Raw genomic sequence first — 133,344 nt, 5'->3', positions numbered from 1 at the left:
CATTTACTGGCCCGAAAATTCTTCTCAGCACTTTCCTTTCTCATGTATTTAATATAATAATAGAAGTGGATCGGAAACATAACATTAAACACTAGTAATGCAATCACCTCGTGTAAAGCAAGGTCAAGAATTAACTTAACCTGAACCCAGACCCTGCTCATCTCTAAAAATATGAACTATGATTTCATTAAAACATATATATATACACTGAATTTAAAAGCACGCCCTGTTCACTCTCAACTCCTTTGTCTTCATTACGTGGGCTGTTGGTCTGACCAGAGCTTTCATAATGGCCAACTCGTGCAAAGATATGGCGCATGTACCGAAAAGTTTTCTAGCACTGTCCTCAGGTGTTTCCGCATTTTAGCCAGTGCTTTGCAGGATCCTTGAAAGGAATTTTAGTTATAAGTGACTCACACGTATGCAGGGTCATTAAACCAGCTAAATTGAACTGCCATTGAAGCATTCTCCAGTAGAGGGTGCTCTTGTGGAGTCTGGCATGGTGTGACTCGGTAGAAGAAATAGGTATCTCGTGGAGGAATCCTTAGTTTTCTATTAAATGAAGATACTGTACATAACTTGAGATATTTTCAGTTTGCAGTGCTGGCAGATGTAGTGTAATTAAAACTGTGTAGCTTACATGCCGTGCATGAGGTAACCTCCAGAACTGGATCTGAGGTACTTTCTAGTGATAACGGTGGCCGTATTAGGGGCCGCATCACTCCACTATAGTCTCTGTCTTGTGCAGAGATGAAAAGTAGTTAAGAAAAAAGTGATCAATGCATAATGATGTTAACTTGTAGATCTCTCAGACACTGTTAAGAGTCCTAGAATTTTTCATACTTATTGTCTACACGGCAGTAGTTTTCCGTACTGCTTTTAATTATACTTGTAGAATTTTAGCAAATGTTTCATGAATTATTCTTCCGTCATTTGTTTATGGTAGTTTCCCCTTGTTGAAGCTTCACCCAACTGCACAAACGAAGACAAAAACCTGCACATAGAAGAGAAACCATTACTGTTTCCAGACTTGTGATGTATACATAAGTTTTCTGCTAAAACTGATGGGCTATTCCATATGAAATTGATCAGTAAAAAACCTCGCATTTTTTTAATACTCTAATTTTTTCCCTATTTATACAATTGCATTTTCAAAAATATACTATCGAAAGTCAAATGGTTTTCGTACTATTGAGCGATAAATTTAGCATATTTTATAAAAACAAGCCTCTTTCAACGCTCAGAACTCTGGAACCATTTACTGCAGAACATTGAACGGGAGCTCATTTTGAAGCTGACATTTGGTAGGTTATGTTAAGAAGTAATCCTTATTTTTATTGTGTACAGAGAGACAGATAATCTGATTTTACTTACTTTTAGGATTTTTGCCAATTTGTAAAAATGTAAAAAAATATTGAGAAAAAACCTTGCATTATTAAGAGGGATTCAGCATTGTTTGCTTAGTGGCTCGGCAATAAGTTTCGAGGGTATTAAATAGGTTATTTTCACACGCCTGGACTTGAACGGTGCAGTACCGCACGCACTGGCCGAGAGCTGAAGATAAGCGAGCGTTGGGCGTCATTTAACTCCTGTGTTTATGAAAACTTGTGATAAAGCTAGCCCAGCTATGCGCTACTAGACGAAACATCACGTGTTTGTCTCCTGGCCTTGCTTGTCTCGGCTAGCTCCTGTCTCACAGTCAGCTGGTTACTTCACGCACGTACTATTTATTTTCAATACTTTCTTATCAATGGTACACCAGTAAAAAATATGTGTTTATTTGTACTTTCGATGCGGAATCTAACCATATATTTTAAAAATATTTTTTCTTGGTCAAAGGCGTCTTAATGAAGAAAAATCTAAATTTCTCCATTTCCATAAAAAGTAAGAAAATCTGTTTATATGTCAATATAAACTTTAATTTCTCAGCATCAAAATAAACCATGATTTTGATCATTGGGTGAAAGGGTTTCGGAGCCACAACAGTTTAAAGTTGCTAATTTTATGAAAATACGAAAAATTTTAAATATTTTTAATTTAAACACTATGAAGTTCTGATGCCTCAAACTTTGCACAAAGCATTGTTTCACAGTTCTCTACGTACAAAAAAAGTTTCATTGTATTTAAAAATTTGTATTTAAAAATTGCAAGGTCAATTTTCTCTATATTTCAGTCGATTTGAGATGGAATAGCCCTGATATTAACATCAGCTACCTTTTGCATCATTGATGCTTGGTGAATGAAATATCACACTCCACTTGTCTGAATAAAAGACTCTTTTGATCTGTTACTCTGTGTTTAGTTTGGAGTCTGATTTGACAAGTCTTGGCCACCTAATTGCGGTCTCCAACAGTTCTCGTCAACTTGGTGTTAGCACTGTTCTACATTTCTAGCAGAAAGTACTGGTATAAGTTGTGTGCCATTTCTACAAAGATTTTTTGTTTTACATTAAATGGAGTAAAACAATACCTACAGCACGTGACACTAAAATACTGAAAGTTAAGTTTTAACATCCACATAGATGAAACAACAGCTTTGGTTGAATCAGGCTAATGGACTATAAATCACATGATCACAAACTTCGGTACCACACATCCCAAAGCTTTTGGCTTTATTCGTGCACTTGGGTCTAGTATGAACAGAGTTTTTTTACTGGAAATCTCGACTAAAGCTTGGTTTTGTGCCATATTGAATTACTTCCAAGAAAATGCTTAAGTTGTTACATCAGACATTTTGACAGTAAGTTAATTTTTATTATTACCTAATTTTTTATTTAACATTTTAGTGTATGGTGAATGAATGTTGTGTGTGAATGGAGTCGTAAATACTAAAAGGGTTTATTTTTTGGTAGTATTTAATGTATTATAAATATTTTATATGTTTTTATAACGGTGTATAGCCGGCCTACTTCTGTCGATTCTCCGGTGCCTAACAGATTTGCGAAAACTGTGACTACCAGTGTTTGGAAAGTTAATGACTGTTTTCAGTATTTATTGATATTTACAGTACCTTTTTAATATATTAAAACGGTTGAAACTCGAATGTGCCAGGAAGTATGTAAATTCTGCAAAATTGCAGTTTTTGTGTGTGATATTCACATGATTAGTCATCTGCAAAAAAGTGGAATGCAAGTTGTAAATAGTGACGTTATGAATGGACTTCCTGTTGAAAGAAATCATCGGGAAAGTGTTGTGAGAAATTGTGGTTATCTGAATAAAAAGTTACTAACCAAAATTTCCATGGAGTTTGTTTTTCATCCATTTCTTCAGTTTGGTTGGAACAGTGTGTGCTGTCTCAAATGCCACTCAGTGAATATATATCACTTCTTTCCGGTTTTATTTTTCTTGTTGCGAAATTTTTAGGAAATAAAAATTTGATTCCTAATTTTCCAAGAAGAACAACAGTGGCTATCTTCAGACTAGTAACTGGACAAGACCAGCGCATATCTTCAGAATTGGAATTTATACATCACCAAAATGTATTCTGTATACAGAAGAGGATTCAACTTTGAACTTGCAGCCCATTATGAACTGCAGAGATATCAACATTTCAGATATAAGTGTTAATAACTTCACAGATTTTTGCTGGTATATTAGAAAGCAAATTAAGAAATTTCAATGTTCTGAGCATTTAATTAATTGTCACACAGGCCTGCAAAATTAAGCTTCATAAAATCTTCAGATATGCTGTGAGGACGGAACAGGCATCTTGCCTATACCGTGAAGTGCAGAAGAAGAAGAAGAAGAAGAAAATCTTCATGGTAAATTCACTGTTCTTTGGCGTGGGTTCAATCCCCGCTTGGGTTGATTACCTGATTGGGTTTTTTCCGAAGTTTTCCCCAACCGTAATGTGAATGCCAGGTAATCTCTGGCGAATCCTCGGCCTCATCTCGCCAAATATCATCTCACTATTACCAATCTCATCGACGCTAAATAACCTAGTAGTTGATACAGCATCGTTAAATAACCAACTAAAAAAAAACTATACAGACACACAAAAACACACCCCAACGAAATTCTCAACACACAACTTTAAAACACACACACTCTTTGACTCTACACTATACCACAGGAACACACCCTCACAGGAAACAGAACAAGTGGCGCCAAGACCAACAACGACCAGTTCTGAAGATGACCCATAAATAGGTCGAAACATGTAAACGAGGTACGTTAAAATTTAACACAGGAAAGTCTTACCATACATATTCCGAAAAAAAAAAAAAAAAAAAAAAAAAAAAAAAAAAAAAAAAAAAAAAACTGTTCTTTGGAGTGCTGAATCCAAAACTGAGCTCAGGTTTTCTCTATCACGTATCATATTTCCAAATTTTTGGTTGGAAGTTCAGCAGATATAACAAAATTTGTCTGAGAAGTTCATGCAACCAAAGCTAGCCATATTTCACAACTCACTGTAATCTGAAATTAGAGGCTCTAGATTGTAGACCTTGTTTGCAGTGACTGCTATCAAGTTATTAATACAAACAGTCGCCACTAGGAGCACTGTTGTATAAATGCTGTAAACTGTTAGATCCCAATTTTGTATATTAATACCATACAGCCATTAATTTCAATTTTGTAAAGAAGAAGAAAAATTATACGTGATGTGGAATTTTAAGAATCATTCTGTTCAACACACAAACATTACTTAAAGGACAGCTAAAATTTTCAAAAAGGTTTCTTTGTTGCAGGTTTGTGAATTATTATTAATTAACCTTTTTCTCCTGTAGTATAAGTTTAAACTTATTCTACATTTATTCTCCTCAGCAAGTAGGACCTTCCCATTTATTCCATCTTCTGTACTCATTCTGATATATTTGTTTGCCGTATTTTTATCCTAATCTTGATAATCTTGTTTGTTGATTCCTTAGTTTGCAGTAATCCTCAGCTTAAATACGAGTAAATTTTCAGTGTAAGATTTCTTTATAGGTCATTTATTATCTCGTGAAATCTAGCTGTGCATAAGGGAAAGAAAGCTTCTCTCCCTTGCTACATTTCCACTCGCAGGTAGCTAGCTTCCTTACCCCCACCACAACGTTCTTACATAAGCTATGGTGCAACCCATGCATTTTTCACAAGATAGTGGATGACCTTACTGTTAGGTCTCGTAACAAGCTGTTTTTTTACGGTGATGGGTTGTTAGTCCTTTTTTATCCTTCGAAGAGGTGGAAAAATTCAAATATCTTGGAGCAACAGTAACAAATCTAAATGACACTCGGGAGGAAATTAAACGTAGAATAAATATGGGAAATGCCTGTTATTATTCGGTTGAGAAGCTTTTGTCATCTAGTCTTCTGTCAAAAAGTCTGAAAGTTAGAATTTATAAAACAGTTATATTACCGGTTGTTCTGTATGGTTGTGAAACTTGGACTCTTACTTTGAGAGAGGAACAGAGATTAAGGGTGTTTGAGAATAAGGTTCTTAGGAAAATATTTGGGGCTAAGAGGGATGAAGTTACAGGAGAATGGAGAAAGTTACACAACACAGAACTGCACGCATTGTATTCTTCACCTGACATAATTAGGGACATAAAATCCAGACATTTGAGATGGGCAGGACATGTAGCACGTATGGGCGAATCCAGAAATGCATGTAGAGTGTTAGTTGGGAGGCCGGAGGGAAAAAGACCTTTGGGGAGGCCGAGACGTAGATGGGAAGATAATATTAAAATGGATTTGAGGGAGGTAGGATATGATGGTAGAGACTGGATTAATCTTGCTCAGGATAGGGACCAATGGCGGGCTTATGTGAGGGCGGCAATGAACCTACAGGTTCCTTAAAAGCCAGTAAGTAATTAAGTGGATGACCTATATTTATTGTTTTGAACTTTATTTTTATTTGCAGAATCTTCTTGTATACAAACAAATTTACACTTGCTATCAATTTGCTGTGAACTGGGCTATACATATTGAGAGATAGGGCAGACCTCTTAAATTTTATTACAAGTTATTATGTTTGCTTCCCCCTCCCCCCACATTACATTCGTAATGAATGATGATGGAGAACTGTTTAGATGCACAGAGGAACTGGAGTACCCAGAGTAAACCCTTGGGCCACATGCTTGCACAACACAAGTTACAAATTCATGATTTTGAATGCAAACTAGTGTCGTACATTACAAGCACTATGTTCGGTTGAAGTTTGTCGAGTATGGCGAAGTTCGATATTCGCCCATGTTCGCTCCGCAGAAAGAGGCCTGTCGTGTTCCACCTTATTATAAAAATATTCGCTGTCCTCCACTCCCATCCCTTTGTGTTTTAACTGCTTAAGAATTTTAGTGTAGATCTTGCGATTAGTTTTTCACGTGAAATAAGATGTAGTTTGTAATGTCTTGGTTGCCTCTCTTATGTTCGAACATTGCAGGACGCTGATCCAGACCTCCTAACTTGTAAGTCCAGCGCTCAGTACAGAGTCACTGTGGTGGGTATTTGCATATACAGAGTGGATGGTAACCTCTGCACCAAACTTTAAGATGTGATTCTACATATTAAATATAACAAAACTTTTATTACACTTTTCTTTTGCTGAAGCACCGATAAGCAGGAAAAAAAAGTCTTTTTCTCAATGTTTGCAGCGCTCTATTGCAGTAATGGCCCGAGAGAAATGGCTGATTGCTATACAAGCAGATAGGTAATAGTAATATACGTTACAAGAGCGGTATGTTGACGTTTTCATGTTCGAGGAAAAGATTGAAAAAGCGAAACGTAGTTGAGCTTTTTTAATTTCCGAGAACATGAAAACAAACATACCGCTCGTGTATCGTACATTATTTTGTGCGAAGATCGTTTATTACATACCTGAAAGACGAATTTCTAATTAGTTGCAATGAAATCTCCATCTTGGTTTCTGTTCGATGACTGCAAATTTGCAAAACAAAAATATCTATCTTCAACATTGTTGCTTTACAATGTTTTCTGTGTTTACTATATTCCAGCAGGCCGTGATATACGTCTGTCTTTTTTTTCCCCCCAGTCTATAAATGCGAACTTAAAACAAACGGTAAGGTTATGTAATGATTTTATTTTTCATTTTAATATTTTAACAATATTATTTATATAACATATTGCAGTAATAACATCGGCATCTGGAATCTTATTGATTTTTTCACGTCTTCCTTAATGTTACTTGTATCAGGAATACAATAGCTTTCGTGGAGTAGTAGACTTTACTTAATTTTTGCAAATATTTAAAAACAATAATTAACAGTGCAATTTAGGTGAAATTGCAGTGGTAAGTTTCCAATTTATAATTATTACTATGTTAAATGTCTCTAAAAATAATATGTTAAAAGCCTAAAGCAGTAAAATGAATGTCGCGCTTAAGCGGTAAGGAGAGGGAAATTGTTATGTGTGTTACGTTGGGAATACTGAATGTGGTATTTCACACTTACCGCGTATTGGTTCTGTGCGGAAAACAAGCAAATACGCATGATCTCGCACAAAAATAATATCTGAACAGTCAATGTCTTGAATCTTTTTTTTTAATATAAAATTAAACCATTTAGGAATATGTATTATATTACAGTACCTGGTTAACTAGTTTCAGCTTGTTATTGGCCATCTTCAGTGAGTTTTTGAATAGTACTCTTTAAGGTATGTATTAACGTTTGAAATGGCGTTTTTTTCGACTAAAATTTTCTTTGTAATAATGTTAGCTGCAAAATTCTAGTACAGAGCATTGTACGCATAAACAGCAATAACTCAGTGAAAGAAATTTCAAAATTGAGTAATTTTTAGAAAATATATGGCATTTTGAAGAAATAGAATAATTTTTAATTAATCATTTTTTTTTTTTTTTTAAGGAATCAAAAAGTGAAATTGAAGTTTCTGATATATGGTTATGTTAGTCTACTTTCATATGTTGTCTGATAAATATCTTAAAAAGGTTTGTTAAAAAATGTAGATTTTCCTCCAAAACGTTAATACATACCTTAAGAGCTTTTCTAAAAATTACCCACACTTGATACTTTTATACAAATTCAGTATTACTAAGTCAAGGAAAGAGAAAAGTGTATCAAATATTAAAATAATAAACGCACCCCCTAAATAACTTTTGAAGCATACGGTTCAATGTCATGAAACTTGGTATGTGAGGATAACCATATGCTAAGAACTCAATACTGGTATTACCTAGTTTTTTCTACTTCCGGTTTAACCGGAAGTAACTCCAACTCTCTTATTTTAAATGGAACACCCAATATATTATTTTATTTTTGAATAGTACTCATTAAGAGCTTTTCAAAAATTACCCACACTTGATACTTCTGTACAAATTCAGTGTTGCTAAGTCAAGAAAACAGAAGAGTGTATCAAATATTAAAATGATAAAATACTCCTTCCTTAACAAAAACAAAACAAAGCTAGCTCACCTTCTAAATGATGTGTTCAAATTGGTACCCCTGAGCTGCTTTACAATGTGTCACTCGATCATAGAAACCATTTAAGGAATGATTTAACCAGACTTTAGGAATATCTTGCACCACTTCCATTTTTATTTAGCAACACTGAATTTGTACAGAAGTGTCAAGTGTGGGTACTTTTTGAAAAGCTCTTAATGAGCTTTATTCAAAAATAAAAAAAATATATTGGGTGTTGCATTTAAAATAAGAGAGTTTCAGTTACTTCCGGTTAAATCGGAAGTAGAAAAAACTCGGTAATACCATTATTGAGTTCTTAGCATATGGTTATCCTCACATACCAAGTTTCATATCACTGAACCGTATGCTTCAAAAGTTATTTAGGTGGTGCATTTATTATTTTAATATTCAATACACTTTTCTGTTTTCTTGACTTAGCAACACTGAATTTGTACAGAAGTATCAAGTGTGGGTAATTTTTGAAAAGATCTTAATGAGCTTTATTCAAAAATAAAAAAAATATATTGGGTGTTCCATTTAAAATAAGAGAGTTGGAGTTACTTCCGGTTAAACTGGAAGTAGAAAAAACTCGGTAATACCATTATTGAGTTCCTAGCATATGGTTATCCCCACATACTAAGTTTCATGTCACTGAACCACATGCTTCAAAAGTTATTTAGGTGGTGCGGGACTTTTAACTAACCTGTATAATACATATTCCGAAGTGATACAGTGTTAAAAATTTTGTAATCAAGATTAAACCATTTAAATAGAGTAATTGCGAAAATAGTTGAAATAAATCTTTTATTGCAGTGCACGTCGTGTGTTACCGACTGAGTACAACAGAGGGGGAGGGGAAGGTAAGGAGTGCAGGCCGCGCTTGGTTAGAGTTAAACGAATGTTAGAGAAAAAACTTACTTGGATTTTTCAAATCTCTCCTCATGATCTATTACCAGTTTCATTTTGGTGCAGAAGTTACCACCCACTCTGTATAGGGATTTTGAAAAGAGAACAGTGTGTGTACAGTGAGTAGCATTTCAACAGCAAGAGAAAGAAGAATTGCAAATTAAAAGAAAAGGATTATTACTGGCTGCTTCCGAGCACTGGAGGATAGCAACATTTTAAACCTTAAAACTGCCTCCAAAAATATGGTGAGTTTTTTTTTTTTTTTGCAGTTAACTATCTTAGTGCAATTACTGCTGCAGTAAGTATGTAAAGACTACAGTGGCCACTAGGAAAGATGCGACTTCTGACATCTGTAGTAAAGCATGTGGAAGGTACGGGATGAGAGCAATACATTGTAACAACAGTTCGAATCTCTTTAATTTCTATCCCAAAGGTGAAATCTAACCATTTACCCCCCTATTACTACATAGGCTACCGTATGTTAGTGGATTATAGTGATTTTATAGTTGTCAGGTTGAATTATCTTGGGAGGCAGGAGAGAAAAAGACCTTTGGGGAGGCCGAAACGTAGATGGGAGGATAATATTGGTCTTGCTCAGGATAGGGACCGATGGCGGGCTTATGTGAGGGCGGCAATGAATCTGCAAGTTCTCTAAAAGCTATTTGTAAGTAAGTATACATTTTAAACTGGTATTTGGTTTTCAGAGTTTGTATAAACCATGTCATGTATAGTCAAAATAAATTTTTAGGTTAGGTCTCATGAATCATAAACTGTATAGTGAAACCAATGAATTTAAGGTATATGTACACCTTTACATACAAAAAATTTTGATTTGTATAATTTTGCTCTGTAAAATTTTTATGCAATTGAGAATGGTACCAGAAAGAGAATGAAGTGAACACATCCCTTGAAATTATGTCTAAATTGTTTTCAAAAATTATTTTGTTTATAATTTTGACGCATGATAGCTCATACAGTTTTTAAGATAGAGCCATAGTTTTTTCACTATTTTATAGCTAAAACTATTCTTTAGTGCCTGACATAGAGCTATTTTTTTATTTTTATTTACATTAATTAAATATTATCATGTATGTAATTTGCAATAATATTTTATGTTGCATAAATCATGTAAAAAATCCATAGATAATTATTAATTATATTAATGTTATTTTACTCATTGTCAGGCACTGGGGGACATTTCAAGCTTCAAAATGACACCAATATCTTCTTGGTATCACCATATTTGGCTGAGATATCATGTTTGAAAGAATTAAATATCCTAAAATTACTATTTACAGGAAATGAGCCACAAACTTTCAGAACCTAGAAGACTCCATCATCAATCATATGTCACCCCTTAAGCAGCTTCATGTTGGTCCAGTTTCAGCTTCTTTCTGCCTCTCAAATACTCCGCCTTGTTTTAACTTTAGGTGTTGAATGTTTTTTTTTTTTGTCCCTATTTCCATTGAAGCAACAAATCCTGCGATGGTGTTTGTCCCAGGGTTTATGCCCATCCTCCTCAGAATTGTAATTTCTACTTTTGGACTCTTATTAAAATGACGTACAACATCACTGACACACAAATTTACAGTTTTATGACTAACAGTAAAAGATTATAAATTACTTCATTATGTAAAAAAGTTTTTTCAATCTAATGATCATGCCCAGATATCTATGCATCTATTTCGGGACTAGAAAGAAGTTTATTTTACAAGCAATGCTGACTGCTACGAAGATCACTCCAAAAGTAGCGTAAGTGACCGTGGCTGATGACGCAGCATTTTGGAAAATGGGACTTATCTGAAAAACCATAAGGCATAAATCGAAAATTCTTACATCAAATTAAAGAGGAGAAAATTCTCTATTAAAATAGTTATATTTTGAAAATTCTAATTTTTCATCATTTATTGCGTTTTGTGGGCGTACATATACCTTAAAGTTACCAGTCAAAATACATTTTAATATTAGCTCAATGAATAACAAATAATAATTATTTTATTACATGGCCTTGTGATTTTATCTGCTCTGGTGATATCTGGTAACAGTTGGTAACATTGAAAAGATGCCCATATTTTAGGAACTAATTTTACATGAACCCCAAAACAGCATTCCCCTTTTCCTTACCCCAATGGCAAAGAGACAGCTGGGATAAATGATTTAATTTCTACCACAAAATATGTGGCAGTAATGTCCTTTTCTGCTGGAAAATTTCAAAAGTAATATACTAAAAGTCCACACCTGTGGAGTAATGGTTAGTGCGTCTAGCTGCGAAACCAGGTGGCCCGGGTTCGATTTTCGGTCAGGGCAGTTTATCTGGTTAAGGTTTTTTCCGGGGTTTTCCCTCAACCCAATACGAGCAAATGCTGGGTAACTTTCGGTGCTGGACCCTGGACTGATTTCATTGGCATTATCACCTTCATCTCATTCAGACGGTATATAATCTAACAAGCAAACGTCCTGATGGGGGCAGATAAAAAAGTTAAATTTTTTCTTCCACCATGTTAATAATGCCAAAAGAAGTGCTTATACAAATTTTGGCCACTTGGCCGCAATTACGAGGGCTGTAAAAAATAAGTTCGCCAGAGGCCGCTAACAGGAAAAAAAAAAACAATTTCATTGGACAAATTTATTGGAATGGACACAGCAATTGTTGAGCTATTTTTCAACATATTTTCCATCGGCATTGAGACATTTGTCATATCATGGGATCGACAGAGAGAGGTACAGAAGCAGTCAAACGCTGGTTCCGATCTGAGGCGGCTGACTTCTAAGACACAAAAATTGATCCCATGGTATGACAAATGTCTCAATTTCAGTGGGGATATGTTGACAAATAGCGCAACAACTGCTGTATCTGTTTCAATAAATATTTCCATGCAATTGTGCTTTTACTATAAACGGCCCCAGGGAAAATCACTTTCTGGACGGTCTCGTAATTGTGGTCGAGTGGCCAAAATTTGTATAAACACTTCTTATGACATTATTAACATAGTGGAAGAAAAAAATTTAACTTTTTTATCTGCCCCCATCAGAACGTTTGCTTGTTAAGATGTTGATGAAACATCGTAAAATAACCTACTAAAAATATGAAGAGTCCACTGCAAGAATGACGGATGTCATTTTGAATACATTTTTCAGGAGAAGCAATTGAAAGTTTGAAATGCTTAGCGATCAAAGCTTAACTGTGATTTTCCGATCATTACTGGACAATGACTACCAGTGTTAATGCCATATAACTCTGTATGTACATTCTATATGTCTTAAGCTATGCATTGACAGTCTTGGTTCATTTTAGACAAGAAAGTGACATCCATCATTCTTGCAGTGGACTCTTCATATACTAAAATCCCATATTTTAAGCATTTGAGAGTGAAATAAAATTATCCAGACTTGAAAATACGCGTCTATTCAGAGGACTAGTATGCAGTAATTAGAAATCTCGTACTGGTTTGTGTTTCAGGTGGTATCGTCGTCCTGTGTACAGTATGACAGTCTTAACTGTGCTGCATTGAATTAGTCAATGGTACCTTTGTGTGTTCCAAGGTAGAGGGGTAGATAAGGGAACAGTAATGTCAAACGGAAGAGATAAGCTTTATCTTCCTCTACAGAATCATGAAATTTTCAGATTGTTTTACTTTAGCGACAATATTTTACTAAAAAATATTTTTTTGTCTTTTTTTTTTTTTCACCAGTGGCGTCACGACATTCCACGAGGCCCTAGACAAGATAACAATATGAGGCCTCCTACCCTCTTTTTAACCTTTAAGGGTTTGCACTGCTGAATTTTAAAACTTTCACAATTTTTTGTCATTAATTCCTTTCATTAAGATTAAATGAAATTTTCAGATTTTCTGGTTTTTAAATTTGGTAAAATAAAAATAAAGAGAAAAATTCTTATTTTTTCAACAAATCAGATTAGGTATGCATGCATGAATAAAGATTTTTCTGGTTTTATGGCTTAAAATGTTAGCACAATAATTCAGTCAGCCACCAGCGTGGTTCAGTCGGTTAAGGCGCTTGCCTGCCAGTCTGAAGTTGCGCTCGGGCGTGGGTTCGATCCCCGCTTGAACTGATTACCTAGTTGGGATTTTTCCGAGGTTTTCCCCAACCGTAATGTGAATGCCAGGTAATCTATGGCGAATCCTCAGCCTCATCTCGCCAAATACCATCTCGCTATCACCAATCTCATTGACGCTAAATAACCTAGCATCGTTAAATAACAAACTAAAAAGAATTTAGTCATGGAATTGTGTAGTATTTGTTTATTATCATCATTTGTGGTGTGGAATAAAAAAAAGAATATTCCACTGATGAACTATTAAATTATGTAAATTAAATAACTTCACTGTATTAATATTTAAATTGTGGTGTTACTTTGTTGACTAATTTCGATGTAATTTCCATCATCCTCTGAATTCCAGGATAATATTCGTAGAATTTTATTTTAAGATAATTCGTTTCCCTAATTCTTTTGTAGTAATATCTCAAAAATTAATAGGCTTACTATATTTCCTTCAAATTACGTTTAAAATGCCCTTTTATTGTTTTTATGGCAGAAATAAAGATTTTTCGCAGAAACTGCCAATCTTCCTGAAAACTCGCAACAAATTTACTGTCACAAATCAAACACATCGTGATAAATTCTGCACATACTTCTTGGTACAGTACATATCTTAGTCACATTTCGTGTTTATCACTAATAACAGAAAAACCCAGCCCTGCCTACGAGGAACGGAAGTTACCCAGAATGAAATTGATCAAAGCAGAATTGCAGATTGTTCATAATTTCTCTATGTCTTGTAAACATTGATCATAAACTCGTCCCGCCAAGAAATTGTGTAACTTTTGACTTTTTCCACATTGTAAGCTTCGTTGTTGGTGTAAAGATCTATAGAATACAATAAATGAAATGAAAAAAATTACAATTAACTGTTTAATGCTATTAAAAAGGATAAAAAAATCACTAACTACAATATAGACTTATTTTTAAATGCAAATTATCCAAAATGGGTTTACATATATATTCTTATGAGGTCTTGCCATACTTACTTACTTACTTACAAATGGCTTTTAAAGAACCCGAAGGTTCATTGCCGCCCTCACATAAGCCCACCAGCAGTCCCTATCCTGTGCAAGATTAATCCAGTCTCTATCATCATACCCCACCTCCCTCAAATCCATTTTAATATTATCCTCCCATCTACGTCTCGGCCTCCCTAAAGGTCTTTTTCCCTCCGGTCTCCCAACTAACACTCTATATGCATTTCTGGATTCGCCCATACGTGCTACATGCCCTGCCCATCTCAAACATCTGGATTTAATGTTCCTAATTATGTCAGGTGAAGAATACAATGCGTGCAGTTCTGCGTTGTGTAACTTTCTCCATTCTCCTGTAACTTCATCCCGCTTAGCCCCAAATATTTTCCTAAGCACCTTATTCTCAAACACCCTGAACCTATGTTCCTCTCTGAGTGAGAGTCCAAGTTTCACAACCATACAGAAGAACCGGTAATATAACTGTTTTATAAATTCTAACTTTCAGATTTTTGGACAGCAGACTGGATGATAAGAGCTTCTCAACCGAATAATAACACGCATTTCCCATATTTATTCTGCGTTTAATTTCCTCCCGAGTATCATTTATATTTGTTACTGTTGCTCCAAGATATTTGAATTTTTCCACCTCTTCGAAGGATAAATCTCCAATTTTTATATTTCCATTTCGTACAATATTCTGGTCACGAGGTCTTGCCATACCGTAAATATCTATTAATTTGAGAAAAATTCGTTCTGGCACCGGGAATCGAACCCGGGACCTCTCAGCTGAGCGTGCTGAGCGCTCTTTCCATCTGAACCATACCGCGCACAGCTGAGATGTCTCGGGTTGGATTCCCGATGCCAGAACGAATTTTTCTGAAATTAATAGATATTTACAGTATGGCTACTTATATTCAATGAGGATGGCGAGACCTCATGTAAGAATATAAATGTACTAGTGGCTTGTGCAGCAAATGTTGCAAACTAAGTTCTTTAGACGTTCAAATAAAAATTGTTTCAGATTTATTTTCAATGAAGAATACCAGACATTCTGAAAGTTATTTGCTTCCATAATAATGAAACATACTCCCTCTGAATGATTTTTTTATGTCAAATACTTTTTTTTGAACCTATCCACCTTCAGGTTTTGAGTTTCAACTCGAAAACGCAAGTAAAAATGTCAGGAAGATCAGTGGGTTTTTTCATGTGGGAGTAAACCAATAGCTACTTCAGGTCATTGTGGATTGTAGGTGAAAGTTAAAGGAAGTCAGGTTTGCTATGCTTTTGAACAATAGACATAGCATCTTGGAATAGCTGCTGCATGTAGAGCTTGAAATGTAGAGGGTAAAATCATTTTATCCTGCTAAGAGATATTGCTGAAATGATCGGGAGACTACAAAATTTTCTAGGCCTCTTATTTTATCAGTACCGGTAAGTAATATCGTCTTTCCTTAGGAATTGTAATTTTTGCGCTCCCTTGAGCCAATACTGAATCTACACCACACCACCATTAAATACTGTATATGAAAAAGACCCAACCCCATTTGATTAATAACAACAATATTATTATTTACGCAAGTTTTGTAGTTTATATATTAACATCATGGCATTAACTATAATAATAATAATTATTAATTTCTAATGGTAATAATGTCATCAAACCACCTCAAGTTTTGTAGATTTTAATATCCAATATACAGCTGTACTCAGAAAATTACACACTGCAGAATCAGACCTGTAAATTATTTTTAATAAGTCTTGAAGCTTTTAATAACCAATTGAATTTGAGCTCTAAATATGTCAGCAATCCTGCCTTCGTGTAATAGTCTATTGTTTATTGTAGTGTGTGTTTTGTTTTATTTTGAAATGCAATTAGTTCTCAAAACTGACGAAAGATGGAGTTTGGAAAATAGGGAAATTAAGTAGGAAACTGACATTTCACTCAAAACTACTATTTTTCTGAAAAACTTTGGTTTTCGAGCTTCAAAATGAGGTGTCATTTATTAAAATCCATTCAGCCGTTGTCCCGTAATTTCCATTACCAGTTCAAATTATATATATATATATATATATATATATATATATATATATATATATATATATATATATAGAGAGAGAGAGAGAGAGAGAGAGAGAGAGAGATATCAATGTTAACAGTATTCATAATCTGTTGTCGAAAATGGCCATAAAGTAATTTAAATACGCACTCCTGCATATATAGCTTGAATGTCCTAAATGCAGGTAGTAGGCTATTGATAATACAATGAGAGCAGTTCGGCCGGTGATGTGGATCGTGTCCCGGTATGGCTCAAATGGAAAGAGCGCTCAGCACGCACAGCTGAGAGGTCCCGGTTCGATTCCCAGTGCCAGAACGAATTTTTCTCGAATTACTAGACAAAATGGGTGTCTTTTGTCAATTCACACAAATAAATCAATACTATTGTTCTGATACCAAAATCTTGCGGTTTATTTTCTGAGAAAGGAAAAAGAAGTCTTGCAACCCCAACTCAATTTATTCTGTGTATTTTTATCTATGTTCTCTCAGCCGTAAAATTTACTGTTGCTTTCTCTCTCATTTAGGTGAGTCTACAGAACTGATGCCACACCTCTGATTTATCTTGAGTTTTTTTTTTTAGAATCGATACCTCTCCTTTATATACAGAAAGGAAAAAGTCAAACATTGTAAATACAGTGTGACCAAAGAAATTGCACCACAGTTCAAAATCTTATATTTTTATGAATCGAAGCTTGCCAGATATATAATGTTTAAATAAATGACAATATTTTAATTTTTTATAGTAGAAGCATTATATCATACACTTCATAAAGTTACCTAACATTTCGTTGTATAATAATAATAATAATAATAATAATAATAATAATAATAATACGTAGTATATATATTCGATTGCTGGTAAAATTCATGTTCTGGGAATAATAAGTTAATTAAGTACCTAGTAAAATATCCATGTTGAATCTTTCGTACACTTCAATATAAATAATTGATTAAATGGCCATCTTACTCGTGTCAATTATGTAAGCATGTGCGGCTTACAGCTGTTTCGGTGTTACTTGATACCATCCTCAGAAGAGCCTACTAGATCTCAGCGCTATCTCAACTTCGCTGCCTAATCAAATTTTCAACACACAGATGAATTTCAGAACACACTATTTGACACAACTCTTCATCACACGAACGCACCCACACAACAGGAGATAGCGCCGAGATCTAGTAGGCTCTGAGGATGGTGTGAAGTAACACCGAAACAGCTGTAAGCTGCACATGCTTACATAATTAACACGAGTAAGATCGCCATTTAATCAATTATTAGTAAAATATCCCTGCAATCGAAAAGTATTGGGAATAAATTTGAATAAGGAACAAAAAGAAGTTTCCTTCCCAGGCAGGATTCGAACCACGAAAGTTTTATTTACCGGTCTATCATGATCAAGGCTCTGAAATGAACTACAAGGGTCGGTCCATTTTTTTTTTTTTTGCCACTACTGTACATGAAAGACAACTTGAGTTAGCTTCCCCTGTTAAAATTCCATGCTACGCCACTGGTGACAATCTCCGATTGAAATGTGTAAGTGATAAAGATCCAAGGCACAAGAGGACGTAGCAGCTGGGTATTGGCAGACACTACAGATCTGTTGGCCACTTAGTCCTGAACCATGTCTGCTATAAAAATGTAAGTATGTATGAACATACAGAATACTATATTAATGAGATAAGTGATTATCAGGAAAGATAACTGTGGCCACGTGTAATTGTTTGTGTTCCAGTCATTGTGTTGTGATTGTGCTGCTGCTGTCGTCATCGTCCTTTGCGGAGTACGACCCTTGCGTCCTCAAGCAGACCTGTGGGGCATGCATTCAAGAGCCCAAATGTGCCTGGTGTAGTGATCCTTCCTGGGTGTGTGTTGAATCATTTTTCTGTTGTATGCAATTTAGTGAACAGTGCTACACACAAATTCCACAATTTGGGACATCTGGTCAAAATATACGGCTGATCACTAGGATCCAGAATACAAAGCAGAGGTTAAATTAAAAATACAATATGATTGCGAAGAGAATACGGAACAATGATAAATTTAAAAATAAAGTACAATTTGATTTCGGAGAAACATGAGATGAAAATACATTGAAGAGTAATGAAATGAAGTAAAAAAAAAATACGCAGTGTTATACAAGTGTACTACTAAATGTACATAGGCCAGATAGAAATGATCGGGACGAAATTGAAATACAAACTGCTGAGCCATTTATACCCGAACCCATGCTTTCAGAAGTCGAAATTGCGATAGAAAATCTGAAAAAGTACAAGTTTCCAGGTATCGATCAAATTCCAGCAGAATTAATACAAGAGGGTGGAAGTGCATTATATAGCGAAATTTATAAACTTGTACTTGCTATTTGGGAAAGGGAAATTGTACCAGAACAATGGAAGGAGTCCATAATTGTACCTATTTTTAAAAAGGGGGACAAAACCAACTGTGGTAACTTTCGAGGAATATCACTTTTTTTTGACGTCGTACAAAATTTTGTCCAATATTCTTTTGAGAAGATTAGCTCCGTACGTAGATGAAATTATTGGGGATCATCAGTGCGGTTTTCGGCGTAATAGATCGACTATTGATCAGATTTTTTGTATTCGACAGATAATGGAGAAAAAATGGGAGTATAAGGATACAGTGCATCAGTTATTCATAGATTTAAAAAAGGCATATGACTCGGTTAAGAGGGAAGTATTATATGATATTCTTATTGAATTTGGTATTCCCAAGAAACTAGTTCGATTAATTAAAATGTGTCTCAGTGAAACATACAGCAGAGTCCATATAGGTCAGTTTCTATCTGATGCTTTTCCAATTCACTGCGGGCTAAAGCAGGGAGATGCACTATCACCTTTACTTTTTAACTTCGCTTTAGAATATGCCATTAGGAAAGTTCAGGATAACAGAGAGGGTTTGGAATTGAACGGGTTACATCAGCTTCTTGTCTATGCGGATGACGTGAATATGTTAGGAGAAAATCCAGAAACGATTAGGGAAAACACGGGAATTTTACTGGAAGCAAGTAAAGCGATTGGCTTGGAAGTAAATCCCGAAAAGACAAAGTATATGATTATGTCTCGTGACCAGAATATTGTACGAAATGGAAATATAAAAATTGGAGATTTATCCTTCGAAGAGGTGGAAAAATTCAAATATCTTGGAGCAACAGTAACAAATATAAATGATACTCAGGAGGAAATTAAACGCAGAATAAATATGGGAAATGCCTGTTATTATTCGGTTGAGAAGCTTTTATCATCTAGTCTGCTGTCAAAAAATCTGAAAGTTAGAATTTATAAAACAGTTATATTACCGGTTGTTCTGTATGGTTGTGAAACTTGGACTCTCACTCTGAGAGAGGAACATAGGTTAAGGGTGTTTGAGAATAAGGTGCTTAGGAAAATATTTGGGGCTAAGCGGGATGAAGTTACAGGAGAATGGAGAAAGTTACACAACGCAGAACTGCACGCATTGTATTGTTCACTGACATAATTAGGAACATTAAATCCAGATGTTTGAGATGGGCAGGGCATGTAGCACGTATGGGCGAATCCAGAAATGCATATAGAGTGTTAGTTGGGAGACCGGAGGGAAAACGACCTTTAGGGAGGCCGAGACGTAGATGGAAGGATAACATTAAAATGGATTTGAGGGAGATGGGATATGATGATAGAGACTGGATTAATCTTGCACAGGATAGGGACCGATGGCAGGCTTATGTGAGGGCGGCAATGAACCTTCAGGTTCCTTAAAAGCCATTTGTAAGTAAATAAGTAAGTAAGTATACAAGTGAGTGTGTAAAATGGATAATGAATCTCTCAATACCATTAGACAAATTTTGTTAATGTCCTCATTAGGAAATTTAAGAGAAAGGAGAATGGTTTTGATTAACTTAAATGAAGTTCCTGTAGCGCCAAAAAGAAGTCCTTTCACTTCCCATGTATTAATATTCGTTTTGTATCTCTCACTGAAGTGAGGAATACATGGATTGTAAATAGACTTCTTTTCATCGTTAACGTTATTGGCTTGTTGATCATCCTTCTCAAAACGGACAGTGGGGTCAAGAATGAGGCTTCTTTGATTCCGGCGATCGATAGCTATAATGTCTGCTCTTCTCGTTGACCCATTCTCAGCCAAGCAGTGCACTTGTTCGTAAACCTCCCACTTTGTCTTCCGAAGAGTGGTTGCAATGGAGCTTCTCACTTTATGGTGGCGATTGTTCCTCAGTAGTTCAAAGGGGAAAGGATGTAATATAAGAGGAAGATTAGATGCCAAACAGAATTTGAAATTTTCAAATTTGATTAACTTGGTGATGTATCGTCATTCAGAAAGAATACCCTTAGGCATGTTTCCACTAGTGACGTCACAACTTTCTGCATATAAGATAAAAATGTGTGACTTCCCCATCTTTTTAATCTTCGATTTTTTATCAGTTGATCTTCAGACTTATTTTGGAAACAATTGAAAGCTAATAATCACGGTTTAGTAGTGGTGGTTGTAATGGTCATAATGTTGATAGTCATGGTTGTGGTTATATGTTGATTCTTGCAATCTTTGTGTTAAAAATACTGTCTACTACAGTAAATCCTTTTCAAACTATGTTGAGGACATAACGTCCTGTCCAGGACATGGTGAAAGTTACCCCCCTTCCAAACATAAATTCTAAAGACATCCTCGTACCGACAAAAGAACAGTAGTGGTCAAAGTCTTCACTTAAACTAAGCTGTTTTCAAGTATTTTATATTACCTCCATTGTGTGAAGTGAACCTTTAGTGGAATGAGGGATGGACTTTAGAGTCTGTTTCAAACTATAGAACCCAAACTTCACTGTTATTCACTTATGCAGTACGTAATTACTACTGATCTATTTGGTTATCATCATATCCGTCACATATTAGACCCTACAGGATCTGTTACGGTCTCATGCCAGCGCTTTCGTGGTCTTCCCAATTTCCTCTTTCCTCTTGGCACATAAGTAAGAATCTGTTTAGGCCATCTAGTGCGATCCATTCTTTCGACATGTTTTTTCCACTGAAGGCGATATTGTTGAACAAAATTAACTATAGGATCCATTTTTAGTTCCTGCAATATGTCCACATTTTTACGGTGTTCCAGCAAAGAGCATCCCGCTGTTCGTCTCATGAACCTCATTTCAGCTGTCGTCAGCATTTGCTCATCAGCTTTTCTGATTGTCCATGCCTCGCTACCGTAGGTGAGGACCGGTCGAGCTAGTGTTTTATATACCTTTAGCCTTGTATGTTTCTGAACATGGGATGATTTGAAGACTGTGTTAATTACGCCAGTGAGTTTTATAAATTTAGATATTTTGTTCGACATATCTTCATCAGTGATGTAAGAGAGGTTATAACCTAAATAGTTAAAGGAACTAACACGTTCAAATTAAAGTATTATTTATCATGATCTATTTGGTTATAAAATGATTTAACAGACCTATTGGTAAAGAAGAAAGTAAAATGTATTCCAAATGATCTAAAAGTTCTTCAAGGTATTAAAAATTACCAAAAAATACCGAAAAAATATAAAAATTACCTATTAGTTCAAAAACGTCAAAAAATGCAATATAAGAAATTACTTTTTTACGTTGATATTAACATACAAAGGAGTTCTATATTGATAGGCATCGACTTAATGTGAAAAATAAGAAGATGACTTTTCATCAACATCCGCCCCCTGATAATAACTGGTGTTTGGTTTCAGAATGCAACTAACTCGAGGTGTAGCACAGCTGGAAAGCAGTCCTGTGCTGCTGACTATGCTGTGAATCCAGTCACTGAGTACACAGACCATGTGAGCGAGCCACTCGTCTCTTACAAGAACGATACCTCCAAAGTCGTCCAAGTTTCCCCGCAGGACATCCACCTCAAGATGAGATCCAGTAAGTCTCACTTCATCACACTTATCGGTGATCAGAGCTATTGCATTCTGAAATTGGTTACAAGGCCTTAAGAATTCTCGTACTAATATTCTGGGGTCAAGAGTTTGAAAAATATCATGTCAATCAATAGGGGAGTAGTGGGTACAGTGAGACACAAAATACTGGGTGTTCATTTCAAAGTGTGTCATGACGTCACTGTTGTTGGGTCACTGATTTGGAGCAAGTTTCAGCTTATACAGGTTGTTTCAAAAATACGGGGCATAATTTCAGGTATGTATTTCCCACATGTAGACAATCAAAATAGTTCATTACAACATGTGTCCGGAAATGCTTCATTTCAGAGTTATGGCCTTCACAATATTGAAATTCACCGGAACGTTTTTCTTTCCGGAGGTCGTTGCCGTCAAAGGAGACATTAAGAGGGCACTCTGACAGTTCATTCCGAGGCGAAGGTTACATTCAGTGTTGTGTAGGCGTTAGACTGTGCGACATGTATTCAAATCAAGAGCTGGCAGAGATACACTTCATGTACGGTAAGGCGGACGGCAATGCTGCGCTGGCTCGTCGTTTGTACCAGGAGAGGTACCCACAGCGACAATGTCCAGATCGGAAGACATTTATACGTCTCCATTACCGTCTGTGCGAGTATGGAAAATTTAACTCTCCTGGTTTGGGAAGGGGACGACCAAGATCTACAACTCCAGAAGAACAGGAGGAGATTCTGGAGGCTGTGAACATGACTCCTATCAGCACACGAAGGATAGCGTTGCAAGTCAATGTTCCTCATACGACTATCTGGAGACTGTTGGAATCCCTTCGGAATCAAATTGTGACATGTTATGAGGACATACGCAATACTCCTGGAGTTTGGGATCATGTTCGCAGGTCAATGAGACATCGATGTGAGGTCTGTATTCAGGCAGGAGGTGGACATTTTGAACATCTTCTGTAATGACAAAGACCTGCGGAAAGAAAAACGTTCCGGTGAATTTCAATGTTGTGAAGGCCATAACTCGGAAATGAAGCATTTCCGGACACATGTTCTAATGAACTATTTTGATTGTCTACATGTGGGAAATACCTACCTGAAATTATGCCCCGTATTTTTGAAACACCCTGTATGTCAGAGAAGTTGCCTATTATTTAAGACATTCTTCAATCTGAACTTGAGAACATGTACGGTATAACTTGAACGTCGTAGCAACAGATGGCGGTCTGTACGGTCTGTGTGCTACCATAACCTCTTTCGAACTGTGTTTTGTGCTGGCAAGTCATACGCAGGGTATTTGTTATCATCGGTTGCATACAGTAACATTCCACAACACAAATCAAATGCTCCGTGTCCACGTTGACCATCGAAGTTAATGTCAACAAATACGTAAGTAATCATCTTAACCCTCTCCCCATTATCCCGACAGTACGTATTTCCAAACAGTTCACATTCCTGCCACTACCGGCGTTACCGTACGTATCGGTACGTACTCTTCAGAATGAACGCTGTACTTGCTAGGCAACTTCTCTGCCTCATAGGTTATACACCTCTGCGGAAGTGTAGGAAGACTGAATTCTCTAGGCTTATCGGCTAGCCATATGACGGCATACAGCGAGCCATGATACACTTTGAACTGAACACCCAGTATTAAGACATATGTATGCACGTGATAATTGAAGTATTTTTAAAATCAAGTGCAACAGAAATAGACGTTAAAACATGGAGTACAATAATACATAAACCAAAATGTTAATAGATAAAGGACATAATGTACAATACGTGCTTGTCAAAAAAATGCAATTGTCTTACTGTTCCCATTTAGGAGGGTACAGTGAGACACCACAGCGTCTATTAACGGACATTGAAATGATTTACATTTATTTCAAAAGAAAACAAAAACTTGTTCTCTCTTTATCTTGCCATGTTCTGTAGGCTTATTTAAAATCATTTTGTTGTCTGACTTCGAAACCATTGAAACATCTGGAACATTTGGAAAAGTGAATTTTCCATGACATTTCAAACTTTTGTGAAAAAATTAAATGAATTTTTGGTGACAACAAAGCTTATGATTATAAGAATTTAATGTAATTCTTTATTAATTTTTAACATTTTCTTAAATTTTGTGAATAATTTTTTATTTATGAAACCATTAAAATGTAATGTATCCATTATTTTAAGCTACAGTTCCTAAATTGGTTACTAGTATGTTCATTTTTAATGTTAGTTACTGGTAAATGTAATATAATTACAGTTTGTTTTTGCAAATCACTGGTAAATGGGAACAGTGAGACGTCTCAGTGTACCCTTCAATGGCATGTCTCACTGTTCCCTTTACGCATAGTTCATTTAAAAATGACGCCATCACTTCAAAATTAAAACAAGAAAGACGAAACTTTGCCAAACACAATCTCAAATACCATAGTATTTAGTAACAAAACATTCATATTTATATCTCATTTGTATATCCAATATAACCTTCATTAAACACAAGCCAAAATTTTACTTCTAGAGTGAAAAATTACGAATTATTTTTTCATCACTCACCTTTATAACTAGAATAAAATCGAGTATGAAAATACTGTTACTTTACTCATGCAACATACAACTCCACTGTTACCAACATCTCAACATCAAAATTTACCATCTAATAAAAAATGTCTCACTGTTCTCCCTGTCTTACTGTACCCACTTCTCCCCTACTGCCCTGAAAATAAAATCTCCTTTCTGTGCCCCTTTCTTCATACGAGGGGGATCCAGGAAATAACGACCGTTCGTGCATACCCGCCGCGCAGCTGACTCCCCTTCCTTGTTTGAAGGTCAACTGGCTTCCTTAACATGTGTTCTCATAATGTTGTGAGTACTGGTTGCAACAAGTCGCCATTGTGCATTTTGTGTTACTTCAAAATGAACGACGTGATTGATAATCCCGCCGACTGTGAGGTGAGGAGTGTGATTCGATTTTTGAATGCCCGACATTTGAAACCTGCAGAAATTTACCGGCAATTGAAAGAAGTGTATGGTGATACTGTAATGAATGAAAGAAATGTGAGAAAATGGTGTGAAATGTTCAACAATGGGCGAACAAATGTCCACGATGAAACTCGACCCGGACGCCCATCACTCATCACAGAAGACCTGAAGACTAAAGTGAACGACAGAATCTTGCAAGACAGGCGCACATCACTCGACGAATTGCATATTGCCTTTCCTGACATTTCTCGCTCTTTGCTTGGTGAAATTGTGTCGCAACATCTTGGCTACCACAAAATCTGTGCACGATGGGTTCCACGGCAACTGAGTGACCAACACAAAACTCAGAGAGTGGCCTCAGCATTGACATTCTTGATGCAATATCACACAGATGGAGACGCCTTTCTTGATCAAATTGTGACTGGTGATGAGGCCTGGGTGTCTCACAACACCCCAGAGACCAAGCATCAATCACGTGAGTGGCATCATCCCTCATCACCCAAGAAACCGAGAAAATTCAAACAGACTCTCTCAACACAAAAAGTCATGGCTACTGTCTTTTGAGATCGCAAAGGTGTTCTTTTGTTGGATTTCATGCCAAAAGGCACTACGATCAATGCAAATCGTTACTGTGAGACTTTACGAAAACTACGGCAAGCCATCCAAAACAAGAGGCGAGGAATGCTTTCGAGAGGAGTTGTGCTTCTTCACGACAACGCCCGCCCGCACACTGCTGCTTCAACTCGAGAATTGCTGGATCAATTCGGTTGGGAAATCTTTGATCATCTGCCTTATAGTCCAGACCTTGCTCCTAGCGATTTTCACCTTTTCACTAAGCTGAAAGACTTTCTGGGTGGTACGCGTTTTGGAAGTGATGAAGAGTTGAAGAAGACAGTGAACACCTGGCTTAATGAACTGGCGGCAGAGGAGTATAACACGGGAATTCTAAAGCTAGTGAACAGATACGACAAATGTTTAAATGTAGGTGGTGATTATGTAGAGAACTAAAGAAAGCTTCAGTTATGTAACAGACTTTGTTTTTTTTTCAAATAAATATATTTTTTTAATTATTACAACAAAACGGTCGTTATTTCCTGGATCCCCCTTGTATATATAATAACATTTTTCCTTTTCCTACTCTGCTTTCATCGTCATCTTCTTCTCTTGTTATTGTTTGTTGTCATCACATCTCCCCTTTCTCTTGTCCGTTGTTGCCATATCCTCCTTTTGCTCTTGTTCTTTGTCCTCTTTAATCGTTGTCTTCCTTTTTCCAGTCTTTAGCCGAAACAGACTTATCAAGTCGTGTTCCTAATGTTATATCATAGCCTTGCCATGCTGACTGCAGTTTTCAGTATTTTTCCTTATTTTCTCTATAAAAATGCTGGAATAAGAACTCAACAACAAATTACGAGGCATATTCTTAAAGTAAGTTCCGTTTTCAATTATAGCCGCCGCATCGCTGCAATCGTTATTTTGCGCATGCGTGTTTTCTTCTTCAGTCCTCAGGCAAGCTGTGCATGCAGTTTCAGAGCTTCAGTCCGTGTGTGTGGTTAGTTGTGATCAGTTGAAATATTTAAAGTGATCGAGCACCCCGCCGACTGTGAGATGCGGTCTGTTATCCATTTCTTGAATGCGAGAAACATCAAACCAGCTGACATTCATCGTCAACTTTGTGAGGTGTATGGTGATGATGCCATTAGTGATGGAATGGACTGGAGATGGGTTAGGAAGTTACGAGGGGCGCATCTCTGTGCATGACGAGCAGCGTACCAGTCGGCCATCTTTGATCAATGACGATTTTGTGCGTGCTGTCGATGAAAAAACTCATGAGGACAGGAACAAATTGACCATCCCCCCTACAGTCCGGATTTGGCTCCGAGTGACTTTCATCTCTTTCTGCATCTCAAGAAGTTCATCGGTGGTCAGCGTTTCGATGGCGACGATAAAGTGAAAACAGCAGTGCGGGAGTGGTTTGCATTGCAGGCGGGCGAATTCTACATTTAGGGGATAGGAAGACTTGTGCTACGACTCGATAAATGCCTCAATAATGGTGGAGATTATGTTGAGAAGTAATTGAAGTGTGGGGAATACAATGCAACAAAAATGGTTTGTAAATATCTTCCCGTTTACTTACTACACCCTTTTGGAACACGCCTCGTACGATGACCACTTCTTTTCAGATTTCTGGTTTACACTAAACCATGACTACACTTACTAAATAAATACAGTCAACTCCGGATATAATGAACCTCTGCGGACTTCCATATTTCGTTCACTATATCCGAAGTGTCTCTCCCCTAATCTTAAATAACAGAAATGAATGAAATTGTGAACAAGAAAATAAAATATTTCATTTTTGTGGAATGGATTACACTGTATACTGTTACCCACAGTTGATTTACTTAAACTATGCTATCGACCCACGTCCGCTTGTGAAAAACCACGGTCAATGTCACTTACAATATTCGCCTTATCTTCCAAAGAAAACACTTTACGCTTCGACATTTTTATACAGTACGTTCACTGTTGGAACACTAGAAACAGACTGATCAGGTAGAAATGACAAAAGCTGTTAAGGTGTGACTGTGTACTCAGCCTTGGAATTTCCCGGGTCACTTAATGGAAACTGGAAGAGGATTGATGGAGTTTAAAAGCCATCGAAATCTTACCTTCGTTTATGCTCTGGACATAATGTCCGTCCCTTTTAATAAAAGAAGGCAATTTCATTTTCCGTTGTTTCAACACTATTTGTCGTAATGGAAATGTTTCTGGTTATTTTAGTGGTGTAGACACAGTTTCGTGTATTACATAATCTACATGCAAGTACCTTTATCAGCCTATGTTTTAGATTTTCTTACTCTGTCTCTCCCCTCTTGTCATGGTGAAGATGGATGATGTGTTGTTCTCGGCTTTGCAGACGATCCGTATAACGTAAGTTTGAGATTCGCACGTGCCGAATATCCAGTTGACTTGTACTACCTCATGGACCTTTCCTACTCCATGAGGGACGACAAGGAGACACTGGAGAACCTGGGTAAGAGTCTGGCAGAGTCCATGAAAAACTTCACTTCAGATGTCAGGCTTGGCTTTGGCAGCTTCATCGACAAGGTTGTCCTCCCCTTCACCAACACCCTGCCAATAAGGTAAGCACACTCATTTCTGTTCTCCGACCGGGAATCAAACCCGGAGCACCTGGTTTCGCAGCCAGACGTGCTAGCCGCTATTCCACAGGTGTGAACATTCTTCTTTACTATCCAATCATCTATAGTGTAATGGTAAACTCAACTACAGATTACAGGCAACCACTGAGCTATGTTCCGCGCTGACACAGATCCTGCACCGTGCGCACAGAAGTAGCACGGCTTGCTTGTGAGTTGGTTGACGGTGCTATAGACATTGGCTGTCTAGCCGCTCCTCTGTGCAGAATGAAATTGTAGAAGCAGAAGAATGTACATTATATGGATAGAAGAAAATTAGAAAATTCTGTTAAAATGTTCAGAATTAACAGAAAAACGTAACAGTTCCGGAACTTAAGGTATATGTACACCTTTACATACAAAAAATTTTGTTTTGCATAACATTGCTCTGTAAAATTTTTATACAATTGAGAATGGTACCAGAAAGAGAATGAAGTGAACAGATCCCTTGAAATTATGTCTAAATTGTTTTTAAAAATTATTTTGTTTGTAATTTTGACATGCAACTTGAAACATGATAGCTCATGCAGTTTTTAAGATAGAGCCACAGTTTCTTCACTGTTTTATAGCTAAAACTATTCTTTAGTGCCTGACATAGAACTATTTTTTATTTTCATTTACATTAATTAAATATTACCATATATGTAACTTATACTAATGTTTTATGTTGCATATATCATGTAAAAAATCCATAGATAATTGAAGCGTCGGCTGGAACAACGTTGTAAGGTACAAAATTTTCATTTGGCATGTTTCCGTGTAATAATGTTGTATGTCATGTTACCTTGCTATACTCCTTGGCTTGCAACTGTCCATCTATGCAGTACATGAAATTTGTCCACTCAAAAGTTTGCTACCTTCATAAGAACAACGTTGTACGCTTACACATTTTTGCAGCTCCTGTAAATTTTACCAAGTGTAACTTATAACGTTGTTCCAGCCAACGCTTCAATTATTAACTACATTAATGTTATTTTACTCATTGTCAGGCACTAGAGGACATTTCAAGCTTCAAAATGACACCAATATCTTCTTGGTATCATCATATTTGACTGAGATATCATGTTTAAAATATTTAAATATTCTAAAATTACTATTTACAGGAAATGAACCACAAACTTTCAGAGCCTAGAAGACTCCATCATCATATGTCACCCCTTAAGCAGCTTCATGTCGGTCCAGTTTCAGCTTCTTTCTGCCTCTCAAATACCTCCGCCTTGTTTTAACTAAAGGTGTTGAATGTTTTTTGGCATTTTTGTCCCTATTTCCATTGATGCAACAAATCCTGCGATGGTGTTTGTCCCAGGGTTTATGCTCATCCTCCTCAGAATTTTAATTTCTGCTTTTGGACTCTTATTAAAATGACGTACAATATCACTGACACACGAATTTACAGTTTTATGACTAACAGTAAAAGATTATAAATTACTTCATTATGTAAAAACGTGTTTTCAATCTAATGATCATGCCAGATATCTATGCATCTATTTTGGGACTAGAAAGAAGTTTATTTTACAAGCAATGCTGGACGAGGGGATTGACTGCTACGAGGATCACTCCAAAAGTAATCCACAATATTTATTTAAAAATTACATTTTTATCCTACAGCTTTGCTATTTTCATAGAATATAGATACATCCTTCAGGAACAATACGTCACTTTTCCACATAATCCCCACACCTTTCAACTGCCTTACGCCATCTTGGAATGAGGGCCTGTATACCTGCACGATAAAAGTCTGAACCAACACGTCTGAGGTACTCTTTGGCGCCACTCACGGGAACGACTTAAATTAAATTTGAATGCAAGGGGGAAGGATGTATCTATGACCTCTATAAATTGCAAAGGTTTAGAATAAAAGCTAAGTTAAAAAAAAATGTTTTGCATTACTTTTGGAGTGATCTTCATAGAAGTGACCATGGCTGATGACGCAGAATTTTGGAAAATGGGACTTATCTGAAAAACCATAAGGCATAAATCGAAAATTCTTATATCAAATTAAAGGGGAGAAAATTCTCTATAAAAATAGCTATTTTTTTTAATTCTAATTTTTCATCATTTTTTGTGTTTTGTGGGTGTACATATACCTTAATATGACTTTACTGCAAAGTATGGCAAAAAGTGTGATAAATATTTCTAAATGTCAGCTATTGAAAAATAATTAAACATTACGAATTACAAGTTAAAGCAGCTTAATTCAGTGTTCCATAATTTTTATCTTATTTTTCATAATAAAGCAATATCTCGAATTTTCACTTATGCATTATATCCCTTCTACCATATTAACAATTAAATATTCTAAATCTTTGCAGATTGAAGGAGCCATGCAGGGGGTGCAAACAGACGCCTTATGGATTCCACAACCACATGAAGCTCACGTACAATGTAACCAACTTCTCTGTAAGTCTGGATTGCACACTTCACAGCTACAGTTAAGTCTGCTAATTGTGAGAACACGATTTCTTTCCATTGAAGATAAAAACACTAGCTGGCAGCTTGACTCATATTAAAATTAATGATAAAGACATTATAGAATCCATGTTGAATCTTTCATACACTACTTTTAACATATGAATATAAATAATTGATTAAATGGCGATGTTACTCGTGTTGATTGTGTAACCATGTGCGGCTTACAGCTGTTTAGGTGCTTCTTCACACCATGCGGCTTACAGCTGTTTAGGTGCTTCTTCACACCATGCGGCTTACAGCTGTTTAGGTGCTTCTTCACACCATGCGGCTTACAGCTGTTTAGGTGCTTCTTCACACCATGTGGCTTACAGCTGTTTAGGTGCTTCTTCACACCATGCGGCTTACAGCTGTTTCGGTGCTTCTTCACACCATGCGGCTTACAGCTGTTTAGGTGCTTCTTCACACCATGCGGCTTACAGCTGTTTAGGTGCTTCTTCACACCATGCGGCTTACAGCTGTTTAGGTGCTTCTTCACACCATGCGGCTTACAGCTGTTTAGGTGCTTCTTCACACCATGTGGCTTACAGCTGTTTCGGTGCTTCTTCACACCATGCGGCTTACAGCTGTTTCGGTGCTTCTTCACACCATGCGGCTTACAGCTGTTTAGGTGCTTCTTCACACCATGCGGCTTACAGCTGTTTAGGTGCTTCTTGACACCATGTGGCTTACAGCTGTTTAGGTGCTTCTTCACACCATGCGGCTTACAGCTGTTTAGGTGCTTCTTGACACCATGTGGCTTACAGCTGTTTAGGTGCTTCTTCACACCATGCGGCTTACAGCTGTTTAGGTGCTTCTTCACACCATGCGGCTTACAGCTGTTTCGGTGCTTCTTCACACCATGCGGCTTACAGCTGTTTAGGTGCTTCTTCACACCATGCGGCTTACAGCTGTTTAGGTGCTTCTTGACACCATGTGGCTTACAGCTGTTTAGGTGCTTCTTCACACCATGCGGCTTACAGCTGTTTAGGTGCTTCTTCACACCATGCGGCTTACAGCTGTTTCGGTGCTTCTTCACACCATGCGGCTTACAGCTGTTTAGGTGCTTCTTCACACCATGCGGCTTACAGCTGTTTAGGTGCTTCTTGACACCATGTGGCTTACAGCTGTTTAGGTGCTTCTTCACACCATGCGGCTTACAGCTGTTTCGGTGCTTCTTCACACCATGCGGCTTACAGCTGTTTAGGTGCTTCACACCATGCGGCTTACAGCTGTTTCGGTGCTTCTTCACACCATGCGGCTTACAGCTGTTTAGGTGCTTCTTCACACCATGCGGCTTACAGCTGTTTAGGTGCTTCTTCACACCATGCAGCTTACGACTGTTTCGGTGCTTCTTCACACCATGCGGCTTACAGCTGTTTAGGTGCTTCTTCACACCATGCGGCTTACAGCTGTTTCGGTGCTTCTTCACACCATGCGGCTTACAGCTGTTTCGGTGCTTCTTCACACCATGCGGCTTACAGCTGTTTAGGTGCTTCTTCACACCATGCGGCTTACAGCTGTTTAGGTGCTTCTTCACACCATGCGGCTTACAGCTGTTTAGGTGCTTCTTCACACCATGCGGCTTACAGCTGTTTTGGTGCTTCTTCACACCATGCGGCTTACAGCTGTTTTGGTGCTTCTTCACACCATGCGGCTTACAGCTGTTTCGGTGCTTCTTCACACCATGCGGCTTACAGCTGTTTAGGTGCTTCTTCACACCATGCGGCTTACAGCTGTTTCGGTGCTTCTTCACACCATGCGGCTTACAGCTGTTTAGGTGCTTCTTCACACCATGCGGCTTACAGCTGTTTAGGTGCTTCTTCACACCATGCGGCTTACAGCTGTTTCGGTGCTTCTTCACACCATGCGGCTTACAGCTGTTTAGGTGCTTCTTCACACCATGCGGCTTACAGCTGTTTAGGTGCTTCTTCACACCATGCGGCTTACAGCTGTTTTGGTGCTTCTTCACACCATGCGGCTTACAGCTGTTTTGGTGCTTCTTCGCACCATGCGGCTTACAGCTGTTTAGGTGCTTCTTCACACCATGCGGCTTACAGCTGTTTTGGTGCTTCTTCACACCATGCGGCTTACAGCTGTTTAGGTGCTTCTTCGCACCATGCGGCTTACAGCTGTTTAGGTGCTTCTTCACACCATGCGGCTTACAGCTGTTTAGGTGCTTCTTCACAGACACACTAAAACACACCCTGATCAAATTCTCAACACACAGATCAATTTCAGAACACACACACTATTTGACACCACATTTCAACACTTTTCAACAATCGAACGCACCCACACAACAGGCAGCGAAATTCGAGATGACACCGAGATCTAGTAGGCTCTGAGGATGGTGTGAAGAAGCACCGAAACAGCTGTAAGCCGCACATGCTTACACAATTAACATGAGTAAAATCGTCATTTTATCAATTATTTACATAATAGAAGTCAAAAATACAAAATTCTTAGATATTTGGATTGACTCTGCTGTATCCTGGAATTCTCATGTTGGGAAAATTATATACAAATTGAACTGCTATGTATATGCTTCCAGAATTTTAAGCAAAACAACTTCTGAAGAAGTTCTCAGAACTATGGTATATTATTTTCTCTATATACTGTGTTTTTCTGGGTGTTGAACATGAGGATTTATCATTAGGTTTGTTCCAGCACTGTTCAGAAACGATTCTGAACTTCCTGCTCATGCATAGTAGCTCAATGTGTGTTCCAACAAGACTAGAACTGATTCTGAACTGATACTGAACTCCTAGGTCCCTGTTCCAACGTGCTTCAGAACTCGTTCGGAACAAGTGAAATTGGTTCTCGATTAAGAGCAGAACTGGGAATTCTGAACTGTTGACGCATGCGCAGAAGGTTTAATCTGAAGTTAGGGTTAAAATGCTCCGAGATTGAGCAGGTTAAAATAAAAAAATTGTCGATCATGAGTGATTTAGAAGGTGATAGCGATATATTTTATGACGAATTAAGTTCGGAAGGTGAATATAATTTTAATACGAGAAGAAACTCCGAAGACCATGAAAGAACAGTTCAAGAAACGTTCCAACAACGTAAAATCCCGAAATAGTTCTGACACCGTACGCAACTTGCGCACGCATCAAAACAAGTTCAGTATTAATTCAGAACGTGTTCTGAACTGCTTGCTGAAACAAATCTATTGTCATAGGAAACCTGTGTATAAAAACAATTATGTATACTTTAATGAGTGGACTATGTTTAGAAATGGGCAGACTTTGATCATTTTTAAAACAAGAGAACATCAGGCTTTGACTTAGTAACCATAAATGATGTTCTCTTGTTTTACAAATTATCAAAGCCTGCTAATTTCTAAACAAGGCCAGCTGATTAGTTATTCCTTCATTGTTTTTGTACATGGGTTCCTTATGACAATATTAAAACCCTACGTCCTATATCAAGAAAAACACATGGTTTATTCTCAAATTCAGTATGGCATAAGCTTTATGTATGTATGTATTCACACTGCAAATGGGTATATACCCAGTGGCAGTGGTAACTAGTTACACTCGATAATGACAATTAATAATAAACACAATAAAAAAATACAATTAATAATAATAATAATAATAATAATAATAATAATAACAGGGAGCATCCTAAATTAAATTAAACATGATCACTTAAAATAACATTTAAAGTACATCTAATTTGTACCTTAACCCTAAGTTCGAACTAAAACCCACGAGTATGATATGTTCATATCTGCACAAGTACCTTTCAAATTACACTCATTTCGCTGTCAACTCACTCACTGCACTGGAACTACGACACATTTCACTGATTCTATCCTGATTTCACTAACACTTCAAAAACATTTCACTGTTCAAATACTTTGCACTGTCACTATAAACTATAAAGCTTTACTGACAGAAACACACTTCACTGACACAACACACTTCTTCACTGATACAACACTTCAAATAACATAATATCAATTACACCTTTTAAATAGTCCGAGCTGTACCGGGTAGAAGTCGGGATGGTACCCGCTGTAGGCGCTGTCTCAGCGAGATTGAAACTCTTCCCCATATCCTTGGCTTCTGCCCCTATAGTGAGGCCCTTCGCAACATCCGTCACCATGCTGTCCGTTCTATGCTGGCCGAGGCACTGAAGGAAGTAGGGTTTACAGTCCATCAAGAGGTGCAGAGACTAGCCACACAAGGAAGTGTTCGGCGAATTGATATCATTGCCATTAAGAACAACTCGGCATACATTCTCGATCCCACCATCAGATTTGAGACACATGCAGATCAACCGCATGAGGTGGACAGTGAAAAGAAACGGATCTATGAACCAACAATCCCGTTCTATAAGGATAAATATAGCCTGTCCCACATTGATGTGATAGGTCTGGGAGCACGGGGTACCATACCCTCCTTCTTTGCCAACCAATGTAAAAACCTGGGGCTAACACACAGCATTGTGAAGGAAATAGCCATTAGTGCCCTCAAAGGATCGGTTCAGATAATGAGAAATCATTTGTATAGGCGTGATAATGGAAATTTCAAGTTATCTTAACCGATGGCTGTTGATTGGTTTAGATATCAATGCCAATACGTAAATCCGTACTATTACTTTTCTCGCGGTATATGGCATTCATATCATTCTAACCTATCTGATGATATTTCCCCCCCCCCTTTCTTAACTGTAAATGAGCACAAATGCTACTTAGGTGTAAATTTTTCTGACATTTTGTATATTCGATTATCTCATCGTTTCAAATGGATATCATTTTACCTTTTAGGTCTGTTTCCAAATTATATGTAATACGCTTTGTCAAATCTGGCAACCTTTTCATAAGGGAAGCTAACTTTCTTCTTCTTCATACTACCGTCTATTAGTGAAGTCCTTAAGCCTATTTTTAAATACATTTTTGATTATGAGATGCAACAGACAAAATTAACAGATGAACACTACCGAGCAAATGCTGTTTGCTGCGAAAGACAGAGAAACTCGCCGAGTTTTTATGGTGATAATAATGGTAGGTGGTCACTTACCAGAACAGATCCGTACGGCACATTCGAATTTTTATTCATTGCATTATTTTAATTGAAGCATTGCCCACTTGACCATATCACCTCTGTCGGCTTGAGTGGATTCCGTCCAGAATTCTGAACAGATTTCCATACGGTTCAAGATTGAAATGAATGTTATGACAAATATATCGATTTCAAGGCCTCCAATTACGATAATATTGAAGGTATAATGAAATGGATGCCATGAAGCTTATTTTATGAAGTCCAACAGTATGAAGAACTTTATAATTTATGAAATTAGAATTATAGCAATGTAGTATGGATAAAGTTCTTACAGGATGGAATTGGGGAAAATACTAAATTAATCAGGTATGTCCTTCATGGTTTAAGTTACAGAGCTATTCATTTTATTTCCAGGTTTCAGTTCAGAACACTACAATGAAATAATGCGCTCTAACGGTAAATTACAACACTATTTGATGATTAATTTGGAAATGTGGACAAGTGAGCAATACTATAATAAAAATCCTAACCCAACGAACAAAGTTCTTCTGGTAAGTAAGCGCCTACCTTTAATCTCAACACTCGCGCACCTCTTGTTGGACAGCAGATTAAACAAATGAACGTATCAACGCGGAAATGTCAACAATAATGAGTGGAATAACATAAAACTTATGGACAATTGAGGATCTAATGGAAATCACGAAAAAAATGGAATTACGGTGTTGCCACCATGAAAACTCGATGATTTTTCTGTCCCCTGCAGCAAAGACCATTTAGATAAATGTATTATTAGTTACACTGAGTTATAAAAACTTACCTATCTGTAGTGTTTCCCTGGACTATTTCAGTCTGTAAAAGCTGACAAATGTAATGAACAAAAGGCAATATCCTTTGGTTTGTCAATTATCCATTAATGATTTATATCTCCACTCTTACATAAACATTTTGTTTGCAGTATGAGGTTAGCCACGCAAATATATCGGGGAACATAGATGGACCAGAAGGGGGGTTCGATGCCCTGATGCAAGTTGTGGTGTGTTCAGAGGAGATTGGCTGGAGATCAGATGCTCGCAGACTCGTAGTGTTCTCTACTGACAATGACTTCCACATGGCAGGAGATGGTAAGGTGAGCACATTCTGCAAAATTCATTAAATACCGAATCGCAGCTCTGTTGAGACATAATTTTTATGCACTGACTTTCATATTGAATTTAACAGATGACATGCTCTTAGGAGCTACGTCACATGAACAGTGGTACTACCATTCAATTTAAATCTTGTCCAAATTCAATGTCGCAAATTTCTAGCGCAATAATTAACAACAGATCCCTATTAGAAACAACAACCAAATTTCTTGGCTTAAAAATCGATAATGTGTTAAATTGGAAAAATCATATTAAAGAAATTATCCCCAAACTAAATTCAGCTTGTTTTGCTATTAAATCTATACAAAAGATAGTAAGTATCAATACCTAAAAAACAATATACTTTGCATACTTCCACTCGGTAATAAGTTTTGGAATAATATTCTGGGGAAATTCCACAGATAGTAACAGTATATTCCTATTACAAAAAAAGAGTAATTAGAATAATAGTAGGTGCCAAATCTAGGGAATCTTGTAGGACTATTTTAAAAAAACTACAAATAATGCCCATGGCTTGTCAGTATATCTTTTCATTAATAATCTTCCTCGTATGTAATCATGAAAATTTTGTAACTAATTCAACAGTTCATAGCATAAATACACGTCTAAAAAATGACTTTCATACTCCATCAGCAAGTCTATCGTGCTATCAAAAAGGAGTGTGTTATATGGCAGTAAAAATTTTTAATAGTCTCCCTATCGATATAAAAAATGAAACTCAAAACATAAAATTATTTAGGGCCAAATTAAAGAAGTACCTAATTTCTCACGCCTTCTATTCTGTAGGTGAATTCATGACATTCAATAACACTTCATGAAATTGATACTAAAACTTTGTGTTGTACTAGTAGACTATATTGTAAATCTCTTCTGTATATATTTCATGTGGACTGTGACTATAAATTAAGACTTTATAATAGTATTAAGTTTTTTGACTTGTTCCATATTCTAACTGTAAGCATGTATGAATACCATGGAATGTTAATAAATACAATACAATACAAAACGAATCACTGAATTTAATTTACGCATTATTAAGTTTCAATTTGGTATGACTTGTCTGTAACTGAAATAAATTCTGTTATGTAGATTTTCAGGTAACAGTTGTTTCCTTGATTTTTTTTTTTTTTATAGAAGACTTTAGGAAAGGCTAGTACTGTACCTGAGTCTGCCAGCCGATCTTCTTCTTAGGTACTTCTTTAATTTGGCCATAAATAATCTTATGTTTTGAGTTTGATTTTTTTATATCCATAAGGAGGGTATTACAAATTTTTACTGCTATATAACGCACTCTTTTCTGATAACACAATAGACTTGCCGATGGAGTATGAAAGTAATTTTTTTACGAGTATTTGTACTATGAACTTTTGAATTAGTTACAAAGTTTTCACGATTACATATCAGGAAGTTCATTAATGAAAAAATATACTGACAAGCCATGGGGATTATGTGTAGTTTTTTTTTTAATGATTCTACACTATTCCCTAGATTTAGCACGTACTATTATTCTAATTGAGGACCGTTTTTGCAAAACTTGCTAACTGAAAAAAACTAAATTTTACAGGGGAGACAAAACACTATAGTAAGCAAGTCTTGCTGTATGTCTCACTTATAGCAGAAAGCAAGTTTTGAAAAAACGATCACACCTTGACACACTACAATGAAGAGAAATAACCCAATTTTACTAAGACGCTTTGAACATCATGTAGAGGCCTGCCTTATGTTAACGAATCCATCAAAATCTCAATTTTGCAAATTTTGCAGTTAGCAAGTTTTGCAAAAACGGTCCTCAATTACTCTTTTTTTATAGTAGGATTATACTGTTACTATCTGTAAAATTTCCCCAGAAAATTATTCCAAATATGCAAAGTATATTGTTTTTAAGGTATTGATATTCACTGCCTCTTGCATAGATCTAATAGCAAGACATGCTGAATTTAGTTTGAGGGTAATTCATTTAATATGATTTTTTCAATTTAACACATTACCGATTTGTAAGCCAAGAAATTTGTTTGTTGTTTTTATTAGGGACCTGTTATTAATTATTGCTCTTGAAATTTGCGAGGTTGGATTTGGACAGAATTTAAATTGGCTTATATTAGTTTTGATACAATTTAATACTAATTTATTGGCTGAGAAGCAGTCACATATTTTGAGGTGAAATGCCTCTGTTGAAGATTGAAATGTGTTGGAGTTATTGGGTGTAATTATTATACTTGTGTCATCTGTCAGTCCCATTTCCTGGGTTGGGGACAACTCGCCACAGAAAATTGGTCACAGAGGCAACTAGTCACATAATTGAAATTCGTATCAAAGACAATTCGCCACATAATTGAAATTCGTATCAAAGACAATTAGCCACATAATTGAAATTCGTAAAATTCGTATCAAAGACAATTAGCCACATAATTGAAATTCGTATCAAAGACAATTAGCCACATAATTGAAATTCGTATCAAAGACAATTAGCCACATAATTGAAATTCGTATCAAAGACAATTAGCCACATAATTGAAATTCGTATCAAAGACAATTAGCCACATAATTGAAATTCGTATCAAAGACAATTAGCCACACATTAAAATTCGTATGAAAGGCAATTGGCCATATACTAAAATTCGCTACAACTTGTAATATATGAAGGCAATACTCAAATTCGCAACAATTTAGAATACGAGGGGGATCCAGGAAATAACGACCGTTTTGTTGTAATAATTAAAAAAAAATATTTATTTGAAAAAACAAAGTCTGTTACATAACTGAAGCTTCCTTTACTTCTCTACATAATCACCACCTACATTTAAACATTTGTCGTATCTGTTCACTAGCTTTAGAATTCCCGTGTTATACTCCTCTGCCGCCAGTTCATTAAGCCAGGTGTTCACTGTCTTCAACTCTTCATCACTTCCAAAACGCGTACCACCCAGAAAGTCTTTCAGCTTAGTGAAAAGGTGAAAATCGCTAGGAGCAAGGTCTGGACTATAGGGCGGATGATCAAAGATTTCCCAACCGAATTGATCCAGCAATTCTCGAGTTGAAGCAGCAGTGTGCGGGCGGGCGTTGTCCTGAAGAAGCACAACTTCTCTCGAAAGCATTCCTCGCCTCTTGTTTTGGATGGCTCGCCATAGTTTTTGTAAAGTCTCACAATAACGATTTGCATTGATCGTAGTGCCTTTTGGCATGAAATCCAGCAAAAGAACACCTTTGCGATCCCAAAAGACAGTAGCCATGACTTTTTGTGTTGAGAGAGTCTGTTTGAATTTTCTCGGTTTCTTGGGTGATGAGGGATGATGCCACTGACGTGATTGGCGCTTGGTCTCTGGGGTGTTGTGACACCCAGGTCTCATCACCAGTCACAATTTGATCAAGAAAGGCGTCTCCATCTGTGTGATATCGCATCAAGAATGTCAATGCTGAGGCCATTCTCTGAGTTTTGTGTTGGTCACTCAGTTGCCGTGGAACCCATCATGCACAGATTTTGTGGTAGCCAAGATGTTGCGACACAATTTCACCAAGCAAAGAACGAGAAATGTCAGGAAAGGCAATATGCAATTCGTCGAGTGATGTGCGCCTGTCTTGCAAGATTCTGTCGTTCACTTTAGTCTTCAGGTCTTCTGTGATGAGTGATGGGCGTCCGGGTCGAGTTTCATCGTGCACATTTGTTCGCCCATTGTTGAACATTTCGCACCATTTTCTCACATTTCTTTCATTCATTACAGTATCACCATACACTTCTTTCAATTGCCGGTAAATTTCTGCAGGTTTCAAATGTCGGGCATTCAAAAATCGAATCACACTCCTCACCTCACAGTCGGCAGGATTATCAATCACGTCGTTCATTTTGAAGTGACACAAAATGCACAATGGCGACTTGTTACAACCAGTACTCACAACATGATGAGAACACATGTTAAGGAAGCCAGTTGACCTTCAAACAAGGAAGGGGAGTCAGCTGCATGGTGGGTATGCGCGAACGGTCGTTATTTCCTGGATCCCCCTCGTATATTTCTGTGGTAACACAAGACAAAACCAGAAGCTATAAACTAATTTGGAATTATGGCGAAAGAAATTCTCTTCATAAAATCAGAAAGAGGCTGTGACAAATTAATGTATCTTGGCTACATGTACACGAGACTTAGAGAAAATAAGAATGGAGTTGTTTGGCACCGTGACATGCGTGGCGGGTGTAATGCAACAGTCACGTTATCAGAAGATGGAAGCAGTGTCGTCAAAGAACCGTCTGAACACAAGAATCATTCTGCAGACTGGGGAAGGATTAAGGCAAAGGAATGTGTAGAGGACATGAAGGCAAGGGCGGGGACTTCCCGAGAACCAATGTCTGTCATTATTCAAAACGAGTTACAGCTTATTGCAAGCGAAGCCAATGTGAATCTACCGAAGAAATCATCTATTAAAAAACTGTGCGCCGTGCCAGGAAGCTGCACCTACCACCTGAACCAAGGAATATTGACGAACTGAACGCTATAGCCGACAGATACACTAAGACCGTACAAAGAGAAAGGTGGTTGTTGTATTTTGAACTGGAGGACAATCTGAAAGTTATTATATTTGCCACTAATTCACATTTAAATAAATTGTTACGGTCCCATTTTTGGATAATGGACGGGACCTTTATGTCTGCTCCTTCAATCATGCTGCAACTTTACAGTATACATGTCAATGTAAGAGGGGAATGGATGCCTGTAGTAATGACGCTGATGGAACGGAAAACCAGGGAGGCGTATGACACACTCTTTCGAGTATTGAAACGAGAAGTAGGGCGACGTTTTGAAAATCAATTAAACCCAAGATTCATATCATTTGAATACGAATTAATTGTTATAAACGTAATCAAAAGTGAATTTGACTGAGTTAAGTTAGCTGGTTGTCTTTTTCACTTAGCCCAGTTTTTCTGGAGACGGCTTCAGACTGAAGGATTGGTGCAGCAATATAATGTTGAGAAAAATTCAGAATTGAGGCACACTTCCACTCACTCGTAGCAAATTGTCTATTTGTGGCGAATTGTCTATATGTTGCGAATTGTCCCTATTACCAATTTTCTGTGGCCAATTGTCCCAGTTACCAATTTTCTGTGGCCAATTGTCCGGAACCGCCATTTCCCTTCCCGATAAAGTATGAATTCCCCCACCCCCACTTCCAACAAGGAGGAAAAATCTGAATTCAATATTGCTCATGTACGTGATTGGATGCTTGAGATTATGCAAATGATTGTAAGTCATCCAGAAGAAATGTACTAATACATTATCCAGCAAAAGAAATTATTAGTAGATAATCGAATTTAATGATACTTAATAGCACACAACATATGGTAGAATCAATCAATCAAGCAATCTTCTTAATGCATCCAGCTGTTTGCTGACAACATAAAGTCCACTGTAGTCTATTCAGTTTTTGTTTACCATAATAGTCGTAGATGTAGTTTGTATTGAGAAGTGAGAAGACTGTTCGTTCATGGCAGCGGGATGAACCAGATAGGCTAATCCAATCACAGACAATCAATACCTGGATTCTGATAGCAAGCATCCTGCAGTTCAACATACAAATCTGTTAATTGTAATCGTTATCTCTCAAATAAGCAGTCCACACCTGTGGAGTAACGGTCAGCACGTCTGGCCATGAAACCAGGTGGCCCGGGTTCGAATCCCGGTCGGGGCAAGTTACCTGGTTGAGGTTTTTTCCGGGGTTTTCCTTCAACCCAGTACGAGCAAATGCTGGGTAACTTTCGGTGCTGGACCCCGGACTCATTTCACTGGCATTATCACCTTCATTTCATTCAGACGCTAAATAACCTGAGATGTTGATACAGCGTCGTAAAATAACCCAATAAAATAAAAAAAAATAACGGAAGCGTTTATTGATGAAAAATATTAGCCATAGCATGGAATTGATGTGACTTCTGAATTCTGCTATTACACTTTCATTGATTTGCTAGCTCGGAGGTATCGTTGAACCAAATGATGGACAGTGCCATCTGGACGAGAGTGGGATGTACACGCACTCGAAGCTGCAGGATTATCCTTCAGTCTCACATCTCAACCACAAAGTGAAGGAGAAAGCCATCAACGTGATCTTCGCTGTCACAGAACAGTATCTGCCAGCCTACAGATACCTCACCAAGAGCATTGAGGGAGCACAGCTTGGACACTTGACTACCGACTCCTCCAACATTCTGCAGCTTGTGGCAGAGCAGTACAAGGTAACGAACTGATGTCAATTTATCAGGGAATGATGTACATGAAATATAATAATTTTAGTACTAGTCTGTCTGTGTACAGCGATTTCTACTAAACTACTGGACGGATTTTGTTCATATTCAGTATCTACGAGTCAATTTATCAAGAATGATGTACATGAAATATAATAATTTTAGTACTAGTCTGTCTGTGTACAGTGATTTCTACTAAACTATTGGACGGATTTTGTTCATATTCAGTATCTACGAGTCAATTTATCAGGGAATGATGTACATGAAATATAATAATTTTAGTACTAGTCTGTGTACAGCGATTTCTACTAAACTATTGGACGGATTTTGTTCATATTCAGTATCTACGAGTCAATTTAACAGGGAATGATATACATGAAATATAATAATTTTAGTACTAGTCTGCCTGTGTACAGAGATTTCTATTAAACTATTGGACGGATTTTGTTCATATTCAGTATTTACGAGTCAATTTATCAGGGAATGATGTACATGAAATGTAATAATTTTAGTACTAGTCTGCCTGTGTACAGAGATTTCTATTAAACTATTGGACGGATTTTGTTCATATTCAGTATCTACGAGTCAATTTATCAGGGAATGATGTACATGAAATATAATAATTTTAGTACTAGTCTGTCTGTGTACAGCGATTTCTACTAAACTATTGGACGAATTTTGTTCATATTCAGTATCTACAAGTCAATTTATCAGGGAATGATGTACATGAAATATAATAATTTTAGTACTAGTCTGTCTGTGTACAGCGATTTCTACTAAACTATTGGATGGATTTTGTTCATATTCAGTATCTACGAGTCAATTTATCAGGGAATAATGTACATGAAATATAATAATTTTAGTACTAGTCTGTCTGTGTACAGCGATTTCTACTAAACTACTGGACGGATTTTGTTCATATTCAGTATCTACGAGTCAATTTATCAAGAATGATGTGCATGAAATATAATAATTTTAGTACTAGTCTGTCTGTGTACAGCGATTTCTACTAAACAATTGGACGGATTTTGTTCATATTCAGTATTTACGAGTCAATTTATCAGGGAATGATGTACATGAAATGTAATAATTTTAGTACTAGTCTGCCTGTGTACAGAGATTTCTATTAAACTATTGGACGGATTTTGTTCATATTCAGTATCTACGAGTCAATTTATCAGGGAATGATGTACATGAAATATAATAATTTTAGTACTAGTCTGTCTGTGTACAGCGATTTCTACTAAACTATTGGACGAATTTTGTTCATATTCAGTATCTACAAGTCAATTTATCAGGGAATGATGTACATGAAATATAATAATTTTAGTACTAGTCTGTCTGTGTACAGCGATTTCTACTAAACTATTGGATGGATTTTGTTCATATTCAGTATCTACGAGTCAATTTATCAGGGAATAATGTACATGAAATATAATAATTTTAGTACTAGTCTGTCTGTGTACAGCGATTTCTACTAAACTACTGGACGGATTTTGTTCATATTCAGTATCTACGAGTCAATTTATCAAGAATGATGTGCATGAAATATAATAATTTTAGTACTAGTCTGTCTGTGTACAGCGATTTCTACTAAACAATTGGACGGATTTTGTTCATATTCAGTATTTACGAGTCAATTTATCAGGGAATGATGTACATGAAATGTAATAATTTTAGTACTAGTCTGCCTGTGTACAGAGATTTCTATTAAACTATTGGACGGATTTTGTTCATATTCAGTATCTACGAGTCAATTTATCAGGGAATGATGTACATGAAATATAATAATTTTAGTACTAGTCTGTCTGTGTACAGCGATTTCTACTAAACTATTGGACGAATTTTGTTCATATTCAGTATCTACAAGTCAATTTATCAGGGAATGATGTACATGAAATATAATAATTTTAGTACTAGTCTGTCTGTGTACAGCGATTTCTACTGAACTATTGGACGGATTTTGTTCATATTCAGTATCTACGAGTCAATTTATCAGGGAATGTTGTACATGAAATATAATAATTTTAGTACTAGTCTGTCTGTGTACAGCGATTTCTACTAAACTATTGGATGGATTTTGTTCATATTCAGTATCTACGAGTCAATTTATCAGGGAATAATGTACATGAAATATAATAATTTTAGTACTAGTCTGTCTGTGTACAGCGATTTCTACTAAACTATTGGACGGATTTTGTTCATATTCAGTATCTACGAGTCAATTTATCAAGAATGATGTGCATGAAATATAATAATTTTAGTACTAGTCTGTCTGTGTACAGCGATTTCTACTAAACTATTGGACGGATTTTGTTCATATTCAGTATCTACGAGTCAATTTATCAAGAATGATGTGCATGAAATATAATAATTTTAGTACTAGTCTGTCTGTGTACAGCGATTTCTACTAAACAATTGGACGGATTTTGTTCATATTCAGTATTTACGAGTCAATTTATCAGGGAATGATGTACATGAAATGTAATAATTTTAGTACTAGTCTGCCTGTGTACAGAGATTTCTATTAAACTATTGGACGGATTTTGTTCATATTCAGTATCTACGAGTCAATTTATCAGGGAATGATGTACATGAAATATAATAATTTTAGTACTAGTCTGTCTGTGTACAGCGATTTCTACTAAACTATTGGACGAATTTTGTTCATATTCAGTATCTACAAGTCAATTTATCAGGGAATGATGTACATGAAATATAATAATTTTAGTACTAGTCTGTCTGTGTACAGCGATTTCTACTGAACTATTGGACGGATTTTGTTCATATTCAGTATCTACGAGTCAATTTATCAGGGAATAATGTACATGAAATATAATAATTTTAGTACTAGTCTGTCTGTGTACAGCGATTTCTACTAAACTATTGGACGGATTTTGTTCATATTCAGTATCTACGAGTCAATTTATCAAGAATGATGTGCATGAAATATAATAATTTTAGTACTAGTCTGTCTGTGTACAGCGATTTCTACTAAACTATTGGACGGATTTTGTTCATATTCAGTATTTACGAGTCAATTTATCAGGGAATGATGTACATGAAATATAATAATTTTAGTACTAGTCTGTCTGTGTACAGCGATTTCTACTAAACAATTGGACGGATTTTGTTCATATTCAGTATCTACGAGTCAATTTATCAGAAATAATGTATATGAAATATAAATATTTTAGTAAGAAAAGTACGTACTTATTTTAAACAAATCACAAACTGGGTTGAATTCGAAATCGACCTTAATAATTTTTTTAGTTTTATTTCATGCTTAAGATGAAGGGATAAATTAAATGAACTGCTCCATATGTCTCCAGATCCTAATGTTTCGAAATAATTAATTAGAATATTTTCAACGAAATGTAAAACTAATTTTTCATACGTATAATAATTCTGAGCTTAACAGTCCATAGAATGTCAAGGGCGACCTGACAACTGCTGTTCTCACATATATATGCCTGAGCAGATGTCAACTATTATGCAATCAGTACGGGTGTAACATGTGGGTACTGCAATGATCCCCTGCCATAATGCAATGTGTCCTGTATTTCACATTCTAAATGGAAGTACAAATTTCGTTTAATCTTGCATGTATATGTTGCTATTGACCACGATAATTGGGAGTTTGCTGTATTGCAGAAAATTTCATCAGCTGTGAAGATGAAGGATGATGGCACAGATTTCGTCAAAGTAAGGTACTACACTTCCTGCAAGGATAAATCCGCAGAACCAAAAGAAACCGCCAATTGTGACAACCTGAAAATTGGGGAAGAAGTCGAGTTTCTGGTCGAAGTCAGTGTAGTCAGCTGCCCCGCGGACCCGAACGAGTGGAACCAGACCATCAAGATCTTCCCGGTGGGGAGCCACGAGTCACTCACCATTCATTTGGAGTTGATCTGCGACTGTGCGTGTGAACACAAGGAACATCCAGTAAGTAACACAGAGCTTGCCTCATGTAATGTTATGCTGCAGAAATTGCTCCCATACGTACCTTTTTTTCGGTAGTGTGTTTCATCATCCCAAAAGAGATCTTCAGCACATGTTTTTGCCTCATTTTTTAAAATCAGTGACTGGAAAACAAAACTGGGAATATCAACTGTTATTTTATTCATAAATATAGATCCAAGAATGTACATATTGATGTGGGTGTTCCTCAGGGCTCTGTTTTGGGCCCTGTATTGTTTCTTTTATTTGTAAATGATTTACCCATGTATGTAAGAAATTATTTTGTGTATGTATGCCGATAATACTTCTGTTATTATCAAAGTGGAAACGAACTGGATTTAGAGACAACCTGTTGTGACCTGTTAGAAGATCTCAAAACATGGTTTGATAGCAATCTGCTTCACTTAAATGTTAATAAGACCGGATATATTCATTTTCACAATTCCCAAAAGAAAAATCTGGAAGGCATTAATATTTCTGTTCAAGATCAATATTTACGTAAATGGGAAACTACTAAATTTTTGGGTGTTACATTTGACGATACTTTGTCTTGAAGACCCCATTGCTTACGTTTAATTTCTAAACTTAACAGTATTTGTTATCAAATCAGAATTTTAAGGACGACAATAAATCACGATGTATTAATGTCTTTTTATTTTGCACACGTTGAGTCAAGGCTTTCATATGGTATTTGTTTTTGGGGATCTGGAATCATGCTGAATGATATATTTATGGCTCAAAAGCATATTGTGAGGTGCATAGCGGGTGTTGACAGTAGGACCTCTTGTAGGGAATATTTTTTACAGTATAATATTCTCACTGTTTATGGTATATGTATATATATATATATATATATATATATATATATATATATATATGTAATGTTTTACAACTAATTTATAAAAATCTGTCTGTCCACACCTGTGGAGTAACGTTCAGCGCGTCTGGCTGCGAAACCAGGTGGCCCGGGTTCGAATCCCGGTTGGGGCAAGTTACCTGGTTGAGGTTTTTTCCGGGGTTTTCCCTCAACCCAATACGAGCAAATGCTGGGTAACTTTCGGTGCTGGATCCCAGACTCATTTCACCGGCATTATCACTTTCATTTCATTCAGACGCTAAATAACCTAGATGTTGATACAGCGTCGTAAAATAACCCAATAAAATAAAATAAAAATCTGTCTGATTTTCACCAAAATGGTGACTTTCATACTTATGATACTCGTAACAAAAATAGTTTAACTATTCCAGTACATCATCTTACAAATATTAGCAGAACCTATATGGTTTTTGGTATCAAAATTTACAATAGTTTGCCTGAGGACATTAAATTTACAAAAGATACTCACAAATTCAGGAATTATATAAAAATGAAATTAATAAATTTGTGTCCCTACAATCTAGAGGATATACACATGGGCCCTTGAAATGAAATGAATAAATGTATTTTATATTTTTGTCATATTTTAATGCCGCATTAAGAAATAAGGGCTGGATAGTAGAAGAAGAAATCTCCTGTCTAGCTGAAAATGGGTCAACGAGACGAGTAGATATTTTAGCGTACAATGCTGACACTAAACAGGGCATCATTGTGGACCCCACGATACGTTTTGAAGTAGAATGTCATCAGTCAGCCGAGGTCCACCTTGAGAAGAAGTCGATCTATGAGCCTACAGTCAACTATTTCAAGCTGAAATATGCCTTAATTCACGTTGAGGTATTCGGCTTGCTCATAGGTGCTCGAGGGACTATACCAGCTTTTTTCGAAGAATTTCAACAGCAGTTTGCTCTGCCAACATCTCTGAGGGATGACATTGTGATAATTGTGTTAAAAAAATCCTGCCAAATCCTAATTAATCATATGGTGCCACATTAATAGCAATTGTAATTTTTCACCCCCTTTTCTTTGTTTCCCTTCTTTAAAATTTAATATCTATGTTTACATATGTATAATAATTTTTTTTGAGGATATACTGAGTCCGTAAGGGCTACCCTCAATTGGGGGGGGGGGGCAGTTTACTATTATTATTATTATTATTATTATTATTATTATTATTATTATTATTATTATTATTATTTGACCATGTCTATGCATATATTATGCCTTTGACAATAAAAGTTCTATCTATCTATCTATCTATTACTTAAATATCAGTCTCCATCACTAGAGGTGACACTGAATGTACACATGCTACTTAATCAAACATTGTTGAATCTCATTTGTTTAATGAGATGATGATTGTGAAAAAAATTTCTGAATTTCCAAGAAGATAGTGAATTGAAGGAAGTCCTTAAATCAAAATATCTTGGATGAAACCTGGTTGGATCTGGTGAAAAATGTTGATAAAAAGCTTCCATTTTTAAAGATGTGATAGAGTTCATTACGTGTATCCCTGGTACAAATGCAAATGTTGAAAGATTGTTCTCCCACATAAACTGTGGACTGATGAGAAAAACGAGTTGAATATAAAGACAGTCACTTTTCAATGAGAATTTTGTTGCATTTCATGACTCAATGCATCAGAACAATCAAAAAATTAATTCTTCAAAAAAGTATTGTACAATGCTCTGATTTTTACAGTGTATTCTCACATTGTAAAATTCCTTTGCAGAACGGAAAGTCAAATTTCTACAGATTTAAAGGACAAAACTAAAATTCTTTCAATCATTTATTATCATAATACACTAATCCGTGGCGCTACAGCCCATGAAGGGCCTAGACCGACCAGCCGGCTGCTGGCCTCTCGCCCACATGCCGAAGCAGAGGTGGACGATCATCCAACCAGAATGGAGGTATCGTGTGGTTAGCACGATGATCCCCCCAGCCGTTATAGCTGGTATTCGCAACCGGATTTCGCTACCTATCGTAGCTCCCCAAGTGCATCACGATGCTGGGTAGGCACTGGTCCCATACACTGGCCGAAACTTCCTGAGAAATTTCTTCGCCTATGAGGAATCGAACCAGCGCGCATTCCGTAATGCGAGTCCTAGGCGGGATGCCTTAGACCGCGACGCCACAGCGCGGGACCTTATCATAATACACTGCTCTCTTAAATTGACTGAGCATATTGGGAATTAAATCAATGGCTTTCACAAAACACGCTATGAAATGTTTCACATAAACAATTTTTATCTCGAAAAGAAAGCAAAAAGGAGCAAAATTGTATTAAACTTTTTTGTTTTAAATATCTCAAAGAATAACATCCTGAAATTAATTACATTACTTACGGATATATACATTACATATCAATATCCTTCGATACTATTCTCCTCTGAGATAGTATGTATGTATTTATTCACACTGCAAATGGGTAAGTATCCGGTGGCAGTGGTAACTAATTACACTCAATAATTACAATAGTAATAAAATACAGTCATAATATTAATAATAAAGTAATAATAGCAATATATAATAATATTAACAAGCAGCATCCTAGATTAATCACTTAATATAACATAATTAATCTTGTAGTGTAGGCTTTCACGGTCTGAGTCTATAGATCTAGATTCATTTTCCGGGCTGAGAGGCCATGGTCTCTTGGTTGGTTTCCTACCAGACGTTTCGACTGCAACTGCGGCAGACATCTTCAGTGGAGTGGTATCTGAGGTTGCAAAGCTCTTCTCGGCGTACCTGAGGCAACTGATCCGTGGCTGAATGAATGAATGAATGAATGAATGAATGAATGAATGAATGAATGAATGAATGAATGAATGAATGAGTGGGGGAAGTGGGAGGAGAAACTTTAAAGGTACGTGAAAACACGTCCTTGCAAGGGGGGAGTTGGGGCTGTGAAAAACTGAATATGTGAGCTCCAAGCCTCTTGGCCACTTGTCTCACTTCGGGTTTCGCCGCCCCAGTGAAGGAGCGCTAGAAATTTCCAGTGGGTAAGCCGAAAATGGACGTAACTGATTAGCTACAACATACGGGGGGGGGGGAGGAGGGGCAGAAGTACAGTGACCTGATCCGGAGGAGAAGTCTAGGCACGAAACGGTGATAACCAGTTTGGCTGTTTGAAGATTCGAACGCGTAGGGATTAATCTTAACGGCATTAGCCAATTGGCTCTTTGATGACTCCATTGATCTGTACAAGGGGACGATTGAATTCTGTTAGGGCCCGAGTTCGATGTGAATAATCATTAATTTTGAGCCGTCACCAATGTCTGGGGAAGTGAATGCAGGTCCGTGGCCCATTTCTTTTAGGGCTCATCCCGACATTTGTCTTAACGCCTTAGGAAAACCACGGAAAAACCTTAGGCAGGATTGAGATGTCTCAATTTCAGAGACTAGCCAGTTGGCTCTTAGGTAAAATGACTTGATTCGATGGATGTAGACTAGCCAATTGGCTCTATTACAACTCCATCGATCAGCAAAACGGAATTATTGGGGACGATATGTTAGCTCAAGTTATTTAATCATAACAGTATTAGCCAATTGGCTTTTTGATGGTTTCTGTCAGATCCGGAGACTAGTCATTGACTCTTCACTCCGTAGACCTGTAAGAGGGATAGAATGGATTTATAGCCCGAGTTAGAGCAGGCCATTTCACAGCGGTTGCTTATTAGATTAAGTCATGCATTAATAATCTACTACCTAAATCTGGGAGTGACATCTGCCTCCCTGTTTTCCTGTCTTAAGAGAATAGCTAGTGGACCTGTCTGTTGTCTTCGCCGTAACCTAGGATCATACCGGCCGAGGCCTGATATGAGCGGGTTGGGGCTGGCACGAGCACTGGTTGTGCGGGCGTATTTATAATGCAACTAGCGGGCCGAGGCCTGTTGTCGCTGTGGTCCGCGCCTCTATGTTCGCTGCTCCCATTCTGGGTTCCGTCCTTTTGTTGTAGTGGCTTCTTATCTGTTCTGTTTAGGACCGGGTACCAACACTTGTTTAGCTTTACGCCTTCTGCCTTGCGATTAAAATTGTTGTCATGTTTATAGATTTCGATCGCTTCTCTATGTAGACGGGGGAAGAAGTGCGTCGTCATGCTCAAAATGTCCGTGTCTTTGAATCGTATGTTGTGATCGCCGTCACATGCCTACCAAGATGGTGATACGCCTCAGGTACGCCGAGAAGAGCTTTGCGACCTCGGATACCACTCCAATGAAGATGTCTGCTGCAGTTGCAGTTGAAACGTCTGGTAGGAAACCAACCAAGAGACCACGGCCTCTCAGCCCGGAAAATGAATCTAGATCTATAACATAATTAATTGAAGTAAATCTAATTTATATCTTAACCCTAAGTTAGAACTTAAAACCACGAGTACATATCGTCGCCTGAATGCAAGAACTAGGTAACTTGATTTTTCATATTTTGTGACATTGCCTATTTACTTATTTATTGCACTAAGGAATATGTCTCGTTTTCTTTTACCTATTTTTTATATTGGAAAATAGATGTCGCTGGTATCGTTCGCTCAGTTACCTAGATCCTGGATTACATTTTGTATGATTTTTGCTATGCTGTAAAAGAGGTAACTAAAAAACGCAAATTTCGAGTTACCTAGTTCTTGCATTCAGGCGACGATATGATATATGTTCAAACTTGCATAAGTACCTTTCATCACTACACTCATTTCGCTATCAACTCACTCACTGCACTGGAACTAAGGCACATTTCACTGATTCTATCCTGATTTCACTAACACTTCAAAAACATTTCTCTGTTCAAATACTTTGCACTACCATTGTAAACTATAGAACTCCACTGCCACAAACACACTTCACTGTCACAACACATTTCACAGACACAACACACTTCTTCACTGATACAACATTTCAAATAACAGAACATCAATTACATCCTTATTATTCCGTAGAATTGTACTTACTATATTAACCTCAAATCGCTAGCCTAGACCCCACTACAAGCAATTTAGGACGTTCACTATAACTCACACCCGTTCACTATAAATCTATTTTTCTGCCACTATAACTCTCAGAATTTACTTATAAGCTCACTGCACTTCCACTACAACACACTGCACACCTAATATAAATCACTGGAGATTCAAAATTTCTGACCCTGCCGGGAATCGAACCTGGGCTGGCTAGTCTGGAGGCAGACACGCTACCACAGAGCTAACTCAGTGGAAGTATGGAAGAAGTAAAATTAATTCAGACTTATGACAAAGGCAGAATATCACAAACCACGTGCAGTCACTGACAGCAACTTATTTTTCTCCTGCAGAGTTACAAGACGAATGCTTCGGAATGCTCACACAATGGCACATATGCGTGTGGCATTTGCCAGTGTGACGAGAGGCACTTTGGACAGAAGTGTGAGTGCAGTGCTACGCAGTTGGATTCTCTGGAAAGCTACGCCAGCAACTGCAAGCCCAACAACGACTCGGACATCCCCGACTGCTTCGGCCAAGGAATCTGTTTCTGCGGAGAATGCAAGTGCAACCTGAGAGAAGACGAGGACGAGGTAATCAAATCTTTGTCTGATTTTTATGGATTGTGGGTCATGACAAGTAATGATTAGGCTATTAGAAGAGAAAAATTCGCTCTGGTGCCGGGGATAGAACCCGGGTCCTTGGTTCTACGTTAAAAATAATAGTAATATGCGTTACAAAAGCGGTATGTTGAAGTTTACATGTTCGAGGAAAAGTTTGAAAAAGCGAAACGTAGTTGAGCTTTTTTAATTTCCGAGAATTGAAAGAAAACATACCGCTCGTGTGTCGTACATTATTTTGTGCGAAGATCGTTTATTACATACCTGAAAGAGGAATTTCTAATTAGTTGCAATTGAATCTCCATTTTGGTTTCTGTTCAATGACGGCAAATTTGCAAAACAAAAATATCTATCTTCAACATTGTTGCTTTAAAATGTTTTCTGTGTTTACTATACTCCAGCAGGCCGTGATATACGTCTGTCTTTTTTTTTCCCCCCAGTCTATGATGAGTCTGAAATCTTGTTGATTTTTTCACGGCTTCTGTAATGTTACTTGCATCACGAATGCAGTAACTTTAGTGGAGTTGTAGAGTTTACTTAATTTTTGCAAATATTTAAAAACAATAATTAACAGTGCAATTTAGGTGAAACTGCAGTGGTAAGTTTCCAATTTATAATTATTACTATATTGATCGTCTCTAAAAATAATATGTTAAAAGCCTAAAGCAGTAAAATCAATATGTCAAGAAGAGGTAAGAAGAGGGAAATTGTTATGTGTGTTAGGTTGGGAATACTGAATGTGGAATTTAGACTTTCTGTGGATTGTTTTTGTGCGGAAACCAAGCAAATACGCACGATCTCGCACAAAAATAATAATCTTTACATGATAAGTAAGCTTATTCCACATTGTAGGAAATAAGACACATTAGTTTGAATATGTAGGAAAAAAGTTTTGTTTAAGCATTTCCAATATCGAAAAAGTGACTGTTGGCATTGCATATTATTGTCTTTCTTTCTGTCAATATGTCTGGTCAATTAGCCTGTGACTGCGTGTTGTCAGTCATTCCAGTTAGTTTTCTGCTCCCTTCTCCATCAGTCTTGTCACTCTTATCCCTAGCCTGCCACTCTTGCCTCTAACTTATTTGTCTAGTATATTTCTCTTACCTGTAAACTGTCACTTTTTCCGTAGTATGTCACTCTTGTCCATAGTCTGTCACTCTTGTCCGTAGTCTGTCACTCTTGTGCATAATCTGTCACTTTTGTCCGTAGTCTGTCACTCTTGTCCATAGTCTGTCACTCTTGTCCGTAGTCTGTCACTCTTGTCCGCAGTCTGTCACTCTTGTGCGCAGTCTGTCACTCTTGTCCGCAGTCTGTCACTCTTGTCCGCAGTCTGTCACTCTTGTCCGCAGTCTGTCACTCTTGTCCGCAGTCTGTCACTCTTGTCCGTAGTCTGTCACTCTTGTCCGTAGCCTGTCACTCTTGTCCGTAGTCTGTCACTCTTGTGCATAATCTGTCACTCTTGTCCGCAGTCTGTCACTCTTGTCCGCAGTCTGTCACTCTTGTCCGCAGTCTGTCACTCTTGTCCGCAGTCTGTCACTCTTGTCCGTAGTCTGTCACTCTTGTCCGTAGTCTGTCACTCTTGTCCGCAGTCTGTCACTCTTGTCCGCAGTCTGTCACTCTTGTCCGCAGTCTGTCACTCTTGTCCGCAGTCTGTCACTCTTGTCCGCAGTCTGTCACTCTTGTCCGTAGTCTGTCTCTTGTCCGTAGTCTGTCTCTTGTCCGTAGTCTGTCACTCTTGTCCGCAGCCTGTCACTCTTGTCGCAGTCTGTCACTCTTGTCCGCAGTCTGTCACTCTTTCCTGTAGTCTATCACTCTTGTCCGTAGTCTGTCACTCTTGTCCGTAGTCTGTCACTTGTCCATAGTCTGTCACTCTTTCCTGTAGTCTGTCACTCTTGTCCATAGTCTGTCATTCTTTCCTGTAGTATATCACTCTTGTCCATAGTCTGTCATTCTTTCCTGTAGTCTATCACTCTTGTCCGTAGTCTGTCACTCTTGTCAGTATGTCATTCTTGCTGATAGCCTGTCACTTTGGCTGTCTGTCTATCTCAGAATGTCACTCCATTTGTCTGTCTGTCCCCCGTTCTCGTAATGGTACTGATTGGTGTATTAGATATTGCACCACTTATATCAATATATTTATTATACGAATCATGTGCAACAGTTGGCACTTCACATAGTTTGTGTATTACATTCCTTTCTTTGAAAGAGACTTTGGCAAAGTCAAGTTAGATTTATTTCTTTGGCTCAGTAAGAGGACCTGAAGCATGCTATCGCGTTACATTACTCTTTCCTTTTCGTAAATCTTACATCTTTGTCATTGTCATCTATATCGCAACATTACTCGCCTTTCTGCACACCTGTTTCCAATTGCTGCATATATGCTCTTACTTTGCCCCACTCTTGCTGTAGTTTTTAATTTTGTAGATACAGTATTAATGCTCTATAGTGTTGCTCCTTATTTGTGACTCACAGAGGATATACGGCAAGTACTGCCAGTGTGACAACTTCTCGTGTGCCCGCGTGGGGGGCCAGCTGTGTGCGGGGCGCGGCGTCTGCGACTGTGGCCAGTGTGTCTGCAGGCCTGGCTGGTCGGGTGCTGACTGCAACTGCAAGACGTCCACTGACAGCTGCGTGGCTCCTGGGGACAGCGCCATCTGCTCTGACAATGGCTACTGCGACTGTGGTGTGTGCCGGTGTGAGGAGGAGTTCGAAGGCACGTTCTGCGAGAGACCTGTCACGGTGAGTTCATTACAGTCGTGCAATGGTCATAAGCTTGCCACTGCGTCCACAAGGACAATACATTTTTAAATGTAGTGAGTGGACCGTGGAACGTCATGCAATTGCACGATTTTATTGATTTGGCGTATTGAAAATCTTGTTGTTGTTTTCTAATGCCAGGCGTTTGACAAAGTCATTTGACCTCTTGCACTCCAATATTTTTCAAAGATATTATCATGACCAGCGACTGAAGTACAGATTTTGGGGTGTTCCGAATATTCAGTCTTCTTGACTGATGTTATACCGCCAGCATTCCATTGTAAGATGTTTAGTTGATTCTGTACCATTAAAGTGTCCCCGCCCAGAGATCTGATTGGGGAACTATTTTACTGCCGGATAATTTTACCTTAATGGTACTCATTTCATATTGGAGTGAAAATGGCAAGTTGTAGCCGATTTAAGTGAACACCATATTTTAACGTTTTGGTGGCTACTTCATTCACACACAACCCCCAGAATGTCTGGAGGACCACACCTGCTGTTGGTCGACGGGTCCATTGGACCTAGCTGGGAGATCTTGTTGATCACCAGCTTTCCCTCCTTAAGCCACTGGAGGACGATTTTAGTGAAATAGCAGGTCAGCACTAGGAACAGAAAAGTAGAAAGAGGAGGAAGGAAAGTGAAATGAACCCCTAGGCCTCGAATGCTCTAATGCCGTCGGAGTCGAAGAAAGTAAGAGTTCAGTCGGAGGACTGGATAGGAAAGGGTAAAGAGGGAGTTAGGTATTGAATAGAGGAAAATTATACCAAATTCAGTCATTAACTCATCAAGCTGACCAGTGCTAATTGATGAGTAGCCCCTCCCTTTAGTTCAGCTCGTAAAATTATGCTTACTAACAGCTGCACCACGGGAAGGTAGGGATGGGACATTGGGTATTTGTCCAGGTTGGTTCCTTGAAGCCTTCAATGGGAAGGATTAATGGCTCTCCCCCCTGTATCCGACAGATACCCTTTTGCAGCCATATTGAAAATGTTTTTTTTTTTTTTTGCCACCAGGTTGTCTTTTCGACAATATTGAAAATGTAAAAGTGTATCTCTGCTGATCATGATTTTTACATTCAAATGAAGGGAACTTAATTTTGCATAAACGCATATTTCAAGGATTTTCCCATTAAAATGCATATCCCATGTGTATTTCAAACTATAGTATAGACCCAGAAACAAAATTTGGGCCACCTAATCACTGATCATGCGCAGTATGTTATAACCGGAACGTGGAAAATTCAGGTGGCCCAATTTTCTTTCTGGGTCTGTACATAGGAATTAATAATGCCGTAAGAAATCCGTGTACAAAAAATTAAAAGTGGGATTCCATGTAGCTGGCCATGTGTAATAAATCAGTAGGCCTTGTAGAAAAAAAGACTATCTACTGATTATTTATTATCTATACTAATAATAAATCTGTAGCCGAAATTTTTCTGGTAATTTTCGATTTTCCAAAAATAATTGGTTCTAACATATATAATTACCCACCCTGAAACCGAAAATCGCTTTTTTGAAATTTTTGTTTGTATGTATGTATGTCTGTCTGTCTGTCTGTCTGTCTGTCTGTCTGTCTGTCTGTCTGTCTGTCTGTATGTTTGTTACCTTTTCACGCGATAATGGCTGAACGGATTTCGATGAAAATTGGAATATAAATTAAGTTCGTCGTAACTTAGATTTTAGGCTATATGGCATTCAAAATACATTATTTAAAAGAGGGGTTATAAGGGGGCCTGAATTAAATAATTCGAAATATCTCGCTTATTACTGATTTTTGTGAAAAATGTTACATAACAAAAGTTTCTTTAAAAATAATTTGCGATAAGTTTTATTCCTTGAAAATTTTTGATAGGACTGATATTTAATGGGATAAATGAGTTTTAAAATTAAAATAACTGCCATCTAAGGCCGTGTAATGAATTAAAAAACAAATGACTTCGTCTATAAGGGGCCTTGGACAGCAACAATCGAAAGCTATGAAAGATAGCCTACAGAGAATATTTCTGTGTTTGTATGAAGTAATATCGGAAGCTAAATTAACCGATTTGTATAATTAATTATTTCACCACTGGAAAGTGTAGTTTCTCTAGATGGACATAATGCTATAATGTTATTACAGTAACTTCTGATATAATATAATATAATATGTAATATAATATGTAATATTATATAATATAATTTAAGTTATTTGAAGGGTTCAGTACCATAGTGGGCCAAGCGCCATTTACTGAATATGTAGAAAACAAGGGTTAAAATTAAGTTATTACCATAATTCAATGGAAACCTATAACAAGTAAAATAAAATATACACATTAAATCTAAATGATGTCAATGTTCATTAAACTATGGTTGCATGTAATAAAAATTAAGGAACATGTTAAAGGAATTGTCATTGCACCAAATGAGTGTCTCTGGACCAAAATGATCGCATTATAATTATTTGGATGCAATTTAAATTAAGTAACATATTAAACGATTTATCCTTCTATCAAAAATGTTCCCTGGATCAAATGTCCTATTTTAATTGTGTAATTACTTTATATTTATTTCTAACGGGTGCAGCGGAGCGCACGGGTACGGCTGGTTGCCAAATAAAATTCTGTTTGATGGATTAATCTTGAAACAGTGGATTATTATATTACAGAAGGAAAAGATTTTATTTATAGAACTGTATGCAAACAATTCTTTGAGAAAGACAATACGGTAGACCTATTTGCTGGATTCTTTCCTGGTAGAAGAGTTTTATTCCACGATACGATCAGAATTGTGATTAATCCTTTCAGAAATACTGGAAGTGTGAACAAACCATGCAGTTGTGAGAAAAGGGCAAGGCATGATATTGAACAGAATCGAAGAGATGAGGAGACTGTGGCTAAAATTATTGTTTATTTGTGTCTTTGTGAAAAAAGTAACCTAATGACAAAAAAATCTTTAAAATGAAATGCACACGGAAATTATAATAGTAACAGAATGATATAATTATTTTGAACCACCTAACCTAAAACTGATGATACGTTGTCAAAGGATCATGTATAATAAGTTGGCAATAAACAGTAGATAGTGTTTTTTTTCTACAGGGCCTAATAATTTATTACACATGGCCAGCTACAAGAAATTCCACTTTCAATATTTATACATGGATTTCTTATGACAATGTTAATTCCCTATGTACTATAGTTTAAAATACACACAGTATATTTTGATTTTGCATATTTAAATGTATATATTAACATCTTGCCAATTTAGTGACTGTGTCATTTTTTGTTGCACTTTTTATTAATAATTAAGTAAGGCACTTCGAAGCTTTAACATTATTTTAAATGATAAGTCTCAAAGGACATTGTAAAATGATCTAGTAAATAACTGAAGGAACTTGAAATTATTTTATTAAGAAATTTAATGTGCTGCGTAAGCTTCAAAGATTCGCGTTACTGAATGCATGAAACAATTTATTGTATACATCATTATGTGTATGTTGTAAGGAAGGGGGTATGCCAGAAGAAAATCTTGGGGTAGCATACCGCCTCTGGTTTTTTCCCCACTTTCCTCACTGAATATTGGTATATTCGAATTAAAATAATTATATTTTGTGAGCGGGGGGGATAGAAGTTATCCCTGAATTTATGATGCTACCAAAGTACCTACTCTTTTAATGATTCAGTCACATATCAATTGTCACCATGTGCATGATGTCGTTCTCAATATGGCGGAATTTGCGAAGAATTTGACACTTTTTCCAGCACTGAAAATGTCTTTCTTTTCATTGGTGACGCTATAATGAAACAAAAGCAGATGAACAAGACAACAAACAACATCACGAACAAGACGATTGAACTGATGGATTTGCACCTAGCAGGATGGGCTGCTGACACTTTTTGGAGTGACATCACTACTCTTGACGCTATGTACTTAAATCTCATTGGTCAAGGCTATAAACAGAAGTAAGTTTCGTTGGCAAAGAGTGTGAAATACAACAAAAATCTTTGCCTGGGACTGGAGGACTAGAATGGTGTAAGCAAGAAAGCATTAAAAATTAGGAGCCTTAAACGGAGGAAATTAAACACAGAATAAATATGAGAATAATAATAATCAGTGGCCCTACAGCCCGTGAAGGGCCTAGACCGACCAGCTGGCTGCTAGCTTCACGCCCACATGCCGAAGCAAAGGTGGACGATCATCCAACCAGAATGGAGGTATCATGTGGTTAGCACGATGATCCCCCCCAGCCATTATAGCTGATATTCGCAACCGGATTTCGCTACCTATCGTAGCTCCCAAGTGCATCACGATGCTGGGTGGGCACCGGTCCCATACACTGGCCGAAATTTCATGAGAAAATTTCTTCCCCCATGAGGACTCGAACCAGCGCGCATTCCGTAGCGTGAGTCCTAGGTGGGACGCCTTAGACCGCTACAGCACGGCGCGGGACTATAAATATGGGAAATGCGTCTTATTATTCGGTTGAGAAGCTTTTATCATCCAGTCTGCTGTCAAAAAATCTGAAAGTTAGAATTTATAAAACAATTATATTACCGCTTGTTCTGTATGGTTGTGAAACTTGGACTCTCACTTTGAGAGAGGAACAGAGATTAAGGGTGTTTGATAATAAGGTGCATAGGAAAATATTTGGGGCTAAGAGTTCGATCCCAGGTGGTAACAGGATTTTTTCTCGTTGCCAAACTTTCAGAATGGCCCCGAGGTTCACTCAGCCTCCTATAAAATTGAGTACCGGGTTTTTCCCGGGGGTAAAAGGCGGTCAGAGCGTGGTGCCGACCACACCACCTCATTCTAGTGCCGAGGTCATGGAAAGCATGGGGCTCTACCTCCATGCCCCCCAAGTGCCTTAATGGCACGTTACGGGGATACCTTTACCTTTTACCTTTTAAGAGAGATGAAGTTACAGGAGAATGGAGAAAGTTACACAACACAGAACTGCACCCATTGTATTCTTCACCTGACATAATTAGGAACATTAAATCCAGACGTTTGAGATGGGCAGGGCATGTAGCACGTATGGGCGAATCCAGAAATGCATATAGAGTGTTAGTTGGGAGGCCGGAGGGAAAAAGACCTTTAGGGAGGCTGAGACGTAGATGGAAAGATAATATTAAAATGAATTTGAGGGAGGTGGGATGTGATAATAGAGACTGCATTAATCTTGCTCAGGATAGGGACTGATGGCGGGCTTATGTGAGGGTGGCAATGAACCCCCAGGTTCCTTAAAAGCCAGTAAGTAAGTAAACGTGGGATATTTTTACAGTATCTCTTATGGGATGGATCAAAGTACCGTAACATTAAAGGCGGGAAATTTTTACAAGCAGGAGCGCTATATTGAAGTTTTACTGTACTTAAAGAAAAATATTGGCAACACTCTTCACTATATGACGCAAGAATTATCCTCGTGCACAGGGCTCTCTGACGAGGATGGAGTGTGAACGTCTGCTTCCCTGTGTTCTTTGTCGCGTGCACAAGAGAGAGCCACTGAGCCCACTGGAGTGCGCTGTGAACTGCACATCGCTGATAATCCAGAAAGTGGACTCCCTAGAAGGTAAGATGGGCTGTACTATTGTAGCACTAGAAATTATTATTCTGTCACAATTGAGTGAGATTGTTGTTTATTGTTTAGTCAACTGGTTGCAACCTTATAAGTGAAATCACTCATGGAGCAACTAAGTTAGAAGATAGTGGGGTAGGGTGGCCAATTTCTTTCCCCCTCCATTGCATACATCGCTGACTATAGTCCCGTCGCTCTAATTTCCGGCAGCCAATCGCGTTGCAGGTCAGCTACATTTAAACGTGTGCGTCTTGTGATTCGCTGATGAAGACGTTATTCATTTCTTAAGGCTCGATAAATACTTAATATAATCGCCCGCCATTTTGGCTCTTTCGTTGCCGTTCGCAGAAAGCACACGAAGACGTTATTTGCCGCTCAATTATTTGCTGAATTACATTGCGTTTGATTTATTATCATAGGAGCTACGACATGATAATGTTTAATGGTGTGGCAAATAGATTCCTCGTATGGTAGCTCAGCAATGAAAGAACAAAAATGGCGAACGATACTACCTACCTAGACTTTATAGAGCCTTCACTTCCTAAGACGTAAGCAAAGAGGAGGAGTCACGCTGGGAATAACAGTGTTTCGACTTTAGTTACAAGAACGTGTGGAAAGCCTTGAAGAGTGATAGATGATGTAATATCAAAAAAATTAACAATGGTGGCAGTAAAAGGATTCATGTTCAAACATTTTTCAAAGCATTTGGAACTGTTCTTGAACATGCTTTGTAAGCTATATGTTTAAAATAATGTTAGTGAAGTTCATGTAACTTAAACAGAAATTCATTTTTTTTACTTGTAACTGTAATTTGTTGTTTTGTACCGGTATTTCAGTTTTGTAACATGATGTTTTCTAATCTGACATACCGGTATTAGGATTTGATTTATATTCAAAATATAGATTTTTGTAAGGATTTTACCTTTCATAAAAGTATGATTGCAGAAGAAGATCCCAATTTTAATTTCTCAAAATGTGATTCTCCAATTTAAAAGACTGTTAGAAATGTGAAAATGACATTACAGACGTGGACAAATTATTAGACTAAAACGTTTTTCTTGGAAACATAATATAATTCGTCATATCAACTATCAGTATAATTCACAGAGTCTCTGTTGTAAATGCGATTGTTTATATTTTTCCATTGGTTAAGTATATTTTATCTGGCTATGTTGGTACTACTGGTGTTTTAATTATATACTGCAGAAATATTCAACAGTCTGTTCTCCCATGGCCTGCAAGAAGACCGGACATGAACAAAATTGAAAATCTGTGATCCATACTGTAGACGAAGGTGAACAAAAAGAGGCTTACTACCTGGATTCATTTAAGCACTGTCTGATATCTGGCTAAATGATGTTGATATTCAAAGAAAGTGTCAAACTTTGGTTTCCAGCATCCCTGACAAAATCAACGTGTTAATAAAGAATAAGGGAATGTTCACAAAATATTAATAACATCCAGACTCAATTTTCTGTTCATTATTTCCGCCCAAAGTACATTTTTGTTCATTATTTCTGCCGATAAATACAGCTTTGTTGCACATATAATTAATTTTGTCTAATAATTTGTCCACGTTAGCGCTGCTTATGATTAGGTTTTCTCCGGAGCAGTTGTTTGCGCGCTTTCAATCGGAGACTTCCGGTTACCTCCGATTGATGCCGCGCAGGTTGTATATGTGCTGTGGTGCAGACATACACTTTCCGCTGAGCATGCCTTTAATCGGATCAGGTAGAGATTCGAGTCTGCTGACGTCCGTGTATCTTTTAAAATAAGTTCTAATTTGTTGTTGTTTAATCTCTCTTTTATGCTAATCTCTCTCTCTTTCTTTGGCTCTTTTTTTTTTTTTCTTGTTTTGTTTGAAGTGCTACGTTAGCTGACAGATTTTTTTCTAGTTTTGAAATTCATAGTATACCGTATATGGAAAGGCGTATTAGTTTTATGTCATTGATCAAAATTAATAACATTCAATCTAACTGCAAAACTAACGCAGAAGTAAAGCTTTTCAGTAGCTAATGTAAACATGTATACTGTAGTTCTCCTAGAAACTCTCGTTTAATCGCAGGCAGTGTTTGTCAATTATTATTCTAATCGGTTTAGTTTAACGTAAAATATATTGAGGGAGCTTCAGAATGGAACAAAATAAACGTGGGCTATCAATGGGTTAAAATGTACTGTCCAACATAATTTATTCAGATTCTTCACCAGACAGGATTGTGATTATTGTGTTAAAGGATGTCAGTATTTGAACTGCCTCTTCTAAAACGCGCCACTCTTTCTCTGTAATAAAAATATAAGCGGATATAAACTTAAGAATAATTATAATTATATTATTACCACATGTTTCTTTAGTTTCATTCAGAAACTCAGTATTTTAATCCAAACAGTAAAATATAACTCAAGTTGTCTAAACAGCAAAATATAACTCAAGTCGTCTTTTAAATATTTCATATGTTTTTTATTGCCTCGAAAGTTACGTTTTAGAGAAATTTCAAGACTTTTTCCTATACTGTCGGCCTTTGGGAATAATAGCACTTAAACAATTTAAAAAGAAATCGTATCAAATGTTTTGTGTAATTGTTTTCATCAAGATCGCGTTTGTGCGATCGCTTCAAATGGTCTAACAAATTCGAAGTTCCACCATCCTTAGAGTAAATTCGCCCACAAAGTTTACAGTGTGCGACTTTATTATTACATTCAACTAAATTAAAGAATTTCCATGCGATGGATATCCGATTTTGTGCCATTTTATTCCACTCACAACTACCGTCAGTCCGTACGTGCCGGTCGTCCTTGAGCTAACTGTTGCTTTGCTCCGAACCACCGCATCCCTCCATATGTCCCCTGTTCCACCTACGGTAGTACCGGAGATCACCGGTGGAGAGCTTTATTTGTAATCTCCAATTCCTCCACAGTAGTAGTCACTCCGATGACCAGCATTGGTCCACGTCTGTAGATCTTCATGGAACTGTTACATACTGTATTTAATATTAGGCAATCTACTTTTACATACTAGGTTCAAAAAGTTCCCGGAATTTGCTAGTATCGTAGAAACAACGTACCTTAAACACTATTCTACAGCATTTCCTTCAAAATAGTTGCCTTCCGCAACAACACACTTTTGCCAACGCGTGTAGAGTTCCTGGAAGCAGGCCTGGAAGCCATTTTGTGAAACCCGTCTTAGTGCTGTCGTCGCGTTTGCGATAACCTCTTCAGCATTGAATCTCCGTCCTTTCAGATGACTTTTCAGACGGAGAAACAGAAAGTAATCAGGTGGTGAAAGATCAGGAGAGTATGGTGGGTGATCCAAAGCAGTTATGTTGTGCTTGGCAAGATGCGCGATGAGCAGGTGCATTGTCATGCATAAGGAACCAGTTGTTTTCTACCCACTTTTCTGGACGTTTCCTTCTCACTACGTCCCGGAAGCGACGGAGGATTTCTACGCATAATTCTTTCGTTACAGTACGACCTTCTGGAATGAACTCATGGTGGATAAGACCCTGAGAGTCGAAGAAAACTTCTAACATAACTTTGCCTTTGGAAGTGTCCCTAGGAAATTGTTGCTTCCGAGGAGATGTTTTCGATTTCCACTCAGATGACTGTCGTTTAGGGACTGGGTCGTACAAGTAGCACCAAGTTTCATCACCAGCAATAATTTTGTTTAAGAAATCACCATCTTCATCAGCCATACTGTTCATGTCTCCAGCAAGTCATTCTCGTTTCTTTCTGTTCTGCCGACAACATTTTCGGAACTAACTTCTGAGACACGTAATGCATGTTGAGATGCTTGTGAAGAACATTGTGTACACTTCCGACTGATATTCCGACCTCTGCTGCTATCTCTTTTATGGTTTTACGTCGGTCGTCCCTCACAACATTATGCACACGCTGAGCGATTGCTTCATTTGTTGCAGTTGTTGGTCGGCCGCTGCGTACGTCATATTTGATGCTATCGCGGCCACCAGAAAATCGTTTATGCCAGGCATACACTTGAGTTTTTTTCATTGCTGCTTCGCCATATGCTTCTTCCAACAATCTTAATGTCTCTGCAGGAGTTTTGTGTAACAAAACACAGAACTTGATGTTTGTACGTTGCTCTGTGGACATAATTACAAAATGCGATGAACAAACAAAACACTATGATAAACAATTGCCTAAAACTCAAAACCAACAATCGCCATTATCAACAAACTTTAAGGAAATGACATCATGAATATTACCAACAAAACAAATGTATAATATCCCTTGTTATATATTAATACGAAAAATGATAGTAAAATTCCGGGAACTTTTTGAACCCAGTAGTATATCTGTATTTGACAGTGATATATTTAGTTTTTTTTGTCCGTCTTGTAAAATTTAAATATATCGATTTGGGCCCTGCTTCAATTTTTAAAGATATTTTACTTGTAGAGGTAAAACATGTAATTGTATGTTGTTGCAGAGGGTGAGAACTGTGTGATGTACACTGAAGATAACTGTCGCTGTGAGTTCTTCTACAGCTACAATGACACATCGGTCATAGTGCAGGCATTGAAAACTCTGGACTGCCCTGTCAAACTTGGATACTACCGTGAGTTGCTTCTGATGCTTCTAATCATTTGTCTGGTGTTGCTTTTATTACAAGTTCAAGTAAGGCATTCACTAACGTCCAAAATATACTAGTTCCCATTTTTTTAAATGACCGAACTCGAAGATATTTGTTGCTACTGCCAGTCAAGGCTTGTTGGTACACTTTAGCGTGATATTCAAATTTTGTTGCGACTTTAAGCTGGGAACCAGTATATTTAATATATATTTTGATGTACCGAAGTACATATGATATTTCCATGCAGATATTCTGCGTCATCATATGATGAAAGAGTGATGGAACGGAGAAAAATTCTCTCCGGCGCCGGGATTTGAACCCGGGTTTTCAGCTCTACGTGCTGATGCTTTATCCACTAAGCCACGCCGGATACAACCCGGAAATGGAAATATCATATGTACTTCGGTACATCAAAATATATATGATATGCGTAATAAATCACTTTGTGATTTAAGACGGCGCCTATACCGTCGGATCCCAGCCAACCAGTCACTCATTCGAGTGCACCTCAACACATGTATGGACTTCGGTCCTGCGTTCATAGACATCTATGACGTAGTGCAGAGGGCGGCCACTAGAGGGAACCCAAGAGATGGAGCTTAATCTGAGACGATTCTAACCGGCGTCGGGGTTGTATCCGGCGTGGCTTAGTGGATAAAGCATCAGCACGTAGAGCTGAAAACCCGGGTTCAAATCCCGGCGCCGGAGAGAATTTTTCTCCGTTCCATCACTCTTTCATCAGTATATTTAAGATACAAGTAATTTTACCACGTCCGTTCTTTGTTTTCTGCATTTAAACTTCCTAATATGGATCAGCCCTCCCTACAATGATGTTATTCTAGTTTTTCTACGTCTGTTTTCCAATGTTTCCCATTTAAGTTCTTTTATCGTATCGTTTCCATCTTCTCTTTTACCTTTAACAAATTTAGCTGCCCTATACTGCATTCTTTCTAAGGAATTTAGGATTACTGTACTATTAGGGCCTAGGCTTCTTTTATTTAGTATTACCTATGTATTGTATGTTCGTAATGTCTCCCCTTGAGAAAAGATTTAAGTGGCAAAACTGAACAGCAAGTGAGACAAATATTTTCTTTCTTTATTTCAGCTCTCATCGCCATTGTAGGTCTCGTGTTCCTAGTCGGGCTTTTTGCATTGGCCTTGTGGAAGCTTTACGTCGTCAGGAAAGACAGAATCGAGTTCGCAAAGTTTGAAGATGAGCAAAAGAAAGCCAGGTGGGAGGCGGTAAGTGACTTTAGAATATAACATACTGTTGTTGTTGGTCCAGTGCCTACGCTCTTGACAATGGTGCCATTCGCCATCTTGCACTCCAGTATTTTTGTACAATGTCATCTTCTTGTAGCAATGCTGTGCATCTTTTGCCGTGTTTCATGCTCATCTCCCCATTTGCATCACACAATACATGGTCGCATAAGTGGCGGTTCCTCGGGGGAGGGAAGGGAGGAACGTCCTGCTCACATTTTTCTTCTTTTGAAAGTAAATACCAAATAAAATATGTGCCTTGAAATTCGAGGAAGATCCGATAATTTTTAAGTTCACAGCTATAAGAAAACCTCGGTTGATCGAGTTTTAAACAACGTGCACTCATGTGCTGCTAGAAAACTGAGAAGGATGCGAGATTGTTTGTGCGGAGGAAAGTCAATCCATTCCTCCTCTACTGCAGTTAACACACATAGACAACAGTGCGCTAGCGGCCAGAGAAAGAAGCAGAGTTTTAAAGCAAGTAAATGAAAAGATTGGGAGGAGATCCTCCTCTGAATCAGCGCATGGGCGGGAAATGGAAACCGACTGGTCTTGCAGCAAGCTTGCTATCGCTTGCTGCATTCAACCAGACTATAACACGTCATCTAGGAGGAGACACAATAAAAACAGTTTTAACGCAAAGCTATGAAAGACACCATGTAAACTTTCTTAAAATTATAAATCAAAATATATTATTCATTGCACTTTATATAAGCTACTATTCATGGTTTGAAACTTTCGAGGATATCTGAAAGTTGAAGTTGGATTTATATAAAACAAAGAGGAAGTAGTTCTAAGTTAGTATCGCAGATCTTTTTGGCCCCTGAAATTCACTTCCATTCATTGTCTACTAGACAGGGCAACAGCCAAGTTGTCAGTTTTTTTTACAAATAATTTGAAATTGAAAGTACTGCAAACTACATTATTTTTAACATAAAAAAATTAATCGGCCTCCGGCAGCTTTGAACAATAACGGTAGTATGACTTTACAACAACTGACATTCTTCAAAAGCATGTGATACTGAACATGTACAATGTACATGTGGCAACACAGACCACGTGGGTGGGTGCAGTGTTCTCGCTTTCCTAACAGATTATTTCTCATTCCCATTTCTGTAAAACGGTTCTGGTTACGTGTTAGTAGCTAGTCTCTTCCAACACGTGTGATGCTGTAGTGTGCGTGAAAAATGCTGCGAAGTTGTGAATTTCCTTGTAATTGTTAATTTGTGCAATTATTCAACAATGAATGGAAGTGAAAACACATTATATTTTGGACAATTTAGGAAACTCAGTTTACAAAAACAGATTATTGCTATACAAAAGGGAAGGCCAACCCTAACACTACCTGGTCTTACTTGTATGCATGTAGGCTAATTTGTAGCATGTTTCTCTCAAGAAGGTGTCATTTTGAGCTGTTAACTTCTTTCCTCCTCTTAAGAAATATGCAGGAGCCGCCAAACAATCATGACCTGTCATCAACTTGAACATTGCAGCATCAGATTTAAGTGACTCGTGGGTTTAGTCAATAAAATTTCTCAGGTTTTATCTTTTACTGCATCTGAATTTTGTAGTTTTTGTGCAGATCTTAATTTACTTTTGATTAGTTGTTTTACAGAATAAAATGGAAGTTCATTATTATTGTTTAGCCAACTGTCCGATTATATATTTTTTTAGTATAAGCCATTTAATCTTAGATCAGAGGTTGAATTGATTCTTGTCCTAGCTGAACTTGGAATTTTGTGTTGTATAAAGTCTAATCTGAGATTAATTTGTCTCAAACTAAAGTCAACTTTGACTGAAGAAATTTCTCCGATTAAGTTAGATGATCCAAGTTCAGTTATTTCTTTTCTGTTTGAAATATACGAGTGGCAGAGTGTGCAAATAGAATAACCATTGTTATTAATATTAATATATATGGTAGTTACATTTATATATATATATATATATATATATATATATATATATATTTCAATTTCTTGCCTTAATACACAAACAATCTTATATTTTATAAGGCTCTATCGTGTACAGCAGTATCAAATAACATAACCTATAATTATATTATGTTTATAACAACCATTAATTATTAATGATTGTGATAGGTACATTCATAAATTTTCAATTTGTCGTTTTATAAAGCTTTTATTATGTTTAGCAGTATCAAACACCATAACATGATAACAATTTGGAGAACAGGCAACCTTCTTATTGTCCGCCATTATTTACATTGCACAAATAAACCAGTGTCTCCAACAGTGTGTACGGAAAGTCGCCAAGAAGTAGTTCTAAAGTCGCTAGATTTCTCATTATCAACAAAGAAAGATTAAATTTTGTCACTATGGGGTGCAGAGGCGGCTCCTCAGGGCAGGCAGGGTAGGCTAAGCCTACCTCAACACATTTAGAAAAACCTAAAAGTGGATATTTATTAACTACCCCAACACGTTTGGAAAACCTTATATAATTATATACTCTTGTGTAGGTTCTTAGAAATTCTTCAATTAACTATGAATGGGATTTTCTGAAGGTTAGTTGGACGTTGCTTACTACTGGCAGTTCGATTTATGCGACAAGAATACACTGGGCAGATCACGATGCGTCAGAAGGTAGGCAGAAGCGAAGTTAGCCGACCTTCCACGGAACTTCAAAGCTGGCCCTGGAGTAAGCATTAAAAGAGATCGCTATTCTAAATGCTTTCTTAGCGCATGCGTTCTATGCTTAAGCCAGCGCGCTTGAATTCTGCCTGCCCTAACGAGAACCCACGAGCATTATCGAACACCTACGATTTGCGAAATTTCTGTTTGAAAGTTTCACGAGTTGGAACGTAGACTGTTACGAGTAGTATAACAGTTTTTAAACTGTGTTTTAAAAGATGTTTTTTTTTAAACAGTGTATTTTAGAAAATGTGATTTTTGCAAGTACTGTATATTAATGTTACGTATATTTGGTGATTTATAGTTAATGTAAGTGGTAACAATAATATTATATTATGACTGATATAATAAGTAAACTGTTACGTTGTCCGTTTTCGCGTCGTAATGACATTGAAAAGAGAAGTATTTTGGACAATGGACGACCCACTCCTGCATTAAGCTCTATTGTTCATAAAGTCAGTGCTAAAGGTGCAAGAAAATTTAATCCTTCATGGTATGAAACACTATGAAATGGAAATATAAAAATTGGAGATTTATCTTTCGAAAAGGTGGAAAAATTCAAATATCTGGGAGCAACAGTAACAAATATAAATGATACTCGGGAGGAAATTAAACACAGAATAAATATGGGAAATGCCTGTTATTATTCGAATGAGAAGCTTTTGCCATCTAGTCTGCTGTCAAAAAATCTGAAAGTTAGAATTTATAAAACAGTTATATTACCGGTTGTTCTGTGTGGTAGTGAAACTTGGACTCTCACTTTGAGAGAGGAACATAGGTTAAGGGTGTTTGAGAATAAGGTTCTTAGGAAAATATTTAGGGCTAAGAGGGATGAAGTTACAGGAGAATGGAGAAAGTTACACAACGCAGAACTGCACGCATTGTATTCTTCACCTAACATAATTAGGAACATTAAAATCAGATGTTTGAAATGGGCAGGGCATGTAACACGTATGGGCGAATCCAGAAATGCATATAGTGTGTTAGTTGGGAGGCCAGAGGAAAAAAGACATTTGGGGAGGTCGAGACGTAGATGGGAGGATAATATTAAAATTGATTTTAGGGAGGTGGGATATGATGATAGAGACTGGATTAATCTTGCACAGTGTAGGGACCGATGGCGGGCTTATGTGAGGGCGGCAATGAACCTGCGGATTCTTTAAAAGCCATTTGTAAGTAAGTAAGTATGGTATGAAACACATAAATGGCTAACAGGAAATGAAGTTAAAGCTAAGCTGTAGGTGGTCACGTTTGTTATTGTAATCTAAAGAAGGTACTTGGAATCAGATCATATTTGTAACTCGGTAAGTCTAAAGAGACTTGAAAAGAATTTGAATCCAATTTCGGAAATGTTGTCTGAACAACAAGGGTTGCAAGACAACAGTATAACAATAAACTAGAAAAAACCGACAAATTATGAGACGGCTCACTGATGTAACAGTATTGTTATGTAAGCAAGAGTTAAGTTTTCGGGGGGCATGATGAAAGCGAGCTGTCATTGAATCGCGGGAATTACATAAAAATATTCTGTAAATTTTGCCTACCCTGGACATTTGACTACGAGCCGCCACTGATGGGGTGCTAAAAAGTTCGCTAAACCCCTATTTAAGCAATACAAAAGTTAAAAGAAATTGTTATTGAAAAAGAGTTAAAGTCACTAGATTGGCAACACTGAACAAACTTGTACAACATGGTCGGCGCATCACATATTTCACCTGTTTATACGATGTTGCCAAATCCTTTTCACGTGAACTTAGATTGCATTTGAACCAAGGTAATTTGATCGCAGAAAAGTTTTATACAATAGAAGAAGAATCTGAACTCGGTTCACTTTTCGATCTTCGATCAAAGTTGATCTTTAGTCAGGGAGTTTTATACAATTGGGCCTTAAAAGTTAATTTACCCAACTCTGCCATTTTCTATGAAATGCAAAGTGAGAAATAATGCAAGTGTTACACACTTTTCTTGTTTGTTGTAGGACACGAATCCTCTGTACAGGCAGCCGGTATCCCAGTTCCAGAACCCGATGTACAGTGATAGCTTATGATGCAGTGCAGTCCTTAGACAAGTATGAAATCTAACTGAATCTTAATGGCTCGAAGCTTGCAGTCTCTCAAGGTATAGAATACAGAACAAAGTAGTGTGAAATTTAGTTTATTTTAAAATTAAATATTACAGTAGTGTAAATGGTTTAGGATTAGGGGAGTAGAATGTTGCTAATGAATCTAGGCCTGTAGTAATTTCTACTGAATGTATTTCAACTTGTTAGTTATACAAATAATTAAATATTATACGTTAAAAATTAAAATATATTATGTTGTTGTTGTTTTCTAATGCCAGGCGTTTGACAATAAAGTCATTTGACCTCTTGCACTCCAATATTTTTCAAAGATATTATCATGGCCAGCCACTGAACCACAGATTTTGAGATGTTCCGAATCCATTTCTTGAAAAATGGCAAGTTGTAGCCGATTTAAGTGAACACCATATTTTAACGTTTTGGTGGCTACTTCATTCACACACAACCCCCAGAATGTCTGGAGGACCACACCTGCTGTTGGTTGACGGGTTCATTGGACCTAGCTGGGAGATCTTGTTGATCACCAGCTTTCCCTCCTTAAGCCACTGAAGGACGATTTTAGTGCCATAGCAGGTCAGCACTAGGAACAGAAAAGTAGAAAGAGGAGGAAGGAAAGGGAAATGAACCCCTAGGCCTCGAATAGTCTAATGCCGTCGGGGTCGAAGAAAGTAAGAGTTCAGTCGGAGGACTGGATAGGAAAGGGTAAAGAGGGAATTAGGTATTGAATAGAGGAAAATTATACCAAATTCAGTCATTAACTCATCAAGCTGACCAGTGCTAATTGATGAGTAGCCCCTCCCTTTAGTTCAGCTTGTAAAATTATGCTTACTAACAGCTGCACCACGGGAAGGTAGGGATGGGACATTGGGTATTTGTCCAGGTTGGTTCCTTAAAGCCTTCAATGGGAAGGATTAATGGCTCTCTCCCCTGTATCCGACGATACCCTTTTGCAGCCATTAAAATATATTATCAATCATCATCATCATGAACTTCGTCGTTTAGACCATGTGATGTGGTGTCATTCTAAGAAAGATAGCCTTGATCCCTTCCCTGATCTGTGTCCTGTTGGTCTGTGTGTGAAAGTTAATTTTGGAAATCTCTCGCTTCCTATTCTTTGTATACGATTCTTCCACGGTGATTACTAGACTTCGGATTTTAGGTAAAAACCTATTTTAATCCTTAAAAGATAAGTTCATAAAAACTTGCAAGTACACGTTTCATATAAAACTATGCCTAAAATTGGTATTTTAATGGCACCTAAAAATGCCTATTTTGACGACAAAGCTTATTTTGACCTCTTACGTATGTTTGATCTCTAATAGGTCAAAACATCCATTATTATTTCGAAAATTTGTATTTTAAATTCCAAATTTGTTCCTGGTTGTGCTGGAAATAAAGTACAGGATAAACTGGAGCAAGTTCTGCAGAGAAATGTCGGACTGAAGGACCTGCGTACTGCTTCAGATATCCTAGCAGGGAAGAACACGGATTTACAATGTAACATTCCTGTCCAACTAGTGTCAAAATTGAAATACGCTCCTGTTACTTCAGTGGATGTGGAGCGTTCATTTTCAGCATACAAATTTGTGTTGAGTGAAAGATGACATTGCTTTTTAGTTGAAAATTTAGAAAAAATATTAATAATTTATTGTGAAGCTAATTATGGACATTAACGGACAAGGTCTGGTAAAAATTGATTCTATTTGACTTGTTTGTGTACTGAATTTATGTCTAATTTATTTTTCATATTTAATTGATTAGTTTATGTATAACTAGTCAGATATTTGTTGTTCTTGTACTTTTAGTAGCAGCGGTGGTAATGGTGTATATAAGCATTTAAAAATATTAAATTCTAGAAGTGAATTCTGGTGATTTGGAATATGTTTTTAAACAAAACATTATTTTCTGTTAGAGCCTATTTTCAATTCTTTGGAGACTATTTTCGACACTTTTAAGCCTATTTTAGGCACCTAAAATTACATTTTAACGACCTAAAAATCCGTACCCTAGTGATTACACAAGAAACTTGTAATTTTCCTTGGATATCTATATTTCTTTGATGGTCCAATCTCGTTATACCCAACATGGATCTTAAAAAGAGCAACTGAGCTGCTTCAAATTTCTGTGAATTTCGTTTGTTTAAAATCAAAATTTCGCTGCCATAACTGAGTGCTGCTTTTGACAATGTTACGTAATCTTAATTTTGTAGCCACTGTCATCTGTTTACCAAAATTTCTTCTAATGACTGTATTCATTTTATAGTATTTTTGTAATTTGACATCTAGATCAATTTTGTCTGAGAAGCTTTTATCATCCAGTCTGCTGTCAAAAAGTCTGAAAGTTAGAATTTATAAAACAGTTACATTACCAGTTGTTCTTTATGGTTATGAAACTTGGACTCTCACTTTGAGAGAGGAACATAGGTTAAGGGTGTTTGAGAATAAGGTGCTTAGGAAAATATTTGGGGCTAAGAGGGATGAAGTTACAGGAGAATGGAGAAAGTTACACAACACAGAACTGCACGCATTGTATTCTTCAGCTGACATAATTAGGAACATTAAATCCAGACGTTTGAGATGGGCAGGGCATGTAGCACGTATGGGCGAATCCAGAAATGCATATAGAGTGTTAGTTGGGAGGCCGGAGGGAAAAAGACCTTTAGGGAGGCCGAGACGTAGATGGGAAGATAATATTAAAATGGATTTGAGGGAGATGGGATATGATGATAGAGAATGCATTAATCTTGCTCAGAATAGGGACCAATGGCGGGCTTATGTGAGGGCAGCAATGAACCCCGGGTTCCTTAAAAGCCAGTAAGTAAGTAAGTAAATGTTTGAAGGTGGCTTTCGTATTTTAGTTAATAAAGATGAATAATTACTTTACACTGTCTATTCTGGAACAGCCATTTTCACAGCACACTTTGGAAGAAAAATCTGAGATTGCCTCGTCAGACCAACTCCATTCCTTGAAATTGCATAATGCGTTAAAACGAAGACTAGGTCATTTAATAGAAATTTCAGTCCAGTTGTATATGAAAAGTTTCAGTGATAGTGTTTGTTTCCCATGTTGTTCGTAAGAAGCAAGAAGACACGTGCAGATTTTCTCTACAAATAGGTGAGTTATTATTGTCTTTTTTCTAAGTACCATATCTAGATTGCAATATATCCGGTTGTCTCATAAATTCGTTCCCTTCTTCGTTAATTTTTGCCTAAGGGCTTTGCACACCCTCAGCACAGGCACGACAGAGAAGTTGCTGAAAATCTAAGGTGGGATATGGAAGTTTCAAAACATATTTTTACTTCTGAATGTTCTGTTTTGTGTTGTGCTCCTCACATGAGGTGGCGAAAAAAACGAGTTTAGTCACGTAAATAAAAATTTTCAGGAGAGACAAAAAAGCTGTTATCTTTAATATACCTTTGAAAACACTAGATGTTTACATGATCCCAGTTTCTTATGACACTTTGGATACTGTATCACACACATTTTAAATCAAAACTATGTTATTTGTACTTTAAACACATTTAAATATAGGACTAAATCTTTTTTGTTCAATCTAGGGCGGACATAATCTTTTTTGAATGACTACTGGAGCCTTCGTTGGCTTCATTGACACTCAGAACATTGTTTGCAATATCACTCATTATTTCAAAAGGAATGAAATAATATACAACTCTTAAAAGAAGACGTAAAATGGCCAGCACTGAAAATTAGCAGTACAGGTTAAGAAGAACAGAAACAATGTGCAAAGCATGATGGGATAATGGTTGCTATGATTACGGCTCCATGATTGATTGATTGTAACTTGTTCTTTTCTGATGATAATAATAATAATAATAATAATAATAATAATAATAATAATAATAATAATAATTGTCAGAAACCAGTGTACAAGGCCTAGATATGACATCGTCAGATTGACCATATGTAGTGGACTAAATTCTTTTTGGTAATCTTGTAATCTTTACAATAGAAATTTAATGACATAAAATTTTCTTATGGTCAATTTTAATGTGAACACATTGTAGGAAATACCAACCTAACGAAAAAAGTATCCTTAACTCATTTTTTTGTGACAACTCGTTTTGTTGAACACCTCACATATTCATGTAATGATTACATAATTCTGGCAGGACGGGATATATACCGTGTTTTCTTGAATACCCCACGTACTTTTTTTTCCGAAATATAGGCCTACAAGTAAAAAAAATACGGGTGTGCGGCTTATTCGAACTGAAGTTAGAAACATTACCGATTTTCCTCCCGCGCAATTCCTAAGGTGGTAGCACATGCCAATATCTTCCCGCGCGGTTATTTCAATTGTTAACATTGTTAAAAATGGCGTTTGGATTAGTAGTACGTGTGTCAGAATCAAGTTAAAGTGTGATAAATTTATAGTGTGTGCGTATTACAATATTTTCAATGGATTCGTGATGCATGGCCACGCAAATTGCTTCCTAGTGAAAAGAGTTTCAAGAAGTGTAGCATCTGCAATCAGCTGGGCAACAGAGGACGATTGTAGATGAATGCTCGGGTGACAACAATGATGGTGAAGACGAAAACAACGCAGAATGAAGAAGTTAATAGTGATAGCAGGTATTTATTACAACAAACCACGTAATAAACGTAGTTAATTTTACTGACGTGTGCTATTAATATCGCAGGATATCGTCGTGTTCCAGGATGAATTTAGCTAAACCCCTGATCACATAATCTTATATGTGACGAGATTTAAAATTGTCTGCCCTAAGAGCAGGGTTTAAGCTACAGTCGCATTTTGCTACTCGACTTCTAAAAATGCAACAAACTTTCAATGTAAATGTGCAAAAATGCGACAACCACATTGGACTTAAGAAACGAAGATGGTAATGGAGGAAATGAAATCAGAGATGTGTTTGAACTAATCTGAATTTAAATGAAATGTTAATGGCATGGGCAGTGTTCAAAAAGATATTGAGCAATAGATGTTCAGGAATAGATTTCAAAGAGTTGGTGGAATTCATGTAAGTTAAGTGAACAATTTCTTCTAATTGGTTTATATAATTCCATCGCATACTGTGAATTGTGAGCGAAGATTTAGTTGCATGAATCTTGTAAAAATGGTAATTAGAAACCGTCTTTCAATAAAACGAGTTAGCACTCTGCTAAAAATAAATCTTGAAGGGTCTACTAGTAAAGAATTCCTATGTTTGGAGTGCTAATAAAATACAGTAAGGAGTACTTTAATGTGACGTAAATTCAGCAGTAATTGATTCTAAACATACCTACGTGTAATGACTTACATAAGTATATCTAGATTGTGGTAAGATGGATTGGAAGTAATAAAACTACAAGAAAAAATTACATACCGGTAACTTTTTGTTTCTGCATACTTTATTAACTTTATCTTTCTGTAGAATTATTTATAATATTGCACAAGCTTTTCGCAATTTGCACAAATATAATTTTATGTTTGTGCATTTTTGCGACAATTATTTATTTTCTATCTTAAACCCTGCCTAAGAGTACTTAGCTACACATGTTTGTACACCCTCTGCAGCTTCACACATCTGCTCTTCCTTGCGATTCATAATCTTGCGACGTCCTTGCTGCTGCGTTTTAAATAGACGAACTGATAATTGTTGTTATTGTAGCGACAGGGCTTATTTTTACTTACTATGGTTGGCATTATCGCTGGCAGATGGCAGCTGTATGAGACCCGGAATGTTGATAAACAATTTGACCCACATCCCGCCGTAGCAGGCCAGCTGATAGACACACCCCCCCTTACGTCATCCATATCGCACAGATTCCTCTGATAGCGCAACTTGCTCGTATTGAGTCTCAGCCAAGACCACTTCCAATTACGCCAGTCACTCACGTGACGTCACATCACGCCATACGAGTGTCAGCGCCATGGTCACAGTAAGAAATTAATTAATCATAAATAATTCATTATCAACAACTCTGTATTATATGCTAAATTCTTGTTACATGTAACGTTCTGGAAGTGATGTTCTTCTGCGATCTCACTTGTTGAAAAACTTCGTTTTATTTTGCGTATTCGGTATAAATGCATATGAGCTATTCCATCTAAATCGACCGAAATATAGAGAAAATTGACCTTACAATTTCTAAATACAATTAAAACTTTTTTTGTACGTAGAGAACTGTGATACAATGCTTTGTGCAAAGTTTGAGCCATCAGAACTTCATAGTGTTTAAATTAAAAATATTTAAATTTATCGTATTTTCATAAAATTAGCAACTTTAAACTGTTGTAGCTCCGAAACCCTTTCACCCAATGATCAAAATCATGGTTTATTTTGATGCTGAGAAATTAAAGTTTATATTGACATATAAACAGATTTTCTTACTTTTTATGGAAATGGAGAAATTTAGATTTTACCTCATTAAGACGCCTTTGCCAAGGAAAAAAATATTTAAAACATATATAGTTAGATTCCGCATTGAAAGTACAAATAAACACATATTTTTTACTGATGGTATGTTGATAAGAAAGTATTGAAAATATCAAATAAAGAAAATAAATAGTACGCGCGTGAACTAACCAGCTGACTGAGAGACGGGAGCTAGCCGAGACAAGCAAGGCCAGGAGACAAACACGTGATGTTTCGTCTAGTAGCGCATAGCTGGGCTAGCTTTATCACAGATTTTCATAAACACGCTTGCTTATCTTCAGCTCTCGGCCAGTGCGTGCGGTACTGCGCCGTTCAAGTCCAGGAGTGTGAAAATAATCTATTTAATACCCTCGAAACGTAGTGCCATACCACTAAGCAAACAATGCCGAATTCGTCTTAATAATGCAAGGTTCTTTCTCAATATTTTTTTACATTTTTACAAATTGGTAAAAAGCCTAAAAGTAAGTAAAATTAGATTATCTGTCTCTCTTTGTACAATAAAAATAAGGATTACTTCTTAACATAACCTACCAAATGTCAGCTTCAAAATGAGCTCCCGTTCAATGTTCTGCAGTAAATGTTCCAGAGTTCTGAGCGCTGAAAGAGGCTGTTTTTATAAAATACGCTAAATTTGTCGCTCAACAATACGAAAACCGTTTGACTTTCGATAGCATATTTTTTTTAATAAATAGGGAAAAAATTGGAGTATAAAAAATGCGATGTTTTTTACTGATCGATTTGATATGGAATAGCCCATATCCACATACGAAAATATTTTTCTCATCATATTTCTACAGGAGAATGCATTCTTCAACTGATACTTGCTCATCCTGAAGTTAGGATTATTACAAAAGAGAAACTGTAATTTATTACACCGTAATGTACTTTGAGAAGAAATCGAAAAGATTTCAATTGGGTGTTTCATTCATTCACCGTTTTCTACCCAAAAGCAGGTTTTTCACTGCAAACTCAGCACTCTCCAATCGTTCCTATTTTTCGCCTTCCACTTAGTCTCCGCATACGATCCATATATGTTCTGTATCATGTGATATTTTCTGCCCCGAACTCTTCTTCCGTTCACCATTACTTCCAGTGCATCATTCAGTAGACAGTTTCTTCTCAGCTTCATTCTTTCTTCACCCCTCTTTCCAACACGGCTTCATTTCTTATTCTGTTTGTCCATTTCACACGCTTCATTCTTCTTCGTATTCACATTTCAAATACTTGTGTCGTTTTTCTTCACTTCGTCGTAATGTCCATGTTTCTCCTTCATACAATGTCAATACTCCACACAAAGCACTTCATTACTCTCTTCTTTAGTTCCTTTTCCAGAGATACGCAGAAGATGCTCCTTTTTCCGTTAAAAGCTTCCTTGTCATTGATATCCTCATTGACTTTCTGACAGCAGCTCATGTTACTACTTATGAGGAAGAATAAAGTGTATAAGATTTGCTGATGATATGGCATTGTTAGTAGAAGAGGGGATAATACTAAGGGACATGCTACTGGAGCTAAATGACAGCTGTGAGCAGTATGGGATTAAGATAAATGCAAACAAGACGAAGACTATGGTTATCGGAAGAAAAATAAAAAAGGTAAATTTGAAATGAGACACTAGATCCTAGGACAAGTGGACAGCTTCAAATACTTGGGGTGTACTGTAAGCAGTAACATGAGTTGCTGCCAGGAAGTCAAAAGGAGGATAGCAATGGCAAAGGAAGCTTTTAATCGAAAAAGGAACATCTTCTGCGGACCTCTGGAAAAATAACTAAGGAAAAGACTACTGAAGTGCTATGTGTGGAGTGTGGAATTGTATGGACAGAAACATGGACATTACGACGAAGTGAAAAGGAGAGACTAGAAGTATTTGAAATGTGATATGGAGAAGAATGGAGAATATGAAATTGACAGACAAAATAAGAAATGAAGAAATGCTAGAAAGAATGGGTGAAGAAAGAAATATACTGAAACTGATCAGGAAGAGACGTAATTCATGCGGTAGCGTGTTTGCCTTCTGATCCAAAGTTGCTCTCGGGCATTGGTTCGATTCTCGCTTGGGTTGATTACGTTGTGTTTGTCCTAGGTTTTCTTCAACTGTAAGGCGAATGTCAGGTAATCTATTGCGAGTCCTCGGCCTCATCTGGCTATCATCAATTCCATTTACGCTAAATAACCCAGTAGTTGAGACAGCATCGTTAAAACCAACTAAAAAATAGTGAACGGGAGAAAAGTTCGTGGCAGAAGAACGTATCACATGACAGACTGCATTAAAATATATTTTATGCTCGACCATGCAGAAATGTAGTAATTATACACCCTGTAGCAGCCCTTTAATGGACCTCATTAAAGTACACCTATTCATTAAAGTTCAGGTGTTCCACCAATCAGAAAACACCATTGTAGCAATATGAAAGCGCAAGTATCGATTATTCTCGGATATAAGCAATCGAAAGACAACTAGCGAAACGTCACGGAGGCTGGAAATCTAATACTGTCGCAGAAGGTTATGTTCTGTTACTACAATAATTAGCGTTAATTGTAAATAATATTCAAATAAATTCAATTTGTCATCTCGTTTTTCAATGTCCAAATCAATTTCAAGGTTATATCAAGATTAATGTTCATTTTACTCTCTAGATTATATCAAGGTCTATGACATCGATTATTCTCGGATATGCAATCGAAATACAACTAGCGAAACGTCACGGAGGCTGGAAATCCAATACTGTCGCAGAAGGTTATGTTGTGTTACTGTAATAATTAGCGTTAATTGTAAATAATATTCAAATAAATTCAATTTGTCATCTCGTTTTTCAATGTCCAAATCAATTTCAAGTTTATATCAAGATTAATGTTCATTTTACTCTCTAGATTATATCAAGGTCAATGACATTTGTTCCTCGGAAAAAATCAATACTTTCGCGTCTGCGCACATCTCACAATTCACGAGATATTGCACATGGTCAGTTCCGCTCCCCATTCAGATAAGAATAACATGAATACTTATGAATAATTTCAAGTTATAAATATGGTCGAGCATAAAAAAGTCGTATGAAACTTGCCTATAATGGCAATTAAGACGCTCGTATGAAAATTATGAAACTCGCATGCGCTCGTTTCATAAACATCAGGGGCGTATTTTGCGGGCTACCGGGGGTAGCCCAAGGAAATTGCAAAAGAAAAAGTTTATAATAACATAATGTAATAATTTTGTATTATTAGTTTTACCATAGTAATTAAAATTAAAGTAATTGTTAGATATATTTTGTGTAATAATAGGGTCAGCGGTAGCCCAAACCCTTTAACCAGTATACGCCACTGATAAACATACTCGCGTCTTAATTACTACCATTATAGGCTCGTTGCATAATGTACTAATGTATCATTTGTCTATGATATGTATCGCTTGTGGAAACTAAGAGGAAGACGGAAAATAGGAAAGATTGGAGGATGCTGGATTTGCAGAAAACTATGAATGAATAATCGCGCATTCAAATATTTCGTTTGAAAAATATTTTGCCATTTTGAAGTTGGGATATTTAAGACGATGGCGCTTTGTTTCACTACAGTGGCTTGTCGGATACAACGCCTCTAGATATGACAACTGAGGTCTTCCTTGAATACCATTTGTGAAGTGAAGCCTGAAGATATCTGTAGCCTTAAGGCAGAATCCATCACTGTTGGTGGAAGAACATAGACTGTGATGATAACCAGAGAAAATGAAAAATGCAAAGTTCTAAATGTTGTAGATGAGTTACTGATAGAATGCTAATGGAAGTGGAAATAGCTTTCGAAAACTCCCGTTATTAACTTATTGCTACCTACCAAGAGATGGACGAGATACATAACGACCAAGGAAACGAAAATATCAAGAGCATATTGGAATTCCGTTTCCATAGCAACAGCAGTAGCAGCAGCGTTTTGTTTAATGGTGCTTACAGAGGTAGAGCGTTGAGATTCGGTGTGGACGAGGAATAGTCAACAGACTGGAAGAGTCCTCAACTACAGGCAGGATTTCTTTACGTTGGAAGTCTACGACAACTTTGCTTTTCTCGCAGGTAAATTGTAAACTTTTTTTATTAAGTTTATACAGTACTAGCCGTACCCGTGCGCTCCGCTGCACCCGTTAGAAATAAATATAAAGTAATTACATAATTAAAATAGGACGTTTGATCCAGGGAACATTCGTGTTTGATAGAAGGATAAATCGTTTAATATGTTACTTAATTTAAATTGCATCCAAATAATTAAAATGCAATCATTTTGGTCCAGAGACACTCATTTGGTGCAATGACAATTCCTTTAACATGTTTCTTAATTTTTATTACATGCAACCATAGTTTAATGAAGATTGACATCATTTAGATTTAATGTGTATATTTTATTTTACTTGTTATAGGTTTCCATTGAATTATGGTAATAACTTAATTTTAACCCTTGTTTTCTAAGTATTCAGTAAATGGCGCTTGGCCCACTATGGTTCTGAACCCTTCAAATAACTTATATTATATAATATTACATATTATAGTATATTATATTATATTATATTATATTATATTATATTATATTATATTATATTATATCAGAAGTTACTGTAATAACATTATAGCATTATGTCCATCTAGAGAAACTACATTTTCCGATGGTGAAATAATAATTAATTATACAAATCGGTTAATTTAGCGTCCGATATTACTTCATACAAACACAGAAACATTCTTGTAGGCTATCTTTCATAGCTTTCGATTGTTGCTGTCCAAGGCCCCTTATAGACGAAGTCATTTGTTTTTTAATTCATTACACGGCCTTAGATGGCAGTTATTTTAATTTTAAAACTCATTTATCTCATTAAATATCAGTCCTATCAAAATTTTTCAGGGAATAAAACTTATCGCAGATTATGTTTAAAGAAACTTTTGTTATGTAACATTTTTTACAAAAATCGAGATATTTCGATTTATTTAATTCAGGCCCCTTATAACCCCCCTTTTAAATAATGCATTTTGAATGCCATATAGCCTAAAATATAAGTTACAACGAACTTAATTTATATTCCAATTTTCATCGAAATCCGTTCAGCCATTATCGCGTGAAAAGGTAACAAACATACAGACAGACAGACATACAAACAAAAAATTCAAAAAAGCGATTTTCGGTTTCAGGGTGGTTAATTATATATGTTAGGACCAATTATTTTTGGAAAATCGAAAATTACCAGAAAAATTTCTGCTACAGATTTATTATTAGCATAGATATACACGCTTTAACTTCTGTGATCATATCGCATGTAGGATTTTTGAGTATATCAGTAGGCCGTTTTTTCTATTGTTGAGTTCCTTTTTTCTTTGGAAAAGTATTATAATGAATCCTTTTTTCTTTTGTCATGTGTTGTAGATGGCTTGTATTCATGTAACTGATTTTTAGATTTTTATTAATGTTTATGATATTGGACAAAATTTTGTACGACGTCAACAAAAGTGATATTCCTCGAAAGTTACTACAGTTAGTCTTGTCCCCCTTCTTAAAGATAGGTACGATTATGGACTCCTTCCATTGCTCTGGTACAATTTCCTTTTCCCAAATAGCAAGTACAAGCTTATAAATTTCGTTAGATAATGCTCTTCCACCCTCTTGTATTAATTCTGTTGGAATTTGATCGATACTTGGAGACTTATAATTTTTCAGATTTTCTATCGCAATTTCGACTTCAGAAAGTGTGGGTTCGGGTATAAATGGCTCAGCAGTTTGTATTTCAATTTCGTCCCGATCATTTCTATTTGGCCTATGTACATTTAGTAGTTGCCCAAAATAGTTTTTCCATCTGTTCAGGATTGAATGAGAGTCTGCAAGCAAGTCACCATTCTCATCCTTGATCACGTTTACCCTTGCCTGATATCCATTCTTGAATTCCTTTATGCCTTTATATAAATCTCTAATGTTTTTATTTTTACTATTTGTTTCTACCTCATTCAGTTTTTTTAGTTGGGAGGCTGGAGGGATAAAGACCTTAGGGGAGACCGAGACGTAGATGGGAAGATAATATTAACATTGATTTGAGGGAGGTGGGATATGATAGAGACTGGATTGATCTTGCTCAGGATAGGGACCTATGGCGGGCTTATGTGAGGGCGGCAATGAACCTCCGGGTTCCTTAAAAGTCAGTAAGTTTATGATATTGGTGACTGAGGCGGTGATAAATCATAGCATGTAAATTTACAGTACGGCATTTGCCTTTGTGACTGAGGAAAACTGTGAAGAGCCCTAGTCATATTGGCCGACCACGGTGTTTGAACCCGAGATCTCCCGAATGCGAGTCTCTAACGTTACCGATATATAAGTTTTAAAATTTGTGATCATATCGTGTGTTTTAAATCTGTGGGTGTATCAGTATGCCGTTTCCACTATTGTCGAGTTCTTGCTCCTATTGTGTGTTGTGGAATTGTAGATGACTTGCGTTCATGTAACTGATTATTGATTTTGATTAATGTTTATGATATTGGTGATTGAAGCGGTGATAAATCACAATATGTAAATTTTCAATCCCGCAATTTGCTTCGTGACTGAGGGAAATCATGAAAAATCCTCATGAACGTTACCGTCTGAGCCAACTCACTCGGTTGTAAACAATTTTATTATTATTAATATACAAAAATTATGAATGATAGAATCCATATGACAAAAAATTATTATCTTAGTGAACCAGTTTACTATCAGTGTAGTCCAGTGGTATTCAAACTATGGTACGCGTAACCCTGCGGGGTTATCTCAAGGGTACGCATCCCACTGACTGACTTACTTACTTATTATTTTAGTGAACCAGCAGACATAGGTTAAGGGAGTTTGAGAATAAGGTTCTTAGGAAAATATTTGGGGCTAAGCGGGATGAAGTTACAGGAGAATGGAGAAAGTTACACAACACAGAACTGCACGCATTGTATTCTTCACCTGACATAATTAGGAACATTAAATCCAGACGTTTGAGATTGGGCAGGGCATGTAGCACGTATGGGCGAATCCAGAAATGCATATAGAGTGTTAGTTGGGAGGCCGGAGGGAAAAAAACCAAGACGTAGATGGGAAGATAATATTAAAATGGATTTGAGGGAGGTGGAATATGATGATAGACAATGGATTAATCTTGCTCAGGATAGGGACCAATGGCGGGCTTATGTGAGGGCGACAATGAACCTCCGGGTTCCTTAAAAGCCAGTAAGGAAGTGAACCAGCAATATTAATATTGGTGTCCCTCAGGGTACAGTTCTTGGTCTTGTTTCTTTTTTTTATATACATTAATGATTTATTAACAATTGGTTTAGAAACCATAAAGGTATGATGTATTGTATTCCTAGGTACGGTAGACGATTAATTTTTACTACTTATTTTAACGCAAATAATGATTTAAAAGTAATAAAAGCATGGTTTTATTCGAATATTCTCTCTCTTAACACTGCTAAAACTATAGTTACCGGCATTTCTTTTTCATTAACTAGTAAATGCTATGAATTGCTATCTCCCAAAACATTAAACTACACAATTCAGGTTGTTAGCAATGTTCTGTTTTAATAGAAGTTTCGGGTGAGGACCAAGGCCCCCTACGGTCCCACCATCCTTTTCTCGCCCCTGAAACAACGTATCGTGGCAAAGCTTTAGCGTCGAGTCTGACGGACGTAGTACTTGCCAACACAAATAAATATCGATGGACATAGGCGCCGACTTCTTTGATATATTGGCGTTGGAGAGGGATCAGGACTCTGCACAAAAGTCAAAGGAAACTTTAATTGCTGTGTCCTAAAATTTTCCTCACATATTTCACAGAAAATAAGTCTGTTTTTCATATAATACCCATGAAAATTCCCTTAACGCAAGATGTTTGAAAAACTACGGCACTACCATTTCCCTTTCACTGTTGTGTTTACCTTTGCAGCAACGGTAAACATTTTCACTGCATATGATTGATGTACGCAAAATTTATTATTATTATTATTATTATTATTATTATTATTATTATTATTATTATCGATAGAACTGAAGAAAACAGATAGTAAATTTCGATTGAGGAGACCTCTGTTATTACAGAAAACTCCTTTAAAATTATTATTTATTATTATTATTATTATTATTATTATTATTATTATTTACTTACAAATGGCTTTTAGAGAACCCAGAGGTTCATTGCCGCCCTCACATAAGTCCGCCATTTGTCCCTATCCTGAGCAAGATAAATCCAGTATCTACAATCATATTCCATTTCCCTCAAATCCATTTTAATATTATCCTCCCATCTACGTCTTGGCCTCTCCAAAGATATTTTTCCCCTCCCTCCAGCTTGAGGGTTAGGCGAAGGGCTAACAACCCATCACCGTAAAAAAACAGCTTGTTACGAAACCCCAAAATTATTATTATTATTATTATTATTATTATTATTATTATTATTATTATTATTATTATTATTATCTAGAGAACTGGAGAAAGAAGATAGTATGTTTTAGTTGAGGAAACCTTTGTTACCGCAGAAAAATAATTTAAAAATATTATTATTACTATAATATTATTACTACTAATACTACTACTACTATTACTACTGCTGCTACTACTATTACTACTGCTACTACTACTACTACTACTACTACTACTACTACTACTACTACTACTACTACTACTACTACATTCCATTTTGTTGCATTCTACCTTACGTTTTCCATATTAACCATTTGTACTAAATGAGTTGCTTTTACTATATTCCAATGTATTTTACTTTCTTTTTTCTATTATTGTATTATTTTCATGTTGTTTATTTTCCATTTTATTATGCTATTATTATTATATTTTTTTATAATATGTTAGTATTCTGTAATGCATATAGAGTGTTTAGTTGGGAGGCCGGAGGGAAAAAGACCTTTAGGGAGGCCGAGACGTAGATGGGAAGATAATATTAAAATGGATTTGAGGGAGGTGGGATATGACGATAGAGACTGGATTAATCTTGCTCAGGATAGGGACCAATGGCGGGCTTATGTGAGGGCGGCAATGAACCTCCGGGTTCCTTAAAAGCCAGTAAGTAAGTAAGTTAGTTAATATTCTGTTCTTTAACATTTTGTTAAATTTTAACTGCTTGTATACTTTGTGACCTGGTAGAGTGTAAGAGAAGGCCCTATGGCCGTAACTCTGCCAGTATAAATAAAGAATTATTATTATTATTATCATTATTATTATTATTATTATTATTACTACTACTACTACTACTACTACTACTACTACTACTACTACTACTACTACTACTACTACTACTACTACTACTACTACACTTAACTGCAGTAGTTATTGATGCAAATATAGCAGTAATGAATTATGTAAAATGTTATTGAAGGAAGGAAAAACAAGAGTTGATATTTTAAAATAAAATAAGAACACTGCAATTTATCAACAAGTATAATAAAACATGTCAGCATTTTTGCCTGCCTAGTCGTACCCTTGAGATAACCCCGCAGGGGTACGCGTACCATAGATTGAATACCACTGGACTACACTGATAGATGAACTGTTAATTCCGCATTATTATTTCCGTTTGGTAATACTCATGAGTCATGAGCACTACCGCTCGATCGCAATAATTGACATACAGTATATTTGATCTGACTGAAAAAATGTGAATCTAGACAAAGAAGTGGAGTCAACATTGCATCATGTTTGAGGATTCACCGATTTCAAATGCAGGAGGAAGGGAAGGGAAGGGAAGGGAGGAGACGTTACTGGCATGTTCATTGCGACAGCTGGCACCCTCTGTTCTATGCCATGGATTTGAAATAACCATCCATTTAATGCATACATGGGCACAATTTTCGGTTACGTGAGGGACTCGATTTGAAATAGTTTGTTTACTAGGAGAGGAGACTGCAGAGTAGGATGGGAAATATAAACTGCTGTGACCTGCGTCACCTTATCGTAATCGCTAAGGCGGTCAGTGGCGAATTATTAGAAAAGCGCTTGGTTAACGTGAGAGACTCGAAAACTTTTATTCAATTTGGCAAATTAATTCGGCAGCTTTAATCATAAACCTCTTTATTGTTTCTCCGTCGTTGAATTGATTTAAATCACAGGCGAGAAATTGCGTAACTAGCCAATAATATTCCATCACGTTGTCTACGTTTATTTTCTTGAATATTCTGGCGTTTCTCAAGATTACGTAACAGATTTGCACGTTCTCGACCAAAAATAATTTCAGAAAATCATATTTCGTTTTCTACGCACATTTGATATTTTTTTTTTATAAATTTCTTTTGGAAATAATACGTACAAACAACATTTAATTCCTCGTACCTTTTAATGCAGCGTGTTAAGGTATAATGTCGTATTTAGTGTACTATGGAAATGTTAAGATCATAAATTTTCTTCGGAATATTACGAAAAATAACATTTAATTTGTCTTACCTTCTAATTCAGCATGTTCTTTATGACATAAGGAGTAATGTCGTTGTATATTAAATGTATTAATGCCTAATAGGATTTTCGAGCATAACATACATCGTATGTTCTCCCCTTCTAAACAGCAAAAAAACTCTTCCTCCCATTTCTCATGAAATAATCGTTTTCTAACGTGTACAAACTGCTTTGATAATGCCATTATGCCACCACTGATATTGCTTATGAAACTGATATAGAACCTGCCCACGCCTAGGAGCTACGTGAGGGAGGAACGGGGACTGTGAAGAAGATGTCACTCAGAGCGATAAGCTCTGTGAAGGTCAGTGAGGCACAAATTCTCAAGTGAGGCACGATGCCCATCTCTGCTTTAAATTAATATATTGTTTTTTAACTTGAGAAACGTCTCTCCGAATTAATTGGAGGGGTCTGAGAGGTCGACGCTATTGACTTTATAAGTTGAGGAGGCAGAAAGTGCCTTGCCCCCCCCCCCCCTAAAGTCGGCGCCTGTGTTCATAGAAGACTCTAAGCTACGCAGTATTTGTCACGAACTGCGTCGTGAATATCCGAGGTTACAATTCACGAATAAGCCTGCGTGAAATAAAATGGTTGGAGCAGGTGCTGTGAGATGCAGCAGACACAGCGTCTGGTGTTGGATTGCCAGACGTAACACGATCCGGGCACCTCACGTGGGAAGAGGTAAAATTCTCTTCACATTAAAATAACACAGTTTTGTAATTATTTCTGCGACATATTATGCAACAAGAAGTAAACGGAACTTGTAACACATTACACTAAATAAAACTTAGCAACGATAAGTAATAAAGTTATAATATATCACTGAGCTCCATACACTGAAATAGAAAACCCGAACAAACATTGCGGCCTGGTCTAGATCGAAAAAGCATTGACTGTGCCGTATTTCGCATTTTTGTGAAATGTTCGTTATCGGTTGTAATAACTGTAAATGGCTAAAATACAATAATTTGAAAAATAATATGGGACAAGGAGACGTTTGTACAGGGTGCGTCAGAAAGAACGGATGGATTTCACATGGCAAGAAAATTGTAAAGATTCATCAAATCAAAAATTTATTGTTATCAACATATTCACCAATACATGCAGTTTATTTATGTAAAACAACATTATCCATATGATGTCCTTGGCTTTCAATACAGGCATCGAGGCGTTTTCTGATGTTCGCCATCACTTTCACAGTCATAGCTGGTGCAATTGCCACGATTTCTTCGCGAATCGCTGTCTTCAGTTCGTCCAGTGTATGTGATCGATGTTTACAAACTTACGCCTTCAAATGGTCCCAAAGAAAGAAGTCGCAGGGCGCGAGATCTTACCGTAGCCTCGGACAATCTCAGTGCAATAGAATTTCGTCCAGGTGATTTCTTCTTTAATGTTGAACCTGTGATACGAAATGAAGCCACCCACCGCAAAATTGTATTCCGAGTTGGAATCCTAGCGTGACATCCGATGTCGAAATGAGTCCTGAGTGGCGATCACAGACTCTTCATTTTTCAAAAATGTCTCTACGATGAAAGCACGTTGTGCACCAGACCAACACCATATTCTCAACTGAAACTGCATTCTATGGCTGACCCAACAGTCGTGGTCCCCCTCACTATATCTCTCTCCTCGTTGCGTATCGATAGTTTGAAATCATCCGTTCTTTCTGACGCACCCTTTAGTACTTTAAATTGTAAGAAAAATAGGTTAGAGTTATCCTTCCGAAAGATCCAGGAAGGTGAGTTTATAGAATATAATAGCCTATATATTTTATGAAAATAATATATAAACCTTATGTATTTCATATTTAAATAGTGGAAGGAGGGTGTTAATTTTTTCAAAAGAACACGATATCGAAAGTACAATACATTTTATGGTCTGCTAGGGAAAGAGTCTGTGATGAGGCGATAGTAGCGATCCTGGTGGTGAGCAACTATCTATGGATGCATATTTCAACTGTCTATGTTTGCATATTTAGTAAGTATTAAGCTTCGTGACTGTATATACTAGATTGTGATACTATCACAACTTTACACAATACTAAATAAACTGTCCCGCGCATGCGCGCTGGTTCGAGTCCTCATGGGGGAAGAAATTTTCTCGTGAAATTTCTTCCAGTGTATGGGACCGGTGCTCACCCAGCATCGTGATGCACTTGGGGAGCTACGATAGGTAGCGAAATCCGGTTGCGAATACCAGCTATAACGGCTGGGGGGATCATCGTGCTAACCACACGATACCTCCATTCTGGTTGGATGATCGTTCACCTCTGCTTCGGCATTTGGGCCTGGGGCCAGCAGCCGGCTGGTCGGTCTAGGCCCTTCACGGGCTGTAGCGCCACGGATTATTATATTACTAAATAAACTTTCAATCACTTCTCATACAGAAAAAGGAACAAGGGCAGCTACGAACACACTATTGATTGATTGATTGATTGATTGACTATCAAACTATAACGCAAACTTACTACTGACTGGGGAAGAATCCGAGATCCCCCCTGAAAATGTTGACGTATATTTGAAACGTTTATTCAGAGAGTACCGGAAGAATACAATAATGTTTCATTAATATGACAATTTCTTCCTATGCGAAGCGAAGTAGTATGGATTCTGAGGAATAATACGATTAACGAAGATTATCGCATTGTCCTCTAAGTATTATCACATATTATCTCATCGGTGTTAAAAATATCGCATGGTTGGCAACGCTGGTATAGGCCTATATTATTTACCTTACATTGTGTCTGCTTTTGTGAATTATTAATTACCCCAACATAATAGAGAACATAATACGTAAGACTAAACATAACCACAAAAAACATAAGAATACAACACAAACACAAGAACACAAAAAAATACATCACACTAACATACGAAAACAAAAACACACATAAAATTGCAACCTCATTCAAGAAATTAAATTACAACATCGCATACAGAACAAATAACACTCTACAAAAACATCTCAACACACAAACAACACAAACAAATACAACCACACAGGCGTATACAAACTAAAATGTAACACCTGGAACAACTTCTGCAGAGGACAGACAGGCAGATCATTTCAAACACGTTACAAAGAACACATCACAGCCATAACAAAATTACAAAACACTTCTATATATGCAGAACACATCACAAATGCTGACCACACCTACAGAGACATCAACACAGACATGGAAATAGTGCACATCCAACCAAAAAGCCAGAAACTCAACACACTAGAACAATACGAAATATACACACACGAAAACACACCCCGACGATATTCTCAACACACAACTCAACTTCAAAACACACGCACTCTTTGACTCTACACTACGAACGCATCCACACAGGAAACAAGAAGCACCAAGACCAACAACGACCAGTTCTGAAGATGACCCATAAATAGGTCGAAACATATAAACTAGGTACGTTAGAATTTAACACAAGAAAGACTTATCATACATATTCCGAAGTGATACAGTGTTAAAAGTTGTGTAATCTAGATGTATATCAATTAGTGTTGAAATTAATATTCTATCTAGTTTTTTTTTTTGCGGGGGGGATAATATCTTTCCCTTTAACGCATGGGGGGAAGAGTAATGTATGTACAGAGACATCACTTTATTTTTACTAACATTTTTAACATTAACCTGGCTATACTCGGAAACACTGTTACCCCCCTTCCATTACAGGAGTTTGGAGTTGCTAGTGCAATATGTAAACAAATCATTTTACTAGCTATAGGAGGAGAGAAAAGTTATGTTACAGGGAAATACAGTATTACGATTTTCAGTTTGGTCATTACTTTACAGTATTTTATCAAAAAACAGTACAATAGTAACAATTTTTTTTCACAAATTTAAGTCTTCAGGCGGTTATATACATTATGTAATGTCTACTTTATTCAGCATATTACTAACCTAATTTATTCCTGAGAATTTTGTGAGCACTTCTGTAAGAAACCCCAATTTCTACAGCTAACTTCTTGACCGACTTATTATGACCTCGCTGCATCCTTTCTCTACAGCATCTTCTGTCACCTTTGTTAGCCATCTTACACTTTTCTTCCTTCCTGTACACTCTGTTACTCTAAATTTATCTACCAGATTAATGACATTTCAACGAAAATATTCCGTAATGATATAATCAGGAAACTGTGAAAAAAAAAAGAGAAAGAAAAACTGTTGTTCACATTCGGTTATATTGTAATTCCAGTTTCCATCATCGTCCCTCATACCTACAAATAGTAAAACAAAACTCTTGTTTAAATAATGCTGTTAAATACCGTACCATATTACAGGGTGCCGTACCTTCGGTAATTCTAATCTTCACTTGTGCTCAGTCCACACAGATAAATTCAGTTATGCTACACACCACACCTGTGTAAAAATAAACTTCAATAATATAAGCCCTTTCTTCTATAGAAAACGTAACATATTTCTGAAACACACTGTACATTGTACTGTTTACTTCATTGCTAGCAACAGCGGCCGAAAGTTTGTGTGACTGACGTTAGCAAGGACATTAGTGAAAGGGGTGGGAGTCAAGTACATTTAAAAACGCAGGTACAATAAAAATTGAAGTAAAAATAAAATGATGTCCCTGTACAATAGTTTGGGTTAAAATACAATAATTTTGAGCTGCTAGTAGACTACTATATTTCAGTCGCGAGTGTTTGACAACATTGTATGCAGTAGAAGAGATGACAGAATAGGAATGAAGCAGCATTTGCTTGTCTTGTCTTACTTCAAAATTCATCCAACAATTTCATAATTTAGCACATATTATTGCCAGTTTAATTGGATTTTATGGGATTGTAGTATGGAAATTTAAAACTGCTGGGGAATTGGCAAGACTCGAAGAACATTTTTAACAGGCCCTATCTGTTTGTAGCATTTCCGGTCGGCCTCGAGACGAAGATTGTGTTAGAACGAGTTTATACTTAGACGTGGTATACGAAAGAGAGGTTCGTAAAGTGTAGTCCAATTCGAAACTGGAAAACCCAGGGATGCGACAACAATGGGGAATCCCGTCTTTAGAAACTGTGTCACCCACTTCTTGGAGTAACAGTTCAAAGTAGTACTCGTGAAGCATACTTTCCTTGGATATTGGCTCTCTTCCCACAACGACATACGATTGCGGGGGGAAATAAAAAGGAAAAAGTGGAAGACCGAAGTTTGATGATCATCAATTGGAACCTTCTTAGTGAATCAATATGCAATAAAATTATGCTTCATGTGTATTACTGTATTTTGAACTTGAACCACAGTCTACTACATACAGTCGCGAAGCTTGAGGTGATTTTTTGCAAATCTCGTGATAAAGCGCTCCAAGCGGTTAGCAACTAGAAACAATAGACTGTCCACGGTCGACTTTGGACTGTGTCGTATTTTCCATCGAGTGCTAGCTCGTTGCGTATTTCACATTGATGCTTGTGAAACGTTCGTTATTGGTTGTAATGAAAATGTTAATGGCTAAAATACAATAATTGGAATAAAAATATTTTACTAGAGACGTAGAAAAATTGAGTTTGTTTTAATGAAATTTATTGATCACGTTTTATTTTCAATTCTGGTGGGATTATTATTGCTTAGGCCTACTTTTTTCTTCAAAGGATATGTTTTTAATTATAGCTGTTAATTTTGTTGTTATTTTTATTTGTTACTTTACTAGGACGTAGAAAAAGTCTGTTACAATAAAATTTATTGATCACGTTTTATTTCCAATTCTGGTGTGATTATTATTGCTTAACCTCAACCCACTTTGTTAACTACGTAAGCCTACACAAGTACCGGTACACGTAAGTTACTCCATTAATTCATATTTCCATTATTATTGTTGTAAAGGGAAATGAAAATTAATATTTATTGGTTTCATAGTTAATTATCGCTATAATCTTGAATGAGTGAAGCGATTATAGTAAATTTCAGTTCGTTTTGCACAAACAAAAATAATATTAACCTATTTCTTGCAGGTATCTTCGAGTTTATGGTGGAATTTAATATACTTCATTAAAATAATAAATTACCTTTATGCATTTAATATTTCAATAATGTAAGGAAGGTGTTAATTTTTCCAAAAGAACACAACGAAAGTGTAACATATTTTGTCGTCTACTAGGAGAGAGATCTGCGATGATGAGGCGATAGTAGCGATCCTAGTGGTGGGCAACTACCCATGTTTGCATTTTTACTACATATTGAGCTTCGCGACTGTATATAGTAGACTGTGCTTGAACTGTGATCGTCATGAAGTGAAAGAAATGCATGAAATACTGGAGAGAGTATACGTCTATAAACTATTCAAACGGGCTATTCCATCTCAAATCGACCGAAATATAGAGAAAATTGACCTTAAAATTTCTAAATACAATGAAACTTTCTGTCCGTTGACAACTGTGATACAATGCTTTGTGCAAAGTTTGAGGCATCAGAACTTCATAGTGTTTATATTAAAAATATTTTAATTTATCGTATTTTCATAAAATTTGCAACTTTAAACTGTTGTGGCTCCGAAACCCTTTCACCCAATTATCAAAATCGTGGTTTATTTTGATGCTGAGAAATTAAAGTTTATATTGACATGTAAACAGTTTTTCTTGCTTTTTATGGAAATGGAGAAATTTAGATTTTTCCTCATTAAGACGCCTTTGCCCACGAAAAAATATTTTTAAAATATATGGTTAGATTCTGCATTGAAAGTACAAATAAACACATAATTTTTACTGGTGCACCGTTGATAAGAAAGTATTGAAAATATCAAATAAACAAAATAAATAGTACGCGCCTGAACTATACCTGGTAAGGTTTATTTTGTCTCAGTAGCAATAAAACCAAGTCCCTTCAAATGAGGGTGGAGATTATAGGAGGGTTGTAAATTTTCAGGATTCCTTTCAAAATCTTGTTATTGTACAGGCTGCCGGAACTGAGTTTCTTGAAAGACAAGCTCAGTGACGGAACTAAACAGTACGAAGAGAGATATTTTCTTATGTTATTTTGCGCTACAGAATGTATCAACTAGTCCCTTCCGCCACTGGATGGATGGACGGCACCGCTCCACTCCCCCTATCGCCATAACAATACAAACGAAGTAAGACATATCTACTTTTTCTCTCTTTTCACAGTGAGACAAGATACATCACACAGCCTTTAACTAGCTGACTGTGAGGCGGGAGCTAGCCGAGACAGGCAAGGCCAGGAGACAAACACGTGATGTTTCGTCTAGTAGCGCATAGCTGCCTAACTTTATCACAGGTTTTCATAATCACAGGAGTAAAATGACTCCCAACGCTCTCTTATCTTCAGCTCTCGGCCAGTGCGTGCGGTACTGCGCCGTTTAAGTCCAGCGTGTGAAAATAATTTATTTAATACCCTCGAAACTTATTGCCGTACCACTAAGCAAACAATGCCGAATCCCTCTTAATAATGGAAGGTTTTTTTCTCAATATTTTTTTACATTTTTACAAATGGGCAAAAAGCCTAAAAGTAAGTAAAATCAGATCATCTGTCTCTCTGTATACAATAAAATAAGTATTACTTCTTAACATAACCTACCAAATGTCAGTTTCAAAATGAGCTCCCGTGCAATGTTCTGCAGTAAATGGTTCCAGAGTTCTGAGCGCTGAAAGAGACTTGTTTTTCTAAAATACGCTAAATTTGTCGCTCAATGTACGAAAACCGTTTGACTTTCGATAGTATATAGGCCTATTTGCAAATGCACTCTCCTCAGCACCTTGTATAAATAGGGAAAACATTAGAATATTAAAAAAATGCGAGATTTTTTACTGATCGATTTCATATGGAATAGGCCAGACGTTATTAATACGTGTTTTCTCCCGCGTGTGGTATGGGAGGATATCAAAGTTTCACCCATAAAATAATAAACCAACGATAAAAAGAGAGAAAAATAGACAGTCGTACAAACTTCGTGAAAAATGAATCATTTTCCATAATGTATAGCAAGATCTTGAGGTCAGGAATTGATGGTAATTATAAAACTTCAAGACATCATTGAACTTTAAATATTTTACGTCATAAATGTGTTCCTTTGAACTCAACTTGACCGCGATGGACTTTGAAATCGTTTGTGAAATATTTTCAACTACGAAAGCCTCATATTGTAACACTGTAACAACAATTACACAAAACAATTGCTTTATCAGTTTATTTATACGGAAACGAGATATCGACCTTGGGGAATAAACGAAAGACGACAGGCGGCCGAGATAAGTTCTGTGAAGGCTGTAGGTCGAGACACATTGAACGTAAAAAAAAAAAAAAAAAAAAAAAAAAAAAAAAAAAAAAAAACCGTGCTTGTAAATGACGCTTCCCCAGTATACATTTAACATTTTACATATTAGCCAATAAAACTGTTATTTTGCGTAAATTTGTGTCAAATGAATTGTGCGCAATTATTGTCCTGACATTATCTTTCTCTCCACAAGCTTACATAATCTTAGCAGAATATAACAAAATGATGAATTCCGTTCAAACAAATGAAATTACACGTTTCATGTGTTACAAAAATGCAGTACCTGTATCATGTTGCGGATTATAGGATACGTATTACTCTTTATGGCAGTGATGTCAAAGCAAGCGCAATATTAAGTTATTTTCTCGAAATCTGCTGAAGCTATAGAGCTGACATTTTTACAACACATGGGCATCTATCTTTTGCTTATGATGTAACAGTAGTTGCTTTGTTAATTCATTTCCTTACAAACAATTTCCATGCGAATATTTTCAAAATTTTCAATACACTGTCTTCAGTAATACGTATATACGGTACAGTAGCGTGCAAATTAATCCGAACAACGTAATTACTTATGCAAAAACACTCAAACGGGATAAAAAAAAGGATCTAAGACTTACCTCAGTAATCTATGTGGTCTCCCTTGTTCCTAGTTCCTAATGACAGCTCTGAGACGATTTGGCATGGATTCCACTAATTTCCCACAAATATTCTTCATTTCTTCATCGCGAAACCATACACCAATGAGAGCAGAAATCATCTTCTCCTTTGTAGAACAATCCATTTTTTGCATTCTTCTTTTGCAAATTGACCACAAGTTCTCAATGGGGTTGATGTCGGGTGAGTTGCCTGGCCAGGGGAGTACCTGAATATTCTTCTTGTTGAAGAATTCTGTAGTTTTTCGAGACGTATGGCATGGTGCCAAGTCTTGTTGGAACACACCTCTGCCATCCGGAAATGATTTTTGCAGCTGGGGTACGATTCTGGTTTCCAATAAGTGAATATATTTATCAGAATTCATCATTCCCTTGATAGGTATTAATGCTCCAGGCCCTTCATGTGTAAAACAACCCCAAAACATTACTTTCGGGGGGTATTTGGGTGCTTGTTGGAGATGAGCTGCTGTTACTTTTTCGGATCCTTTCCGTACGGAAGAAACACGGTGGCCGTGGACCTCGAAATGAGACTCATCGGAAAAAAGTACATTCTTCCAGTCATTCACTGTCCAGTGTTGATGTAATTTTGCCCACATTAAGCGTTTTTTTGCACATAACAGGGGTTAGCAGTTGCTTCTTAATAGGCTTACGAGCCCTTCGTCCAGCTTCCAAAAGCCTACGGCGCACTGCTGTGACGTGAATATTCGCCCCAGCTCGCGGGTTAAGTCGACAGCACTTAGTCTAGGATTTAATTTACTTTTCTTGACAATTAAACGATCATCTGCAGGTGAAGTCTTCCTTTTCCGGCCACAGTTTCCTTTTTTCTGGGGTGTGATGGATCCAGTCTCCCTGTATCGTTTTATGATCGAATTAACAGTAGCCAAACCGATGTGACATTCTGCAGCAATTTGCCTCTGTGTCATAGAAGAATGCTCTGCTAATGTTATAATTTTAGACCGTTTTCGTGGAGTTGTATCCATTTGTGAAGACGACAGAATGTACACAGGATTGCAGTATTAAGTCTTCAACACAACTGAAATGCTTATAAGTACAAAACGACAGGCAAAATGTCACATATTATAAAAAAAAATAATGACAGACCTTCAACAATGGAATTACACGTACTACAGATGTACATTAAAGCGGTATGAGCAGCTGTGAGGCCAACAATGACAGAAAATGTAAAAATATGTCGTGTTAGGATTAATTTGCATGCTATTGTATATTATATTTACGAAAACATTATGTAAGGCTACTAAATAAATAGGCCTATACATGAAAATTTCACTTTTCTATACGAAAAGTTGAGAGAATATTTCTTTGAATAAAAAAATCGAACTTGTGAAAAATGAGCATTAAAATTAAAACTTATATTCTTATAATGCACTTAGGCCTATACTTCTCAGGCAAATCTAAAAATTAACATGGATACAGTTTTAATAAGTTCTCTTCCCTTTATCTATTGAATCAGTGCTGGCCATCCTTGAATATAGCTCGACCAAGCGGCATATACTACCTCTTTCGTCTGTCTCTTTCCTTTCCGCTGTAAAGCGCTCAGGCTCTCCTGAGCTCTAAAGCGCGCGCTTGCTTCTATGGGCATCAATTGACATGACTGCTTTATGGTTTTATATCTTCAAACTGCTATTGAAAACATATATACAAATGATACCATTTTACTAACCGCTTCGGGATTGTACACGAGATACATTCGTTATAAATCCAAAAGTGTAAAATATTTGGCCTAAATTCAGCATTTTCTTTGTAATGCAATTTCAAGTACAGGCATATTCCTCCCTTTTAAAATAACTCAGTGCTATGTGCTATGACATTAGAGATTACACTGTTGAAGGAAAACTGTAAAACTGACTTAATTGCAAAAACAAGGTAGCTCCACTTTTACAAAGTTGTGGAAAACTACAAAAAACATTCTAAAAAATTCAAATTTTAAGTGGGCTTCTTTCCTTTTTTTCAGAATATGTCCTAGGTACCTGGGAGTTTCATTTAATCACTCAATTTATTATAGGTCCCGCGCCGTAGCGTCGTGGTCTAAGGCATCCTGCCTAGTACTCGCGTTACGGAATGCGCGCTGGTTCGAGTCCTCATGGGGGAAGAAATTTTCTCATGAAATTTCGGCCATTGTATGGGACCGGTGCCCACCAGCATCGTGATGCACTTGGGGAGCTACGATAGGTAGCGAAATCCGGTTGCGAATACCAGCTATAACGGCTGGGGGGATCATCGTGTTAACCACACGATACCTCCATTCTGGTTGGATGATCGTCCACCTCAGCTTCGGCATGTGAGCGTGAGGCCAGCAGCCGGCTGGTCGGTCTAGGCCCTTCACAGGCTGTAGCGCCACGGATAAAAAAAAATATAAAAATAATTTATTACAATCAGCAATTTAGAAGGGTGTAAAATATGACTAATTCCATAATTTGGGACGTCTGGTCGACATCTACGGCATCTACACTAGGATCCAGAATACAAAGCAGAGGTTAACTTAAAAATAAAGTACAATTTGATATCGGAGAAACATGAGATAAAAGTACAATGAATAATAATTGAATATTATGTAGTGTTTTACAAGTGATTGTGTAAAATGGACAATGACTCTCTCAATACTGTTAGACAAATTTTGTTAATGTCCTCATTAGAAAATTTAAGAGAAAGGAGAATGGTTTTCGTTAACTTAAATGAAGTTCCCCTAGCGCCAAAAAGAAGTCCTTTCACTTCCCATGTATTAATATTCATTTTGTATCTCTCACTGAAGTGAGTAATAATACATGGATTGTAAATAGACTTCTTTTCGTCATTATCGTTACTGGCTTGTTGATCATCCTGGGGCTACTCCTTTTTTGCAATAAAATTGGATATAATTAACCACGTTTTGCACTGAACACGCAATTACAGTGTCAATATCATAAACTACAACACAAGACATGGCAGATATGTATATGTACTTATACATACAGTTTCAACCGCAAGTAATGTCATTACTATCAGGGAGTTATTCTTTGAGATATTTCAAACAAACGTTTAATACACTTTTGCTTGTTTTTGCTTCCTTTTCGAGATACAAAGTCTTTTATATGAAACATTTCATAGCGTGTTTTGGGAAAGCCATTGATTTAATCCACCATTAATAAACCATTATTATTATTATTATTATTATTATTATTATTATTATTATTATTATTATTATTAATCCACAATATGCTCGGTCATTTTAAGACAGCAGTGTATTGTGATAATAAATTATTGAAAGAATTTTAGTTTTGTCCTTTAAATGTGCAGAAATCTGATCCGAACAAATATAACATTATAAAATTCCTTTGCAAAACGAAAAGTATATCAAAGAATAACCCTCTGCTGCTGCTGCTGCTGCTGCTGCAAAGGCTAATTGGGATTTCCCGGTCTTTGATCTGATCAGAAACCCTGATAGAACTGATATTTAACCCTTGCGGTGAATTTCAGTGAAGTCAAATCCACTCACCTCACCTCCACGCTGGTGACCTCTGGGATCTATTAAGATGCGAAACAGAGTGTGGTGTGCGGAAAGAAACTGGAAACTACCGCTTTTATCCTTCCCAAGGAAAACTGCAGTGGATGAATTTATTTTATTTTAGAAGGTTATTTTACGACGCTTTATCAACAGCTTAGGTTATTTAGCGTCTGAGTGAAGTGAAGGTGATAATGCCGGTGAAATGAGTCCGGGGTCCAGCACCGAAAGCTACCCAGCATTTGCTCATATTGAGTTGAGGGAAAACCCCGGAAAAAACCTCAACTAGGTAACTTGCCCCGACCGGGAATCGAACCCGGGCCATCTGGTTTCGTGGCTAGACGCGCTAACCGTTACTCCACAGGTGGACTCAGCAGTGGATGGAGAAAGAATAATGCTAAAACTGATCAGAAAGAGAAAAAAGGAATTGGTTACGTCACTGGCTGAGAAGAAACTGCCTACTGAAGGATGCACTGGAAGGAATGGTGAACGAGAGAAGAGTTCGGGGCAGAAGAAGATATCAGATGATAGATGACATTAAGATATATGGATCATATGCGGAGACTAAGAGGAAGGCAGAAAATAGAAAAGATTGGAGAATGCTGGGTTTGCAGTGAAAGACCTGTCCAAGGGCAGAACAATTATGTAGGCTACTGTATGTACTTACAGTTCGCTCTGTATAGCCTACTGTATAGGTATTGCTGGTAAAATTCATATTCTGGGAATAATAAGTTAATTAAGTAGTAAAATATCGCTGCAGTCGAAAAGTATTGGGAATAAATTTGAATAAGGAACAAAAAAAAGTTTCCTTCCCAGGCAGGATTCGAACCATGAAAGTCTTATAGTCGCGACGCTGCTATTCCCGGCGTAACTCCTCCTCTTTGCTTACGTCTTAGGAAGTGAAGGGTCTATAAAGTCTAGGTAGGTAGTATTGTTCGCCATTTTTGTTCGTACGTTGCCAAGCTGCCATACGAGGAATCTATTTGCCACACCGTTAAACATTATCATGTCGTAGCTCCTATGATAATAAATCAAACGCAATGTTATTCAGCAAATAATTGAGCGGCAAATAACGTCTTCGTGTGCTTTCTGCGAACGCCAACGAAAGAGCAAAAATGGCGGGCGATTATATTAAGTATTTATCGAGCCTTAAGAAATGAATAACGTCTTCCTCAGCGAATCACAAGACGCATACGTTTAAATGTAGCCAACCTGCAACGCGATTGGCTGCCGGAAATTAGAGCGACGGGACTATAGTAACCAGTCTTTCGTGCTCTGAGTGAACAAGGCTTTGAAATCAGTTATAAGGGTCGGTCCGGTTTTTTTTTTTTGACACTACTGTACACAAACGACGAAATATGAATGCCGAATATGTACAGCACGTGAATAAATATAAGAATATAACACAAAACTCAAGCAAAGACATTGCAAATATCTAAGTCTACTCTGCCTACGTCACATTCCAAACTTAAGTACAACTAATCAACACACACACTCCTTCTCAACTCACTGACGTAACTCATGAATAACATAAATACTAAGAGTGCTGTAAATAAGTAATGTTTCAATATTAATGCCAAGGTGAAGTTGTTTAATACTTATCGTTATTCAGCTGAATCGTTCGCAAGCGAAACTTAATAGGCCTGGTACGAGGCGAGCGCTGTATAACAAATTCTGTGACAGGTTTGCTTGTATTTGCTGATTGTGGATGTTATCGCGTAAATAAAGTTGTTGATGTTTCCTTTTTTTTATATAAAAGATTTTCCGCATCAGTTATTCATAGATTTCAAAAAGGCATATCACTCGGTTAAGAGAGAAGTTTTATATGATATTCTTATTGAATTTGGTATTCCCAAGAAACTAGTTCGATTAATTAAAATGTGTCTCAGTGAAACGTACAGCAGAGTTCGTATAGGTCAGTTTCTGTCAGATGCGTTTCCAATTCACTGCGGGCTAAAGCAAGGAGATGCACTATCACCTTTACTTTTTAACTTTGCTCTAGAGTATGCCATTAGGAAAGTCCAGGATAACAGAGAGGGTTTGGAATTGAACGGGTTACATCAGCTGCTTGTCTATGCGGATGACGTGAATATGTCAGGAGAAAATCCACAAACGATTAAGGAAAACACGGGAATTTTACTTGGAGCAAGTAAGGAGATAGGTTTGGAAGTAAATCCCGAAAAGACAAAGTATATGATTATGTCTCGTGACCAGAATATTGTACGAAATGGAAATATGAAAATTGCAAATTTATCCTTTGAAGAGGTGGAAAAATTCAAATAGGCCTACCTGGGAGCAACAGTAACAAATATAAATGATACTCAGGAGGAAATTAAACGCAGAATAAATATGGGAAATGCCTGTTATTATTCGGTTGAGAAGCTTTTATCATCCAGTCTGCTGTCAAAAAATCTGAAAGTTAGAATTTATAAAACAGTTATATTACCGGTTGTTCTTTATGGTTGTGAAACTTGGACTCTCACTTTGAGAGAGGAACAGAGATTAAGGGTATTTGAGAATAAGATGCTTAGGAAAATATTTGGGGCTAAGAGGGATGAAGTTACAGGAGAATGGAGAAAGTTACACAACGCAGAACTGCACGCATTTTATTCTTCACCTGACATAATTAGGAACATTAAATCCAGACGTTTGAGATGGGCAGGGCATGCAGCACGTATGGGCGAATCCAGAAATGCATATAGAGTGTTAGTTGGGAGGCCGGAGGGAAAAAGACCTTTGGTGAGGCCGAGACGTAAATGGGAAGATAATATTAAAATGGATCTGAGGGAAGTGGGATATGATGATAGAGACTGGATTAATCTTGCACAGGATAGGGACCAATGGCGGGCTTATGTGAGGGCGGCAATGAACCTCCGAGTTCTTTAAAAGCCAGTAAGTAATAAGACTTTCCATAAGTTCTTAGAGCTTTATTTTTGCCGCATTTGTAATGTCCTACGTATGTGTTATGCCATATATCATTATTTGAAAGTTATGAAGTTTGTTATAATTTGTTATAATTTTATCATTCGTAACTTAACTGTACCTCATATCGCATCCTAGCAAATTTATGTGTGACGCTTGATCTATAACCTCGTACGTCTATTATCGGACAATACATCTCACTTGACGGTATGTGTCAGAAGAAGAACAATTATTTGTATGCATCTGAAGTCTGGTTACTGAGAATAGCTAATCGGCGTTTTATACAATGGAGGTGGGAAGAAACTGGCCACACTATTCCGTTATCTCCTGTCCTAGTTGCCTCATAAGTGGTGCTTTGTTGGTATTACTTGTGCGGTTCAGACCTGTCTTCGAACAGTTAACTTTAACAACAACAATTCAACGTGAAAGAAATGTGTGTGTCGTGTTAGCAGAATGGATCATAGGAGGGTTACATTGTTAAGATCCTTTCATCATTGTTACTTATTGTTCACATTGTTGACCTGATTGTAATTTGGCTGACAAGTCATATAAAAATTACGCCAATGTGTGAAATTGAGGCGTTCCCTTGAATAACAACTTAATGTACCGACGTAGTTTTTTCCGTTTCCAGCAGACATATTGAATCCTTAATAACATAACTCCCTCCTGACAAAATATTATTTCCCTCCAGCAAACACAGCGCCCTCTAGAAACATTTGAATGACGTTCTGCGCAATGCTGATATAACATGTTTGATGCTCTGATCTGCATCTCAAAGATTTTGCAGTTAAGTTCTTGTTCCTGAGAACGCCTCAATTGTAATGAGTAGTAGTAGTAGTAGTAATGCTTCTGCAGATAAGTTTATTCATTTGAAAATTTATACCATAATTTATGACTTTATAAATTATTAAACTATCGCCCCCCTTTGTATACAAATACAGTAGAACTTGGTTATAGCGACCTCGTTTTGTGCGACACCTCGCCTATAACGTCAAATATTCTGTGGTCCCAACTAATTCCCCGTAAGACATACGCTTTCCTACCTTGCTTAATACGACAAACGCATATGCGTCTACCTCGCATATAACGTCATTTTCAACCTCAGTTTGGAATAAGATTTTCTAAGAACCAAAGTATTTTAAGAAATATTTTGTTGAAATCTGACCCTGACAAATTCTTTACAGTCTCCATCTGTCTTAGACCTCTGGAATGCAGGCGGATTCCCCACCCCATTGTAACCTGCCCGAATTCATGCGGTATTAGGTCAGTTTAGACAGGAAGTTTTCACTAAGTGCACGCATTTTAACGCAGTAGGGCCACTAAAAGAAGTGAGTGACGCTTTAGAAGCCATTAGAATTATGAACTTGTTCTATGAAGCTAGGGAAGGGAGCAGTGAAATTGCAACTGAAATTGTGAACATAGAAATTAATTTAGCCCTAGAAAGTGTGTATTGGGCAAGTAGAAGACAACAGAGTAAAATGACTGATTACTTCACTTCTAAGTAAAATAGTTTGGTGAGTACTGAACAAACTGTTTTAATACAGAATACTGTATTTATAATTGTAGGCCTACGTGTATTTTATTATGTTCATTGTAGGCTTAAAAGTCAATACATAAATCTAAAATAAGTCTAATTAAGTTTGTTATTTTTCATTTTCCACCTCACTAGATTGATAATGTGAATCTCGGTTACTACGACACTCGTTTATAACAACATAATTTTCAAGGTCCCTTGGATGTCGCTATAACCAAGTTCTACTGTAATAATGAATACGTTATGATGCCACATTAATTTGTTTCGTCGGTAGAGTACTGGCCTTCCGTGCCCGAGATTGCGGGTTCGATCCCAGGTCGATGGTATTTAAAGTGTGCTTAAATGCGACAGGCTCATGTCAGTAGATTTACTGGCATATAAAAGAACTCCTGCGGGACAAAATTCCGGCATACCGGCAACGCTGCTATAACCTCGGCAGTTGCGAGCGTCGTTAAATAAAACAGATGTTTCACTCGATCATTAGGATTTCCTTATATCCCATGTCAGTTTTCGATGGAAATACTTTACACACATTTTGGATACTTTTCTCAAGAATTAAGAGGCTCGCTTGGGCCTAATTGATTTTAATTTGACCCTACGTGTAAAAACAAAAATAAAGCGTAGGCCTACTGGTTTATACGAGTGAAGGTGGGTTAGGATAGGTCACAGAGTACAGTCTCAAGTGCTGTGAAGTGAACTTGAAGTGTGTTAGTGAGCTCCAGGAATACAGAATTGCGAACTTAATTTCGAGCTTTGAAAGTCGAAGCGATGTTTACGTCCATCGTAAAGTTCTAAGCTGCCAACAGGTCGTCGTGAGAAGATTTTATGTCGTGTTTGTGTTGCACTCCATGACCTCCAGGTTTTAAAAGCCCATTAAATGGTTCCTAAGCAAATCCGTGGACTGCACCCGATTCGCAGCTGTCGTTCTTCTCACTAGCATATTGACAGCACAATTTACAAACTGAATTGTTTCAATTTATGGGTAGATAAACCCACGTAAAATTGGCTCAAAACTCACTGTAATATGACTTCATCAGACGAGAAATCCACCATTTGTTGTTATTCCTGCAATAATGTAGTGGCGAATTGAGTAGTAATAGACGAAGACTCCATAATGTGTATCGTTTTGTATTTTCTTTCTGAAAAAAAAAATATATTTTTAAATATATGAAGAGTTCGCGGGAAAAACGATGAATGTCACAGCTTTCTTAAGGTTGATGTCATTATCTAATTCAATGGATCACTGCGAAATTTAATGTTGTTCATATGAAAAATGGTAAAAAGGAGAATTATCACCACGAATATAGTAATTCTTTCCTCTATTTTCTACAGAAACAGCACTACATCTTGCAGTTATAGACTCAATTAGACCATTATCTAATCCTTAATAGAAACGTGACATTCATCTTTTTCCCGCGAACTCTTCATATGTTTTCAGTATCTGTAATACCGAAAAAAATCTGAGCTGTAAGAGGGATCCATCAGCACGTAGAATGCGTCACTCAGTTTCGGGAATGAAACTACAGTTGTATTGGTTTCAATGTTTTATTTATTTATTTTTTTCAGTTTTCAAATCTAGAGCATGGATTTACGTTAAGATAAGTAGAATGAAGAGCGTGTGATATATTTTCTGTTCATATTAAGCGACATTCCAAAAGATTCACTGGGAGTTTGTTCCAAATGGGACATGCAGAGACCACTCCAACAACCATGGAAAAAAATCAGGAATTGGAAGAAATCGAACTGCTACCACACCCGGAATATAGCCCTGATCTTGCGCCTTCAGATTGTCATCTGTTTCGATCCATGGCCCACTTCATGCGTGGAAGAAATTTCCGAAACTTGGAAGCTCTTGAAATGGGTATCACCGAATTCTTCGCATCAAAAACCCAGAAACTGGGATGACAAACCTCGCTGAAAGTTAGCTCAAAATCATAGATCTACTGGCGTTTTCTTTGAAGATTAGATTAATTTCTTGTCACAACACACTGGAACTAAAATTTTGCTCCAAAGCCACATTGCTTGAGACAGTATCTGCATTTTGAACGTAGCATACGTACAAACTCCAGATGGGAAGGTGTCATGCTCTGTAAATGTTGGAGCTACGGCGTTAGGAGCTCGGAATTGGAAGGGTGTGGTTCGTAACATGATTGTACCAAACTTCTGTGGAAGGTCAGACCAGCGAATAGGGATTATAAAGAATGGACACTTCACGTCGGTACCTTTGATGTAGCCGGACTGATTTCAATGACCTTCAAGCCAGCTAGAGCGTGAGATTCTGCTTTCTCCCTAGAGTTGGCGCTGACATCACACCGGCTAGCAGTCGACACAGCGGAAATATAACACATAATTAATACATCTAGGTACATTATGTACTCAAATAAAATAATAAATCCGTCATTAACTGTAATGTCTAGACTCTAGAGTTCCTTTATAATGAGAGTTGAGACGTTGACCCCAACAACAATTAAAATATGTAATGATTTGATAGCACTGAAAATGGAAAAACAAAACTGCTATGAGAAGTAAAGCCATATACCTGTATTATATTATATGCAAATATTAAACGAATTTGATACATAATTTTATAATGTATTATATTATTTTATAATATAATTTATTATATCTGAAATATAAAAAATTATTATTACAACTAGTTCGTCACTGAGAAATAAGGAAAAGCTGTTAACTTGAATTTATTTGAAGCAAACCGTTACTGGATTATACAATAAGGTAGGCGATGTTTGGATCCTGTGTCTCAACTCTGTTTGGTGCACGTGGCACACTCCCTAAATTCACATGTGATATTTTAAAAGCACTCGGACTCCGATTTTTTGAAATTCATAAAATTTTGTTGTATATTATTAAGGATTCAATCCAAATATTACATTACCATTTATATTTTGGCCATTGATGATTGTGTTGGGTTTGCATTTCTCTGAATTTTTTACTAAACAATTCCTGTCTTTCTAAACTATTCTGTAGTGCTTTTATTCTGGATCTTTATGGTCACCCTCATTGAGGGCAGATTATTTTCTTTAAATTATATACAATTATTATCTTAGCCTATGCTCGATTACACTAACCTCTAGCGCTTGAAAGTAGAACTAAACGCTGGCGCACAGAGAAACAAAACACAGGAAAATTCGCTCAGTGTCCATTCTTTATAATCCCTATTCGCTGGTCAGGCCTTGTAAGGGGTCCCTCTACCGATGATGTTGATGATAAGTTGGAGATCCAAACTGATAGAATTGGACGTCGGAAGTGCGCTGTGTGACGTATGTTCAAGTGGGCAATCTCCCAAAGCATCGGGGTGTTAACGGCTATATTTAGACCTGTTCGTGTCGCAACAGATGCAACGTTTTTTACTTTTCATTCACGTCTTGTGATCAGGGAGAATGGCAATACAGATCGGTCCAATGGCGCACCGGATGTGTAACAATAGCCGACGATGTATCGGATTTGTTTGTCCCTGCACTTTCGGTGGGAGTTCTGCTGAATCTGCAGTTATTGGTGTCTGGCACGAAATAAAACAGAAGCGAATTAGATCAGATCTGAAGACTGCAACGATTACGGAAGTACTCTGCCTTTGTGGCTAGCTAATTTACATAAAATGTTGCAGTTAAGGCTCATTCACAATGAAAATTAAACATAACGTAAGCGTTAAGGTACGGTCACACATCGCTACTTTTGCAGCGCAACTTTTGTACTGCAGCTGCAAAAGTTGCGTGTCGTGTTCACACGTAAGCGAAAAGTAGCGTGCTGCACTCTACTTTTCGTGCTGCGCAACCCGAGTGCTGCAAAAGTTGCAACTGGAGGTTGCGAGTCCGTTCACACACAAGGCACTACTTTTGCAGCCGCAGTCATGCTGCAGGTTTCCATCTCCGTGTTGACTTCTCAATATACATTTTGTGGTTATGTTCGCATTATTAAGAAACTCATGCGAAAGCTTCCTTATCTATTTGAAAGGCATGTTGGTCCGACAAGTTAACAAATTTAAAGAAACAAATATCAAAAGTCCTTCAATAACTGTCTATTCAAAAACACAAAATATTACATAGGTTACATGAACATATTCTGACTAGCGCTTTCGCTATTATAATAGCATCTTCAGGTCAGACTTGTGTGATATTAAGCTTTTCATATAAAGACATAGATGGACAAGTAACGTCGAAATGTGTTAAGGTACATGACGTGAAGATATAAAAATACAATGGTAAGAAAAATAAAATTTGACTTATGAACAGTCTAATATATATATATATATATGACAGTAAAACTTTCATGAGGTCTCAAAAATTAATACATAAAAGTATTTGACATGTGTGCAGCTTATAGATCAAAATTTGTTTAAAAAAATTGAGGTCTGCAAGATGTATATGCAGCTTAAAATAGAGACACAGACAGTTAAAAGAATAACAAATTAAAATATTGTTTTGCATCAGTCATCACGACGTGGCAGCACATTGTAAAATCTGCAAAAATCAATAATAACTTTTAGTGAAGGGACCTGTATAGAACCAGAAAGAGAAATGAAGTGACGATAAACTACTTACAAGGTCTTTGGTCTTGGAGTAATAAAAGAAAGTGATGTTGCCTGGTCTGTGGCGTAATAGTGACTGGTGCAATAACACAGTATGACACCTTATCTATTATTTGCTTTTCTGTCGTATCTAGTATTCAGAAATTGACATTATTTTTACTATAAAGCTTTTAAAAACGCCTATATACTTAAATGATAACCAACAGTATATTTACGTAATCAATGTTGGCAACCCTCCTGTTTGAAACTACGCTACGGAAAATTAAAAAAATGAATTATATCGTCAGCAATTATACTCAGACTGTGTTGTGTAATTAATAACTGTTACAAATAATTTATTTTCATCACATTTAACATTAAAATGTATCCAAACAATAAAAGTATCATTGGCACATTTGGGTGGTAATACTGGTTGCAACCGCAGCAAAAGTTTCAACAAAACCGATATCAAAAATGCTGCGGCTGCAACCCTGAGAACCCTGTTCACACGTCGCTACTTTTAAGCTGCGCGCAGCATGGAAAAAATAGCGGGCAGCAGGTTCGGCAGCCACTACTTTTCGGGTTGCACCGTTGTTCACACGTCGCAGTACAAGATTTGCGCTGTTTTTTGTACTGCATCGCTGCAAAAGTAGCGACGTGTGACAGTACCTTTAACTTAAGAATGTAAACGTTACGGTAAAATCAAGAAGTCATACCATCATTCACGATGGGAACATAAACATAACAGCAAACATAATTACTTGGTAACCATAGAAACATAACAACGACGCCATTTCCTCATATTCTGTCGTATACTTCAGCGCTCCACGATTGTGTTCTGTTTGTAAATCACGTAAGCATAAGCATGAAAGTTTGGAGTTTGCAAACTTTCATGTTAACGTCTTACGGCAATGTTTATGTCAAATCATTGTGAATGATCCCATTTGGTAGCCTGGGCGCAAACTTCTGTGTTTATGTTACGGTTATGTTTAATTTTCATTGTGAATGGGCCTTTAAACAGGGCAAAGTTCAGGGACGTCATTTCAGTTTTTGGTTGGGGGAGAAAGATTTTTAGGAAAGACCTAATAAGACAGGCTTATATCGCGTGGCGTACCCCCCTCCATATTTCCTCTTAAAAGAACTATTTTCCATACCGTAAACTGGGGTAAACTTGACCGTAAAAAAATTCAACCATGATGTCACATGCACCGAACATATTTTTTGAAGTTCATTAGTTTTTCTCCATTTCTTAAGTAATTTTTTACTATTTAAAATAAAAAATAGTGCTGTTATTATGGTTAATTTTTTATGTTGTCTATCCCACTTTACAGCACATTTCCAGTTTTTACACATAGATCTAGTTTTAATTTCTTATCCTACATATAAAGGAAAAAGCAACTGGCCATCATACCCCATTATCTCCTGGCGTAGTTGGCTCATGGGTGATGCCTAGGGATGTGATTTTATGGTGATTATTTTATTCTGATTTCGGTGGTTAAAATGGTTTAATTTCGGTGAATATTTCTTAACAAAAAAAAAAAACTAGCAATTTCGTGAATATTTTGCACCGTTAAGAGACTTAAAATTATAAAATATATATTTTTAAAATTATTATTGAAACAATCCCTTTGAAACTAACAAAAAATTGTTTGCATCATTAATTGCATTCATAATACAATTTCATTCTACTGTGAGGGGTGATCTCACAAAGTAAATTGTTGCGGGAAAGAGAGATGACCGTTGTCTGCTTGCGCTGCTCCCTGGAAGTAGTCCCTGAAACTATGCGTACATTGTTGCCAGATGTTACACGCATGCAATGCTTTACGATCAAATATGTAGAAATATTCATGTATATTTCATAACGAAAATTTTCACGTTTTATTTGGAAGAGAAAATCATTTTTCATGCGAATTTTCCATAAAACCTGTTTTCTTTTTTGTTGAAAATGTCGTGATTATGGAATAATTTCCTGGATTTCTGTCAATTTCGCGAATATATTTTACTTAATTTTAGACTTAATTCCAACCTGTCTTCGGACTGTTGACTAAACATTATACACATTGTTCAATAAATATGATCGAGGTCTTGATTTTGATATCTATTTTTTTAGGCTGCAAAATAAATGCCGAGTCGAAGTTGCTATCGATTTGAAATACTGTTTCACGTTACGCTTAAGAAACAATAGAAATGAAATACACAGAAGGCATTGCATATAATAGTAATATACGTTACAAGAGCGGTATGTTGACGTTTTCATGGTCGAGGAAAAGATTGAAAAAGCGAAACGTAGTTGAGCTTTTTTAATTTCCGAGAACATGAAAACAAACATACCGCTCGTGTATCGTACATTATTTTGTGCGAAGATCGTTTATTACATACCTGAAAGACGAATTTCTAATTAGTTGCAATGAAATCTCCATCTTGGTTTATGTTTAATAACGGCAACTTCGGAAAACCAAAATATCTTTCTTCAACATTGTTGCTATAAAATGTTTTCTGTATTTACTATACTCCAGCAGGCCGTGATATACGTCTGTCTTTTTTTTTTCCCCAGTCTATAAATGCGAACTTAAAACAAACGGTAAGGTTATGTAATGATTTATTTTTCATTTTAATATTTTAACAATATTATTTATATAACATATTGCAGTAATAACATCGGCATCTGGAATCTTGTTGATTTTTTCACGGCTTCCTTAATGTTACTTGTATCAGGAATGCAATAAGTTTCGTGGAGTAGTAGGCTTTACTTAATTTTTACAAATATTTAAAAACAATAATTAACATTGCAATTTAGGTGAAATTGCAGTGGTAAGTTTCCAATTTATAATTATTACTATGTTAAACGTCTCTAAAAATAATATGTTAAAAGCCTAAAGCAGTAAAATGAATGTCGCACTTAAGCGGTAAGAAGAGGGAAATTGTTATGTGTGTTACGTTGGGAATACTTAATGTGGTATTTCACACTTACCGCGTATTGGTTCTGTGCGGAAAACAAGCAAATACGCACGATCTCGCACAAACTCTGTTATTGCTCTGTTATTATTACATTATTCAGCTTGTTCGTGTACCGGTATGTCTTCAATAAACTATAGATGAACCATAAATTTTATATTTTATAACAAAATTGATATATTTTTTTGAATACAATATGAAACGTAACTGGCCGTATATATCGATTGTAACAATGACAGCGGCTCTGACAGCATCCATGAAAAATAAGCAAGGCTGTGGAATACCATATAAACTGCAATTTCACTATTTTTTTGTAGCTTTTTTATTAATGTTGTAAATTATAAAATAAAAGTAAATGAATAATTTAAATTCAATTAAATTAAATAATAACGTGGACATGTTATAAAAGTGATATTTACATGTTTTTAAAAACTAATCTCAGGAAAATAGCTTTCCACGTCGCCATGTTTGCTTAAAGTCCTCGGAAACCGACATAATTTTGTATCGACATTTCATTTGCAGCTAGTGTACTACGAAGTATTCCGACATTTTCATAAAATGATTTTTAAATCGCTATCTTCAATTAGTATTAAGCTGATTCAGTGCCATTCTGTCAAATGTTACTACTATCGAAAAATATTGTTTTTAATTCTCAAAATCCATCGTTATTCGCTCTTACCCTAGCCCTATTATAAACAATATGGCTTTTAAAATACTATTAATTTAAAAACATGACATAATATTTATTTCAGAACAAGGTGCACTTACCAGCTTATTTTCATAGCTATCTACCTCGCATGTTGTGTCCTTGAAGGCATTTCTCAGCATAAATACGAAATAATCTAACATTTCCGCTCTAGCTTCGATTATTCTGGCTCTTCCGTATACTACAGAAAACAAGTCGAAACGGCGCAGTTGCATTGTTCACATACTAGCCTAGATTAATAGTAATATACGTTACAAGAGCGGTATGTTGATGTTTTCATGGTCGAGGAAAAGATTGAAAAAGCGAAACGTAGTTGAGCTTTTTTAATTTCCGAGAACATGAAAACAAACATACCGCTCGTGTATCGTACATTATTTTATGCGAAGATCGTTTATTACATACCTGAAAGACGAATTTCTAATTAGTTGCAATGAAACCTCCATGTTGGTTTCTGTTTAATGACGGCAACTTCGGAAAACCAAAATATCTTTCTTCAACATTGTTGCTATAAAATGTTTTCTCCAGCAGGCCGTGATATACGTCTGTCTTATTTTTCCCCCAGACTATAAATGCGAACTTAAAACAAACGGTAAGGTTATGTAATGATTTATTTTTCATTTTAATATTTTAACAATATTATTTATATAACTTATTGCAGTAATAACATCGGCATCTGGAATCTCGTTGGTTTTTTCACGGCTTCCTTAATGTTACTTGTATCAGGAATGCAATAAGTTTCGTGGAGTAGTAGACTTTACTTAATTTTTGCAAATATTTAAAAACAATAATTAACATTGCAATTTAGGTGAAATTGCAGTGGTAAGTTTCCAATTTATAATTATTACTATGTTAAACGTCTCTAAAAATAATACGTGTATGTTAAAAGCCTAAAGCAGAAAAATGAATGTCGCGCTTAAGCGGTAAGAAGAGGGAAATTATATGTGTGTTACATTGGGAATACTGAATGTGGTATTTCACACTTACCGCGTATTGGTTCTGTGCGGAAAACAAGCAAATACGCACGATCTCGCACAAAATATTTTAGCTCTGAAATGGCTTGTAGTCCAGACCGGGTTTGCCAACCTTTTTGTTTACTCTATTTATTTATTTATTTATTTATTTTTATTTACTTATTTGAAGTATCTCTTTACCTTTTCCAGCTGAATAAAAACCTCAATATTTAAGATTCGATCAGTTAGTGATACAGTACTTGCTCCAGCAAGCACTGGAAGTGATACTGTAATACCCTTCTTCGTGTTGATGACTGCCATCTACACAATGTTAGGGACCTTGTAAGCGAAAAAGTTTCTGCTCTATCAAAATTGAATATCACAACTATTGATGCTATCAACTGGTCAGGTCGTAAAATTCGTAAACACTTAAGAAATGACGCATTCCAAACTTGGACAAACCATACCTTGCGTGGTAAAGGGGTTATTGTTTATAGTGATCTCCCCAAGGCTAACTCATGGGTAAGCAATCGAAAGGGCCAGTCTTCCTCAGAATGGACCAATGCTTTAAAAATATCAAGCAATATTTCGGCGGTTCGCGCAATACCGGGCAGAACTCTAAGCACAACCCGCTGCCGTCATCCAGACTGTAGAGAGCTTGAAACACTTGGACACATGCTTGGACAATGCCCTAAAGGCGAGCTGCTGATCAATGTTAGACATCATCGTGTACGACATGCTTTGGCGACATCGTTAAAAACTTTAAATTGGGAGATTCATGAGAAGTACATTGTGTATCATCAGATGGTTCTTTCAGACGGGAAGACATTATTGCTATTAACGGACGCTTAAAACGGGCTCTTGTTCTTGACCCTACTATCCGTTTCGAAAGGAACCTAAATCAGGCCACCGAAGTTGATATTGAGAAGAAGTCCATATATGAACCTTGTCTGCCGTATCTTTCTCAAAAGTACAACGTCCCTCTTAAACAATGGTCTGTCATTGGTTTGCTGTTTGGCAGTAGAGGTTCAATCACAAAATTCACGTGGAATTATCTTAAGGAACTTCACATTCCTTTTGATTATGTAATGTCTGTCCTTATAAATATTATCAAGGATTCTCTTCAAATACTACATCATCATCTCTATTTCAATTAATCCACTTATATTTGCCTTCAACAATTAACTTTCTTTTTTCTTTAATGTATCACATAACATTATATTGTACATGTTTATTGTATTCAGGACCCTTGTGGTCACTCAAATTCTTTGAGCTGATTCTATAATTTAGAAAATATATATAATGATGATGATGATAATAATAATAATAATAATAATAATAACTGTAACTATAGCTCATCGTTCGTTCCCCTTAAACCAGGACTTGTAAATGAATGGTATGGCTTGTAGAATACCAACTAAAAGGTAACAGGTCATAAATATGTGGGGTCCACCGCTCTGGAGTAACGGTTAGCTTGCCTAACCGTGAAACGAGCGGGCCAGGGTTCAAATCGTGATTGGGACAAGTTATCTGGTTGACGGTTTTCCGGGGTTTTCCCTCAACCTATTAAGAGCAAATGCTGGGTAACTTTCGGCGCTGAACTCCGGACTCATTTCGCTGACATTATCACCTTCATGCTGTTTTCTTCTCTTGTGACCAGCTTTGATTGTGGCAGCAGTGCAGTTTGCAAGTGTTTGTGTTTACAATAAAATCTTGAGAAGGCCTTTGTACGCTTGCTGAACTCCGCGACCCAGGACATTGGCCCAGCCTCTGTAATATTCCATTCTTAATTCAAGGTAAACAAAAAAAATCCCTACAACTTTTCCTTTAATAATGTTCTGATACCGTAATCTGTAGAAGTATAGAGTCTGTACCGGAAACTTCAGACGAAAAGCCGAAAGCCACACATGCTCATATTGTTTTGAATTATGAAGTGATATGTATATATCAGACATTCCGGATTTATTACAACACTGTACGTATATTCGTTGCTGCTAAATGGACATCTATTTCTAAAGAAATTGTCCAGTCATTCAGTTTTTGTTTAAATAGTTATTAATTGCTATAGCAATGCATATTTCTCTTAATCGTGGCTAACGAGAAAGACAGGCTATGGCGCGACGTCACATTCTTAGTCAACATGGCCAACATTGAATAAGTTTATATATAAATGCATGTTTAACATGAGTTTAATATAGCAATTCCTTTGTTTTTTAGAACTTTGAAGATGTATTTATATTAGGTGATTGTCAAGATGGCCATGACTAGACCATGATAACCACGTGACTTCCATTCGTGCCGAAGCCTGTCTTTCTCGTTAGCCATGCTCTTAATACAGTGACGTCATTAATTACAATAGGCCTTGGATGACTAAATTTGTGTGTTTAAAGCAATGTAGTATGGAATTGAGCTAGCCGTGATAAAACATGTAGGGGAAACAAATGAATACGGTATGACATAATGAATTCATTATTATTCGTACACAAATGATGGTGGTTAATAAATGCAGGAATTATAAAGACAGAAACATTTAATAATTCTAAAATACTTAACTGTAGTATTAATTTCCAAAATGAATCCAGTTCTATGTAACGATTACAATTTTAAACAACTCATTGTCTTATTCATGTGTAAATCGTTTCAACTATCATTTGCATTTTTCTCTCGATACTAAGCCTCATGGAGTGAAGAAGAAATCAAATATTATGAAGTGGTTAAAGAGGAGGCCCTAGGCCCTGCCTTGTTCAGTTTAAATGCGGAAGTATCGAGAGAAATGGAAAGAAATATCGAATTTTTATTTCAAATTCTGGACATTCTTACATCCCAACCATGCTCACAAGAATTACCAACAGCATAAACAGTTACAGTACAGAATAAATCATTAATGTAATATAATGTGTTAATGTAAAAAAGTGATTGTGCCTCGATACTCAATTATTTGATAACCTGTTACACCAGCGAATAGGGATTATAAAGAATGGACACTTCGCGTCGGTACCTTTGATGTGGCCGGACTGATTTCAATGACCTTCAAACCAGCTAAAGCGTGAGATTCTGCTTTCTCCCTAGAGTTGGCGCTGACATCACACCAGCTAGCAGTCGACACAGCGGAAATATAACACATATTATTAATACATCTAGGTACATTATGTGTTAGTTGGGAGACCGGAGGGAAAAAGACCCTTAGGGAGGCCGAGACGTAGATGGGAGGATAATATTAAAGAGGATTTGAGGGAGTTGGGGTATGATGATAGAGACTGGATTAATCTTGCACAGGATAGGGACCGCTGGCGGGCTTATGTGAGGGCGGCGATGAGCCTTCGGGTTCCTTAAAAGCCATTTGTAAGTAAGTAAGTAAGGTACATTATGTACTCAAATAAAATAAATTGAATCCATAAAATAATAAATCCGTCATTAACTGTAATGTCTAGACTCTAGAGTTCCTTTATAATGAGAGTTGAGACGTTGAACCCAACAACAATTAAAATATGTAATGATTTGATAGCGCTGAAAATGGAAAAACAAAACTTTTACGAGAAGTAAAACCATATACCTATATTATATTATATACAAATATTAAACGAATTCGATACTTAATTTTATAATGTATTATATTATTTTATAATATAATTTATTATATCTGAAATATAAAATATTATTATTACAACTAGTTTGTCACTGAGAAATAAGGAAAAGCTGTTAACTTGAATTTATTTAAAGCAAAGCGTTACTGGATTATGCAATAAGGTAGGCGATGTTTGGATCCTGTGTCTCAACTCTATTCACAATTATTATCAAATAATTTATTTATTTATTTATTTGTTATTTTTTTTTTCATACATGTATATTATTTTTGGGAGTGTTTTTGTAAGTAATTTTTTGAGGTTGTTATTGATATGCTGATAAATTATTTGTACGAATTAAAAAAGAAATATTTAATAGAATACATATATTATTATCTTAGCGTATGCTCGATTACACTAACCTCTAGCGCTTGAAAGTGGAACTAAACGCTGGCGCACAGAGAAACAAAACACAGGAAAAGTCGCTCAGTGTCCGTCCATTCTTTATAATCCCTATTCGCTGGTTACACCACAAAGACCTTCATAGTAAGCCCGGACAGTAGACAACCCCCACAAGCTTAGACCTCCGCGTAACTATGACGTTTATAAAGAAAACAAATCGCCTGGAAGTATTAACTAACCTAAAATCATGGTATTTTTCATGTCGATGATTGAGAAATTTGTTACATAATGTGATTCAGTATACTGTCCCCGATTACCTCTAAAATATTTGACGTATACACCTCCCACCCTGTCCACTTGGTCCAGCTCTCGCAAAGCCAGACCAAGGAGGAAATGAAACACAGCTACGTCGCCGTCTTCTGTGCAGCGTTGGGCTGATTACGCCTGAAACGTGATATCGGCTGTCGTACCAAGGTCAAGGACGCCCTCTCCTATTGTATCAGCGCTTCGTCGTCACCTGACACCCAATTTCCGCGGCTCCCTCTGTCGTCAACAAACAATGCTCGCTCGTAACACTTGTTTTTTATTTAACGGCACTAGGAACTGCGTAATCGTACTCAGTGAAGGAGTCATATGGGGATAACTCGAGGACACTTCCAGAAGCACCTGTGGCGCCGACTTGTTTGAAATATGGGGGTGGGGGTCAGGACTGCACAAAAGTCCGAGAAAACTTTAATAATTGCTGGTTCTCAAAAATTCCCTTACATACTTGGTGCGTATTAGATGATAAACAGTAATATCATTCACAACATGATAAAGGAACTGAATTGTTACCAAAGTTCATCTTCTTATTTGGTGCATATTAAATGATTTCATTTATGTATGTCTTTTGAATAATAGTTCAAGAAAATAAACTATAAACAGTAATATCATTCACAACATGATAAAGGAACTGAATTGTTACGAAAGTTCATTTTCTTATTTGGTGCATATTAAATGATTTCATTTATGTATGTCGTTTGAATAATAGTTCAAGAAAATAAACTATAAACAGTAATATCATTCACGACATGATAAAGGAACTGAATTGTTACCAAAGTTCATTTTCTTATTTGGTGCATATTAAATGATTTCATTTATGTATGTCTTTTGAATAATAGTTCAAGAAAATAAACTATAAACAGTAATATCATTCACAACATGATAAAGGAACTGAATTGTTACGAAAGTTCATCTTCTTATTTGGTGCATATTAAATGATTTCATTTATGTATGTCGTTTGAATAATAGTTCAAGAAAATAAACTATAAACAGTAATATCGTTCACAACATGATAAAGGAACTGAATTGTTACCAAAGTTCATTTTCTTATTTGGTGCATATTAAATGATTTCATTTATGTATGTCTTTTGAATAATAGTTCAAGAAAATAAATTATAAACAGTAATATCATTCACAACATGATAAAGGAACTGAATTGTTACGAAAGTTCATCTTCTTATTTGGTGCATATTAAATGATTTCATTTATGTATGTCGTTTGAATAATAGTTCAAGAAAATAAACTATAAACAGTAATATCCAGGGAACGGATTTATATGGACTAAAAATATATGAAATATGTAAATATATATGTAGTTATTTTTACCAAAATATGGAATTAAATATGGATTTTTACCAAAATATGGAATTAAATATGGACTTAAAATTATAAAAAAATGACTATGTACGTTAAATATTGGTACATTTTAATCAAACTAAACAAAAAATATAATGGACGTACCTTATCTTCCAATGTAGTTTCAACAAAACACAATTTTTATTGTCTGTTACCATAACAATAGGTTACAAACATTTCTTTCAAGTGCTGAAAAGTGAATCTTCTTCTATTGTCTCTGAGGATAGATTTATACTGACTAAAAAGCGTTCGACGTCACAAGAAGTAACTGGTACATAATTCAATTTCACAATGTCTGCTGGGGATAAGTCCAAGTTAATCTTCACTGTTGATTCACCACTCATCACAGCAACAACCTTTTGTAGTTCTTCATATCCAGGGTTTTTTGAAAGTACAGTGTCCACCTTAGCTCTTACTGCATCTGCAACTTTACCTCTACCACGATTCAGTTGTTCCACAGTACTATTTATAATTTCAAAACTTTCAGATAGTGAAAGGTGCCTATTTTGGAGACTTTTGAGCGTTTTTATGATGCATGAAAATGTATGCTGAATGTGAGCTAAGTCATTCTTCACACTTATGTCACAGGTAACTGTTTTCGCAGTATCAATTGAGACTGCATCTTCAGAGTCCAATGCAAGGAGAACATTGTTAATAGAGTCTATATGTTCGGCATAATATTCAACTGCTTCTAGCCATGTACCCCATCTAGTTAAAATTGGCTTTGGTGGCAATGGAATTTCAGGGTACATTTCTTTCAACACGTTAACTCTACTGGGAGCTTTGAGAAATACTTTTTTCACTGATGAAATCAACAAATCTACTTTAGGGAAATTGTCTCTGACCACTTCTGCCACACGATGAAATGCATGCGCCACACAAGTAAAATGAGTCAATTTAGGATATACAACAGATAATGCTTGTCCAGCTTTGACCATATAAGGGGCAGCATCGCTAATAAAGAATAACACATTATCGTACATAATACCCTTTGGCCACAGGATACCCATAGCTTCGTTGAACAGTTTAACTATAGTTTTGTTATTGCACTTTTCTAGAACATCACAATGTAAAAGAATTCGTTCAGAATATTGTTCACTTAACAAACCGATAACTACATTACCAACAAGTCTACCTTCTTTGTCGGGAGTCTCATCAATGGAAACCCAAATTGAACTATCTTTAATTTCATCTCTTATCTTCTGTATTGTCTCATCGTAGATGGATGGAGCATACGTCTTCCTAAGTGTTGACTCATCCGGGATTGTATGTTGAGTATATTTTTCAAGGAATTCCCTGAAGACCTTATTCTTTAGTTTGTAGAGAGGAATATCAGCAGAGATGAGAGAACGGCACAGGTCGATGTTAAACTCAGATCTTACATTCGATGTTGTTGGTTGTGTTAAAAACAATTGTCTCTGCTTGGAATTTAGTTGTTTGTTGGCCTGATGTTTACTAGTTGTAATGTGTTGTTGCACCAGGAACTTTTGTGTAGATGATACTGCACACTGACACAAATTACAAAATAATATTTTATTGTCAGTTGATAAACCATCTTCTTTAAATTCTGAAATGTAACTTGTTAGTTTTGATTTTAAATTGACTGAATGACGTACTTTTGGCATATTTACCGTCTTTATAGTATGATTTACAAAACTGAACCTATGTGTACTCTGACTGGCATTTAACTGTTGAGCTGCACAACTGAAGTCTGTTAAAAATTTTAAATTAAATTAATACAGTTTTGTAACTTACTTTCCCATTGTTGATAGGACTGCTAATTTTCAAATAACTCTGATGTTAAAGGGATTACTGAACATGTGTTTAAATCTCTATTGTTGAAATGTATTTTTAAAAGTTAATGGAATTTTGTTTTGTTTTATTGTTAAACCTAATATAATATGGACTGTTTTATATGAAATATGGAAAATATATGGAAATTAACGAAAATATGTACTAAACTCTAAAATATGGAAAAATATGGAAAATAAAAGTAGGATTTTTCAACCCTACACATTGTGAAACATAAAGATAATGCAAAATATAAATTATATTAGCTTTATAAGTAAATATGTATTTACATATAAATCCTTTCCCTGGTAATATCGTTCACAACATGATAAAGGAACTGAATTGTTACCAAAGTTCATTTTCTTATTTGGTGCATATTAAATGATTTCATTTATGTATGTCTTTTGAATAATAGTTCAAGAAAATAAATTATAAACAGTAATATCATTCACAACATGATAAAGGAACTGAATTGTTACGAAAGTTCATCTTCTTATTTGGTGCATATTAAATGATTTCATTTATGTATGTCGTTTGAATAATAGTTCAAGAAAATAAACTATAAACAGTAATATCATTCACGACATGATAAAGGAACTGAATTGTTACCAAAGTTCATTTTCTTATTTGGTGCATATTAAATGATTTCATTTATGTATGTCTTTTGAATGATAGTTCAAGAAAATAAACTATAAACAGTAATATCATTCACAACATGATAAAGGAACTGAATTATTACGAAAGTTCATCTTCATATTTGCTGCATATTAAATGATTTTCTTTATGTATGTCGTTTGAATAAAATACTATAAATAGTAATATCATTCACAACATGATAAAGAAACTGAATTATTACAAAAAATGATAAAATTTATCAGGAAGTATGTTTGACCTTCGTTACACTCAGATATTATAATGCAGATATTATTACGAAAAGATGAGATGATGACAAGAATTGTGGTAACGGTGAAGTGAAAAATGTAGGGAAATTTGAAGTGATCGTAAAGAAATACCCTACATCCGCTTCGTACACTAAAACAGTCGAAGGAAAGAGTCCATTAAAATTCTAGTCATGATCTCTTTACTGTACGAAGGCCTGAGTGTCATTCGATTGTTTGTGGGTAAAGCTCGATTTTATAGGAGACTGAAGACGAGGCTTCTTTGTAACACATTACTGACCCAGTTCACACACAGGTGACTGAATACTTCCGATGACGTCTCGCTTTCCTCGAAGAACAACCTCCTCAACATTGTTGTTGGGAAGGTTATGTTCAAGACCTATTTTCGATGACATGCCATGTTTTTTTAATCGTAGACATTTCTCGTATATTTATAAAGTTCTCTTTTATGGTTTTCATTATCTTCTTTGGTTGTCTCTCATCTTCCATCCTCTTTGAGTCTCCATGCCATTCCAATTGCTTTTGTTGAAAAAATCAGTAATTGAATTTTGCACTTTCATCCGTATCGTCGGCCTGGGCGGCGTAATTGGTATAGCCCTGGCCTTCTGTGCCCGAGGTCGATGGCATTTAAGTGATCTTATATTTATTAATATATTTATTATATCTATTTATTTATTTTATTTATTTATTTTATTTATTAATTTTATTTATTTATTTATTTATTTATTTATTTATTTATTTTATTATTTATTTATTTATTCATTTGTTCATTGATTCATTCATTCATTTATTCATTGATTCATTCATGTATTCATTCATTCATTCATTCATTCATTCATTACGATCCTTTAAATGTCCATTTAGTCTTTCTTGGTGTTTCAGTCTTAATACATTCATCTGTGTGACCAGTGTTCGTTTCTAAACAAAATGAATAGAGTCAATATATTTTACAAACAAATTTTTCAGTTTTAATCTTGGAAGAGAAGTATAGAATAAAGAAGCTTGAAAGGCCGTTACCTCAACTCGATTTAAAGCAAGCACAAACAAGACGAGGTACTACATTTTGCAGGGCTTTCAATATAAAAAAATGAAAGAAACAGCTGGATTTGCGATTATGAATCTACAAATAAATTATTTTGTTTCCCGTGCCTGCTATTTGCTAAGGATAAAGATACAAGCCGGACATGCATCGGTGTCTCAGATTTAAGCCATTTGACACAGAAAATTAAGAAGCATGAGGAATCTATTGCTCATAAGAATGCTTGCCTAGATTTATCAGTCCTTGGAAGAACAGAAATTAGGCAACAGCTAATACTTGTTTTTTTTTTTTCTTTTTTAAGATGGGACATGACAGGAGCGTTGCGATCGGAAAAACAACTGAATGTCATATAGCGTGGTAGGCCTGTTGCTATGGCAACAACGGTTGAGTTGCCAAACGTGGCAAATGCTTAATAGCTCTCTTGACGATATTTATTGTGCACACAATGTTAGCATTGGTAAGTTTCGTGTTTGATTCTCTGTCGATTTTTGTATTGTTTTCTTACCTTCTCGTCAATTGTCAATGAATGTTTTAACCTCAGCCATCTTAACGTCAATTACTAGCTTCCATCAGCTGGCAGCATGGTAGTCCATATTGGCAACATGGCACTGCAGTTCCAAGTTCGGTCGCTTAACTGTCATGTCCCATCTTTCGAAAAAACAAGTATAGCTCAGCGTTCAGGCACAATATTGAAAGACAGAATGATAACGTAAGGAAAAATCGCTTTGTTCTTTTAAAGATAATTGATCATCATCATCATCATCATCATCATCATCATCATCATCATCATCAGGCTCATTTCAAGGCAGTTATCTACTTTAAAGAACTTTACTTACTTACTTACTTACTTACTTACGTACTTACTTACTTACTTACTTACTTACTGGCTTTTAAGGAACCCAGAGGTTCATTGCCGCCCTCACATAAGCCCGCCATTAGTCCCTATTCTGAGCAAGATTAATCCAGTCTCTATCATCATATCCCACCTCACTCAAATCCATTTTAATATTATCTTCCCATCTACATCTCGGCCTCCCCAAAGGTCTTTTCCTCTCTGGCCTCCCAACTAACACTCTATATGCAATTCTGGATTCGCCCATACGTGCTACATGCCCTGCCCATCTCAAACGTCTGGATTTAATGTTCCTAATTATGTCAGGTGAAGAATACAATGCGTGCAGTTCTGTGTTGTGTAACTTTCTCCATTCTCCTGTAACTTCATCCCTTTTAGCTCCAAATATTTTCCTAAGAACCTTATTCTCAAAAACCCTCAATCTCTGCTCCTCTCTCAAAGCGAGAGTCCAAGTTTCACAGCCATACAGAACCACCGGTAATATAACTGTTTTATAAATTCCAACTTTCAGATTTTTTGACAGCAGACTAGATAACAAAAGCTTCTCAACCGAATAATAACAGGCATTTCCCATATTTATTCTCCGTTTAATTTCCTCCCGAGTGTCATTTATATTGTTACTGTTGCTCCAAGATATTTGAATTTTTCCACCTTTTCGAAGTAAAAATCTCCAACTTTTATAGTTCCATTTCGTATAATATTCTGGTCACGAGACAGAATCATATACTTAGTCTTTTCGGGATTTACTTCGAACCGTATCTCTTTACTTGCTTCAAGTAGAATTTCCGCGTTTTCCCTAATCGTTTGTGGATTTTCTCCTAACATATTGACGTCATCCGCATAGACAAGAAGCTGATGTAACCCGTTCAATTCCAAACCCTCTCTGTTATCCTGTACTTTCCTAATGGCATACTCTAGAGCGAAGTTAAAAAGTAAAGGTGATAGTGCATCTCCTTGCATTAGCCCGCAGTGAATTGAAAAAGCATCAGATAGAAACTAGCCTATACGGACTCACTAAGACACATTCTAATTAATCGAACTAGTTTCTAGGGAATACCAAATTCAATAAAAATATTATATAAAACTCCTCTCTCAACCGAGTCATATGCCTTTTTGAAATCTATGAATAACTGATGTATTATACCCTTATACTTCCATTTTTTCTCCAATATCTGTCGAATATAAAAAATCTGATCAATAGTCGATCTATTACGCCTGAAACCACACTGATGATCCCCAATAATTTCATCTACATATGGAGTTAATCTTCTCAAAAGGATATTCGACAAAATTTTGTACGACGTCACTTTAAAGAACTTTAGTATTATTTTAATTTTTCAGAAATGAGATATCGTTTAAACTGTTGGAAAACTGTGTAATATCATAAAAGTAGTGAACTCCTTGTCATTTTAGGCACGAACCGCCACTGGTCGTTATCAGTAAAATTCAGTTATGGAATGTTGTTATTAAGCTTTATGTTAATTCGTCCGTCCTTCCTGTTGGGACACACGACGCAGCGGTGGCTCTTCCTAGTTTCGCAGACTGACCCACGCGATTTGGAACGAACCTTAAAATTAGCCATGATCGCGTCCGTCTCCCGCGCTGCTGTAAACAAACAACTTACTGTTTACGATGAAAACAAATGCGCAACCTCCCAACATAAAAGCACGTACTTTAATGCTCGAAGTGCGCAAATGTCGCAGCCTTCGTGTTCGACACGAAACAAATAAATTCCAAGACCAGGTTTACGCTAGAAAGAGCACCATGAGGACATAGCGTATGTTCTAAATCCTCAACACTCGAATACATCTCAACATATTAGCCTTTCACATGTACCATTATTGGAGTATAGGGAATTACGTATCGCAGAAATTTATCAGGAACCACGAAATGACATGGCATATTTTTGGACAAGCCGAGGACAGAGCACAATGGATATTTTACGTAAACAATAGGTTTTATTTCTGGAAAATAACGGGATTAGTTAAAGCTTTGCTGACCATACCCTTGTAAGAACAGTATTGTCAGAGAACAGTAAACGTGTTCACCTGTCAGTTTATCGTCAGTAATGCCACAAGGCCACAAACTGGTCTGTCTGGCACGCAGCGTATGTATATCCAGTTCGCCTAATTGAATGTGAAAGGGAAGGAACATTCACAGTAGATGTCAGTCTGAATGGTGACATAATTTACAGTTTATTTTCTTGAACGTTTTACACGTTTCAGAATAATTCAGTTTCTTTATCATGTTGCGAATGATAATGTTTACAGTTTATCATCTTGATATTACTGAATACGAACAATATTCGTCCAATAGTTTAGTAAAAATCGCTGTACACAGACTAGTACTAAAATTATTATATTTCGTGTACATCATTCCCTGATAAATTGACTCTTAGATACTGAATATGAACAAAATCCGTCCAATAGTTTAGTAGAAATCGCTGTACACAGACAGACTAGTACTAAAATTATTATATTTCATGTACATCATTCCCTGATAAATTGACTCGTAGATACTGAATACGAACAATATTCGTCCAATAGTTTAGTAAAAATCGCTGTACACAGACTAGTACTAAAATTATTATATTTCATGTACATCATTCCCTGATAAATTGACTCGTAGATACTGAATATGAACAAACTCCGTCCAATAGTTTAGTAGAAATCGCTGTACACAGACAGACTAGTACTAAAATTATTATATTTCATGCACATCATTCCCTGATAAATTGACTCCTAGATACTGAATATGAACAAAATCCATCCAATAGTTTAGTAGAAATCGCTGTACACAGACAGACTAGTACTAAAATTATTATATTTCATGTACATCATTCCCTGATATATTGACTCGTAGATACTGAATATGAAGAAAATCCGTTCAATAGTTCAGTAGAAATCGCTGTACACAGACAGACTAGTACTAAAATTATTATATTTCATGTAGCTTATATCATTCTCTGATAAATTGACTCGTAGATACTGAATATAAACAAAATCTGTCCAATAGTTTAGTAGAAATCGCTGTACACAGACAGACTAGTACTAAAATTATTATATTTGATGTAGCCTATATCATTCCCTGATAAATTGACTCGTAGATACTGAATACGAACAATATTCGTCCAATAGTTTAGTAGAAATCGCTGTACATAGACAGTTATTGTCTATTTACAATGTAAACATAAACATAGCGTTGACATGAATGTTAGCAACGATTCCATTAAATGCGTCCATTTTCAACATATTCAAGTACACGACGTAGAAGTGTAAGTTGGCAGCTACAAACTTTTTTAAGTTTCACGTGAAAGCGAGTAATTGGGCCAATCACAATGCGGCAGTAATACGGTACTGCAAGAGAGAAGCAAATCTATTGCCCAAACTCCGTAACACAGATGTCAACGAAACTTACTGCCTCGGCCAGCAACACGCAATCGATCCTTTCTCACATCAGACTTTATCGATCAATAAAACCATTCAAGAAGAAACAGAATTGGTTAATACTTTTGTAAGTAAATAATAAATGATTAGGGAACTTTGGTTCCAGGATTCAAGTTGAATAACGTTAAATTCAGATTTTATATTAAAACAACTTTACCTTGGTATTAAAATTAATATTTGTACCCAAAGATACGATAAATTGTTATATGAACAACATTCTTGTGTTAATTGAAACTATGACGGTAATTTATGTTAGTTAATTACTATTTTCAGCTTTATTTCGGCCATCTTCGAATTTCTAATGACGTTTTGCTTGTTCATGGTTTCTTCTTTTGCTACCTTGGTGGTGGGTGCGATTATGATCTATAATGTTGTGCCAAATAGGATGTGCGTTCTGAAATGTAATTGTATGTTGAGGATATAATGTGGGTATGTTTTTTGTATGCCTGTATATTTCGTATTGTTGTAATGTATTTACTTTCTGGGTAGGACATGGATGCAAAACTGTGCTACAATTGTGGCACACGTCACAAGCCGGACACGTGACTCATCCCTTCCTTTCACCCCACACGTCATTGGATGTGGTAAGGGGAGAGGAAATATGTATTCAGTGTCAGCTTATTCCGAATCTCGCCGGACCGGTGGACAACAATGACGTCACGCTGGAGCGAAATAGGAATAAAACTGCTGGAAGGTTCGATGGCTATCATGGCGGCTGTACAAGTTGTTGTCTGTGCTACGCTAGCAAGATTTTGCGAAATTTCTGTACTGTCAACTCGTTCAAAGAAAAGAGAGTATAAACGATTTATTTCTTGAACCAGTAGTAATTGGTCCGTCGACATGTTCGCTCGTAAGCCAATTTACATATGAATTCTGTTACAGTTCTGTTAAGGTTGATGTCACTATCTAATTCAATGGATCACTGCGAAATTTAGTGTTGTTATGAAAACTGGTAAAAAGGAGAATTACCACCTTGAATACAGTAATCCTTTCCTTTATTTTCTATAGAAACAGCACTACATCTTGCAGTTATAGACTCAATTAGATCATTATCTAATCCTTAACAGAAATATGACATTCATCGTTTTTCCCGCAAACCCTTCATATTGTTTTTACGTTGTGCTCATTACAAACAATACAGCAGAACACACCGCCATGACACAACAGTGCACGATGTCATTCGTCTGCTAATTCCCGCCCTATACAAGAACCAATCAGATTCACTGATGGCGGCTGATGGAGACTGCCACCACCTCTGCAAGTTGATGGCACCGGTGCTACACCGGTTGAGCATCAGTGACGTCATCGTTGAAATTCGGAACACCGTGATGCCATCAGATTGCTCAGCGCTGAGATTCGGAATACGCTCAAAGCTTGCGGACGTCATAGATACGGGTGATTGTGAACAAGGAACAAACTCTTTCCCCATGCTTCCACCCCTCTCTTCCCCAGTTCTGCACCCCTGATGTAGGATTTCCGTGTCTGTTTCTATGTTGCTGTAATTGTGGTTTGTTTCCTGTAGAGGTGTGTTTGTGTATACTTGTTTTTTTTGAAAGATGAGACATGACAGTTAAGCGGCCGAGCCTGGAACTACAGTGCCATGTTGCCAATATAGACTACCACGCTGCCAGCTGATGGAAGCTAGCAACTGTCGTTAAGATGGCTGACGTTAAAACATTCATTGACAATTGACGCGAAGGTAAGAAAACAATACAAAAATCGACAGAGAAACAAAGACGAAACGTACCAATGCTAACATTATGTGCACAATAAATGTCGCAAGAGAGCTATTAAGCACTCGCCATGTGGGAACGGTAAGTTTGGCAACTCAACCGTTGTCACCATAGCAACAGCCTACCACGCTATGTGACATTCAGTTGTTTTTCCGATCGCATCGCTCCTGTCATGTCCCATCTTTATAAAAAAGAAGTATAGTGTAATGTGGAGTCAAAGAGTGTGTGTTCTGAAATTGAGTCAATTTTAATCCAAATGAGAACAGGAAAGGAAACTGATGGAGAAGAAGAAAAAGATTAAAGAAAAGAGGAAAATGAAAACAGAATAGAAGAAAGAGTGTAGGGATAGGAGAATTCGCATATTCTCACACACACGCGGCTGGTTATTGAACGATTCCCCCCCCCCCTTTTCAGGTACCGGCCTAGAAACGAAAAGAGTGCCAATCTACGAAGTAAGGTGCAAATGGCGGAGTTTCGCAACGTTCCCGTGCGTGATCTGTGCGATAGACACTTGCAATTATCTCGGAGTAGGTATGTATCATTTGCGCAGGAACTGGGTCACAATAACCTCAGAAACATTCAGGCAGCGGGCTTTGACCGGGGTCATAGACTCCCTAGATTTGGCTTGCAGCCCATCCGAACCAGTCCATTCGCCCCACTCCGCAAATTGCACCATAACTCGGCATCACGACCGGTGGGCTCCTCTGCCTCCGTCGCGCAGACAGAGAAAGTGCTCGATTCTGCCATTTCGCGTCCTTGTGTAGCCGCCGCCGTTCACTTCGGCATTTGCCTTTCTTCATAGTATATCGTTAGGAAATTACAGAAATTAAAAAAAACTGCGCTCGGGCGTGGGTTCGATTCCCTCTTGGACTAATTATCTGGTTGGGTTTTTTCGATATTTTCCCCAACCGTAAGGCAAATGTCAGGTAATCTATGGCGAATCTTCGGCCTCATCTCGTCAAATACCATCTCGCTATCACCACAAATTCCATCGATGCTAAATTTTATTTTATTTATTTATTTATTTATTTATTTATTTTATTTTGCTAATAATTGTAACATAAAATATAATATATACAGAAAAACTTTAGCTCGCCCCTGAAGGAGTAGAACTCGTGCTCAGGGGCGGATTCCTGAATTGAAATTAATAAGTATACAATAGACAATTTGTCTTATGTCTACTATGCAATTATAATATATAAATTTAAATTTACAATTTTTCATTTTTTTTTTTTTATAAAATCCATACGTAACCTCGTAGTTCATACAGGTCGTGAAATAAGCAAGTAAAAGAATTATATAATATATATTATTTTAGTGCCCCTAGCTTAGAGAGGCACTGGACAACTTTCCCCCCCCCCCCATATGTTGTACGCAACAGGGAGCTGATGACAGCACTGAAAACCACAATTCAGAATATTAAATGGTTCTCAATATACGAGCGAAGCAATTTTGTCCACCACTGCTGTTGACGTCACACTGCCGTACCCATGGCTTGCGATCGCGATGTGTAAGCTCGCAACTACTTAACGCCACAGTCAAGCATATACAGTCGCGAAGCTCAATACGTAGTAAATATGCAAACATTAGATAGTTGCTTACCACTAGGATCGCTAATATCGCCTCATTACAGGCAATGCAAAATAGTACCGTCACAGTCTATTGTTTCTAGCACCCTCAAAACTCAAGCTTCGTGACTGTATATAGTAGACTGTGTTAACGCTTTGTTATGAAAAGACGAACTGTTTTTTTTTTTTTTTTTTTTTTTTGCGATTTGGACATTTTAATTACAGTGAATGTAACGTGATTAAATAAAGCAGGAACGGGCCCCTTTAACTGTAGAGTAGATCACAGTAATATGAAATTTGGTATCAATTAAAAATATATAGGCCTAATTCATTATATTTTTTATGCTCGACCATGCCGAAATGTACTAATTATACATCTGGTAGCAGTCTTTTAATGCATGTCATTAAAGTACACCTACTCATTAAAGTACAGGTCTTCAGCCAATGATAACTCAGCTTACATGTGTTCAGCCAATGACAAGTCAGCTTTGTACCGTTATAAAACCGCAAGTATCGATTATTCTCGGATATGCAATCGAAAGAGAATTAGCGAAAAGTCACGGAGGCTGGGAATCCAATACTGTCGCAGAAGGTTATGTTCTGTTACTATAATAATTAGCGTTAATTGTAAATAATATTCAAATAAATTCAATTTGTCATCTCGTTTTTCAATGTCGAATTCAATAATCAAGGTTATAATATTATCAAGTTTAACGGGACTACGTCAAGGTCAATGACATTATTGTTCCTCGGAAAAAATCAATACTTTCGCGTCTGCGCACATCTCACAATTCACGACCTAGAACAAGGTCACTTCCGATCTTGTCAGTTACAAATAAAATGTATACATCTGAATACCGGTAATTTCAAGTTAGAAATATGGTCGAGCATAAAAAGTCGTACGAAACTCGCCTATAATGGTAATTAAGAAGCTCGTATGAAAATTATGAAACGAGCTTGCGCTCGTTTCATAAATATCCATACTCGATTCTTAATTACTATCATTATAGGCTCGT

The 133,344-nt window shown here is 36.7% G+C and overlaps 1 protein-coding gene across 1 annotated transcript; it reads left to right on the top strand.

Annotated features, from left to right (window-relative positions):
* The first annotated feature begins 17,841 nt into the window (after positions 1 to 17,841).
* LOC138700976 (integrin beta-PS-like) lies at positions 17,842 to 72,837 on the top strand. The gene is made up of 14 exons (XM_069827427.1): positions 17,842 to 17,987; positions 18,082 to 18,211; positions 22,071 to 22,248; positions 28,128 to 28,353; positions 30,720 to 30,807; positions 36,826 to 36,996; positions 42,969 to 43,232; positions 46,896 to 47,186; positions 53,383 to 53,622; positions 56,122 to 56,388; positions 61,818 to 61,956; positions 66,407 to 66,535; positions 67,656 to 67,792; positions 72,437 to 72,837. Exons 1-14 carry the CDS (start codon positions 17,971 to 17,973, stop codon positions 72,503 to 72,505), a joined length of 2,346 nt encoding a protein of 781 aa, XP_069683528.1. The 5' UTR covers positions 17,842 to 17,970; the 3' UTR covers positions 72,506 to 72,837.
* The last annotated feature ends 60,507 nt before the right edge of the window (positions 72,838 to 133,344 follow it).

This window comes from Periplaneta americana, chromosome 6, assembly GCF_040183065.1.
Source record: "Periplaneta americana isolate PAMFEO1 chromosome 6, P.americana_PAMFEO1_priV1, whole genome shotgun sequence".
NCBI classification, from domain to species: Eukaryota; Metazoa; Arthropoda; class Insecta; order Blattodea; family Blattidae; genus Periplaneta; species Periplaneta americana.
The sequence above is the reverse complement of the archived record's forward strand: the minus strand, read 5'-3'. Positions and strand labels throughout refer to the sequence as shown.

What these genes read in the sequence shown, in the direction of transcription:
- LOC138700976 (XM_069827427.1), top strand. An exon ending in ACATGGCAGGAGATGGTAAG is followed by an intron (nt 36,997 to 42,968) that starts GTGAGCACATTC and finishes TTGATTTGCTAG; the next exon opens with CTCGGAGGTATCGTTGAACC. An exon ending in TTGTGGCAGAGCAGTACAAG is followed by an intron (nt 43,233 to 46,895) that starts GTAACGAACTGA and finishes GCTGTATTGCAG; the next exon opens with AAAATTTCATCAGCTGTGAA.